The sequence below is a fragment of the Xenopus tropicalis genome, chromosome 5 (genome assembly GCF_000004195.4).
Source record: "Xenopus tropicalis strain Nigerian chromosome 5, UCB_Xtro_10.0, whole genome shotgun sequence".
NCBI classification, from domain to species: Eukaryota; Metazoa; Chordata; class Amphibia; order Anura; family Pipidae; genus Xenopus; species Xenopus tropicalis.
The window spans coordinates 90,033,471-90,177,649 of NC_030681.2; the positions used below are offsets into that span (position 1 = coordinate 90,033,471).

General features: G+C 36.9%; 1 protein-coding gene across 1 annotated transcript; it reads right to left on the reverse strand.

Moving 5' to 3' along the window:
* Nucleotides 1-45,408: 45,408 nt before the first annotated feature.
* Nucleotides 45,409-89,110, reverse strand: mei4 (meiosis-specific 4 homolog (S. cerevisiae)). The gene is made up of 5 exons (XM_031902942.1): nucleotides 88,949-89,110; nucleotides 80,938-81,201; nucleotides 77,397-77,923; nucleotides 64,346-64,477; nucleotides 45,409-46,224 (listed from the first exon to the last, which is right to left on the reverse strand). The coding sequence occupies exons 2-5, from the start codon at nucleotides 81,185-81,187 to the stop codon at nucleotides 45,970-45,972; spliced, it is 1,164 nt and encodes a 387-aa protein (XP_031758802.1). The 5' UTR covers nucleotides 81,188-81,201; nucleotides 88,949-89,110; the 3' UTR covers nucleotides 45,409-45,969.
* Nucleotides 89,111-144,179: the final 55,069 nt, after the last annotated feature.

Genomic DNA, 144,179 nt, shown 5'->3' on the forward strand with positions numbered 1-144,179 from the left:
TTGAGAAAACAGGTGTCTAGAAGATGCTTTAATAAGATAATACAAATACATCAAGGTCAATATAAAGCTGACTGGGAAACTATTTATACTTGCGAAAAGCGTAAATACTTATAACAGACCTATAAAATGTTGAACAAGCTAAACCAATATAACCTTTAAATGCAAATGCAATATTTTCCTATTTGTGGTGCTAAAGGCCCTACAGGCCTTGTGTTGTGCACAGTGGGAAAGAAATAAATTAAAAAAAATGTATTACTTCACCTATATTGATGCAGGCAGCGTTAGTAAGGCAGACTTATTAATTCATTATTATTATAAATTACCATTTATTATTATTATTATAAATTCCCAATTGACCCTCTCGGAAGTGAAAACAAACTTGGCCTCTGTGACACAAGGAGATACAGAATTCAGATTTTTGGATAAAAAAGACCATGTAATTAATAAACAGATACATATTGAGGCCTATTTATCAATATTCTTATATTCATGGTTTTAGTGTTTTTTAGTGTTTTTGTTAAACCACGACTAAACTCTACTTTCTCTACTCTAGAGAGAAACTCTCAACTCTATTCTACTTTCTCTACTACCAAGAATGCCAAGTGATTCATTAAAACAGCCTTTTAAAAAAAGAAAAAAAAAACACAGAAAAAACACCTGTTTCCTGTTTTTTTCAATTAATGGAGTGTCCAAAAAAATCAAAAACCTCTAATACGACATAGCAAAAGAAGATCTTTCAATTGGAAACAGGACAGCTGCCCATTGACTTCTACATGCCATTGACAGGTTTTAAATGGTGTGGTTTCACTTTTGGATATTTCAGTGTTTTGACGCATGATAGCGAAAAAAGTCTTTTTCCCAAGAAATATTCATACATATTCATATTCATACATTATGAATGTTAGTAAATGCCCCCCCCCAAACATACTTAATAACCACTTACAACAGGTGTAGGCTACTTTGTTGTAAATGACCTAAGCCCCAACGTCAAACATTCCCCACATCACCTCCAGCTGTGACAGTGTTATCAATACTCCGACACCCATAATACACAAATACCTGCCTTCTTTATACAAGCTCACTTTAATACATGTGATACAGACTATTATAACAGTATACATAAGCCCACAGCCAGGTGCCTTTTCTGGAAAACCTATAATCAATACCGCTGAACTGTTCATAATTTGCAACATGTTGAGTTACAAATATATATATTTTTATAGAAAGAAAGGGGGAGTATTTTTGTGGCATTTTTTAATGTACAGGAAAAGAGCATTTATATAAGCAAGCCTGTACATTGTCAATAAAGCTTGGTAATAAAGGGCTCTGCACTTATTACATTGTGGCATCATTTTAAGAAATATCATCACTTCCAAGAAAAACCTTTATCAGACAGATGACTCACAAAATGCTTCTGTTCATCTAGTTATATTGTGTCTCCTTTTAACACCCTAAACACATGATTTAAAGAATCTAATAATCCCTTTTCAGCGTTGTCTTATTACTTTCTGCCAATGACACACTAATACTCCTTTAATTTCCCCTTCACGCACATTTTATCTAGTATCAAATTTCCCGTTGCATCTCCTCTACTTTAAACCTGAATGTGCAGTTGCTATAGAAATTCCTCTCTCGCTTTCATTAAATACATGGATATAATGTTCAGTATTACAGGTACACGGCATAGCTTACATACTGACCAATACTTTTACTTTAAATAAACAGAAAGTGATGCAATATATAGTAAAGGAAACTTAGAATGATCCCTTTTCAAATAATAAAATACTGATGGGTGGGAGTGTAAAGAGAAATAAAATTTCATAAACTTTACTTTGTATAATACTTAATTGAATAACAGTACTTGGGATTTGTCCCAACAACTAGCAACTATTATATTGCTACAAAAATTGAATTTTGTTGGTATTGAATCAGATGCAATAACATGGTGTCTCACTCAAGCATGCTGTGTCCGGTGCAACCGTGTACAGTTTGTCAAAATGAATGCAAGTGTGCAGGGCCACCATCAGGGGGGCACAGGGGGGACAGTCGTCCCAGGCCTGGACATTTTTAACTTTAAAGGGGGCCCTGCCATGCTAGAGTTTTCCTAGCTCGGGCCCCCTTTAATCAATTCCGGGCCCTATCACTGTTGGCGTCCTCTGCTATGTCCTGGTACTCCCTGCTACATTAGCGCTTATATAAGGTTGCACCCCGTGCGTAGTGACGTCACACGAAACCTTATATAAGTGCAGATGGAGCGGGGAGCAGCAGGACATAGCGGAGGACGCCAGCGCAAGGGAGAGGAACTGGAGGATGCTTGGGGGGGCCCTGGGGGGGAGCTGAAGGATGCTTCAGGGGAGCTGAAGGATGCTTGGGGGCCCTGGAGGATGCTGGGGGGAGCTGAAGGATGCTTCGGGGGGGGCCTGGGGGAAGCAGGAGGATGCTGGGGGGGAAACTGGAGGATGCTTGGGTGGGAGCTGGAGGAAGCTGGAGGATGCTTGGGGGGAGGTGAAGGATGCATGGGGGATCTGGAGGATGCTTTGGGGGGGCCCTGGAGAAAGCAGCAGGATGCTGGGGGGGAACTGGAGGATATTGAGCGGGAGCTGGAGGAAGCTGGAGGATGCATGGGGGGGAGCTGAAGGATGCATGGGGGGGAGCTGGAGGATGCTGGGGGGGAACTGGAGGATACTTGGGCGGGAGCTGAAGGAAGCTGGAGGATGCTTGGGGGGGAGCTGAAGGATGCATGGGGGGGAGCTGGAGGATGCTTGGGGGGGAGCTGGAGGATGCTGGGGGGGGAACTGGATGATACTTGGGTGGGAGCTGGAGGAAGCTGGAGGATGCTTGAGGGGGAGCTGAAGGATGCATGGGGGGTGCTGGAGGATGCTTGGGGGGGAGCTGGAGGATGCTTTGAGGGGGCCCTGGAGAAAGCAGCAGGATGCTGGGGGGAGCTGGAGGATGCTTGGGGGGCCCTGGAGGAAGCAGGAACATACTGGCGGGGGAGCTGAAGGATGCAGGGGGGGCGGGAGGAAGCAGCGGGAGTGTGCCATAGTATTTGGGGGAGGACCACCAATGTTTTAGGGGGCCCTGGGCTGGCTAGCAATGTTTTAAGGGGCACCTTCTCTGGCACCAATGCTGTCCACAAATGTCCTGGCCACAAATGTTTTAGGGGGGCCCTGGCTACCAATGTCTGTGTGTCATTTGTATTGATGGGAGGGGTCACAGGAGGAAGGGCCATTGGGGGCGTGGGAGGAGGGGGGCCCACCAGAAAATTTTGTTGTGAGGGGCCCCGTGATTTCTGATGGTGGCCCTGCAAGTGTGTGTGCACTTTGCTGCATATTAGATGCAGGTTGGTGACCGAACACTGGTCAGAATGTGGTGGTAGCTCCAAGGTTTGCCAGTAGGCACAGCAGCATTCAGTTCGGAATGATTATTACAAATGCAAGGAGAGTGTTTGGATGCAAGTACCTTTAATAAAAAGTGGTTTTAGATGCAACTCACTGTGGGGAAAAGCACAAGTTACCCACTGCATCTGCAAATGTAAATGAGCCCTTCTGAGTGCACTGGCAGGGTGTACATACATTAGGCTGACCAGGTACCATAAAGATTCAGGGACATGTCTAGAAAATCCAGCCAGCAGGGCTGAACTTATTGCAGTTCGATTTAAATGTAATCAGTCCAGCCCTGCAACATGTATTTATTAAACGTGACCCTGAATTCTCAAGTGATCTTGTCACCCTACCCTACATGAATGAACTTGACCAACACCAATATCTTTCAGAACACTATGACTGAATCAAGTATGAAATGCTACTAATATTCAATGGAGCCCATGAGAATTCAGGAATCATTTAAAGACACACAACAAGGACAGAATTTGTGGAACCTCTGTTCAAAAAATCAGCAAATGTCATTGGTGTTGTGTCATGATTTTTACAGTTTCAGTTCATGAAACTAAGCTATTTTGGATGCTAATGATGTTTAATACTGTTCACCAGAAGTGATGCCATTCAAAAAACAGTGTGCCACAACTTCCATTTTGTGTGCAGAAGTTAGTGTGTACTGACACTGACACTGGAATTCTTTGAAAACGTGGGGCTCACAATGACCCATGTGAAAACATGGAGATTCTGAGTTTGTTGCATTTAAAATAAATGACAGCTTTAGGTTGCTATCGCCATAGTGTTATGAGGACTTTGGTATTTATAACATGTAATGTACACATCTAGTTTCCCTCATATACCAGCATTAATACCACGACAAGATGACTTACTTGTAACCCTCACTATACACATGTAAACCAAATGTGAATCCTACTGTATCATCCATATCATCCATACAAGCAGCTGTTTCCTTATCCTGTGCTGTAAGCATGCTGTCCTTCACACTCTGGGGAATTCTATAGATGCATCTTCATATGAACCACAGAAAAAGACTGGAATAAATCCCATGAGTGCACGGAAAGCACAATTTATGATTTGTCAAAGGAACTGGTTGGCTGCCCTTTATTAGATCTAAGGTTTTAGATAACCCAATTGGTTTCCTTAACAGTCTTCTGGGGGAAAACAACAGATCTGTATTTCAGCATATCCTTGCTCACTATTACTGCAGCAAGGGTTTTTCACATTTCTCTTTTTTCATTTTACTTTTTGAAAGCCTCTATAAAGGGAAAGCTAGTGGATGAATGGGAAACATTTAAGCAGTAAGCATCAGGCAGGGTAACACACCATTCCAGTTATTTATTTATCTCTTTTTCTTTATATATTCTATGAAACTTCTTAATGAAACTATCATCTGTGAACGATTTCCCATAGCCACACCGTAGACATGATTAAGAGAAAAAAATCCCAGTGCACACTGTGAATGAATGCATCATCCCAGGGTTTGTCAGCTTTTTTCTGATGTATAATATTTCTATCCATCATGCACTGAAAAGAACACTAGCTGGGGCTTTGAGCAAGCTACAGCTTAGTTATCTATATTGAAATAATGCCTTGTTTGAAGCCTAAAGGGATTTCTGCTTTGCAAAAAACGAACCGATATTATTTTATGAAATTGTATTGTTAGATCCTGTTTAGCCAATTATCTGGGAACACCTAACAAGCCCAGATTCCAGCATGTCCCTGCTTAATTATTCTACAGAAAGGGCATTCATACTTCACTGAATCGGGTACATCATCCATAAAGTGAGTTGTAGAGAAACCCACCACAGCCACCTTAAAGCTCTTAAAGCTTCTCCAACATTCTCCCTAGTGATTGATACTATATTTTTATGAACATAATGGTGTGGATAATAAATGTAATTATAGCTAGAACATTGCTATATTTTAGTGGCTGTGCTGGATTAAAAATTCTGAACAAAATGTAGAGTGCAGTTCTGTCGTGCACAAGTTGGCACTGTGTTTAACACATAACATTAGTACAAGGTAGGCAGCATTCTAATGGACACCAAGGTGCCCCCCTCCTCATCTGAATGGAGCTCTGTCAAGCACATTCAGCATAATATATATATATATATATATATATATATATATACACACTGGAACAAGGACAGCACTCCTAGGATTTAAAGGGTTGTGAGCAAAAATTGTGTTTATTACCTTTCTAATTTTGCAGTTACATTTTGATCACAATTCTTTAAATCCTAGGAGTGCTGTCTTTGTTCCAGTGCATTTTTTTTGTACTAGCACCCAGGTTTTGTTGCTGCAAATGGTGTGCACCCTATGGACTATATTATATTATATATATATATATATGTATTCAGATCAAGGTGTAGGTATATGTTCCCAATTCTAGGGGATTAAAAGGCAAAAGCAACTTTGCAATATACATAAATTAAAAAAATATACAGTCTTTTCATGACTTTTGAATGTAATAATATGGTTTGGAACAATTACCCAAGCCTGGGTGCCTTTTATTCTGCTGATCTGGATGACTACTTTGAGAGAGAGAGAGAGAAATAACAGTAGTTGACTGCTCTCAGCCTACCTTTAGCCTGCATCCACCAAATCCCACAATTCCCTGCACATGTGTAAAAAGAACATGTGGGTTATGTAGTTCCTGCATGGTGTCTGAAAGTTGTGGCAAGCTGATTTATGAATGTTTTAGTTCCTCCTCCCCTGCCAGAAGTACAGAAGAAATACTATAACTTGTTTTAATAAAGAAATAAGAACAATAATGGCATTATAATATATTACATCACTAAACTATGTTTTAAAATGAAACATATGATCACAATTAACAGAAATAAAACACATCAGGAAAGTGAACAGGAAAAGTCAATATCTGCTTAGTGAAGAAAGAAATGATAAGGAAAGGAAAAGGAACAAAATATTTCCAGAACCGTGAAAAGTATTGAGTTAGAAGAAGGCCTCATATATCAGTATTGTATTTGTGAGTTAATGTATAATGTTGAGAACATTCTAGCATTTTTTCTGTAATGTCCCTGTCTTGTAACTCAATCATATTTAAGAAAATCTCCCACCAATCCTTGTGAAGATTTTTTTCTTTTGAACAACATGCCTTGAAATATAAGGCTTCTTGCAGACAAAGGTGCTTAGTATAACGTAGTATCATTTGCAAATTTGGATATTTGAATAATTGGATAAACAATATAAAAAACACATTTTCTTCTGGAAGTCAGGAGTATTTGCAAAAAATTATTTGCAGAAAAAAACATTTTCCTCGTATTTGATGATTTAGTAAAACCTTGTCTTATATCTAATAATGCTAATTGAGGCAAAAGTATGCAGTTTAAGATTAAATTCTTTCCAAACCAGAGAAATCTTTAGACAAGACCACAGGGAATGAAATCAGCTTTTTAATGTGTTTACAGAAAAAGAAACACCTGGCATGGGTACTAATATGCTGTGTTGATACCAGGAATCTTGTTAGTTGCTAATCCCACCAGACAGTGGGGTATCTGCATGCTGAGTTTTATTTTTGGAGAAAAAACTACAGCACTTCTGTAGTGGTTCTGGACTAACAATGAATTGTGTTGCAACACCCTGGTGTTAACAATGTTGTACTACCTTCTGTTTTTTTTTACCATAGCCTGTGGCACTGATATATATTGTGCCTTGATTTGGTGATTCAGTGGACAATGAAACAGATTACTAAAGGAAACATTCTGAGGGTTTATTTTTCCTTTATTTTATAACTTTTCTTTTTGTTTTGCTATTTTAACTTTGTTGCCCATCAGGGGGCACAGGTCATATGGCAGGCAGTAAGGGCAGGGCACCAGAGCAGCCTGCATACTCTGATGCTCATTACCTTGCTTGTTTTAATGACCCCCCATCTTGAATAGAGCACTGCTGAACACACACAATGCCCTATTAAAGGGAATAGCTGAATGCCTCTGAGCTCTGAAATGGAAAATGAACTTTGCCCGGGAACTTGTAAATGACCCCTTGTGTATTTTATCTTTAATTGATCTTATAGCAACCCTATTATAGATAATCCATCATGTAAAGTAATTATATTCTGATTTTTCACCTAATGAGATGTGTAATCTTAATGGTAGCTAAGCTTGCCAAGAGATAACACTCGAGTCCCTTGTCTCTATGATGGATTGGTGGGCTGCCTTGAGGCAATTACAGTCTCCATGACCAAAGTAAATGAAGGAGTGTTCTATCTATAACTAAACACAAGACAACCACATCATTTTCACTTATTAAATGATTATTCTCCTTCTCAGTAGAATTTTGCCGCACAATAAAATCTAATTGCTGAGACAATTAAGGATATTGTTAGAAAAGCACAGACTTAGGGCATTATTTATCAAGCTGTGTAAAAAAGTGGAGTTAGACTATCCTGCACATCACCACTTTTAACTCCATGCAACATAACATTCGACTCTATCTGTGTAACATGATTAGACTTGTGTTTTACACCAAAATAGAGTTTACAGATTGTTGTAAAATATTAGTTTTATTATCAAGCTGTGTTATTTGTCTGATTCATGACATTAATTTAAAACCTTTCACCACTATTTCAAAAATCAGAAATCCATTACAAGGTAGAAATGGTGAAATGAATGAAGGTGTGTGGTTGATATATACATGGTATAGCACAGAGTTAAAAGTGGTGATGTGTGGTGTATTCTCATGGCCAAATTTAAGAGTGGTGCACCCCTAGGCTGCTCGTCCCCCACCTCCTGTGTACTCGTGCCCCCCCCCACTTGTACCTCCTGTGCACATCCCCCTGGAAGCTTGCACCACCTTCCTGATCGGCTGCACTGGGGAGCGAGAGAGTCAAACAGCTGCCAAAATCTTTCATCCAGTTCCTAGAGTAGATGCTGCTAGACCTTAGTGTTAGGGTAAGTAGGGTCAAAACAGGCTGAAGAGCCCTTCACTATGCATGACATGCAGTAAAATGTCTCATGCTACACACATAGCTCTACATTAAATTGAAAAAACATGAGGCTTTAATCAGGCTTTTCCCCCTCCAGTTAGCCCTTCTCTAACTAAACTTGATTTTCTCGTTGGAAACTCTCCAAGTCCTACTCCTTATAAGCCATGTTCCTATATTTTGCATTGATAAGATCTAAAAAGAATGAAACAGTCTGTCCATAAAGAGTAATTTGCCCTGCGACAACCTTGCTTTAGGAGTGTTAACCTTGTGGTGTACCAGTATGTATCTGTGGGAAGGCCCTGCAGTGGTCAAGAAGACTAGAATGTCACGTCAGAGATTTTACTCGCCCACCTACAAGAAATGTTTTTACAGCAGTATATTTTTCTAATCTGGTGGGTTTATGTGATTAATAGTTATTCCTGGCTGTTACTTTTTCCAGAAAAGCTGGCAACCCTACATGTAGGACATGTCTTTGGTGTTCTGTAAATTGTTCCCATCTTCATACAGTATAACCATAGGCTCTATATTATCCTAATGAATCGGTGTCGAGAGAAATAATTTTTTATTATTACATTAGAGTAGGGATCCTCAACCTTTTTTTTACCCATGAGCAACATTCATATGTAAAAAGACTTGGGGAGCAACACAAACATAAAACATGTTCCTGGGGGTACCAAATAATAACTGTTATTGGCTATTTGGCAGCCCCTATATGGACTGGCAGCCTACATGAGGCTCTGTTTGGCAGTACACTTGGTTTTTATGCAGTCAACACCAGGAATTAAAAAATAACTACCTGCTTTGAGGCCACTGGGAGCAACATCCAAGGGGTTGGAGAGCAACATGTTGCTCACGAGCTACTGGTTGGGGATCACTGCATTAGAGGCATGGGCTACATATAACATGCATTTTAATGACTTTATATGGAATCTAAATATTGACGAGATAAATTTAATCTAAAATAGTGTAGCACACACAAAGTAATACGCAATGTAATAAAACCAAGCACATCAGAAACATTCTTATATCCTTTTTTATAGCCCGGCATGACACAGCATTAATTTGCCATGGGCTGGGGGGAGGAAGATGGGTTATAATGTAAATCATATAACTTTTCAATACTCCACTAAGCCCATTTTGTTTTGAAAATTCAAATACCTAGTTAGCCGCTGGACAGATTTATATCATGCATTTTCTGTGTGAGGCTTGGAAGTTGAGAAGTCAGAAGCTGAATATATTCATGATCCATAAACCTTTATATATTTTGCATTTCCAACTGTTCAGTCACTTCTTTTTCCTAAGCATCCGCAGATGTTTCTAAAGCAATGTAATTTCGGTGCTGCTAGATTTACAAAAACAAACACAGCTGCTGTTTTTCTCAACGTAACTTGTTTGTACCCATGAACCGTTAATGACACATTAGAGTAATCAGCGTATGTCTTAAATGAACTTCGTTTGTTGAATGTTTGTGAGTTTACAAACAGGAAATAAGGTTAAAAAAATTCTAATGAAGACAGGCATCAGAGCAGGGAAAAAAATTCAGCCAGGAGAAAGGCAATTAAAATACAATTTCTTGCCCCTCTAGCTTGTACATTAAAACTGAATCTTAGACTTTATACTGCTTTTCTTCATGGCCAAAACTGAATGAGGTATAAGGAATTTTAATAGTCCTTTAAAAGATGTTTTGCAATTTTATTTTCTGAGAGTTGATGAGATATGTGGGATTACATCCTTATTTCTATTTATGAGAAGCTTTTTGTACACCTTGTTAGAATTTTATGCCCATGTGAAACTATAAAACAATGCAAGATGTGCACGAGATCATTTTCCAAGATGGAACATTACTAAAGAAAGTTAGAAAAGAAGCCTAAATGATTTTATTAGAAAGCCTTGCTCTATATTTAACTATGGAACAGAATTTTTTTTTTAGTTATTTATGTATTACTATTATTTTGTCTTTTGTTTTTCCCCTAAAAGCTATTGATTTCACAGCATGACTATTGGATCAAGTATTCTGACCACTAACCACGCTGTCATTGATTTGCCTAATTGTTTTTGACTTTTGTGATTTTATTGCAGTTTTATGCTTGCATTGTTGCTTGTTACGTAGCTTTGCTGTTTGGAGTAGAAAGACATCTTTACCTATTTGTCAGAATGTATATTTTCTAAAAATATATGTTTTGTACAGTTATGACACATAGGGGCTGATTTACTAACCCACGAATCCGACCCGAATTGGAAAAGTTCCGACTTGAAAACGAACATTTTGCGACTTTTTCGTATGTTTTGCGATTTTTTCGGATTCTTTACGAATTTTTCGTTACCAATACGATTTTTGCGTAAAAACGCGAGTTTTTCGTATCCATTACGAAAGTTGCGTAAAAAGTTGCGCTTTTTTCGTAGCGTTAAAACTTACGCGAAAAGTTGCGCATTTTTCGTAGCGTTAAAACTTAAAAGGTGCAAAGTTTCGCGTAAGTTTTAACGCTACGAAAAAAGCGCAACTTTTTGCGCAAGTTTTAACGCTACGAAAAATCGCCAGATTTTACGCAACTTTCGTAATGGCTACGAAAAACTCGCGTTTTTACGCAAAAAGCGTATTGGTAACGAAAAATTCGTAAAGAATCCGAAAAAATCGCAAAACATACGAAAAAATCACAAAATACCGATCATTACGAAAAAAACGCAATCGGACTCATTTCGACCCGTTCGTGGGTAAGTAAATCAGCCCCATAATATGCAGTCATGGGACTCTTTTTGCAGAAAATTTGCACTATATTCGTTTGGGATCTGTACATATCACATCTACTGTTTCTACTGTACAGCACTGCGTACATAAGTAGCGCTTTATAAATAAAGATATACATACATACATCACATACATACATCACATACTGTGGTATATCTATGCATATTGGGCATCAAACTGTTTAGTAGACCTCTGGTGTTCATGTGCCTTTGTATCTAAGAAATTGTGCAAGATAAATGAGGCAAATTGCCACATTTTTAGGTGATTTACAAAAATGCCATTAAAACTGCTAACTTTATGAAAACATTGCCATTTGTTAGTATGGGGTAGAAAAAAATATTTACCCATTTTGGATTTGTCTGCATGTATATGGTTTTCAGGGTCACCTTACTTTTTTGCAGCTTTTACCCCACATAAAACTGGCCATCTATGAACTAGGTAATTGTAAGACATGGAATGAGTATGCACAAGGTATATTTTGGGATCTTTTAGTGCCATGTACTTTGATAAACCTATGTACAGTGGGCATCAAACTGTACAGTGGACCCCTGGCATTCATATTTATGCTTTTTTATTTGGTTACTTTATGACCTGTAGGAGATATGACTGGAAGCTTTGAAGCTATTTTCAAAATTTCAATAATTTTTATGAAAACCAATAAATTTAGGAGAGCATTGCAATTTGGTAGTTTGGGGTAGACAGTTTTATCTATTCTTTATCTATTAAAAAAGGGATAGGTTGTTAGGGTACCCCTACTGTTAGTAGAATTTTTGGTCTTGAAATCTAAAATATGCTGTTTTCTGGAGCAGTGCATATTTTGAAAGATTAGGTTGTCCTGAAAAAACGATATATTGTGTTCCTGGCTAAAATAAGCCACCAAGGAAAGGACCCTAAATGAAAAAGTGCCAAATGTTCAAAACTGTTTGGCAATAAAAGTACCAGAAGTGCAAAATTGGCTGGCAGTAAAAGGGTTAATGGCAATGTATCACGCTCTTTAAAAAACTGTAAATTTGATAATTAATTAATCTGTCCCTCTGTCTATAGTGTCTTTTTAAGTATTTTTATTTAGTTTTTCTGTACTTTTGCAGTGGCTTTTTCTCTAGAGAATACAAATCCATTGTCTATCCTGATGGTTTAATCATTACAGTTTTCTTTACAACTCATTGAACTGAAAGTTCGCCTTTGAACTAACTAACTTTTAGTTTGTTAAAGAGACACCTATTCTAAGGAACATTTTAACTGGTCTTCATTATTTATTTTGCATTATATAAGCATTTCCATTCTACCTAATTCCAGTATACAGCTGAAGTTAGCATTGTCTATTGTTAACAGTCTGATATCAATATGTAGCAGTGTTACATCTTAGAACATTAAGGAGTATATTTCTTAACATTGGAGACAATTATCACTGGTGAGGTTGCCCATAACAACCAATCAGAAATTTGCTTCTATAATAACATCAACTCCTGGACCACTGTTTACTTTCACATATTCTATAAAAAATAGAAGACTTTAGAATTTTCACTGTTATTATCAACCAAGGTACCTCCCTTTCAAACCAGTGGTCTTACACCCTCCTTCTAATTATGGGCTAGTAATTATATACTTAAAAAAATAATGTACGATTTAACTAACTCTTCTGGACAATGTTTCATCTTATAGGAAATTAATAGATCAAATAATTTTCCTTTACCTTGCTAGTTTTTATGCTGGTATCCAAATATTATTAACAGCACTCTAGTACACAACTCATGGATCTTTCTTTTGGGTTGCTGCTGTATGTCCTGTGCATAAAGTATAACACATTGAGTGTAATTCAAGGCTTTAGTGTTAAAATTAAATAGTTTTGACCGGTCAGTGTGCCTATAGCTCCTTCAGTTTAAACGGGAAAGCCCCAAAATAAAACAGTTTTTTTGTGATTGAAGTATTATACAAAAATAACATAGACCTTGTAGCTGATAGTATTTAGATTGAACTAAATCTAAGCTGGCTGTTCTATAGTACTGTTCAGTGTGTCACAATAGGCCCCAAATGTTCCCCTTGAAAGTAGCACTAGAGAAAATTGTGTGAATGTGGCCTATTTTTAGGCTTAACTTAGTATAAAGGTACCAAGTCAATGTTTTTTCAAATATCATGATGGATATGGCAGTATGTTTTCTTGGGACAGACAAGTCCCATGTGGCAGACAAGACTGCACAGCTCTTCAATCTGTTTACAGATGCAGTGTAGTATAACAGTCCATAGGGTTTCCCTCAGACCTGGGGGCAGATGTTATCCAGGAGATGGAGTAGGGAATCCCAACTACTAGCCTACATCAGGAAGGAGGACCCTTTGAATGAGGTTAAGTCAGTGCCAATGCTAAGTTGCTAGTAGCAGACCATCAGTAAGTGAAAGGGGTTAAAGTTGTTCTGTTCTACCTGAGTTATAGCTGTGATTTAAGGCAGTGTGTTTACTGTATATTCACTGACATTATGGGCCAGATTCAGTTCAGTGAGAAAAAGTTATCTCATGGTTTATCACATGAAAACTCATGGACAAGATTCAATTCGAGGAGAAAAAACTTTCAACCTCCAAGTTCAGTTCCAGTTTTTTTTCTATACACTTTTCATGTAATAAACTTGTCCATGAAGCAATCAGCAAAATCTGTGTATTATTTTTTTGTTTTAATAAATTCATTGGTGCTGAGGTTAACAGCTAAGGTATTAGAAGGTTTATGATATTTATATTAATCATTTCATACTGCTGAGAGGTAACCTCTTGGATATAATTAAGATACACTTATTCACAGTAGCGCTACACAGTATCTTACAGGATGTACCAAGTTTGATGTCTTTTTAGAACAGTGAGACTCCCCAAATAGGATATAGTTCTGAATTGTTCAACTTTGCTACACGTGTGATTACCCACCAGGAACAAGTCAGGGTCCTGCATCTTCTATTATTTTTCTTTTTAGACTCACTACTTACATTTTTTACTTTATTATTAATATTAATTTATTCATTATACCAATTTACAGTTAATGCAGCTTATAAATGAATTCAGCAACAGTTCATTATTTTTTTCATTAAATTACTGTCTCATTTAAATTACATTGGCAGTAATATAAAACTGTCTAAATCTAATTAGAAATCTGTTAATTCATTTTGAATCAACACAGTTCTAAGCAATTTTACTATTTTTATTTGTCTATGCCCCACAGTTTGGATTGATTTCAAGTGATTATAAGAGTGCTGTTATAGAGTGTAGTAAATTGTACCTGTGATGCAGTGTACCTTGTAGCTTAATACACTGTCCTTTGCTTTACCTGTCAATTACCATTGACAGGAGTCTTATGGTCTTATGGTCTCAAAATCTGATATTTTTAATTTTTCTCACCTATCAGATATTACCAGTTCATACAATGCAGCTGAACTTACTACAGCTCTTACTCACATCTTCAATTCTTCTCTGGCTTCTAGAACTTTCCCCTACCTGTTCAAACAGGCCTGTCCTGTCTCTCTAATTACCGTCCTGTCTCGCTTTTACGGCTTGCCTATAAAATTTTATAATGTTTTGTGTTTTCCTGTATTACTAACTTTGTTAATGACCATGATATGTTGGACCCGCTGCAATATGGTTTTCGGCCTGCGCACTCTACTGAGGCTGCGTTGTGCAGAGTTACAAATGATCTTCAGGTTAACAAAGCCAAAGATCACTTTTCTATACTAATTCTCCTCAACTTATCAGCTGCATTTGATACGGTCAACCACTCCCTCCTGATGCAAATTCTGCATTCGCTTGGTATTAGTAATCAGGCTGCATCCTGGCTCTCTTATTACCTTTCTAACCAATCCTTCACTCTCTCTTATCCTAACAAAATCTCATCTCTAGTTCCACTTATTAGAGTGTACGGGTGGTGCAAGGCTCTGTAATTGGGTCGCTGTTGTTCTCCCTCTACACGCTGTCTTTGGGAGATCTCATCCTCTAATTTGTCTTTAACTATCATCTGTATGCTGATGATATACAAATTTACTTTTCAACCCTTTCATTATCAGATACAACTGAGACTAAAATCTTTAACTGACTCCCAGCAATATCTACTTAACTACTGCTGCCAGAATTCTCCTCCTTTCATCAAGGAGAGTTCAGGCCCTTCCACTACTTATCATGGCTTCCAATAAAAACAAGAATAACTTACCAGATCCTTCTCTTAGCCTTAAAAGCCCTTCATTGCTTTGCACCTCACTACATCTATTCTCTTGTTTCTCCATGTGTTAATGTCTGACTCCTCCGCCCCCCACTACTATTGCTGTTTCCCATCTTAAACCCTTCTACCTTGCTGCTCCTTATATCTGGAATGCCACCCCTGAATTCCTCCAGACAGAATCCTCCCTCAGTCTCTTCAGAACTAAACTTAAAGACTACCTATTGGAGCACTCGCACAGCACCTGAACTAGGAACTGGCACTTACAGTATATTGTTGTGTCACCCACTGTAACCTGCAGTGCTAATATTCCACCTATTTGTGTCTGTAAGTTACCCTCCCATTTAGATTGTAAGCTCTACAGTGCAGGGAACTCTCTCCTCTTGTCTCTTTGATTTGTAACTTATTGCAACCATACCTGTATTTGTATTTATTATCATACTTTGTATGTTTCTATTATTGTAATAACCCCCTGTTTGTTGTATTAATTTATCCTTCTACAGTACAGCACTGCATACATAAGTAGCGCTATATAAATACATACATACAATTCTCACATTTTTTATTTATTGAGAACTTCTTTGGTGTGCAGACACCATTAGAATATTCTTCTTGAGCAGTTAGAGGTTATATGGTAACAGATCTTGGGAAATATTATGGTGAGATATTACCAGCAAGAACACAAGAAAATCTGATACTTTTCTAAAAATCATAATCTCTATGGAAAACACTTTATTTTAGTAGAGAGTGAGCAAAGATGAAATCTTGACCACTGATAACTAACCTCAACTTTAATGTTACAAATACAGGCATGAGACCTGCTATCCAGAATGCTTGGGACCTGGGGGTTTCTATATAAGGGGGTCTGTTGATTTTTTTTTTTAAAAAAGCCTGATAGGATTGTTTTGCCTCCAAAAAGGATTAATTATATCTTAATTAGGATCAATTTCAAGGTACTTTTTATTATTACAGAGAAAAAGAAAATTGTATTAATTGCTTTTAATAGAATTTATGGGCAATGGCCTTCCTATAACTTGGACTTTCTGGATAATGGATTTCTGAAAAGTGAATCCCATATCTGTAGAAATATATATCACAGAACAACGCTGCATCATACCGTGACTGTAGACAGAAATATTTTTGGTTTTATTGTTACATAACTGAGAGCAAGGCTTTCGCAGGCTGAAGGTCACCTTTCACTAGAAGAAGAGTAAAATCAAATCAATAAACAAGCCTTAGATGCATATGCTAAAATATTTTACTTGATCAAGAAATTCAGAATCTGGTGTTGCTCTATTATGATTACTATTTTAATGACAATATCATCTATGGATCATATTCCGCTTTAAAGTCAGAGCTGCGAAATATGACAGTGCTTTATAAATGCATGTTAAAAAATAAAATAATTTTACAGTTAAACTGAATATTCAGTGCAGCTTTCATCCTTTACAAAAATTAAATAATAGTCATCTCATCACATTGTCTGATCATGCAGTTAAACTTCATTTATGAAAGCAGCAGTGAAAGGTTATGAAAAAATCCAAGAGTGTCACAGTTTTAGATCTTTAAATCAGTATTAAATGAAAAATAATCATCTGTATTTATAAGTTTTATGTTTAAGAGCATAGAAAGAGGCCAAAAGACAAATCTTCCAAAGTAATGCAATATAACTATTATTATTCTAGGGGCAGGAGGTTTATAATATGTCAGGATTACACACACAGACACCTTTAAAGAGAATAAATCACTTCCCACCACCCGATAATCAACACAACATAGTTAGTGATGAGCAAACATTTTTGTCAGGCATGGATTTGTGAAATGGGTTCAAAAATTTGCTGCAGAAAAACGTGCAAAAAAAATAACACGCGTAGCAAAAAATATTTGCACGTCAAAACAGCATTTTTTTTTACATGCATCATTTTTCATGTTTTGCAAATTTATCGGCAAAGCGTAACAGGACAGATTCGCTCATCACTAAACATAATCTCAGCATTCATAATCTCATCCAATATAGTAAGAGGGCATTGGAAGTATAAGGTGTTCGGGGGATTAGGGTGTATGCACAATGAAAGCCTGTGAGGAAGCCTTCAGGAAAATGTTATTGCTCTTACCAATGTTATTGCTCTTTCCGAATCAAGCTGTTGTTTTCCTCAGTGTACAATACAGGGGTGATTCACCTTAAGTTAACTTTCAATATGTTATAGAACTCCCTATTCCTAGCAACTTTTTGGTCATCAATATTTATTTTACTTTTAAATTACATTTATTAAAGATTTTGAATTATTTGCCTTCCTCTTCTGGCTCTTTCCAGCTTCCAAATGGGGGTCACTGACCCAGGCAGCCCAAAAGTTTTGCTCTGCAAGGCAACAATGTTACTGTTTACTGAAAAACTATACAAAATGAAAACAAATGACAGATTGTCTCAGAATATCAATGACTTCATCATATTAGAAGTTAATTTAAAGGTGAACTACCCATTGAAGTTATTTGTAGTACTCTTACAAGTACATTTACAGACTGTAATGGTATAGTATTTCACACAAATAACATAATACCTACACTAGAGGACTATATAGATTTATCATTTAGTAACAGTTTGTCAGAATTTTAAAAAGTGACCAACTGACAATGCCATGAAATGCACAAGACCATAACTTTATTTTTCAGCAGATATTGATATTTTACAGCATTTGCCATTTCATATCAGGAGAAAAGTAATACTCCCTGTTTGAGCAGTATAGCTATATGATCTAAAAGCTACTCAAACAATGTATTCAATTATACCACTGTTCAGTTCATCTAGCTGCTTGTCCGGCATACGTGCTGAATTTCTGTAGCATCCAAGAATATAATAATATAAATTAGATTAAATTATAAGAATATAATTTAAAGTCATGAAAAATGACAAGGGAAGTTCAGTTATATGAGGCATATTATCCAGCCATGCTACTTCATACTCCTTCCTTTCAGCCCATTAAAGAAGGTCACCTTGTCCTCGCTTTGAAGATTCTAGATCACATACAAGAAGCTATCAAGCATACAGTAACTGCACTTTGTCAGCAATCATTGTTAATGAAATTCATACACTATTCATAACACAAAATACTCTATATATAATCTTGATTCTGAAAGCATATTAAACACATTTTCTTTTACCAAATTAAATGCAACTGATTTTTTTTTATTTACTCTCTTACATGTGTATTGAAACCTATATCTGTGTCATAGCATTTATAATATAATATATTTATAATAAATTTCAATTAATTTATTAGTAAATGTACCCCTCATTTGAAACATGGACAGGACAAGACAAAATATATACAGAGCTCCAATAAAGTTATTTTTTAAAAAGATAATGAAACCAGCACCATATATTATTTATTATTGCCTACAAGACTAAAAGAGTTCAAAGTTACACTATGGGGTATATTTATCACGCTGTGTAAAAAGTGGAGTAAAACATTATTGGCGATGTTGCTCATAGCAGCCAATCAGATGCTTTGGTTTTCTAACTGTTGAAATGTAATTGCTGATTGGTTGCCCTGGGCAACATCACCGGTAATGCTTCACTCCACTTTTTACACAGCATGTTAAATATACTCCTATAAAAAGGCATATATGTTATAGTGTGTAAGCCAACTGATGATTGGCCGGTGATGGTGCCCATAGCAACCAATCAGATCTTTGCTTTTATTTTTCAACTTGTAGGTTACCATTTAAATCTAATTGCTGATTGGTTGCTATGGGCAACATCACTGGTAATGTTGGCTATAATAAATTTGTGCTATTTATGTCTCTTTTAACTGGCTCATTGACCTGCTTCTCATTTAATATAAGAAGAGGACAACTGCCTGTTCAACACCTACTATAAAGCTAGGAAGGAGATGTCTGTTTTATATCCCATAGAGCTCAAACTCTACTACCAACAAGGCCTTGCCATTCAAGAAAAAAATCAAGTTCCCCTTGTACCAAAATAGCATATATAAGCAGCAATGGAAATGTTTTCTGATAGAGATTAGCAATATGATTACAAGGGCAGGCACTTAAGAGACATTTCTGTTCCACATTTTAAATATTCTTGTCCCTGTGTGAAACAGGAATATAGCACAGTGCATAAGCCATTAATAACACACAATGCGCATAACCTATTTACCACCTGGACAGTCAATGTAAAAGTTTGCAATACACTCACATGTTTGATGGTGGTGGCCTTAGGCCGATGGGGGCCCGCAGTGTGGACAGAGTCGGGCTGACGTGCTCAATATAAACAAAAAAAAATATGGTACCTAATAGCACTTCTTTGCTCACATTGATTGTAAAACTACATTTCCCAACAGGAAGGAGGCTAATTTGCATCCAGCCTTATCTGTGGGACATTCCCGAACAGAGAACTGTCCTTTCATCTTCGAACCCGTGAGTGTCATTTACACAAACCCAGGAGAGGAGGTTAGGAGAAAAAAATTGAAGCAGACAGTTAAAGATGAGTTTCTGTGGGAACCAGCAATGCCATCTCTTCACTGGCTGCTAGACTGGGGGGCGTATTTGTAATCTGAGTTTAGAACAACTGAGCATGCCCACAAGCCAACAGCCAAAGCAAATTCCTGAGGAGGGGGCAGAGTAGGTTACAAGAGAAGGAAATCTAAGAGATAAAGGGGATGCTGCAGTCTTCCTAATAACCTCTGGACAACCAGTGTGGCAGGTATTGAAAGGTTTCAAAGAGGCTGTTCATTGATTAAATTTTTGTGTGTGGGGTTTACATGTCCTTTAAGGTGTGACCCCCTGGAAGTGAGCTTACCAGATCTTTCGGCGAGCAGGAGGCGCAGGAGCCAAACAGCATCCCTCCCTCCCTACCAGGTGGGTTTCGATAGTTGCAGTGTGGGGGGTGGGGTCGACTTTGAGCCCCAGAGGTAATTAAAAAAGGTGCAGTTGATAAGGTGAGTGGGTAACTGGGTAGGCCTGGGGTTCTCATGGAGATGGATAATCCTAGAATGGGACTTGCATAGGAGACAGGACACAGGCTTCGGTCCGGGCTCAGGGTCGGTCCTTTTTGGAGGATATAGGTAATTTTACTGCTGTTCAATGTTTGGAATCACAAATGGTTTAATATAACACGTTATGGTTGTTTATATATATTTAATGACTTATGTGAAACAATTTGTTAATAAAAACTGGCCTTCTCTCCCCAGTTAAGTTGTCCGTGTTTATTGCTGGATGAGGAGGAGGGTGAGGGGCACAACAGCCTTGATGCTGCATTAGTCATACAGAGGGATAATAACTGTGCTGGGCACAGCGGCTTCTTAGTCTGTAGCAGATCAGTCTCACAGGTAGCACTGCTGGCCCCTCTCCAGGGAATGTCATCAGTCAGGAGCAGGGGAGCAATAGGTGCTACAGCCGATCCTTCCTTAGTGCTGCTTGTGTCTTTCTGAACGGTCATCTCTCTCTCTCAAGAATGGGAGGGGAGATAAACTTGCAAAAAGGAGATTAGGAAATGCTAAAAGGTGGGACATGTGAGAGGCAAAAAGATAAAGGGTTAATTAAATAAGGTAAGTGGGGGGAGCAAGAACAGCAAAGAAAGTGCAGGGAGACCAGAATATTAAAGACTATTTTGTGTGGCGATATATCCCTTAATGTTTGGCCCTCCAGCTTATTCATCTCTGTGTAAGCATGTATATATTATACTGTACCAATGTCACATTTGTGACAGAAATTCATAATATCAGGCATTGCTGGAAAAAAGAGAGAAGGGTTCAGCAGAGGAAAGAAAGCATCATTTGAGTGAGACTTTGCAGAATGTGTGGTTCCCAAAAATCTTTGGGTCTTTGAACTGATAGTGAGTCTTACAACACACAAAATACTGTTAGTTATGTGTGTTGGTAGAAGCTGAATAGTCAGCCAAAAAAATGTATGCAATATTTTTATTTGATAGTCCCTACAGGCTACATACTTTGGGAAATAATGCATTTTAGCTTGTTGTTCAGCAGTTGTTCAGCAGATGTAAATAGCAAAATTAAGGGGCACATGTTCTAAGCTATTTTGAGAAAATTTTATTTCTTTTTTTTTTAAATTCATATTTTTCTAAATTAACTCCAATAGTTTGAGATTTATTAACATTTAGTTTTTTCTGGCAAAAAGAAATTCAGCAGGTTTGAGCTGTTGCATACCATTGAGTCCTGTGGAGGCTTAGAATGATAGAGGAAAAGAATAGACAGTGACAGGCTCATTCATTTTCGGGAGGGAAGTTACATAGTTAGTTACATAGTTACATAGGGTTGAAAAAAGACCTGTGTCCATCAAGTTCAACCCATCCAAGTAAACCCAGCACACCTAACCCACACCTACCAATCTATACTCACATACATAAACTATAAATACAACCACTAGTACTAACTGTAGATATTAGTATCACAATAGCCTTGGATATTCTGATTGATCAAGAACTCATCCAGGCCCCTCTTAAAGGCATTAACAGAATCTGCCATTACCACATCACTAGGAAGGGCATTCCATAACCTCACTGCCCTCACCGTGAAAAACCACCTACGCTGCTTCAAATGGAAGCTCCGTTCCTCTAATCTAAAGGGGTGACCTCTGGTGCGTTGATTGTTTTTATGGGAAAAAAGAACATCCCCCAACTGCCTATAATCCCCTCTAATGTACTTGTACAGAGTAATCATGTCCCCTCGCAAGCGCCTCTTTTCCAGAGAAAACAACCCCAACCTCGACAGTCTAACCTCATAGTTTAAATCTTCCATCCCCTTAACCAGTTTAGTTGCACGTCTCTGCACTCTCTCCAGCTCATTAATATCCTTCTTAAGGACTGGAGCCCAAAACTGCACTGCATACTCAAGGTGAGGCCTTACCAGGGACCTATAAAGGGGCAAAATTATGTTCTCATCCCTTGAGTCAATGCCCTTTTTTATACAAGACAGCACTTTATTTGCTTTAGTAGCCACAGAATGACACTGCCTGGAATTAGACAACTTGTTATCAACAAAAACCCCTAGATCCTTCTCCATTAAGGAAACCCCCAACACACTACCATTCAGTAGATAGTTTGCGTTTATATTATTTCTACCAAAGTGCATAACTTTGCACTTATCAACATTGAACCTCATTTTCCAGTTTGCTGCCCAGTTATCTAATTTTGTCAAATCGCTCTGCAAAGCGGCAGCATCCTGCATGGAACTTATAGTTTTGCACAATTTAGTGTCATCAGCAAAAATAGAAACAATACTGTCTATGCCCACCTCCAGGTCATTAATAAACAAGTTAAACAGCAAAGGCCCAAGGACTGACCCCTGCGGTACTCCACTAACCACACTGGTCCAATTAGAAAATGTTCCATTTACAACCACTCTTTGTACTCTATCCTTCAGCCAGTTCTCTATCCAATTACAAATATTATGTTCTAGGCCAATATTCCTTAATTTGATCATTAACCTTCTGTGAGGTACTGTATCAAACGCTTTAGCAAAGTCCAAGTAGATGACATCAACTGCCATTCCAGCATCAAGGTTCCTACTCACCTCCTCATAAAAGGCAACTAAATTAGTCTGGCAAGATCTGTTACGCATAAAACCATGCTGGCACAAACTAATAGTATTGTGAACTGCAATGTATTCAAGTACCCTATCCCTTATTACCCCTTCCAAAAGTTTTCCTACTACTGATGTCAGACTAACAGGCCTATAGTTTTCAGGCTGAGAACGGGATCCCTTTTTAAATAACGGCACCACATTAGCAATCCGCCAGTCTCTTGGCACCATGCCAGACCTCAATGAATCCTGAAAAATTAAGTGAAGAGGTTTGGCAATCACAGCGCTCAGCTCATTTAATACCCTGGGATGAATCCCATCCGGCCCTGGACCTTTGTTTACCTTTACATGTTCAAGTCTCTTTTGAATTTCCTCCCGAGTGACCCATGCGTCAGTAGCTAAATTACTAGAACTGGGCATATTACAAGGGAAGCCTTCATTATCTGGCTCCTCAGATGTATAGACAGATGAAAAATAAGAGTTCAAAATTTCAGCTTTTTCCCCGTTTTCATCAACCAACGTACCCCCCCGTGATAATAAAGTTCCCACCCCTTCTTGCTTCATTTTTTTACTATTCACATAATTAAAAAATAATTTTGGATTCTTTTTACTCCTAGCAGCAATATCCCTTTCCATCTCTATTTTAGCTTGCCTGATAGCTTTTTTGCATGCTTTATTTGCTTCCTTGTACCTGATGAAAGTTTCTGCTGTCCCAGCTAACTTGAATGCCCTAAAAGCACGTTTTTTCTTACCAACCTCGACAATAACACTTTTATTCAGCCATAAAGGTTTTGCTTTGCGATGCCTCTCCTTGCTTACTAGGGGGATATACTGTTGCGTATACCTACAAAGCAATGTTTTAAAGATGTTCCATTTTCCTTCTGTGTCTAACCCCATGAAAAGCCTTTCCCAGTTGACACATTGCAGAGATGCCCTTATACTGGCAAAGTCTGCACGTCTAAAATTGAGTGTTTTAGTTACTCCCTTATAGCGCTAGTTACTCCCTTATAGCGCTTTAAACACATTATTGTTTTCTATTTCACACATTTCAAGGGGAAGTTAATCCTATCATTGTTTTCTATTTTACACAGTTTCAAGAAGAAGTTAATCGCATCATTCTTTTCTATTTTACACAATTTTAAGTGAAATTTGTTGTTTTCCAAGAATGAGCTCCAGTGCTCCTAAAATGGCTGCAGGAGCACTTTCTGTTTTGAAAAATAAAGAGGATTCATAGAAATGAACAGGCATTTAAATTTCACAAATTTCTTACATTGTTGGCTGTAAAAAAGAGCAGGGTAGGACAGGCAGAGTATGGCCACACAGGCAGCATAGGCTAGGCAGTACATATAGTGACACAATGCTGCCACTACTTCTACAGTCTGTCTGAGGTGTGGACAGGTGAACAATGTTGGCCTTTACGGTCTGAGCCTGAGTTGTAAATAATGCAAGGTCTAAAAGTTATAAAGTATGGCACACACAGGCAGCTTATGGCAGGCAGAACATGGCACACAGGCAGCATAGGGCAGACAGAGTATGGTACACACGGGCGGCATAGGTTTAGGCAGAGCATGGCACACAAAGGAAGGGTAGGGCAGGCAGAATATGGCACACACAGGCAGGGTAGGGCAGACAAAGTATGGCACACACAGGCAGCATAGGGCAGGCAGAGTATGGCACACACAGACAGCATAAGGTAGGCAGTACATACAATGACACAATGCTGGACTGCTCCTACAGTCTGTCTGAGGTGTGAACAGTCTGAGCCGGAGTTGTAAACAATGCAGGGTCTAAAAGGTGTGAACTTTACAGGATCTTAAAGGTGTAAATAATACAGGTGATTACAGGTGTAAACAATACAGGGGTTTACAGCTTGAATCTGAGATGGGAATTCAGGGACCAGTTAATTTCATTACAGATACAGTACCTTTTAAAGCTTGAACAAAGGTAAGCAGTCACAGCAGACAGATGCGGAGGGGAAGGGGGCACACAGGAGGGCCGTGGGCTGGATGAGGGCTGCCAATTGTACAGCACCGCTCTACAGTATTCCTGGTAATATACAAACAGTGGTTCTCATGAGAAACGTCCAATAGCTGCCAAACCTGACTTTTACCAAACTGAACATCTTATAAAGGTAAGAGCTAAGGTCTGTGCAAAATCATGGTAAAATTAGTAAGAGCCAAACATGTGGAAAATAAATGTAAAGATCAGGAAATTAATGTTAAGGAAAATATTCAGTGTTTCCACTAAACACAGTCTATGACAGTGACGTAACTATAGAGGAAGCAGACCCCATGTTTCGGGGTGGCGATAGAGGGCCCAGACCACAGGGTCTACTTTCTCTATAGTTTTTAGAAATCCCCACCGCCCTACTCACTTTCTTACCTACCCCAATGTGAGTGGCCGGGGGACATAAGCAGGCGAGTGAAGGGAGAGTCAGGGAGGCGCTGCTGTGTGCAGTACATTTTGTGGGGGCCTAGCGCACTATTGTTGTGCCTTTGGTTTATTATATTATATAAAACAAGGCCTGATTGATTATGGGTTTTGCTTTGTAGATTAATAATTGTATCCTTGTAATGCTTCTGCTGAATCTGCTCATAAATGCTCCACATTTGCCCCCAAAAGCAAGGTCACACTAAAATGAGAAGAAAAAAACAGATAAATGATTTTAGGTTTTTAGACCCAATTTCCCTTCCCGTCATTATGCAGACAAATTCAGGACACAAATGTCACACATATGCAGTCCCTCCCTTCAACAAAAAAAATGCTCAGAAAGACTTGAGTATCTTGACCTGCTGAAAACATGCATGCAGTTTTGTTATATCAGTGCTAATTGTGAAATTGCTTTTTTTAAATGTTTCCTGAAGAAAGGAAAATTAGCAAACTATTTATTTTTCTACCTGCTGTCTAAGAAGCTATAAATGTTGCCTCTCAGTCCCAAGAAAGCAAGTGAATCAGGCTGTGGAGTTTATTGGGACAATATTTTCACCATGGAGTCCATCAAAAATGGGAACAAAGGGCTGAGAAAGAAATGAAGACATTTTCAGCCATATATAAAGCTTAAATAAAATGTATGTACTGTATGTATGTATGTTATGTATAACTTTATTTATAAAGCGCCACAAGGGTACGCAGCGCTGTACAGTCTTACAGAATACAAAATTATACACAGGGAGGACAAGTGATATAATAAATAAATACAATATATACATATATGTATACATATATATATATAAGTGCCATGTGGTATGAGACACAGTAGGAAGGAGGTCCCTGCCCCGTAGAGCTTACAATCTGAGTGGTTGGGTAACATACAGGCACAAACTGGAAGGTAAGAGTGCATCAGGTATGGGCATTTGCCCTTAAGCGCAGGACTGGGCAAAATAATGTCTTAGTGCTCCAGAAGGTAACAGCTGAGTTTTTTCTTAAAGAGAGTGGGTGAGTTTTCCCTACGGAGGGATTCAGGGATAGAGTTCCAGAGGTAAGGAGCAGCGAGATAGAAAGGTTTAAGACGAGAGAGCGCAGTGGGTGTGGATGGTGTAAAGAGACGGAGGCTCTGAGAGGAGCAGAGGAGACGACCAGGAACATGTAGGGAGACCAGTGAAGAAATGTAGTGAGGAGCAGAGGAGTGAAGGGCTTTGAATGTCAGCAGAAGGATTTTGTAAGCTATCCTTTGCTTGACAGGCAGCCATGCTAGTGAGCTTAATTGAGGCTGAGCAGGATCCCTCTTAGGAGAGAGCAGGAGGATCTTGGCAGCAGAGTTTAAGATTGATTGCAGGGGAGAGAGGTGGGAGTCTGGGAGGCCGGTTAGTAGGAGATTGCAGTAATCTAAGCGGGAAAGGATAAGGGCATAGATTAGTGTTTTAGCTGTTGCTTGCGAAAGAATATATAGAGAATGCATAATTACTGACATTATTGCAAAAGCCTAGAAGTTGTGTTCATGGGTTTATAGGTAATCTTTATAACACACACATAATTCCTATTATATGCATAGTTTAACTTCTATCAATGTGACATGGTATATTTTTGTAAATCCTTGTTTAAATACAGTTAAATTAATTCAATTGCAATATACAAAAGCAACATTCTCAGGACTTAATGCAGGACTTATTATTAGAAACCCTTCCATTTCCTAATAGATTTATTATCAACGGTGGGATATCTAATAATATGTCCTGTGTAAGATTTTATATAATATTAATAATATATACAGTAATATATATAATATTAATAATAATATTATATACACTGTTCTTTGTAGAAGCAGACAAATAAGTCACACCAATTAGTGTATATCAGTAATATATTGAATAAGAAATCAAGCGAGTGTTACACATAAATAATTATTTAAACTAAAACAATATTTACACTATATACAGTTATAAATTATTTATAGTTTACATTATAGCTACCAATAAACACAAGACATGGTGGTTCCTTTTCTCCAGCAGGCAGGCCCATCATGGCTTCCCTCTGCAGGCTCCAGCACCTGTGATCTGCACTCCTTACATGCTGTCTTGTCACAGGCTCCTCTGCCTTCTTACAGGCTGTTTCTGTCTACTCACAGGCTGCTCCCCACTGTCTACATTTATACAAGTTTTCAGCCACTGCCCTCACAGCTACGATCCCAACTGATCAGATGGGGGATGGTACAAAAAACACACCTTGCTTATTGTTGAAAGACTGTTGTGTGAGTTTCTCTCATTCAAAAATGAGTTTAATGGCTCCTGTAGCAAACATACTGCCCAACTTCCATTCACCTGGAAACCCTTTGATATTGAGATTTGGCTTTGGGTGTGACTTGGACAGCTGGTTTTCTAGTAAGCCTGCATTACACATAAGACATGGTGGATATTAACCCATACATGTATTTAAAAATAATAACAAAACCAAGATGTTAGTTTCTTACACCTGCAATCATTTGGACAAATCAATAAATAATCAATAAATCAATAGGACATACAATTGTACCAGTTACTCCAGTTACATGTTAGAATACCACTTTCACTGTGACACTCGTAAAAACTAAAGTGATATTTCAAAACGATTTCTGTCCTACATGATGTCTTTCCGATAAGTGTTAAAAGGATCATCTGGAAAGAAAAATCTACAGTTTCAATACACTGCCAGTGTTAACATCTGCCCTGGGCTATAATCACAGCTTTTTCTGCACTCCAGACATGTAAAAACAAATAGAGGTGAGCAAGGTTGCAACAACAAAGTGATCTCTGTATCACTTTAATAGAACTTCAGTACATACAACACCATTTATACCTTTGGAGAGGAAGAACTTACCCAGCTCTTACTGCTCATAGAAAATGTTGTCCAGCTTTATCTGTCAATTTCTTCATCAACTTGTTGTGGTCAGCTTCAGCAACTTCATTAGAACAGTTAACCCTAATCTAATATAAGACATTGATGCGTATACATTTTGCTGGGATATATAGAGGAGAAATGTTCTGTAAGATGCAATACTATATAACTATGGGGCCATAACTTGCTTTTTAGGGCTAGAATTTCCTTGAGATATATTTATGATACAATTATAATTTATAATTTTTAATTACACATTATATTTTATGGTACTACTAACCACATTCAGTAAAGTATCAGCAAAATGTGGTCTGGATGACCATGCCAACATACCTTCTATTCACCCTCCCTACAAATAGTTGTAAGCTATGGTTTGAATATCCCTAAGGCATTGCTAATTGCATTATTTTTGCAAATGTGTAAATCCCTGGTTAGGCTGAAGGTTTGCTTTGTTTAGTAATTTAACATTGAAATGACATCTAAAGCATAAAAGCATAAAATAGCACACTGTTTTGTACATAATGCAAAAGGAAAAAGTGTTGAAGAGTTGCAATAAAACAAATGAAATGTACCGACTGAAGCAACACCACACTGAATTCTAGAAGCAGCTGCTTGGCTGGCTTGCAAATAAATGTTGCTTAGACAGCATGAAAATGTGCCGCTGTAGCTAGCGAGCAATTTACTGAATTACAGCAATTGGCCCAAAAAGGTATGTTTGTTTTATATGTGTATTAAAGGAAAAAAATATCATACAGTCATTTCCAACAACAGTAATAATGTAACATTACCGGACATACCACTATTGAAGCAGCTTAAGCTTTACTTAAAATATAACTGGGAGCTGCCATATTGTGTGTAATGCCAACCTGCACACCACATATTTTTTAAAAATAAATAGTTTGTCAGATGAATACACTAGTATTCCACGCTAGCTGAATTCAGTTTAAACCAAAGCCATTTTTGATAATGGGAAAGATTTGTTGGAGATAATAGATATGGGGCTGTAGAGGAAAGTTACACAGTAAGCAGGTAGGAATGTACTGAAACACAATACAAAAAAAAGCATGGGCATTTACATGAAAGACTTACCAGAACATTTCATAGGGCAATAATTATACCGGAAATCAAAAAGGGGACTGATCAATGAAAATACCCCGCTCCTGTTTCCTGCCAGGATTTCATTATTTGCAGGTTCATTCATTTTTAAAAACAGGGGTTTTAGTTGCACATGCTAAGCCATGATATCGTATAAGGGTAAATCTAAATATTTACCTCTGATCATATATTTCAATTGATCTATATTTTGTGTGGCGTTGTGGAATACTTTCTCTACTGTGGCTGCTAGTCTCTCCTATGCTGTCTTCAAGGATCATTGTGGGTGCCTGCTAAGTAGCATTGTACAACCTGCACCCTAGGAGGAAGTCAAGGTGAATTAGTGCCTGAATCTCACACAAATTGCAGTGCCCAGTTTCAGAGTTGGGATGGCATCACTTCTGGGGTACCAATACTGTGCAAATAAAATGTTAGTGTCTTAACTGCTTGGTGAAAATCACTTCCATGGACAGAAGCCCCTAGGTCAGGGATCTCCAACCTTTTATAAGTGTCAGCCACATTGAAATGGAAAAAGTATTGGGGAGAAAAACAAGCGTAAAAAGCATATAAAAGGTTGGAGACCCCTGAAATCCTGGCAGGAGACAGGAGTCCATACATTTTCATTGATCAGTCCCCTTTTTGATTGTCCGGTATAATTATTGCCCTATGAAATGTTCAGCCACATTGAAATGAAAAAAGTGTTAGGGAGAAAAACAAGCATAAAAAAATTTCTGGGGGTGCCAAATAAGAACTATCTGAAAGCCCCTGTGTGTACTGGCAGCCTACAGGAGGCTCTGTTTGGCAGCTCTTTTTAAACCACTGAGAGCAAATAATTTAAAAAATATACTCAATCTCATTATATATTCAATATATAAATTTACTCAATCTCATTATGAAACTGAAATTATAATTATAATATACTTCTCTAGTATACCAATGTTATTGGCCAAATAAACCAGGGAGCCACATGTCATCAGCACAAAGAAAACAGAAACCAACAGCTTATATATTACAGTATTGTTTGCCATTATTTAGCCTTAAATAAATGTGCCTTTAGAAGATAATAAAAATAAATTCAACTTATCCTAAATCATGTGTTTAACAACCCAGTGACACCAGTGATTGGGAGTGTTTATACTGACAAGACGTGGGGGCTTATCCTATCAGGAACTGGCAGTGTGGAACAGTTGTTCTCACATGCAGCACAGTAAAGCAGCTTTACCTGGTGGGCTTAGCAGAGCAAAGAATTACCAAATGCATCTGTGAATATAGTAGCTTGAAATAAACCAAATCCCCACTTTTGTATACAACAAATCTTTTAGAAAACCCACTGTAGGAAAAAGATTGATAAAACTGAATTTTGTACAGACAGCATGAATAATAATTTGCACTTCATATTTTCTTTCTCCCTTAGTTGTGTACAAGGTGGACAAAGTAAAAGTTTTCCTTTATATAAATTCTTAGTGTTTTGTTGACATGCAAACACTGTTTGTGCTTAATACATATGGCCCGCTTGTTGGATTTTTTGGAGGGCCAGTCCAGATTTGTATATTAAAGGTTTTCTGCTCCCCTTGGCTGTATGTTTGGGGCTTGGTGTTCTACTGCTTACCTTACCTGGGGTTACCCATTTAGAATAGCCAGTTATGCTTATCAGAGCTGTATGTTTGTTATGGAAAGGAGGTTAAGGTATTATTTGTATTGTAACTATAGTTGCCTAACTAGTTTAGTAGGCAACAAGGAGACAAACATGATGTGATTGCCCCTCTGAGACTGCATCTGTGCTCTGTGCTGGACTGAAAGACTGTGCCCAGGGAATGAAGGATTTTTCTGAGAGAGGAAGTCAGACACCCGAACATCATGTTTACAAAAAAGGAGACAAGAAATCCTGTGTTTCTTTTGATAGAGGACTCAGTGCAGCGTTTCTGTGAGTGCTTATGGTTGTATTTACATAGACCTTTCTGGTAAAGCTTATTTAGTTTTTACATTTCCTTCTCCTTTAAGGGCATACCATGGAGCATTTAAAGAATGGGGCTGTTTTTAGAAATTGGAAGTTTGACCTCCACAGTTAATCTTGAAAGGGCAGGGTGATTGAAACCCCTTTAGCCATTGTCCTTCCACCATAATTGTGGTTTACAGATGATTTACTAATTTTATTGAGTGTGACAGTTAAAAACTTTTAGAAATTCATGTTTTTTTACATATTCAACATGTAAGAAAGAAGGCTAGGCTCGATCAATCGATCGTCACATAGTGGATGCAGCTCCTTCCTTCCCTGTATCGCCGTAGTTCAATTGACAGGAATCCAAGTTTTAGCAGGTATTTTCTATTAAAACATTTAAAATACTAAGTGGTTTGCAGGATAGGGCAGTTATTGGTGCAGGGTAGCTTTTTTACTTAAAAATTTTTAGTGTTACTTTTCCTTTAAGGTGTAACCTACGCTATTTATAATAGAATCAAATATATAAGAAGAATTTGTTAAACTTTACGTAAACTTTTTGGAAGTTTACTGTAAGTACTGTATAAATTAAGCTTTTTCTGCGGAATCATTAACACAAACAAACTTTGCAGCAGTTATACATGTGGTATTATACTAAATGTGAATATAAAATACCAAAAAAGTCAACCTTCTTAAAATTCAGCTTTATTTTTGGAGAGAAAATTGATGTCAGTCATATTTCACATGTAAGTGCTTTTGACATTTTATATTTGGTTGCATATCAGATTGGAGAGAGCTTTAAAGGTTAAGATATATTAACAATTAGTCAATTAAGTAATGTTCTAATTATTCCCGCTAATATTTTTTATCCCTAATGAATAGTTATATATTTTCTTATAAATTCTGTCATACCATCTAATTAAATTTCCTGTGAGTGGTCTTGAAACAGTTTCTTATTTAGCCTGTCAAATTACCGAAGTCATGGTTCCTAGGAGATATGTTTGCGTGTCAGATGTAGAAGCATCCAAACCTTAATTATTATTTTTTAATCATGAATAATAACACCATAAACTATATATAGTACATTTCCAATAGTCAAATTCATAATAAAATAAACACGTAACATAGCTCTGGCTATGGTCCCTCCGGATACATTCAAAATAATTTCCCTTGTTATAGAGCCTTGTTGGGTTTTGTGTTAATTAGTATGCTAGTGAGACATAAAAGGAGATGGAAAGGTATAATTAAATAACACCTCAACAAGGTCCCATTAAACAGTTTCTTAAAGCTCACAGTGCAGCTTTTTTCTGTCCACAAACTCTCCATTCAAATAAGATTTCCTCTGTAACATTTAGGGGCTGATTTACTAAGACACGACTTCGAATCCGAATTGGAAAAATTCCGATTGGAAAACGAACATTTTGCGGCTTTTTAGTTTTTTTTGCGATTTTTTCGGCGCCTTTACGACTTTTCGGAAATTATCGCGACTTTTTAGTTACCAATACGATTTGCGCGAAAAAACGCGAGTTTTTCGTAGCCATTACGACTTGCACGAAAAAACGCGAGTTTTTCGTAGCCATTCTGAAAGTTGCGCAGAATCTGGTGATTTTTTTGTAGCGTTAAAACTTGTGCGAAAAGTCGCGCCTTTTTCGTAGTGTTAAAACTTAAAAGGCGCGAGGTTTCGTGCAAGTTTTAACTCTACGAAAAAATCGTGACTTTTCGCACAAGTTTTAACGCTACGAAAAAAATCGCCAGATTTTGCGCAACTTTCGGAATGGCTACGAAAAACTCGCGTTTTTTCGCACAAATCATATTGGTAACGAAAAAGTCGCGATAATTTCCAAAAAAATCGCAAAATACGATCATTACGAAAAAAACACAATCGGACACATTCGGCCTGTTCGTGGGTTAGTAAATGTGCCCCTAAGTGTAAGGTGATATAAGCACAATTCCTCTCTTCTGTAGAAACCCCTAAACCTTAGCTTAGAAAGCAGTTGTTTGTCGGGAACAGTATCAAATGCTTTGGCAAAATTTAAATAGATCACATCTACTGCAACACCTTTGTCCAGATTCTTAACGTCATCATAAAAAGCAATCAAATTTGACTGCCAAGACCTTCCCTTTATAAATCCATGCTCATTACTCCTCATAATGCCATTCTCCAGAACATACTTTTGAATGTGTTCCCTTAATAAACCTTCAAATAACTTGACCACCACTGATGTCAAACTTACTGGCCTATAATTGCCAGGCTGAAATTTTATAATATTGGAATTATTTCAGCTTTCCTACAATACATAGGTACCATACCAGATAAAAGCAAGTCTGGGAATATCTGAAATAGAGGCCTGGAACTAAGCTCCCTCAGTACCGAAGGGTGTATTTCATCTGGCCCTGGTGCCTTGTTAACATTAATTTTGAGTAACCCTTCATGTACCACATCCTGCGTCAACCACTGACTACATAGAACTGAGCTAACAGTGCAGCTATCGGGTGGGTGTTGGAACTCTTGCTTCTCTATTGTATACACTACAGAAAAGAGCTGATTTAGAACATTTGTCAATGGAGTCACAAACTACATCTTTTTTACTATCAATATACTTTAAAAACTTTTGAGATTAGTCTTAGCCTCTGCCACAGTGCGCTCCTCATTTTATATCTTTGCCTTCCAGATTGCAGTTTTACAGCACTTGTTATAATGTTTATATTTCTTAAATCCAGCTTATGTCCCCTCTGACTTATATTGCTTTAATGCTTTCTTTTTTGCCTATTAACCTCTTTACTTCTGAATTAAGCCACACAGGGTGATTCATAATGCTTCTACATTTACTTCTTAAGGGAATAAATTAAGAACAGTCATGATTAAATATCATTTTAAAGGACAACCACTTGCACATTTGCTATACATTCTCAGTCATTAGAGATCATTATATCTAGTACAGCATGGTTTCTGGTTGGCTCTTCAACAACCTGTGACATAAAGTTGTCATGCAACAAGTGAATGAACTTGTTCCCATTTACTGTCCTGGCAGTACTGTTGCTCCAGTCAATATCTGGGTAATTCAAATCCCAGCTATTATCACTTGCCCAAACTAGCAGCCTTTTCTATAACAGGAGCTTAGCCTCTTCCTTTTTACTTACATTAGGGGGTCTATAGCATACCCCTACAAATAATTTGTTGTATTCTTTACTATCTGTGAAAAGCTCAACCCCTAAGAATTCAGCCTTATGTCTAAAGTTATCTTCAAGCTAAAAGTAGTAAATGGTTGCAAACAGTGAATTATCAACCCTTGTTTTTCTCACCTACTTTAAATTGGTAATAAACTACTTTTTAGGAATAAAAACACATGCTTTGTGTAACAGCCAATTACAATTTGTTTCATTGTTCAGATGTAGATTTTACCAATATATTAGGATCAGATAAAAAACTGACAGTTGTACAACAGTTTGCCAGCTCCCATTAAAATTCTAATGAAACAGCTATTGTATAATGGAACTCAAAGAGGTGTGGAATAAATATTTGTAAAAAGAATGCAAGGAAGAGATTCCTAATTATGTTGCCTGGCGATAAAAACTCACACTTTATTATTTATTGGTTATAATAATGCACATTCTAACTAAAATAAACAATATTAAGCCATTTTTGACAATAGAAAATGAAAGGCTCCAGCTAATGAATTACCTAAACTTAATTACCTAAACACATATAATTGCCAAAGCATACTCATGTACTTAATTCAACTTTGCCTCTATGTTTTATATTGTAGTTTATATATCCTGTCCTACAGCTCTGAGGACAGTGGTAAGAACCATTATTATAACATCCAAAATATTAAGCTTCATTATGGCAAGAGAGTACTGTAAGCATTTCTTCACCAAAATCAATTAGATCAGTCAGTTTGTTGCTGACAATTTGCAACTTCAAAGGCTTAGCAATAAAGCAAGGCAATGTTTTTGATATACAATCCTAAAAAAAAATGAAAAACCAATGCATATAAATTGAAAATTCAGCTGAGATGACATAGAGGAAGATATTTATTACATTTAGTATGCAAGGTTTACTAATGCTTTAAGATGAAAGGAGAAACCATCACACATTAAAAATATACATTTACTCACTGTCTACAAATGCTGTTTCAAAATATTTGCCTAGAGGTACATATTTACACACTGATTAATTATACATTGATTTCTGAGTATACTTCTTTTTCAATTGCCTTTTCAAAGTTCTTATTATTGATTTGTTAGAGAGATACCAAGCAGCTACATGAATCCAGTGCTGCCAAACATAGGCAGTGACATATTCCAGGGGGTAGACTTCCACAGCCAAACTGGGTCCACAGACCCTGTTCTTACCACCTGCCCTATTGCCTCTATAATGAACTAAGACTTGAAAATGACTTAATACTGCAGTAACCCTGGTTTTCTAGGGCCAAATCGCAACATTTGTTGCACTACTGTTCAGGGGCAGGGCAAGCTAGCTGGGCATCCTAGGTGTGTGCCTAGTGCCCCCTCCCACCATTGTGCCCTAGACAGGCACATCATTTGCCTACTCCTAGTTCTGGTACCAATCCACTAAGCAGCTGTAATAAGCCCTGTGACACATAGGCCTCAAAATATTATTCTCCTGTTGCCTTGCATACCACTGCACCCACAGTGTGTGACCTTTCTCCATGGCGTGCATAGTCATACAGGCAGCCTCTTTTGTGGGAGTGGGTATAGATTCATTTTGTCTTTTTTCTCCAGAACAGTGTTGTATTCTTTTAAGTATATTTTTATGATGTGACCAACTTTCCTATGAAGATATTTAGGATGCCCTTATAATTAGCAGTATAGGTAACCTATACATGTTTGTGTATATAAACATACACATGCAGATAGTGGTTCAATTTTTGTAGTTAAAAATACTTAATTTAGAAAAGTTATTATGTTATTTTGTAGGCATCAAAATAAAAAATAAACTAGCAGTAGTTATAAATCCCACACCCCCTAGGGCTTCACTGAATACTTTTCTGACCTTTATGAATGATAATGTATAGCTTCAATTTAGAAAATCTTTTAGTAGTCGCTCGTTTAAAGTAACTTTAGCACTTATTGATTAGTGAGTAATGTGGAGTCAATAGCTTAATTAAAGTAACCCATTTCTAAGAGTTAATTACTGGGCCCAAGGATCACTAAAATGAGCTTTAAATTTCATTTAAAGAAATCTTCATTAAGTAGTTGCAGTTATTCGCTGTTCTGATTGTAGTTAAACCTTAATGTTTAGCCCTTACCTTAAAAAGCCTAGGAAGAGATTAAAGCACATGACAAATCTGCACCAAAAGGTAGTGTCCTAACAGCAATATTGATAACAAATGTAAAGATGTTGGGAGTTAAATTTCCTGTTCCTTACAGAGCAGTGACCTGTGCTGTGGGAGGAAGCTATTCCCATTGGCCCATTGGTCCTATTGTTCCTCTGTTTCCCAGTGCAGCAACTGTGGCAGGAAGGGATTTGACTTGACGCCCTCCCATAGGGTGACACAGATACTACATGAAAACAACATTATAATATGTAAAGCCACTGTATTCTGGTAGCTCTTGTTATCACATCCAATAATATCAAATTGTATAGTAATGTTTGCAGACTCTAGTAACCCTAAATTAAATGTTTGCACTTTAATAAATACTAAATGGATATTGTACATTTGTTGATTGGATAACAATCTGAGCATTATAAATAAGTGTTCCAAACTGGTCTAGAGATTCATTTTAACTGCTCCCTTAATACTACAATAGCTGTCTAATTTTAGTGTAGACAAGCCATGAATCATGATGCCATTGCTGCTGATTGAGCAACTTATTTGGAGAATATAGTAACATAGGTAGGTGTACCATATTAGTAAGGCAGCCCCATCCACTTATATGCGTTACTTTTTTTTTTTTCTTTGGCCCAAAGAGTTGTTGATGCAGAAGACAGCTTGGTAGTCAGTCTGAGACTGAGAATTTGTGTTCATTGTCAACTGTCACAATGAAAGAGGGCGATTTAGCAAAAGCAAAATGTAGTATTTGCTCACTAGAGTTATCTTAAAGGTGGCAAGGAGGCAAAACTGTATACCACTGTTAAATCATCTGTGAGGCATTCTGAAGAATATAAAGCAATGCCATGTTTCTCTGCAGGTACTATCAATATCACCTTGCCGATAACAACACATTTGAGGCATTCAGCAGAATATAGACAAAAGGATTTCTGGGAGTGAATTCCAAACAAACTCCTTAAAAATTCCATTTACATGGGTTTATCCTATAGGCTAAAGCTCACCCACTGGAGAGCTGAAGCCAGGATAATAGCTGATCAGATTCCCAACTACAGACCGGTTTCGACTTTCTTGAGGCTCACCTGTGTAGTGCAGGGTTTTCTGATCAGCTTAGGTAGAGTCACTGTGTGGTTTCACAAACAAATCAAAATCTATGTTTTGCTGCACGTACTACAATTATCACACCTACAATGTCTTGCAGCACATCTGCAGAGGTTTTTTAGTACTGTAAATGCAAGTCCAGCCTAAAGCAAGCAACAATTAATGAGTTAACAAAACCAATACATCAGTGGGCCTCTAATAACTGTCATGCAGTTAAAATTCATGCTGCTATTGGTAAGATAATGGCAGTAGATTTGCACCTTCCTTGATTGTTGGGGATGCTGGATTTACTGAACTGGGTATCTTCTACAACCAAAGTACAAAATTCCAATCTCGTCATTTTTTTCTGGGACAGAGTAAAACCTGACATGTACGATAAGGTGTTAAAGCAAGATAGGTATGCAGTTGTCAGAGCAAATTGCCTAGCTTTTATGTATAACACATTGACATCAGAGTACACTTTCCAATTATATATAAGCTTGACGGCACATTGGATTGATGCTAAATTCAGTCGCAGTGTAAAGCTTTTAATATCAAGCACACTTACAAGCAAATTGCAGATTCTGCACCAGAAACAATGACAACATTGGACATTCCTGCAAGAAAATGCCATATTATTGTTCGTGACAATTCAGCTAACATGGTTAAAGCCATGTCTGAAGCTCAGCTTCCTAGTATTGGGATTTTGCTCACATACTGCAGCTGTGTATCTATGACAGTCTATTATCACAACATGTTGTAAATGATTTGATAACAGTGTGCAGAAAAACAGTTGGTCATTTTAAACACTCATTGAGTGAACAAGCAAGATTTAACCTTATTTAAAATGTTGCTAGAAGATGGAATTCTACTTGACAAGGGGACTCCTCAATTGACCCTTCGCCTTGAGGCACCCCACTGAACCCCCTTGTTACATACCTTAATGAAACACCAGGAGACAGAGGTGGAGAAAATGGCCACAGCATTTATTCACATTTTATCAATTAAATAGGACCTTGCCAGCCTAACCCTAGGAAATATTCTAAAGCCATAATTCCATAAGAGGTCGCTACTATGCTCTGCTGTTCCTCGCTGAAGACTTGAATGAGTATTAGACTGCCTCTACCTACAGAGAGGATGGCCCCAAACTCTGCTACCAGAAGCTGCATTACCAACCATGAGAGAAGTTCAGCAGCCCTGCTGCCGGTCCTGGATCTGCAGTGTCTCGATGATAGGAAATCCAAGCAGGCTGTCACCTAGCACAAGCAGTAGTAGCGTCTGTATCTATAAATCCACCGTGCAGTCACAGGAGAGAACCTCCTTTCTCCCTCTGCCAAAATTACCTGTGCAGTACTCTGGCAAGGTCCTACCGCTGCTGTGACAAATAAAACTTAAAATATATTTTCATATATCCACTATTTTGATCCAGAGGAAGGCAAAAAACCCAACCTGAAGCTAGTGCCAATTAGCTTCAAGAGGGAAAAAATTCCTTCCTGACCCCCTTGGCGATCGGAAACATTCCCTGGATCAAGAAATCGTTGTTAACATGAATTAAACACAAAGCTGACTCTCAAGTTTATACCATATAAAGATACAGAAAGCACAATATAACAATGCATTCAGGAAAAATTCCACATTCAGTTATTAATAGATAATATGAAAACCAAAAGAAGAGAAACTCCTGACATTTTGCAAAATATGCAAAAAGAGGGAGGGTGGGTGGGATGTTTCTACCTGCTCAGAAGGAAGTGAGTGCTTTTCTGACATCACATCCCTCTCTTTTTCCGCCCCTCCCCAGGCCAGCCTTCTTCTGCCTTAACTTTTTCCTTCTCACTTAATCACAGTTGCACCTGGTTCTGCCAATCTCTAAACATAAACCAGTGTAATCTGGCTGCTGGTTATTCGGATCCCTTGTCATGCAGCCCCTGCGCTTATATCTCCAGGGCTTTCCTTACCTGATGCTAGTGAGAATGATGGAACGTACAGAGACAGACAACAAGCCGTATATTTATTCACAGCAATGGGTGCTCATGGAAACACTTATAGGAATACTACAGCCATTTTAGGAATTGATAAGTGCTGCAAATGCTTGTATATAAATTGCCATTAGCAGTGGCAATGCTAAGGTGTCATATAAGCACTAATGTAGCAGATGATGGTATCAAGCATATAAAAAATCTTATGCTATCATTCATTCAGTCAAGGTGTCTAGAAAAGAATAGTCTCTTAGTTGTTGCTACAGCATTAGACCCCAGATAAAAAGTAAAACTTTGGACAGTCGAAACAAAAAGGTGTAGAGCTTAATTATTAGTTCAAGAGGCTGTTGTAACTGTACTTAATGCTGACCCAGCCTTAATAATTGAAGATAACAGTAATCTTAATAATAGTGATGATAGTGGCAGTGGTGGTAGTACTCCTCCTAAAAGCCATAATAATAAAAACTCTAAGCAGGGTAAATGACTAGGTAGAAAAACGGGTCCATCACCTTAAAAAAAGTACAAAAGCATTTGGAATAATTTGGATGAATTGTTTGGAAACAAAAATAATCAACCTATGCTCACTAATACTGTTGAAATGCAAACAAATGTGTTATATTTAGATCTAAATATTAATCTAAATATTAATCTCTTAGAAGATCCTGTTTAATAGTGGAAAAGAAACAGAATTATCTCCCCAAACACTGTCAAGATATATTCTTGCAAAAGTGGCAGCTAAGTTAGCAGTTACAATTAGTAAGTTTAAACAAAGAATATGGATAATGCTTCACTATTTTTATTAACATTTATTTATAAAGCGCCAACATATTCCGCAGCGCTGTACAATAAGTGGGTATCATACATTGGACATACAGAGTAACATATAAAACAATCAATAACCGATACAAGAGGTGAAGAGAGCCCTGCCCAAAAGAGCTTACAATCTTCACTATACCAACCTATAGCATTGGGTGCAAACTGCTGATCCTACTGCCAAGGCCATAGTGGACGTCAGATTCCCATTAAGAAGTACTACACTTGTGACTTATCTTATGTAGTTTATTTAATTAAATGCCCTTGTGGTTTAGCATATGTTGGGGAAACCACACAGAAAATAGAAGATAGAACTAGAAAGGGAAGATAGAGAACAAACTTCATGTTGGGTTGAAAAACGTGAACCCAACTTTTTCTAACCTTGTACCACAGTTATATAGTAAAAACCACTGTGCAAAGTTTGGGGATCCTAGTTTTAATACTGTCTGAATGACAGCAACTTAAATTTCCCCACTGAAAGTCAACAAGTGACATTTGATTGGCGGTGGGTGGCTCCGCCCCCTTTTCACAACCTGGAACTGCAGCTACCCAGTGACTCTGCAAAGATTAGGGACCCTAGGACAAATAGTTAAAGAACGGCAGCAGTTTGAATTTAAACCAATAAAAGTCAGTAGGTAAATTGTGATTGGTGGTTGGTGGGTGTGCCCACTTTTTCTAACCTTGATTTGAAGTCACCCAGTGACAAACAGTGGCCACCCTGGCATAAATAGTGTGAGAATGACAGCATTTTAAATTTAAACCAATAAAATTCAAAGGATGAAATGTGATTGGCTGTTAGTGGTGTAGTCTATTCTATTGTAAGCCTTTCTATTGAGGCAAACAAGCAACAATCAGTGAATCTACTCTCTCCATTTTATTTAATATGTATAAAATTACATTCCTTTTTATTGTGCTAAGTATATGATTGGTGTAGTATTGCCAGTATTCAGTTATGCTTTATGTCTTTACCAGAACTGTCTTCAACTCAGTATGGCATGCACAGTCTGTGTGTATTCAGGACTTTTTGGATGCTGTTGCCTAACATCAACATCTCTTTTTTAAAAAAATTTTTTTAAACGTATAGCACAAAAAATAAAAATGAATTCAATTTTAGTTGTTAGTCCATTACATTATTATTCTTTTGGCAACTAAAAAGTGTTACCATGTTTTACAATCATTAAACAAGCTGAGCCAAAGGTTTACTATCTGTTATACCATATCCCTACTTTACATATGTTTTCTGTAGCTTTGGTTAATGTTTTACTATCTATTTAACAGGACTGAATTTGAGGCAGTGATAAATGAATCTGTCTTGTTTTGCTTCACCGAAAAGTTTGTGGAACTGCTGAAAAATTTGCATAACAGCACAAAAATTCACAAAATGTGGCTACAGCACAGCTTTATTTACGCAGCCCTGACTTTTTCCTCACAGTAGTGGTTATTGTTGCATGAGAGAGCCACAGTTATGACACTGCTGATCTGCAAGTGCAGTTTTCAGACAGGATTGATTGCTTCATTTACGGCAGGCTTCACTGGCAATCGCTGTTAACTATTATTCATTCTAAGGAAATGCCATAGTTGTGTAGTCACAAAGTACAGAACAGTTCACTGAAAATTTGTATTCTAGAGGGAGAAAAACTTACCATGAAATGGAAGACACATCAGTATGGCTATTTGTCAAAAAGGAAAGAATACAAATTACCTGGCACAATGTTCTTTTCAAACAAAAAAGTACCTTCGCTTTATCAATAATTACAGGTACAATAAAAATAAGCACAAATGATTGAAATGATTTCAATCCCTTGAAATGACCACTTATGTGTACTGTACATACAAAAGCTAGCCATCTGGTGTATGTGTACCAAATAATACCTCAGGGTCTCAATAGACTCGTTACATAATAATAAGCTCCAAGGTTTCTCCTTTAGGGGCAGATTTACTAAAACTCCAACATTTTTTATTTGTTCCTTTTAAAAAATTTAAATTGTCTCACAAAAAACAGCATAAAAAATCAGAAAACCTCTAAAGTTTTGAAGCAAAGAAGGATCCTCCGGGGAAGGGAAGCGACATCTGTCATAGACTTCTACATGATCTCGGCAAGTTTTACCTGTTGAATTGTTGAATTTAGAATTTTAGCTGTATTGACTTGTAGTAAATTTGCAGCTTTTTTTTTGCTACTTTTAGCGCAATAAAAAAAGTATTAGTAAATGGCCCCCTTAGTATAGCAATAGTCAGCTTTGTAAAAGGATTTTTGGAATCATTCAGATATAACTGAAGATGTCGTATAGGAGTCTCTTAAATAATTAGGGGTTTATAACTACCCTGACCTAAATCAAGTGTACTACATTTTTGTACCATTGAAATCTTAAAACTGACATTGTCATGGTTACACTTTTTAGTAACCCACTAAAAAGTGAAATGGGAGACATTTCAGAAACTTGTGTAGTGGTGGTAGTGCTGGGGGTGCAATTGTAAATAAAAACTACTCACTACATGCAATGTGGGATGTGCTTGTCCGTCTCTATTCTGTGTGGCCCCCCAAGCTTGAAGTAATATTTAAAAGCACTCACATAATTAAATGAAATGCATATCATGAAACAATTATACAAAGATTCATAAGATCAATAGCTTAATACACCAAAATATTGCATCTAGGGTGTATACTTACCAAATTGAAAATACACTAAATATGCATGTGGTTCTCAACTACCTAGGGTCTCAGACATCTGTACCTCTTGCCTACACAACACATGTCCGTTCATTTTTGTCTCTTTTTTTAATGGAGCTTGAGAAAATACATATCTTGGGTTCAGGGGAAAGTAACATTGTGATGTACTGTGTAAAGGCAAATAGGGCATTTTTATTTATGTTACCATGTATTTAATGAGCCATCCTTTTCAAGAAAGAGATGTTATCATAAATGTCATCATAAATGCAACAGCCATAAAGTAAATGAATTAGTGAAGGTAACCGTGCTTTACAGGGTTTAACAGCTTCAGTTCTCAATCTCAGTGTACACCCCCACCATAGGTGTTAAATACCAAACCATACAAAGCTACTAAGAGAGCACCAGAATGCAGTGCTTGCTGCTGAAAAGTGCTTTATTGTCACAACACGTTTAGAGCACTGAGGCTCTTTATCAAGTGTTATCCCCCAACAGTGTGCACAACCATTTATACATTCACAGAGAGTGATGCAATCAGTGACCTCACTTTGGAGGTATAACCAAAAACCCCAAATCTTGTTTAGTGATACATAGTATGTTGCAAGTGTCCAATAAGTGTCCTTAAAAGAGTCCTTTACACAGTCTTTACATAAAGTCCATTTGTAAACCTAGGTACTGCCAATTGCTGGCCTACCACAGATATCACCTGAAAAATAAGTCTCATTCTACCACAGAAACACTTGCAAGGTAAGTGGAAAGCATATCAAAAACATAGAAAAATATAGGAAAATGCTCTTACCATTAGCTGTACTTCTAGGGGCACATTCATCAATATACGATTGAGTCAGAATACTAAAAATTTGTATTTTTTAAGTTTTTGAACTGTGCGTATTTTCTGCAATTTTTTCGTTAATGTTCGAAATTTGTACTTTGATAAATGCGCCCCTTAGTGTACATATTCAGGTAAATGCTATTCTCATTTCATAACGGGACTCTCTCTCAGTAGCTTTGTATGGTTTAGTCATAAATTAACTATGAATGCCTCTCAAAATGTTTCCAAATCATGTGCTAAATATTTTATTTAAAAAAAAAAAAAAAAAAAAAAGAACTCACTGGCTGTTATTTCATTCTAGTCACATTTTTAAAAAACAAAATCATACAGAATCGTACTATTAACACCCAAGGGACAAATAAAATGAATCAGGCTAAATGGTCTGTCATGTCAGATTAGCAAACCTTTTTAAGGAAGAAAGTGACCTATATAACTGAACTATGGTATTGCAATTATACTTAGTAGAAATGCTGATTAGAGCATATACGCATCTAGATTTGGTGAGATTTTGTAATTCAAAACTCATGTTACACATAAAAATCAAAGGAATTATAACTGAATGCAGTAGAGTCTAATTTTAAACTACTTTGATAAAAAAAAATAAAAAGCAAAGCAACAATTACTTTAACTGTTTATCTTTCATATAAGCTCTTCTTTTTAAAATGGTGGCCACAAACTATAGGGGTGGTGCCCAAGAGCAGCCCTCTTAAAGCATTAATATGCAAAATATGGGTGTGGAGCTACAGGGGGGGGGGGTGCTACTGTGGCAGGGTAGTCCAGCCAGAAGGCCAGATAGGGTTCACTTAGAAAGAATGTCTCTTTATTCTTTTCTCTGGCACCTCTGCTGAAGGATTCAACTGCCTTCATGGGCTTATAACAGTGCTGGTACTGTCCTGAATTTTAGTGAGTGGGTAAACAGCCAAAACTGCTTATACTGCCTTCCAATAATTTTGGGTGGCTTTAGGTATTTCTATGCCAGCTAAAATACATGTGCCATTAGCTTTAATTTGCTTGTAAAATAAAAGAGATAAAAGAGATATAGATATATACACACGCAGTATGCACTTGCAAATAATGGTGGATTGACTATGAACAATACATAATAAAGGCAGGTGCAGAAGTAGTAGCACCCATTAAATATGGTGTGAGACTGAGGGTAGTGGCACCAAAAAATACATTATATACAGTGAGAAGCAGTGAGATGTTTAGCCCCAAATACATTAACATTAATTACAATAAGAGACAATCTTTTCTGATAGCCAGACCTTACCCTTCCTAACCCTTACCCTTCCAAAACCCCTTTCCTGAAGACTGGAGAAGATTTCAGCATTGTAGACATCAAAAGGACTTCAGAAATCATTTGCATTGCTAAATGTCCCACTGAGTGGTAGACATGAGAATAGCACCCAAGCAGGAGAAACCTTGTTTCTCCCTCTGTTGCTCAGAATCAGGCACAATGCACTGAGATGGCTACACACCAATATTACAGCTAAACAAATACATTTGTTGGTTCAAGAATAAAATGTTAAATACTAGATTGAATTTTTGTAATTTAGAAATAAAAACTACACTCAAAATCAAAATCATAACGGAATCCCTTTAACAATCACACATTTATTTACACAATTATATTTTTAAACAGATATCACTATTACTACAGATAGACAAAAAACATTTTTCAAAATACACTTAATTGTGTCCTCAGTGGGAAATTATCTATGTGTGTTAAAATCCACCAATACCTTAAAACTACCTATTTGGAATTTCTGCTACAAGTTACTTTTTAAATTATTTGTCCACAGTAGAACCTAGTAAAACTTAGTGCATATTGAAACTAGTGAAACTATGTCGATAGTACTCTCAGTTGTTGGCAGGGAAGGCGTTAAAGGCACATATCAATACTGTTATTTACTTTCGGAGCAACAAGAAAATACTGATAGTTACATTTTAAAAATAAATGTAAAAACTTTTTATGTGCATATAAAACATTGCTCCCTATACTCCTATTTTTCTTACTGATTTTCATTTCTGTTTGCTACACATAAATTATTTCTATTACTAATATCTAAAAATAAAAGCTGAAATTGGAAAACATAAGAGATAAATATTAAAAGGGACAAATATATACATTCCTAATCTCTTTCAGTTCAGCAATTTAAAGAGATTTAATATTTTCCAAGTATGAACACAATGTTCCCAGTCTCCACAGATACAAGGAAAATAAAGGAAAGTCATCAGAAATACTGAGAATAGTTTGGTCAAGATTGTACAGAAACTGCTTTGTCTCATTGTTATAGAGCTCACACTCTGATGTGCCTGGGTTCTCCTTTTCATACTGTAGAAGTGCTTCCACTGCTGAGAGTATTGAAAACATGTTCTCGTACTCTGAAATGTCATATTTGCTCTGGTTCTACAGGAACAGAGATAATACAAATAAAGAAAACGTTATCAATATTTGTTGCAAACAAATACTATGCAACTACTATGCTTAAGAACGTTCTGTGCACACATTAAACTTCAAATATATTATTTATGCTTTATTTATAATTATGCTTACTTATAGCAGGACAAAGATTTTAGCTTTGAAACTTACAGCTATATATAAAAAAAACAAAAGAAAAAGTTTCCTCTCAGACTTACAGCTATATATAAAAAACAAAACAAAAACTTTTTTAAAAATGTTCATGTAAAATAAAACCAAACTTATCACATTTTGACATTATAATACATGTATGGGATGCATTATACGGAAACCTGTTATCTAGAAAGCTCCGAATTATGGGAAAGCCATCTCCCATAGATAAAATTTTAATCAAATAATTCAAATTTTAAAAGATTAACTAATTTTCTTTGTACAGGTATGGGATCTGTTATCAGGAAACCTGTTATCCAGAAATTTACGAATTATTCCGAAGGCCATCTCCCATTGACTGCATTATGAGCAAATAATTCTAATTTTTTTAAAATGATTTCCTTTTTCTCTGTAATAATAAAACAGTTACTTGTACTTAATTCCAACTAAGATAAAATGAATCCTTATTGGGAGCAAAACAAGCCTATTGGGTTTATTTCATGTTTAAATAATCTTTTAGTAGACTTAAGGTATGGAGATCCAAATTACAAAAAGGCTTTGAATCCAGAAAACCCTATGTCCTAAGCATTCTGGATCAAAGGTGATCCCATACCTGCACTAACAAAATTGAATAATTAGTTTACTATATTATCTAACTAATTTCATAAGATGTTTCACTATATTAAAAATTGGAAGTCACCAGAAAAATTAGAGTGAGCAATAGTATCCTCCTGGTAAATCCCCTCACTCATTTACATCTTTTGCTTTATGTGACACTCCCTAGGTTCTACTTTTCCAGGCTTGATGGATGTCACTGATTTCCAACACATTTTTGTCTCAGATTGTCAGCCAGAGAAGAAATGTAATGCTTGTGGTATTTGCTGAGTGAGGAGGGTACATGACGCACCTCTTTATACGGTTTATATAATTAACTTGCTTTTATAGTATTAAATAAGAAAATAAGAATTTGAATAGAATAGAATTATTATGGCCAAACGGGTGATAGAACTCATATGAAAGGAATGCGACTAAGCCATGATAATATGGAAGCCTGATAACATTTGCCTCATAAATTAACAAATATTTAAAACAACAATTATTAACATTCATTTTTAAAGCGCCAACATATTCTGCATCGCTGTACAATAAGTGGGTTTCATACATTGGACATACAGAGTAACATATAAAGCAATCAATAACCGATACAAGAGGTGAAGAGGGCCCTGCCCAAAAGAGCTTACAATCTGCAATGCAACAAGAAAACACTAGAAGCCATATTTGTAAAGGTAAAGTGTAAAATATTTGACACCTAAAAAGCTGTTAAAACGTAACATAACATAGTTTAATCTAGTTCATTTTACGCCAGATGAACACAAATATATTACCCTATTGTTTAACACTTCCTCATACCTGGTATAATCCATTGAACACAACATTAGAAATATGCCACTAGGTCATTTAGCATGCTATTGCACAAAAACACTATTTTTGTCAAACCATATGCAGACCTTTCTAAATATGAAGTTATACATAATAAAATATAGATTTTAAATATAAGAACTTAAAATCTGTTTGATAATGAGAAATTACAAATGTAAGAATTGTGCAAATAAATATCACAGGTTTTAGGTAAACTTTCCCCTGCACTCAAAGCAAAGAATAACAATGCAATATTCTGTATTTTATACACTATATACAGTAGGTAACATGTATTATTTCAATAGCAGCATTGGCTACACTTTACACAGGTTTACTATGGTAAAGGTCCAATGAAGTGCCAACCACAAATGCAGCATGAAGCTGGAAGTAGGTCTTAATTTTATATGCAGACAAAAAACAGATCATTATTAAAAGTGCATTATTAAGCACCATGTTCTACCTTAAACTAGAGAAGTTTTTTTCATAACAGCATTTATAAAATATTCAAAGGTCATAGGAATATTAAGCATTATTTTGAAAAGATTTCCAGAAGCCGCTTGGGTAATATCTCAATGCAGAAAGAAAAACTGAAAATATCATAAAATTACATAGATTGCTCAAATTGTCAGCAGTTTTATTCACTAACCAAATGCTATGTAGAGCAATTTCCAATATACTATCGTTAGCATAGAATTTCAAGTACAGTTCGTTATACAGATATTAACAACACAAAGCTAAAGGCCAGTTTACTGAACTCCAAGGTCTGTTTTGGCCCAATCCAATGAATTCATAATTCTATGATAAAATTCTAGCACTCAGAAAAGAGCTGTCAAAATAGTTTCACCTCGTAGATGACATTTGTCAGCCAGTATCTCCAAGTTGTCCAACGTTGAGTTTCAAAAACTCTCATGCTCAGATCCAACAGAGAGTTTTAACAAAGCTCGCATTAGTTTACAAAATATACCAGGCAATGTTCCCCTGACCAGTTCAATGACAAGTACAGGATTAGCAGTAAAAGAACTCTGTTACTTTGACATACATTTTGACATACATTTAACTTTAGGGCAAGCCACATTTTCTCAAAATTTGTTTGTACATTGTAGTCTAATGAAGGGGAATCTTTCATGTACATAATGTGTATGGCTATTAATGCTAGTATATGGCATCAAGGATCTAGGAGATGCATCATAGAATATAATCAATTATTTACTTCTGTGCCTAATCATTCCATATTATCAGCATATACGATAATAGTATATAGAATGAAATATACACTGCAGTGAACTCTAGAACTCATGGAACAACCAGCAGGAGTCATAAGTGAAACTTGATATTAGCACATTATTTGTACTGCATATATCCTCTCTGTTTGCTAGCACCATCACATATTCCGAAAACAAATTGCAGCCTTTACCTGGCGGCCATTTTCCCTTTGACACATCATCAGTTACATTTAAATCTGCAAATAGCACATATGCACAAAGACCCTTATTTAGATTTAATCAAGAATGCGTTCACACAGGCAGAAGTTCTGCTTTGATTGAGCACTGTAATGGTTAAGCTGAGCTCAGGAGAGGAGGTTAGGAGAAAAAAATAAAGACTGCTAGAGCAGAGTTTTTATGGGAACCAGCAAAACCACGTCTTCATTGGCTGCTAGACTAGAGGGCATGTTTAGTTATCTGAGCTGAGAAGAACTGAGTATGCCCAGTAGCAAACAGCCAGAGTAAATTCCTGAGGAAGGGGGCCGATTGGGTTGGAGGAGGAGAAGGAAATCTAAGTGATTAATGGGGGTGCTGCAGCAATACTATTAACCTTTGAACAACCAGAGTGGCAGGTATTAAAAGATTTCAAAGAGGCTGTTCACTGATTTTATACAACCTTACACATTGCATGTATTTATATAGTTTAATAAAAACAATTAATCAGTCTACTTTGCCTTATCTAAACATTTGTATCTCTTTTACTCTCAAGGTAAGCTAGTCCCATTCACCAACATTTTACTAAATGTTTATGAGTTTGAGTTTTACTGTAAGTAAATACTTTTGATGACTAACTTTTGGTGACTGCAAAAATGGTGTTCTACTTTCTTATGAAGAAGAGTCGGTGATCTGCATGAGGGTACAGTATGCTCAGCAGCTGTTTGTACAGCAGAATTATTAAAAGGAGTTGCGGTCATTCACATTTATTTTATTTGACAAACTTAATGCTTATAGCTATGACAATGCAAATGTGTATAACGCATACTGTTTTTGGGGTGTTTTAAGGTCTGTTACCTATTGAGGCTACAGGTTCTTTACCTGGGGGTGGGGTGCATTACTATTAACACGATAGATAGATTCTTGTGTTAAAGAATTTCCATGATCATATTTATTTGTTTTTTGTTTTCAATTTCCTGCTCCTGTGCATTATTGTAAATATAATTTGTTCTATTCTGAATATCTGAACTATATCTGACACAGGGCTGTATTTTCTATATAGGCACCCAAGGGCCCAGGCTTACATATAAATTTACATATAAAAAAAGGCATAAAAATGAAAAAATTCCTCCAGCCCACCATTAGACACTTATGACTAGACACTGCAGTGGTGCAAAACAATCATACTAAGGAAAATTCAAAATTGTACAAGTTGTTTTCCACTCTGAGAAGAGTGAAGAACAAAAAAGTGGAGAAATCATTTTTATGGGTTTCCCTGAATGTGGCATTTGAGTTTGGCATTGCTACTATAGAAGATCAGTGTGCAAATGTGCAAAAATATCAATACAAAAAGGGGTAAAATGAATCAATCAATGCTGACAAAAACAAACACAAGAACATCATGCATAGGTCACTATCATGTGAATTCTCCTGCTTTTTCTAAGTAAATGTTAGTGTGCGAGGACTCATGGCTATGAGCTAATTTTATCATAAGCGAGTTATCACATGTTTTAGCAGTGGGTGTTGGATTTATTTACCAGTACTGATTTCTGATTCAGCTCTGCAGGTATTTTGAAGGTATAGAATAGACTAGAATAGAATAGCAGAAAATTATAGAGTAATATAGAATATAATTCTAGCTTTCATGATCAATAAAGGGTATTCTAAGGTAGGGAATGTTATAATTATTATCAGTTATCCACAGAGTGTTGATATTTCACACATAAATTTACAGAAGGGATGTTAAATCAATCTGTAAGCTGTTAGCAGCAAGCCACTTCAACCTTATGTCTTGATTTGGATATTTTTGTTCTACTGGTTGTTGCAATTTTTTTTTTTTTGTATGGTTTGTATTCACACCCAATCCCCTGTACAGCATAGTGGAATATGTTGGTGCTTAAATGAATAATATTACAAATAATAATAGATGATCAATCACTGTCCCTGTTGCTTCAGAAACACTACTATCATTTATATAAATGAGTTCCATTGTAGCCATGGGGGCAGCCATGTAAGGTGTGAAAAAAGGAGAAAAGGCACAGGTTACATAGCAGATAACAGATAAAACACTATTGTATTCTACAGAGCTTATCTGCTGTGTAACTTGTGCCTTTTCTCCATTTTTCCAGCTTGAATGCTTCCCCCATGGCTAAAATGGAACTCATTTATATAAACTATAGTAGACTTTCTAAAGCAAACACACCAGTTTTACCAGTGCAGGGCAACAGTACATTATATTTTAATTACTTTGATACACTTTTGTTTTTTTTTGTTTGTTACTGTCCCTTTAAGGGAGGGCATTGGCAAATGAAACATTAAAAAGGCAGTTAGTTAGAGTTAGAATTTAAGAAGATATAAAAGTTCTTTAGAATGGTGACAGTGATTCATTAAAAAAACAATAATAAAGGAATACATAGTAGAGGCTAATAGAGAAAGTGCTGGAAAGTACATATAAGTTTTACACTGGTAATCTTGCTCACTTCTCACCCACTGTAAAATCACACATGCCCTGCTTGCTTCTGCCTCTGCATACTCCGGGATGTTTTAGCTTATGTTTAAGTAGCTAAGTAGCGCAATCTCTTCCCTTACATGTTGCACCCATAAGTAAATAGCAGGGTAAAGATTCACTTGAGAGCACAGGGAAGGAGCCAGGGAGGGGGCATAGCAGTTTAAAATGAACTGTGCCTCTTCTAATAATATCTTTGTGGATCATTCCTCTTCTGCCAACCTGTAGTTGCCACCATGATTGTGAGCAAGATACATAGACAATACTGACATAGAAACACACGCATAGAAAACCAAATAAAAAAATAGGTACAAAAGGGGGGTAATGAAGATAAGACAAAGAGCCAACAGAAGTCACAAGTAAGTTTTCTTCTGTAATGTTAAACAGGCTGTGATATTTGCTAAATGTCACCTCAGGTTCACAAGTCTACCTTTATAACTATAAAAAAAGCAAAGTCAGAATCCTGAAATACCTAGCTACACAATATTCAATATGTAGTAATATCTTTGTCTTTATTCTCAGAGTTAGCTGTTTATAATAAATATTGTTTTAATACAGTGATGGTTGTGTGTTCATGTTCCCTATATTCCATTTCTTTGGAATATAGGGAGAACATATCAGCACTTACAGTTTTCATTTGATTTCTTTAACTGCATCTTTGGCTTTATAGCATAAAACAATTGTGCATCCTCTTCAACACACTAAACTAAAACTAGCAGCCACATCAGTCCACTGAGAGGAAACAGATACATTTCATTTCAGTGACAGAATAATCCATTATTCATTGTGCACCCCAGTAGAATTCTAGATTTAACCCAAAGGAACTGAGTAAAACCTAAAAATGAAATGGTCAAAATACAGTATATTCTTGCTAAGACATATTTGCTTATGTTATATATTAGCAGCAGTTTTATGGAGTAGTTATATTGGATACATTTACATAAAGCTGCCAAAGGCACTACACTACAGCGGATAGTGTAAAGATGGAATAAAACATTTTTAAACTATTTTAGATTATGATTGCAAACACACAAACTGTAGTTTTTAGGTTTTTATTGACAGCTACAGATGTAGTTTTTATAATTTTTTGAATATTCATAAATAAATGATCCATTTTAAGTAGGTAATTGCTACGATGAGCTTGTTTCCTTCTGTAACACAAAGGGGAATGCTTATCTTTGGGAATTCCTTTCTGCTTGCCATTGGGACACAAGGAACCTTTACCAACACTATTATTGCATCCTACTCCTTAGCTTAACTGGAATGCAACTTGTATGCTCAAATAGTTTACTAATTACAAGTTAACACTTAGGGGCTGATTTACTAATCCACAAATCCGAATCCGAATGGGAAAAATTTGCATTGGAAAACTTTTGCGACTTTTTCGTATTTTTTGCGACTTTTTCGTAGCTGTTACGACTTTCGTGAATTGTCGCGACTATTTCATAGCCATTACGACTTTCGCGAATTGTCGCGACTTTTTCGGATTGAGCGCTCGAAAAAGCCGCAAAATACCAATCATTATGAAAAAAACGCATTCGGACCCTTTTCGGACGTTCGTGGATTAGTAAATGTGCCCCTAAGAATAAATGCAATCAGTTTAAAAAAAACAACCCATCTGCTATTTCACTGTTGGAGGTCACTAGTGATGAACAAAACTGGGCCGCTGAAAATATCTTAAAAATGTGCAAATCACCAACATTTTAAGAAAGTTTGCAACATGCATTGGAGTGAATGTGTAGGCAAATAGCCTAAGCAATAGCAAACATAGAGCCCAGACAGCTCGTTAGACAGACAAGAGAAGACATGGGAGGCTCAGAAGGCAAGGGGCACATAATGATGGGGGTTTTTCTGCATATTTTTCTAGTGCAAAAACCCACATTTTCCCCAAAACACAGAGCTATATACTAAATTCTGCACTTCTTCTGTGAATTTTTCCCACCTGAATTTTCTCTCCAGCGAAAAATTTTGAAATTCAATGTGGTGCCTAGTATTACTGCTTTTTATTGATTTTTTTTTTTCCTTTACCATTTTAATAAGAGGATGTTTCAACCTTGGCATTGCCGAGGCTTACCAATAGAGCATCTGCACTGCATTTTATAAAATAAATAAATAAATAGCATATGTATCTATTGCATAAAAGGAAAACCATGCTGTTGGTGTCATTGAAACTTAATGAATCTTTATCCTACAAACTTATAGAACAGAAGAAAAACACATATTTTCAGATAAACAGACAATCTAGCTAAATTTAAATTTGCTTACAGTAACAGGTGGCTAATGCTAAATGCAAATTCATTTTATTTTTAACATAGCATTTGTCACTGGCTGATTGAATTAAAGTAATGTTCACATCCACCAAAGTGTCACAGCAGAATTTGTATATTTCTAAAATGAATTCTCAAAAAAAGTTTTGTTTTCATTATATTTACAGTACCAGCAAACCAGTCATTTAGGCGCTTACTCATGATTCATCTTAATAAACTGCTTGGACGCTTTGGTACTATGAGTCAAAACTTGTGCAGGGAGAAGCTTTTGACAAAAGCATGAATGCAGCCATTATTGTGCAACTGCAACTTCATAAATAAGCACTTTTATGTGAGGGGAGGTAAGGAAGCATTGGTTATAGGCTCTAAGTATTTATTCTCTATGTCTTCCTGGCTTATCTGTGATCTGTTACATAACCACTGTATAAGGTTATTTACTAATATATACAATATATAAAGCACAAGTTTTAAGAGGTCATGTATCACAAATGATTTCACTAAGCACCAATAACTCACTCTAGGAGTGAGAGGGTTAATTAGTAAAGCAGCCATAAACTCCAATGAAGAGACTAGAAGGATTAGTACCCCCTGGTGTCACCTGCCACCATAGGGACTCAATTGGTTATGTTTAGGAATAGGAGATTACTGGAGTAATGCACCACTTTGAGCATTTGCTAGGATCCGGAGACTAATTAACATATAAATGAGTACTAGAATAGACCATCTGCAAAATAGTGTTGCAGAAGAAAATAAGAATGGACTAAAATGAGAAGGTGAACAAACACCAGGTTGCTAAATATTATTATTGATAAACAGGCAATCATAAAGAATGGGAGATTACTACAGTGATTTAAAAGCAACTATTAATACTTTCAATAGATTGAGTACATTTGCAATGTACAAAAATAGCTAATAATTAATAACAATTTCACTACAGATCATGACTTTAGGCTAAATGTTATTTGTAACTAGACACAAACAACTGTATTGTAAAGCAAAGTAAAGTAGCTATATTTTACCAAAATCATGCCTCTGCCTCAATGGTAAGAGCTGTCATTTTGTAAACAAACATTAACCAAGACATATACTTGTCTTTTCACTGAATTATAAGTGCCAATGGGCAGACAATGGAAATGCAGTGATGACACATGGGCTTCTCCTATGACCTATATATCATCACAGAACGTAAGGAAGTCCAGTTGTACACTCTGTGCAACTATGCATGCTCCAAGCCAAAGGCATTAGATGAGGGGAAAAAAAATCAAAGAGGAGTCTGACTCAGTCTAGTGGAAACAAATGTATAGATTTTATTTCATTTTTATTCTTTTGTGGATTGTTAAAAACAAATAAAGTAAACAACTCATTTTAATTGACCTTTGTATTGGGCATCATTTTAAGCATTTAACTTATTTAGGTTAGTATAAAAATAAGAAAAACAACCAGACAAACACAAAAACAATCCACACAAACAATCCAAACATTTCTTTATAATGACTCTGTAAAACCATGCAACAGCACACAGGCTGAACAAATCAAAAGGACAGATGGAATAGTGATCCTCTACTGCCTGGTTTATTATGCAGAAACTACTTCTACAGAATTTTCATAAATTAATGTGAAATACTATTCATGAACATATTAATAAGGCACCCACTGTGGGAGTATAAAATCAGCAGCACTATTAAACCATTCTGATGGCAAATTCTCAATAACTTCCTATTATCTCATTAAAAATTGTTTGTTACATAAAATCAATTTCCTTCAGGGGTATACCACAGCAAAACCACAGAAAACAATGCTTGGAAACAACCAGGTTCACATTATAATTTGCAACGTTGTTCTATTAAATGATCATGGAACATTTGACTTTCAATGTCATGTAAAAGTCATATTATTAATTATAAATGTTGTTGCACATGTACACTTTTGCAAACATATACAATAGCCTGAGTGCCTGGGCATAAGTAAATAGACAAGTAAAAGCTGTGGCCCTCAGGATTTGTTTAACATGCAAAAATAGGAGATTTTATTCAATCAGTCAGAAACTATAGGAATATGTTAAAAATATTCTACGTATATCTAAAATCTATCAGAAACAAGATGCTCAATTATTTACAACAATGTTGTTTTTTTTGAGTTTTAACTTTTTTATTGATCATGACATGTTACATGACATTGTAATCAATGATTCGCAGAGTTGTTTATAGTTAAAGTATGCAATCGTCAACCAAATATAATTCATTGTGTGTGGGAGGTTGTGCAAGTCAGGGTCTTGCTTTCTCAGAGTCCCGACCTGCTGGGAGGTGAAAAGTAAAAGTCAAAAGATGTATACATGGGGGGGAAAAAGGATGGTATTATAACTACTCAAACTAAATCCAAACAAAACTGGGTGGGGTGCCTCTGTTAAGTTCTCTCCGGGATCCGGGTTTTACTTGTGAGTTTGCATGGAGTCCTTCCCTCCATTTCCCTTTTTTTCCCTCTCCCCCCCCCCTGCTCCTTGTCCAGGTGTCCTTTTATATTATGTCTTATATGACTTATATGAGGGGAATGCATGGTTTAAATAGGGGGGGGGTACCGATATTGGCAGCTACAATCGGCCCATGTATGGCCACCTTTAGACATTACATAAGTATATATCTGAAAAGGAAGCTTATCTGTAGCACCTCCTGAGGCACAAAGCATGATGAGGGACTTACATATTCACGGCTTTGAATCTACACTTAGGGGCACATTTACTAAAACTCTAACATGTCTTATTTTTGAATTTTTAATAAATTCGAATAAACACATTTCCACTAATATCTGACACTTACTTAAGTCTGAATGGAAAAAGTCAGTGTGGGAAAAAGTTGCAGAAAAGTCGTAAAACTCGCACAAAAACCAGTGTCAAAAATCTGAAAGCTCTAAAGTTTCCTAAAAAATAAACTAAAAGAATGCAAGGGAATGAAAGAATAGCAGCAGATAGAATGTTATTGTTGCTGAAACTTTGTAAAAAATGTATGAAAGTCTGTCTGAAAACAAAAAAAATAGTTTTAGTCCACTGAGGTACATGCTACTTTCCATAAATAGTTTATTTGTACTATGAATCTCTGTCTCACAAATTATGCTATGCATATCACATTCTCAATGTTTGGGGGGGTACTAGCATTTTGGGATTTGTATAACTTAATGCAAGCAGGGCTGGGCTCGGGAATGCACGGCCTGTGTGACTTTACAGGTGGCCATATGGAAGAGGGCTCCAAGCTGTGTAATAAGATACTTTGGCTTGTGTTTAAAGTTTGCAAAAGATACTGCAAAAGGTGCTTTTTACTTTAGACTTTTTTCTTGTAAAATTGTAGAAGTGTGTTCAGTGCACTATTGTGGACAACGTGCTATTTAGCATTTATGCAAGGATTATTGCAGACTCCCTTCTAATATCCAGGACATAATGCAAAAAGTCTGTAAACTGAATTAATTATGACTTATAAAGTACATGCATTTGTTGCCAGATGGAAAGTACAGGACCTTCTGGTATCAGACTGTAAGGTGGAGTAGAAGCTTTGTCTCTTAATGGAAAGAGTTCAATAGGTGTTTTTCATTAGTAATATGATATTTACTTTTAAGACTCTGGTATGCTTCAAGAAGCTTCAAGAGACTTAGGTGGAAAACAAACAAACAAAATAAAAGAAAAAAGCCAAAGACCTAGAAATAGACAAGCATTCAGACCTATCATTTGGGCTTTATTGCATATGGTACATAATCACTGGCATATACAATATATCCTCCCAGCCAATAAGTGCTAACAATAACATAGATTTAGAGGAAAAAACCCATGGCAGGTTGAACCATAAATCAGTAAGTTGTCAAATCAGTAAGTTGACAATGCAGGACATTGATTACATTATAGCTCAAAATGGCCCTCGGGGGTTCTGTTCCAAATATGGCAGTTCACATATTCATAATGTAATAAACCAACATAGTCTGTGAAGGATCCAAAAAGTCATAAATCAAAATATTTTTACCTTTTACACTGGATGTAAATCTGAAAAGATTACTAACCTGGCAACCAGGGAGCGTTTTAAAGAATAACGAAAGCCAACTCTTAACCAATTTTTCTCTTGAATAGTGCACATATAGTAGTGTTCAATCACTCATTCAGCTCACCTACTAGTTTTGCCAGGTAGCTATCTATGTCCCAAACGCCACCGCCATCTTGCTAAACTCAGTGTTGCTTCCGTCTACTCATTAATCACTAATGTGCAACTCCCTTCCCCTGATTCCAGGTGTGCATCATTTTAAAGAACGGCGCTTCAGATTTCAAGCATCCACAGAGCAAGCACAGAGATATGAAAAAGCACCCAGCACGACTCTAGTCTGCCAGCAGCAGTGGACCAGAAGCATCAGAAATTTTAGTGACATCACTAGAATTCTTAACTTGGTTTCTGATGAGGGCGTGTTTTCTACTATAGGATACCAGGGACACTGGACTAACTCTGCCCGTAAGTGCTAACATAAGACACCTTTAGAATAGGAAGGATTCATTATTAACATTTCATTGTCCTTTAAACCTAAGCACAGAGGAAGACAATGCAAAGCCAAATAATAAAAAGACTTAAAAAAACAGTTCTGAATTGTCTAAGAACATAACTATTTAATACTAAAAGTTCATTTTTATGACCTTCAAAGGGACTGTAAATGCAAAAAATTATATTGCATATATTGATTGTAAACCTAAAAAGAAGCATATTTGCAACGTACTTCAATTTGAAATGTTGCACCATTTTCTTAAAATAACCAATTGCCAGCTGCTAACAGGGCTGATCTGCATTCCGAAGGGCAGGGAAGTAGAGCAGGGTTTTTTTTCAACAATAAATAAACAAATGAAACAACCCACTCTGCTTCCCTGTGCTTCGGAATGCAGAGCAGCGCTGATAGTTTTCTTTCTAGTCAGGCCCGGATTTGTGGAGAGGCCACAAAGGCCCGGGCCTAGGGCGGCAGAAATCTGGGGGCGGCATGCCGCCCTACCGCACAATAATCTTGAAATGTGTGCTCCCATACGGAGCAATGGGGACTTCTCCCCATTGCTCCGTACGCAAGTTGGCCCACAGCACATGCCCGCTTGCACCCCCCCCATTCGCGCATGCGCAGCACCGCTGGTCACGCATGCATGCCTTGGGGCGGGCGGTTTTGAAATCCGGCCCTGTTTCTAGTCTTGCCGGCCGGCCGGGAATGGTTTACTGTATGCAGCTTCAGGAAGAAGAAGAGGCAGACAGTGAATTCAGCTGCACTGAATAGGCTATTTTACAGAAACTGTACAAAATTTCTAATTAAAGTACATGAAGCGCTTCTTTTTAGGTATACAATCAGTACATGCAATATTGTTTTACATCCTTTACATCCCCTTTAAAAAAGTAGGATTTAGTAGGGTTAGAAGGATCATGTTCATGCTTTGATTCTTTTCCTTTTAAAAATTAAAGAAACACTGGGATTTCTGGTTTCATGATGTATAGATTAAGTGGATATGCAAAATAATGCAAATGTCCTTAGGATCCCTTTTTATCTACTCTTAAAGTGTCCCTTTAGGGCCCTTCCCACTTTTTTTCCAAGCTTTGCAATGGTCTCTTGAGATGTAAAATGTAATACATCTCTCTTGAGATAAAAATTTAATTCAGCAAAGCACTTGAGTGAATAAGGAAGAGCATCATAACGTTTTATTTACTCTTCAGTCTATTGCGTTGTCATCTAATTACATTTTATTAAATGTCTATCTTAACATGAAGCCATGTGCATTAAGTAACCAATTCAGTGTTAGAATGGTTCTTTGAATCATTAGCACTGACTCTGACAAGAAGAATTCTGTTCTAGAAAACATTATTTGGAAAAAATACTAATATATTATTAGACACAAACAGCTATAAATATTTTCTTGATCGGTGTTTGTGTGCTGAAGTTGATTGCTTTGTGATTTATTATGATATAATTCTTACTTCTGCTAATGTATTTCTTCATGCTGAACATTGCTTCGATTAGCCTTCAGCAGTTTTTATTTTGGGATAGGTAATCCTTATATTTTATTTTACCCTCATGCATCCAGTGCCTTTTACATAAAAAATTTCAGTATTAAATGTGCTTTGTCCAACCTACAGTACTACTTTGTAATAAATTATTTTGTATAAATATAGAAAGGAAAAAGGTTTATTTATAACCCTGCATACCTTAATGCTTAGGTTAGGTAGCATTCCATGGGTAAAATACATCAAAATTCAAGTATACAATAGATAAAAATGAAAAAGATATGAACAGCACAATTCAGTAATCAAAGTACCTATTTATAGCATATTTAGGCTTTGTTAAGCATCAGGCTTTGTTTAGCATTCATGGCCTACAGCTTAGCTTCATTGCCTGGTCAGACTCGTGTCTGGCAAACAGAGCATATTCCATGGTAACAGAGAGATAAGTCTTCTTTTGGTCCTGTTAAATGGTCTGTTAAGGAAAACAATCACAAACACTGGACCATACTAAAACCATCTGTGGTATGTGGCTCAAACCCATCTTCTAGTAAACTATGGCTTCCAAATCTTAAAGGGGTACTTGCAGTCTCCTCTTAAGTCAATGCCATAAATAGGAACACAGTGATGTTCCTTTCAGGTGAATATATATATTTTTTTTTTCAACTATTCTACATTAGAGTCTGTAATTAGTGTTAGGGTTTTACCAATTATTAGGACCCTGGGCTCTCTTGTTGGTACACTGTCATGTGATACTGATCCGGGAACTTTCACAGAGAGACACAGACAAGTAGTGAATCTCCTAACAAATCCAGTTTATTGATGGTTTTGCCACAGATTATAGACATGTAGATAAAGATATTCCATTATGCTTACGTAACATAGGTGAGCACATATGCCTTGCAGTTATTAGCAGAAAACAGGAATTCATTTAGAGTAACTGCTGAAGCTTATTTTGGTTTGTTAGCCTTGAACATTTGCTGAGATCATCAAGGACAAACACAACTTGGACAGAGACAGGATGGTCAAGGTAATCATAACAACTGAAGTAGCACATACACAGACCTTCTTAGAATTGTGCATACATATGTTAACCCTTCAATTAGGGTTTCCACCTGTCTGGGCTTGAACCAGACAGCCAAGTCAAAATAGGGCCTGGCAGTTTAAGTTGTCAGAGGCTCAAACAACTCACAGCCAATGGAATCTTACAACCCCCTTAGCATGTGCCAGAATATAGAGATGGCCAATTTGGGCCTTCAGACAGCCTAGTTTTCACAAGTTGGAAAACTGGGCATTACTAAATGATATAGCAGTCAGCCAATCACCGTTGATGTCATCACCCACACCCTACATGCCATCAACCCACAGTCAAAACATCATCTCCCCACGCACTTGCATCAACCAACCTGCCCCTGATGTCAATTTCCATGGACCCTGCCTGGACTAAATAAGGCCTTGACTAAGATTCAAAATTGGCCCTAGCATTTCAAGTACAGAGAGACCCAAAAAACTCCCACCAACCTGAAAATTGTGACTGTATATGGTATCTTAGTGCAGCTCCTCCATAGATTACCAGTCTGGGCCTGGTCCAAATGGTGGCAAACCTAGTCTGTATGAATCAGTATCTGATACAGATTCATATGATTTTTTACTGCTTAAGTCACTGTTATACTAGAAATGTAGTTTTGCATTATAAAAGCAAATGTAAGATATTAATAGAAACTTTACAGTATGCATTAATAACAAAATCGACTGATTTTAAATTTACTTTGTCAACGTAATTGCTATTAACAATTATACAGTATCCTTTTGCTCTTCTGACATGTACCATTAAAACAATGTAGCATTAGCCAACACAGGAGTCTTTTCCATCTACCTCAGTGGGAGACATAGATAAAATAAACATATTTATCATAGAAAGATATAAAATTGGGATGAATTCTTAATTTTCTGTATGTATGATACTGAAAAATAATTTCAATAAAAACAACACAATAATGCTGTTTGTAAATATATACCTCAACATTTAAAAAATGTGTTTTCCTTTAGTTTTATTTTTTTCCCATTCTTCTGTTGTTGCTTGCATGACTGATATACCACAAGAATTATGATTAATGTATCAATTAATTTGATTTGTGATTGTACCAGCCAAACTAAAAAAATAGTACAGGTATCGGACCCCTTATCTGGAAACCCGTTATCCAGAAAGCTCCGAATTACGGAATGCCCGTCTCCCATAGACTCCATTTTAATCAAATAATTCAGAATTTTAAAACTGATTTCCTTTTTCTATGTAGAAAGAAAACAGAACCTTGTAATTGATTCCAACTAAGATATAATTAATCCTTATTGGATGCAAAACAATCCTATTGGGTTTAATTAATGTTTTATTGATTTTTTAGTAGACTTAAGGTATTGAGATCCAAATTACGGAAAGACCCCTTATCCGGAATACCCTTGGTCCCGAGCATTCTGGATAATGGGTCCTATACCTGTATAAACAACTAGTTTTATATAGACTGTAAATCAAAATGTTCTAAATATTTCACTGCCATTACTACATTTTGTTTATATAAATGTATAATTTGTCCAGCTATGCCAGGAAAGATCAGAGTTTATATATTCTATATCTGAAGCATCTTTTTTGAGACTTCTCAGTGGAGTTCTGGTTAGTCTGACTTAACTCTTTAGTATCAGGAAGTATAATATGGCTTTATTTTCATTTTTTAATGTTGCCATGTTAAGTGCAAGAAATAAGAAAAACCATTGATATTTCCTAATGAAAACAATATTATTATTATTATTATTATTAACATTTATTTACGAAGAGCCAACATATTCCGCAGCACTGTACAATAAGTGGCTTTCGTACATTGGACATACAGAGTAACATATAAAGCAACCAATAACCGATACAAGAGGTGAAGAGGGCCCTGCCCAAAAGAGCTTACAATCTACAAGGAGAAAGGGTTGAGACATAAAGTGTGGGAATGGGCAAGATCAGAGTTTAGCAATGTGAGAGGTGTGGCACAGGCTGTTGCTTTTAGCAGCACACTGAGGTTATGTTAAACTAAATTAGGGCAAGCTTCTCTAAATAAATGTATTTTTAGAGATTGAAGGCAGAGAGATTGGGAGAAAGTCTGATTGTGGGAGCGAATTCCAGAGAAGGGGGGCAACCCTTGCAAAGTCTTAAATGCAAGTGTGTGATGAGATAGGTAATGAGATAGGTAATGAGAGAGGAGTTCAGGAGCAGGTCAGTAGAGGAGCGTAACAAGCAGGTTGGTTGGTATCAAGAGATAAGTTCAGAGAGTCATTAGTTTGAATTTTATCCTGGATGGTAGGGGAAGCCAGCATAGGGATGTGCAGAGTAGCAAGGCAGAGGAGGAGCTGTTGGAGAGGTGTATGAGCTTGACAGCAGTATTCATATTGGACTGAAGAGTGGACAGTCTCTGAAGGGGAAGCCTAATTAGCAGAGAGTTACAGTAGTCCAGGCGAGGTATGATAAGAGAGTGAATAAGAATTTCGGCAGCATCTTGGGTGATAAATGATCGTATTTTGGAAATATTTCTTAGGTGAAATTGACATGATTTGATAAGTGACTGCATTTGTGGAGGGAAGGACAGGGCAGAATCAAGGATAACCCCAAGGCATCGGGCCTGGGAAGATGGGGTGATAGCAGAATTGTTAACTGTAATTGACACATTCGGAGCAATGTGGGTGATGGTTGTGGGAAAGAGAACCAATTCAGCCTTAAAGAGGTTTAATTTAAGGTAACATTGGGACATCCAAGTAGAGATAGCGGACAGGCAGGAAGAGACACGAGTTAGAAGCTCTGGGAGGAGAGGAAAGATAGACCTGAGTATCATCAGCATAGAGGTGGTACTGAAAGCCAAAAGAATTGATTAGTTTGCCAAGTTAGGAGGCATAGAGAGAAAATAGAAAGGGGCCCAGGACAGAGCCTTGAGGAACCCAGACAGAAAGAGACAGGGGAGAAGATGATGCTCCACTGTAAAAGACACTGAAAGATCGATCTGAGAGATAAGATGAAAACCAGCATAAGACAGTGTCAGGAAGGCCAAGAGAGTAAAAAGTATGCTTCCATTTCAATGTTAAAATGTATACTGCCCCATTACACCCACCAAAATTGGACCATTTTACCAGCATTAAAATTTTATACAATAAATAATATTTTCATACAAGTACACAGTGTGGTGAAGGGATTTGTGTAATTTAATAACTGCTTTAGACTGTTTTAACTGTTTTAGAGAGCTGCATCTCCAGTCTTGCAACAAAAGACACAAAATCGACTAAACTGAATTGCACTAAATCTAATATTTAAAAAAAATCTTATTTCATGTACTGCACCTGGCAATGGAGAAGAAGGCCATCAGCATAGTGTTTCAATGTGCAAAGGAGAATATTTATTAAAGGTCCTCTTAATAGTTGGCATTCCCCCAGCAAAATAATGCAGTTGGTCATTAATTGCTGCACCTGAAACTATAAATAAAGTTATTTAGACAGTCTTCTTTTATACTTTTACACCTGCAAAATTAAGATTATTTATAAACTGAAATGATGGTGTCATTATTTATAATTAAGATAATGTAGAAAAAATGCACAGTACTTTACACTTTTACATCTTTTTCATGTAGCATTATTAACGCAAAATGGGTTGCTTGCCTATTCAACAAGAAAATACAGGTAAGTAACATTATTTTGGCTAAGGAATGGTTAAACCCAGGCTAGTAGTGATATGAGAGCATGTGTTACATGCAACTCTATTTCTTACGATGGATCTTCGCTTAGATGGAAGAAACCTAGACAGGAGCTGAGGGTGTAGTTAAACTACAACTCACTGTAGTGCAGTGCAGTAAATATGGACACCAGAGAAGTTCTTGTGGTAAACTATGGTACAAGTTTATTGTTCAAGACAACAGTTCAAGCAGGGGTATCAATACTCACACACAAGCAGAAGTAGATGGAACATAAGAGTGCACTCTTATTAAAAACTCTCTTTTAAAAAATCCAAAACGGTTAAGCCAATGTAAGGACGAATGTATATATTCATACTTGTTCTTATTCATATATTATGTAACAAAACACTGAGAAACATTTTATGCAAGGACCTGGCAGGGCAGTGTCAGACTGGGGTAACTTGGGTCCACCAGAATGTGTGACATCAGGGGCCCACAAACCCAGTTGTCCACCGGGATTTCTCCAGGTATCCAGACAGTTTGGGAATTGGCTGTAATCAAAAAGATCCAAGTGGCAGCGGGCTGCACTCTAGCAATGAACTATGTGAAAAAAGGCAAAGATCAAATACTCAAGCTAGCATGTCCTATAATTGCCTCTAGGGCCTCACTCATAACTGCCATGCTGCCATGTGAATTTAGACACAGATATGTATCCTATGGCTAGATACACCAAGAATACCATGACAAGCTGCACCAGAAAGTAGAACGCTCACCTATCACTCTATTATGATATGACCACCCTATAGTTTATATATCATAGCAGCTAACATGCAATACAATACAAACAACATTACAGAAAATCTAAGTGTAAAAATAGGACTCTCCTTTGACATATAATCCCTGGCTACCTAAGAGCTAGCAGTAGCTGTCCCACTGTCCCATGACCCCCACCACGACTGCTTCCTCTATTGTTACTCCACTGTGTAAAAAATGGTGATTTGCAACCAAATTTGTACGTTATCCTGCATTCATTATTAAGCCTTTTTAACTTTTAACATTATACTTTATACAATATTACATATTGTTTTCACACATTTCATTTAATTTTTCTTTAATTAAAATCATTTAAAAAAATATCATCTCTTTAGCTGCATTGCGTCACTATTAACTAAGCTTTTTATATTAGCAGTCTTGTATTGATAGGAGATACATTTCCCCTCAAGCTACCATTATCTGAATTTAATTCATTTACCATATTACAATTCACTCTCTTGGTTTGATTTTTATTACTGCAAGCTCAATTAATATAAAACCAATTATATAGTAATTGTTCTACAAGCAGATGGTTCAGCTGTGCTGCACTGAAAAATGAGTGACTAATTCTGAAGGATGTTAGTGGTTCAAGGCATAAAGTAGATGAACTATGCGTAACTGCCCTTTAAATTGACAATATACAAATGTGAAAACAGTGATTTGGAGGTTGGGTGCTATGGTGGCTTTCCTCTAAGTTTTATACCCACAGTTCAAAATAATACTGGTAGGTTGGCACTTGTGAAATTGATGACAGAACTGGCTTGTGTATAGTACATATGTTTGTACACTACTGGGTTAAGGACTAATATGAATATCTGAACTCTTTTTGTAATGCGTTATGAAACATGTTTGTGCTATAGAAAGTGTAATAATAACAATACAATATATACTGTGCAAAATACATGGCCCTGGATGGTATATACTATAGTGTGCAGCATCATATATATTATATTGCAATTTTACTGTTGTAAATTCTTTAAAACTTTTAATGAGCAATAATAATAGCTGCACATGCTTTTAACAATGACGTGATTAACCCATGTATTAGCCATTAGCACCTCAACATTTCGAAGTGTCTCTACCTCCCTTCATCTGGATACTTTGTAAGTATGACATAAAATAAAAAGTAGAATCCCCAATTCCTGCTTCAATTAGTACAAAGGCTAAACCACAGTTTGGTGCATAGTTAGGCCATGATAGACAAACTCTTACTTATTTATCCAAGTCCATATTTAGTTTTAAAAAATGTAATTGTCTATCATCAGCATTAAGTTTATAGATATTAAGTCTATTCTTTACAATATGTTTTTAAAGATATTCACTTATATTTCACAATACTTCATAAAGTACACTTAGCAATTATTATAGTAGAAAAAGAGTGCATTACGGGAGGGAGGGGGGAGGAGAGGGGCTGCTATTAGTAATCTTACTTTTATTTTGTTATCCCCAACTGGTCAATAATATCTAAAATAAATAAAGGCAAGGTTAAAACATGATACCCATAACCAGAGAAAAATGCTTCAATTCTAGTTCTCATATAATGCTTTTGAAAAACCTGGCTCAAGCTTCCAAATCTAAAAGCCTTCCCTGAGTTTCTTAAAATTACCAATCTTTCATCTATTTACTGTTTCCAAAATCTGCCATTTGTCTGTATGGTGGTATTAAAGTGTCTCTCAAGTATACACTCCTTTTTTTAAAACCATTAGTAGTCTATGTTATTGTTCAGATGAGGCAAAAATGGTATGAAGGCCTTAAGGCTGGTAAAAACCTAACTAGGATAAAAGCCACAGCAAGAGAAGAACCCGGGCTCAGAATATAGGCTAAAAGCAACAATTACAATTGTAAAAATATAACACAGGAATTGTTGAAACTTGAAATGTATTCAACACGGGTGTTGCACAAGATTGGAATCAGTTAGATGATTTTATAGAATTATGTGCTATATATGTTGATACAAAAGATTTTTTGACTAACATAACTCAGTATATTCATTGTTTGATATATCATTCAGTAAGAGCACAGAAGACTATGGTCACTGACCTTTGGGCAATAACCTGAACACTTTGGGCTTTATTTGGATCAAGCATAATGGATTTCTGAATGAGAAAGAATTGATATTGGTGATTTTAGCTTAAAAATAGGCACTGGTAAGCCCAAAACATTGTGAGTTTGCTTTTGGCCAAAATAAATATTATCTGTTGCTCACAAAATAGTGTACCCCTGGAAGTTCTCATTATTTATTTGTTACAATGGGTGAGCATTTCATATGAGTTACAAGGGGATTAGAGTAATATTGGTCATTTTAAAAGAACTTTGCTTCCCAGGGAAGCCGTTTTAGATTTGGAAGCTTAAGTCAGTTTTTGTTTTTTTCTAAAAGAGCTGACTAAAATCTGCATTTGAACTGTTTTCTTTAATTATGTGTATCGTAGTTTCACCATACTTTTATTTTATACACATATTAGTGTCTGACAGTTGAGGACAGCAAAATAATAATTCAGCTACTGATAACAGCTTCACGATAATGTACCCTATTTCTACCATGATATTGGGAACTGTATATATTGTGTGGGTATATTTAGAGGAGTATTGAGAAATGTAACTAAATATACCAAAATGTTATGTGCATTCTATGCATTCTATGTATTGTGTAGTTATAGTGAAGAACGTCTTTCAGCTGTCATATACGTTATATCTATGGACTTAATGTAGACATTCTAAATTTCGTATAGGGTCTTGTCTATTAAGCTACCCCCTGGGGGTAACTGTGCACCAATCTTCACTATTAGCTTCTGTTATAAAAAGGGCAGGCATTGAGTATTATACCCTTTTATTCTGTGTCACACTCAAACTGTATCCAGAAGAAGGGAGAGACCCTTCAAAACATTCAGGTGCTAATGGCTGAATGAATGGTTTAAACACCTGCATTATAAGTGTGTTAAGCTCTTACTTTAGATTATTTTAATAGGTGTATTCCAAAATTGATGCATAATATGGCTTCTATAAACATGTTTCTAAAGTAAAATATTTACCTTGCCTTAGTGATATTTTTTCCACTTTTTTTTATAGTGTTTGGGTACTGGGGAGGTTTAACTACATAAGTTATATTATTGTTGATAAGACCATTTAACATTTTAAATCAGGAACAAGTAACTAATAATCCAAAGGTAAGGGATTTATTCACAAATCACAAACCCATATCCACAATGCTTTAAAAATGTCATTGTCATTTATCAATTCTTGTCTGCTTTTCCCTGTAATAATATGCTGTTCAACTGACCTTAGATGATACAGTATAAATCCATTTCAATGGCAAAACATAAGTATTGTTGCTTTTTTTATTTGTTTAATTTTGTTCTAGTAGACTTCGGCATGATACAATATAATCCACCTGCCAATGCAATGTTTCATTCATCAAACAAACAAACAAAAAAATGCTTAATGCATGCCCCCTTCTCTCTTCTTAGGTCAAGTGCACACTGCATTTTCTCTGCTGGTGTAAATAAAAAATTAGATCTACTGATCCGGGATGGAGTTTTGCTCAGAAACATATAGGTATGCATTTCTGTGCCAAAATCCACTCAGCGGCTGGGCTAACAATCCAATGGCATGAAAATGTGGCTCTGCTAGTGCAGAGAGCACAATAGAACTCTCTGCATTAGCGTTGCGGCCCCTTCTGGACCCACTCTGATGTAAAGTTATAAGCACAGAGCTGGAGAGAGTTGGTTCAGGCAGCAGCAGCCCCAGAATCGCCACTGGCCCAGGAGAATGGCTGTGCTGTGCACCTCACATCAGATAAAAAATTCTTGTGAGTGCTTAGGCCAGACCTATCCTAGTGGTTTGCCAGGCAGGCATGACAGGGCCCAGCTTCTGCCACTCCCTAACTCTTGGGTCTACATGACATGCAAGTTAGGGGGCAGATAGGGGGTGGGAGCTTCCCCATGCTTACCCCTCTTGTATAGAGCGCTGTTGAGTGCTTTGTGCAAGGGGGAAGTTGTAGGTCTCTGTACTCTGAAATGGAGTACTGAAACTTACGGCAACCCATTAAATTGGTGCATTGATCTTTATGGTGTTGGGTTGGGCAAGATAAGGAGTCAGCAAAGTGATAGACGCAGCATTAAGTCCTGCATCAGCAAGTGGATTATGCAGAAGTGCTAAGTAAAGGTGGGCATACATGGGCTGATAAAAGCTGCCCATTTAGCATGAGCTGATTTGGCCCTACTCATTTGATCACCAAACAAGTAGATCAAGAAATATATTGCACATGTAAAGTCTATTTCCAGTGAAATAGATTGCTACTTTATTTCTCCAGGATGGTTCCCCTAAAAATTGCATCGGCCTATAGAAAAAACTGATGATTTCATGTGCCTAATTTTAATTTACCTTCATAATGGCGTCCCACGCATCCTTTAAAAAAATCCTGTTTGCCAAAGGAATAAAGGTCAAGGTAAGGAGATTTTGGTACAGGGCTTGGGTACAGGCAATGTAATTTTGCCTTCCCATTTACTCCGTATTCACTTATTACTAGAATGCATCTATTTTAAAGGTAACTGTTAACATGTTAAAATGCTATTTGGATTCTGGCAATGTATGCCAAATTAGGGAAATCCCCTTAGCCACACAATCCCAGGCCCCACACATTCCAGTCAATGATGATGATTAGTGACCGGGACTTAATTCCACTGAAATTTAGAACCTCACAGTCAAGTGCTCATCTGAGGTCTCATGTTATTCTTTCTTTATAACTTTTGTTTGTGATTTTATATAAAGTCACAACTAAACCACCAGGCCGGCTGTACTGGATCTGTGCTGGATCTCTTCAGTTTTTGTGTGCAGCATGAAAACTTCATTTCAAGTTGCAAATAAAAGACTTATTTTCAAAATAATCCAGGCCTTTGTTAACAGGGTGAAAATACTGAGCATGAGCCACTGATGTGGTTTTGGCTTCTTGTCAGAAAGAGAATTGACCATACTCATAAAAGCACAAAAACTGTGTGTCATTTAAAACACTAGTCTTTAAAAAATGTAGCTCCTTGCTTTAAAGAGTGCTAGGTCTAAGGTGCAACAAGGAAATGCAATTTCTGTATTTATAGATAAGGATTTCTATTAAGAATGCTTGACAGCTGGTGTGCCCCCACAATCCAGTAATTGTGCAGTTTAAGATGCAGCTGCTGGAGTTGTTGCCTAATGAAAGAAATCATAAGAAGAGTGATGTTGATGACGAGCCTTTGACAAGGTTCTCTGATGTAAATAGTAAAGAGAAATACACATGAGCTCTGTGATTAAACAGTAATTATGAGGATATCACAATAAGCATAACAATATATGAAAAAGTTCAAGATGCTGATTCCATAAAGGGTGCAAAATCATATAAGGTTGGCCTACCTTATATGAAGTTCAATAATAATTTAATACCTATCTATGGGAACAGTAATATGGGAACAGTAATAAACCTTGTTTATCTGTTAAAAACGAGCAAATATCTATTTGTAAAAATCAAGACTGCGCAACCTCTCCATATGTTGTTGAACTACAACCTCCAGTCTTCCCACTGACAGTCTCCACAAAATAAAATATATTAACTTGAGAGGTAATACTGAAGCTGAAGTGAATACTGAAATAATATGTTCGAAAAACTGTGTTCAATAAAGTAAACACTAGACGCTAGGGATTAGCTATGTGGCCCTATCCATTGCAGTAAGCTGCTTGTAGATCTTTAATCTTGTTGACAAAAAGTAACTCTGCCAATGAGTATCGACCAGCAATTAGAACATAGAACACATACCTAACATGTTTGGTGCCTCTTTGACACATAATCCTAGACGTTAAATAGTCAAATGAGGAAGGAGTTTTTCCGGGAAATCCCAAAAAAGGGAATGAGTAGTTGGCCCAAGTCTCACTGGATGATGAAAGTGGAGAACTGGTGATCCAAAGAATGATGCCTGAGGACCAAGTTCTCAGATAATAGGCCAGGTTAGTCTTGCCATTCAACATTATTTAGATTAACTAGGCCAGTTTCTGGTGAGCTCACCTTAGTTTGTGATAGTTAGGAGCAAATAGAATTAATTACATAAGGGACTCCAGGAGTGGGAGATGATCAATAATTTTATGGGTTAGGTTTTTTTAATTGCGTTGGCAGAATTGGACAATAAAGAATTATGATTTTTATCTTATTTAATTTTTTAGGCTGTGTATCACTGCCTGTGAGGTTGTCTTATGTAATTAATTCTATTTATATGTTTATATCATTTATGGGATATAACACATGCTTGCTTATTTTTGAAGACACCTAATGTGTGAGACAATTTTTTTATTTTTGATAGCTAGGAGTAGACAGGTCAGCTGAAAACAAAGGAAGGGGTTAGTACCCTGGCAGTTCTTTGATGTGTGGTTTAACACTGATCAGACACCTATATAAATTAAAATGGAAAGGATAAGACTAAACCTGGCCATACATGCACCAATGATATTGTACAAAACCTTGTTTCATACGATATTCGATGCATGCATGGCGGATCGACGAGACGACGGATATCACAAAGGCTGCGGATATCAGTTGTCTCGTTGATGGACCGGGTTAAAAGATTTTGATTGGGCACCACTGAAGGCACCCAAACAAAATCTATGTTCAGGGATGAATCGGCAGGTGGAGGTGGAATTCCTATTGTAACTACCTCCACATCTGACAATTCAGCCCTGAACATCAGTGGGGGAAAAGATCAGAATTGCTACATGTTTGGCCACCTTTAGGAAGGTGGGCCAGTAAAGAAGTGAGAAATTCTGTGATTCTCTAGTGCTGTTTAAGTCAATTGCTGATATTGTAAGTAAAGGACTGGTAACTGCATTGGTAACTGTAAATAAAGTCTGAAGTCTGTTAATACTATGTGGTTCTCTACATACTTGTAGACAGTGACAGATTTATCAATATTTGAGATTTTTTCAAATAATTTTTGATGATTCGAGAAAAAAGTGATTCTCAAGAATAGTTTCCGAATGTTTGAATAGTTGCAATATATCAAAGAAAAAAAAAACATGACATTTTACATAGAAACAGCAAGTAAAGGATGCTGAGATTCTGTAGTTTATAGACAATGGCAATTATCTAAAGAGATTTCAAGCAGATTTTTCCCAGTATATTAAAACAGAGATTTTCAGCCTCATTTAAAATGAACAATTTGATTTTCATTTGTGCAAGACTTTTTCATCATAACTAAATGCCACACTGACTGTTCTGTCCCTTTCTTTTTTTAAATATGTTAGTGCTTGAGAATAAAAAGATGCTGTAAAAAAAGACTATTCAGAACTGCTTGAAAAGTGATTTTAGTCTTATTCTGTGCCTGCAGTTTTCCCTGAAAAGAATCCAAGAGAAGATCAATCATCTAGAGGTGCACTGCATGGCATTTTAAGAAGGTAGTTTCTTGTGCCACATGCAGTAGCATAACTAGATGTTAACTGGGCTTCTAAACTAATTGAATTTAGGGGCCCAAACACAAGGTCTTCTTCCTACACAGTTAGACCACTGGCTATATACATTTGGGATATTCCTACAGGCAGATCTATATGAAGAAAATTAACTTTGTGTTACAGATGCTTCTCCCAGTAGGCAAGGATCGCTTGAAAATGCTGATTTACACACTCTCCCATATGCCACTTTCAGGCAGCTAGGCTACAGTCTATGCAAGCCCATGACCCGTTAAGCAATAAAATACTGCTGTTAAATGAAAACAGAGTTTTTATTCTGAATATATGCCAATAACTATTGTGTGGGTATTTTAATTGAAGGATAAAGCTTATAGCACTTAAATATAACAACACATCTATTCACAAGTCTTTCTGTTTGCATTAGGAACCCACTTCATGCCTAGCGCCTCAAAAAAGAAGCTACATAATGACATAATAAAAGGACATAGGCACAATTTTATTACCCCCTTCTTTGTTTCTTTGCTACATAATATAAGAACATTTGTGCAAATATGGGTGGTGATTTGGCCAATACAATCCTAATTGCCAAAATGTTATGGCACCCACATCTGCTTCCCCCTTATATGCCTGAAAACTACATTAAGTGATTTTCTAGCAGCAAATGCTGTGTTTTATGTAAGGGGGGTTTTCATTCTAAGGTCTTGTGTGGAGCTATAAATAATATTTGACTTCTGATTTTGTTTCATGTGAAAGAACAAAAATCATATTCTACACAGCTAACATTTTGTCTGATGTGCAAACATTGTACATTTTACCCTATTCAACATATTTGCTGCCCCATGGCTACACAGCAGCCGCATTGTGGACAGCTGGTAAAACATTTACTTTATGTTCATTCTAATTACCCTAAACAAGGAAAACTATATACTATTTATTTATTATATTTGTTCGAAAACATCAAATGTATATGCATGGGATCCCTTATCCAGAAACACATTATCTACAAAGCTCCAAAGTATAGAAAAGACATCCAGACATAAAAGACATATGGCTTCCATAAAGCCTCTTTTAAGCAAATAATTCAAATGTTTAGAAATGATTTCCTTTTTCTCTGTAATCATAAAACAGTAGCTTTTACTTTATGGTAAGTTTGCTGCATAAATTCATTGTGGTAGCAAAACAATCCTTTCAAGGTTTGCAATGCAAAACAAGATCAATCAGATAAAGCATTATTTCTCAAGTAGCATTTATTATCATTTATGATCAGCCCTCAAACCTTGCAAATGTTCTAGTGGGCAACATTTTGTAATGTTCCATTTATTATATGTTCTGGTGATGTACAAAAAAAGTACAATTACAATGGCAAAGTTTTATCTGGTCCAGTAACCCTTAGCAACTCATTGGCATTTAGTTTGTTTTTGTCTAATCCTGTTCAAATACTGTGCAAATATCTGTATATGGCTGATAAAACCTGCCAGCATAGTGCCTCCAAACCAAGTCAACTAACTATACTGGACTATATATTGGGTCTGTCTCACTAATATCTGGCCAAGTTACTGCTAGGTAAGAGGTTGTATAGCTGGGGAAGAGCAAGGGGAGGAAAGAGGTATTAGGTTAGTTGATGCTAGAGCAATTAGTGAAATACTGTGAAAACAATAACATAGATGCACATATGACACAGATAAGTAAAAAAGTCTATTTTCTACTTACTGCGCAGTTAGTTTTCAGTGTCCTGAAAAGAGGTGCTATGTGTTAATATATAAAGTAAAAATAGTTATTATGAAAGGGAGTTAAAAAATAGCAGTATTCTGGGATCTCTAGTTTAGGGCCTTTGGTAATCCACAGCAATGCATACCCATAGTCTTGGATACCATATTACTTAAATTATTCATGCTATATAAATAAAGTATATTAACAGTGAGTAAAGAAAAATTTCTCCTAGATTTTTTGTAAAGTAGAATTTCTAACATCTTGATTAGTTGATATACAGTAAGTATGATAGTAGTTAAATCCTAATAAAGTCATTGTATATACTATGAAATTACAACATTTTTCATCCCTGAACCCCTCATTTACATAATAAAGGTCACTTTACAATTTAGAATCAGATTTATTGTGAATTTTATAATAGTTTCTCAGCTGTGAGTGAATAGCATTTTTCAATGGTTTAATGTATTATAAGAAAGAAGAAAATTAAAAAAGAAAAATACATGCATAAATATAAAGAAACAATACTGCATGTTCATGATATAAATGAGCTGCCATTCCTACTGTTATACTAAAAGACCACATAGTCATTGTTATGTTACATTAATTACAAACACAGTATTTGCAATGGTTGATTACACATAGTAGTGTAAAAATGATTTTTCTTTTCTTACAATGTACTGTCAGGCATTAAAGGACATGTAAAGTAGTAGTAAATGATTATTACTTCAATGTATTGGGCTTATTAAGAAGGCAACCTTACCTAAACCACCCAGGTTTGGGAAGGCAGCAGGCACAGCAATCCAGAAGTCCCTCTTCTGAGTAATGCAGACTTTTATGACATCTCCACATTTACATCAGTCCAAAAAACCCCAACAAAGCTAGTGCACATTCTATCAATAACATGCAGGTCACCAGGTCTGCTCATGCATCATCGATGATCAATGTTTCTATACTACCCTGCTTTATCACTCCTCATCTCCACTGAGATGCCATGTTCCTATTAACTCCCCAGTTCTGCCAAGTGAGTGTGTGAAAAGATTTATAAGTAAAATTTGGATTACTAGCCGGGGAGGAAATGATGTTGCAGGAAATCTACATCAAACTTACAATTGGGAAGCAGGTTTAACTTTTTTCTATAATATGCTAAGTTTTATACACTACAACTAGTAACTCATTTAATCCCACATTTGGTTCTGGATCCAGCCAACTCCAAGCCTTTATTTTTTTCAGATTTTGGTCTAATCCTTAGTCCTGGCCAAACTGAATCTGAACCCTAAGGGGGGAATTTAATAACGTTTGTATTTCTTTTATTTTCACAATTTGCGTTTTTTGCAGTAAAACACAGAATTTTTCATGGTAAAAACGTTAATTTTTTGTCATCATGTGTCAAAAAACAAATCTAAAAGTAAAAATACGCCATCTAAAAGCTTTAGAGGTCATGTAGTCAATGGCGGGTGTCATTTTTACAACTGGAAGATCTTTCTTTGCTTCAAGGTTTTAGAGGTTTTTGTGGGTTTTTTTTTTCATTTGTAATCACACAAAAATTCTTACAAACACAAAAAATGTGAGACTTCTTTTGCATTTTTTTTGTTGGTTGTTTTTAATAAACTAGCAGCCATTTGCGAGTTTAGTTTAGTCATGGTAGAAAAATACATGAAAATTGCATAGACACAAAGTTTAATAAACCTCTCTCTTAATATCATGTTATATTTAAATCATGTGACAACTCACGGTGATGATTATTTTCCACATAATAAAATTTTTTAGGGAGGCGACATTTTGTTTTTTTCTTATTTATGGTTTGGATAAGGTTTGGGATTCAGCTTAAAATTTTGTTGTTTGTTGTTTATATTTGGTATTCTTAAGATTCTGGATTTGGTGCATCCTTACAAGAAAAAAAAAAAACACTTTTTATACTTAATTTTTCTGTGTTTTTTACATCTGGCATAGTGCCAAAAGACTGACAAATTGCAAATAGTAGAAAATATTATGCTTAAATAGAAAACTGTAAGGAGAGATTACAAGAGAAAGTAGTGTTTCTTTTTTTGCTAATGATACTAAACTGTACGAAAGCAAAAGTTTAATGCATGACATTGTTGCTTTGCAGAAAAATTTGACTAGATTGGTGAATTGTGCAGCTAATTGACAGATAAGGTCCAGTGTTGATAAATGCCAGGTTATACACCTGTGTAAAAGAAACATAAATGCTAGTTATACACTAAAGGGCAGATTTATCAAAACGTAAGATTAGATCTTACAACAGAAGGATTCACTCACTTTCTATTCTTTCCTATGGGATTTTTAGAAGTGTATGTATGAATGGGTGAAAGTTAGAATTAATTCATTTGAGTCTTAATTAATAAGGATCTGGGGATATTTGGGGGTAACTCTAGTGCGTGTCAGTCAGGGAAAGATCTGCTTATAGGCTTCCCTAAGTGAAAAACATGTAGGGATCCCTCTTCCCACCCAGTACCTTGCATAATTTAGAGAAGTTACAGAGTGACAGAAAGAGCAGCCCACATTGGGGACCTTGTCCTTACCACCTGCCCTAAGGTGGAAGTGGCATCACATAAATCAGCAGAGGGTGTTTTCAGTATGATTATATTTACAGTGTCCCTTACCAGTGCACCAGTTTTTTGCACTTGGATCCCTGCACTGCATGTATTACATGACCCATTATAAATGAGGTTATAATCATACATCCCAACAAACAATGTACCATATATACAGTACCTACTTTATAAAGTTCATTTTTTTTACAATTTAATTTTTTTACTTACCCTATTTATTCCTTTGCTTGATAAAATGTCTTGAACCAAGCGGTTTTCAAAAGTTTCTATAATATTAACACAGTTTTTTAGCAAATTTTTAGACAAATGTGAATCTTTCAGTAGGGTTGTCATTATACCAATCGTTTTTGCCTGAAATGTTGAAACCGATGGTTTGGGATTTTTGTAGAGTCCAAGCAAACCATTCAGCAGACCAGACACTGACTCTTCTACCACATTGCACTCATTTTCTAGATTTGATAAACTTGGTGTAGCTGTGAGTTTTCCAAAACCAAGAAGATGATTTAGAAACTGAATTTGATGAGTCATGTGTTCTTCTTCAACAGGAGAATATCTTACTGTTGGTAGAATTATGGAAGATGATGGAAAGCATGACTGAATGCAGGCTTCAGAATTATGAGCTGCTTTAAGAATATCTTCTCTTACTTCATTAGAAAGTTCACAACCAGAATCATCCTCTGTTTGTCCTGAATTAGTGTTACATTGCAGTGGCTCCAAACCCACTGCTTTAAAAGATTCTAAAAGGCAATAATATAGGTATTATTGAACTTAGTGAAAGGCTTTGACAATGACCTCAATCTATGTTTTGCCAACTTATGTCATGCTTTTAACAGTTTATGTTGAAACATTTATAGTTATAGCTATATATATGTTATATATTTAAAAGTCACATGAATGCAGTTCTTTTGCAGTCATCTATATGGTTTGTTTACCAGCACCTGGGCAATTGTTGTTGAAGTAGGGCAGATACAGGTATTTGTATGTTTGTGATTCTCTGCAAGCACAAGGTGCGAACACCCTTTAACAGTTAAGATCTGTGCCTCAGAATATACCCCAGTAGCTCCCCATCTTTTCTTCTGCAGATTCTCTGCACATGTGCTGCATTGCTGTGAGTAACCTGAGCGTAGAGACCAACTCACAATATATTGTATTTATAGAATATAAATGTCATGATACAATGTTGATTAGTAATTAACTCAAATTCTCATCACATGGCAGATTAAAAACCACTTGATTTGCAAGGACCTCTAAGCTTAGCTTCTCAATAACTGTTAAGAGCACACTGAGCATTTATTACATTATTACATTAACATTTATTTATAAAGCGCCAACATATTCCGCAGTGCTGTACAATAAGTGGGTTACATACATGGACATACAGAGTAACATATAAAGCAATCAATAACCGATACAAGAGGTGAAGAGGGCCCTGCCCAAAAGAGCTTACAATCTGAGTGTCACTGACACTCCTAACAAACTCCAAAATGGTGACCCACAGGGCACAACTTTGAAGGCCTCAGTCATTACTGTTATATAGATTCTGCAATGTTGGGCTGGTTTAGTAAGTTCAATACAGAATTTTTAGCCATATTTGTTTTTATAGTTTTCTCCTTTAAGTAGGCAGGAAGCTATTAAAGTCAAAACCAGTGAAGCAAAATACAGGCTCTCATTTAAAGAGAATTGGAGAATTGATCTTTTTTAATGCTATTGATTAAAAAAAGAGACCAGATCCTCAAAGTGCTCCATATTAAAATTTAGCTTTGTGATTAAAGTATCTGTCTCAATTATATTAATATTACCAAGGTATTCTTTTGTATACAATAGTTTACTTTTCTTTTCTATTCATCCGCTGGATGTGGTTTGTTGGTTTATTTGTTCAATTTGTCTTGAAACCCAGTTGTTAGGTCCTACTCCAACCCCCTACCCTGAACACTTTGTACACACTTGCGGCTGTAATGAGGGGGAGGAGTTCTGGTGCCCACATTTGCCTGGGCCTGGGTCGGCAGGGGGCCATGGGACCCAAGAGGACAGGTTCTTCTCATCACCCCACCGGCCCAGTCTGACCCTGTAAAGAGTTGATGCTTTTGAGTCATGTTCTCAAGCATGCATTTGTATAAACTGTTATGGTTTAAGTAGTAACCCTTCCTCCATATCAAGTGAAGGCCCGCCCGAGGACCGGGAGTTGCGGGCAGTTAGGCCCCTTGCCCGGGTCTGGATTATAGTGTAATCATAGTAGCAGAGCATTTTGGTGTACCCCCATACACCTGTTACATTTAAAAAAAACCAAAAACATTTTGGTTTAGTTTTGTAACATGTAAACCCCCAACACAAAAATGTAAACAGTGAACAGACTCTTTGAAATGTTTAAATATATTTATACTCCAGTTGTTTAAAGGTTAAAATTAACTTTGGATTCCATCTCCTCCTTTAACCCACTTGGCCCCCTGACATAGGAATTGATTAACTGTTGGCTACTGAGCATGCTTAGTGCCTTTCAAGCTAGGTTACTAAACACACCCTCCAGCTTAGCAGCCAATAAAGAGAGGTTCCATAGAAACTGTCTGTCTGTTGTATTTTTTTCTCCTAACCTCCTGTCCTGAGCTTCGGCTTAGCCATTATAGTGCTCAATCCAAGCAGGATTTTTTTTTATCAAAGTAACTTCTGCCTGTGTAAAGCCATACATGCACCAATAATATAGTACGAAACCTAGTTTTGTACGATATACAGAGTGTGTATGGCGGGTCGACAAGGCAACCAATATCACAAAAGACTGCGGATATCAGTCGACTCGTCGATCAGCCAGGTTAAAAGATTTTGATTGGGCGCCATTGAAGACGCCCAAGCAAAATCTACATTCAGGGCTGAATCAGGTAGAGGTAGAATTTCTATTGTTTCTGATTCAGGTGGAGGTAGAATTTCTATTGTTTCTACCTCCATATCTGACGATTCAGCCCTGAACGTCAGTGGAGGGTGGGAATGATCTTTCAAAAGATCGGAATTACTACGTTTGTGGCCACCTTGAGCCTGTATTCTTGATCACATGAACTTTACAGTGCACATAAGCTGTTTGTAGATGTAAATGTCACTGATGACGTGTGAGAGGGAAAATGAAAGCTGCTATTATTTTTAGGAATTGTGATGGTGCTGGCGAATGGATGGGATATGTACAATACAAATGGCATGGTTTGGCTAGGATAGATGTTCCCAACTTATATACATTTTAGGAAAATGTACATATCCTTTAAGGATTGTGGAACCCTGTGGCCAAACATGTCCCTACAGAAACATGGAAATACGAAAACTGGGAGTTAATTATATATCTGTATAGACTTTTGATACAATAAAAAAGAAAAATATTCTGAGTGCTCTGGACTTTGCTGCATTGAGTTAATATTATATGTAGCCTGTCACACCAATAAGAATGCATTACCAGTAACATTCTTGTATGCACATTTATATTAATGCATTGCCTGCCCGAACCTTTGGTCTTGCTTTTGATTTCTTTGAAATTCAAGAAAGAGTAAATAATTGGACTGCACAGACCAATAGGATTCTGTGTTTAGATTTTCAAAATTGTATTCCTAAATTTCACAAAAAACTCATTAGCATACCAAGCAATTGGTGAGGACTTTTTGACCTTACTAAAAATATATCAAAGCACAGATACAGAAAGGCATTTGCACATACCAAGAAATATCAGAAATGAACAATAAGCCCCTTTTATCAATCTGAATAATATTGAAATTTTTACCATTTTCAAAATCTGAACTTGTTTGAATCTTCTGGAGAAGAAGTTGTTGACGCAATTGTAGAACTTCAGCTTCCAGAGTACACACTTTTGCTTTCCAGTCAACATTCTGAGTATTTTCATTAGTAATACTTGCTCTTAGTTCCTCTGTGTATTCTCTGCTAGTTTTGCCTTGAGGTTTAGACCTGATAATTGCTATTGCCAGAGCTACTTTTGCAGTCAACATATGCCATTTATGTGTTTCTGCTTCCATTCTTTACAGTATCCCTGAAATGTACAACAAAGGATTGTAATATTTATTGTACCGTGCAAAAATATTTACAAATAAAAGCTGAAAAGTCTTTTATGAATATTCACATAGATGCAACCATAAAGAATTAGGTGAAATGACTCAAAGAAGTTCACCTGGGAGTGTAGTAGTGTTTCTGGGAGGTACTAGAGTTTGTAAGAACATATCTGAACAAACAGGATCATGAAAGCCAATGATCCATCAAACCAAGTCAAGGATGAAGTCCTGTAGAAGAACTTGGGGTGGATTATAAATAAAAAATAACCAAAATGCAAAAATGCAAAGAATAGCTACAATTATGACACTGTCTAGCAAAGACTATTCAACAGAACTGTCACGGTCGGCACCCTAAACCAGAACAGATGCCAAGTTCCCTTGTCTCGGCTCGGCTTCACCAGTATTGTGACCGCCTTTGGCTTCGGGAGGAGCCCTCAGCTACTCAGATGCCACCTGGACTTAACGAGGGGAACAAGGCAGGAGTTCTGGCAAGCAAAGGGGCACGACTGTAGATAAAGTCAGTTAGGCCGAAGATCACGGTACAAATAGGGTTAAACAAGGTCGTCGTCAGGCAGGCTAGGTCAGGGCGTGCAGCAATCAAGGATAGTCAGACAGGCAAGGGTCAAAACCGGATAATCAATACAGCAGGATGAGACGAAATCGTAATCGAAGTACAAGCCGAGGTCAGATATGGATAATCAGAATAGTCAGGAGCAAGCCGGGTCAAAAACACAGGAAGGCAATAAGCAGGATACAGGAACGAAATACACAAGGTTCAGAAAGGCACCAGGAATCAAATCCTATCACGGGCAATGAGTAACAATAGAAAGGCCCTTTAAATATTTCAAATTTGGCGCCATTGCGCGCTGACGTCATGCGCCATGCGTCATGACATCATTCGTCAGCGCGCCTGCGCCTTTAAATATGCGGAAGTGCGCGCGCGCGCACACTATGAAGGAGCAGGCATAGGGAGCAGACGGCGCGGCGGGCGTCCCCGCCGATGGCAGCGCGGCGGGCGTCCCCGCCGTGCCGGTAAGGCACTTCTCCTTACATTACCCCCCTCTCTAGGGGGGGCCACTGGACCCCCAGGCTTCTCAGGAAACTTTAAATGGAATTGTTTCCTGAGACGATCAGCCTTGATGTCATCAACTGAGACCCAAGAGTTCTCCTCAGGACCGAAGCCTCTCCACCTAGTAAGATATTGAAGTTTACCTCTCACACGGCGGGAGTCGAGGAACTCTTGGATCTCATACTCAGGCTGACCTTCAATCAACACCGGGGGAGGAACAGACTGATGGCGAGTGTTAGCAGCAGGTTTAAGGAGAGAAACATGAAAAGTATTAGAAATTCTGAAATTAGGAGGTAACTGAAGACGGACAGAAGATGGGTTAATTATTGCAATGATGGGATATGGACCAATAAACCTGGGACCCAGTTTGGGAGAGGGAATCTTTAACTTAATATTCCTGGTTGATAACCACACTAAATCCCCCACCTTGTACTGGGGAGCCTCCCTACGGGATTTGTCAGCAGCTTTTTTCTGGGCTAGGGAAGCTGCAGATAGTGAATCATGAACTAGCGACCAGACTTCAGAAAATCTTAAGACAGAGGAATTGGCAGAGGGTACAGGGGAGTTAGAGCCAGAAAAAGAAAATGCTTTGGGGTGTAACCCATAAACGACAAAGAAAGGAGACCTCCCTGAGGAGGAATGGGTAGCATTATTGTATGCAAATTCTGCCCAGGGAAGCAGTTCAGACCATGTGGACTGGTTATCGGATACATAGCACCTGAGATACTGTTCAAGGGACTGGTTCACCCTTTCAGTTTGACCGTTAGTTTGGGGGTGATAGGCAGAGGAAAAAGATAATTCCGTCCCAATCAAAGTACAGAAAGCACGCCAAAATTTAGAAACAAACTGAACCCCCCTGTCGGAAACAATATTTTCAGGAAATCCATGAAACTTGAAAATATGCATAATAAATAAATCAGCCAGGGTCTTAGCAGAAGGGAGATGTGGAAGAGGAATAAAATGAGCCATTTTACTGAACCTATCAACCACCACCCAAATCACTGTTTTACCCTGAGAAGAGGGCAACTCTACAACAAAATCCATGGAAATGTGAGACCATGGTTTCTCTGGGATGGGTAAGGGATTTAACAGACCCTGGGACCGATGATGAGATGACTTAGACCTTTGGCAGACTGAACAGGAACTGACAAAAGTTTTAACATCCTGTTTGAAGGAGGGCCACCAAACATGTCGGGACAATAAACAAATGGTTTTTGCAATACCTGGATGACCCGCCACCCTAGAATCGTGAGCCTCTCTTAATACTTGCTCCCTAAGTACCTCAGGAACAAACCATTTACCAGATGGGGTTTCAGCAGGAGCAGAGGACTGTAAAGGGGACAATAAGGAAGAGAGGTCAGACCTCAAGGTTGCAACAATTATTTCCCTGGGAATGATAGGAGTGCACTCACTAGAGTCGGAGGAAACTGAGTCGAAACTCCTAGAGAGTGCATCCGCCTTGGTATTCTTTGAACCGGGCTTAAAAGTTAAAGAAAAATTGAACCTTGAAAAGAATAAAGCCCACCTGGCTTGCCTTGGATTCAGGCGCTTAGCGGATTCAATATAAAGTAAATTCTTATGGTCGGTATAGACCGTAACTAGATGTTTAGCCCCCTCTAAAAGATGGCGCCATTCCTCGAAAGCCAATTTCACGGCTAGCAATTCCCTGTTCCCTATGTCGTAATTGATCTCTGCAGGTGAAAACTTTCTAGAGAAAAAGACACAGGGATGCATCTTGTTGGTTATCGGGTGTCTTTGAGACAGGACTGCCCCAGCTCCTACCTCAGAGGCATCTACCTCTACAATGAAAGGGAGAGCGGAATCGGGAGGTCTAAGGATAGGGGCAGAACTAAACTCTTTTTTGAGGGTTTCAAACGCTTGTACAGCCTCAGGAGGCCATATACTGGGATCAGCGCCCTTTTTAGTTAGATTCGTGATGGGAGCTACAATTAGAGAAAAATTCTTAATAAATTGACGATAATAATTGGCAAAACCAAGAAACCTTTGTATTGCACGTAACGAAAAGGGTTGGGCCCAATCTAGGACAGCTCTCACTTTGCCTGGATCCATCTCTAGACCCTTGCCGGAAATAATAAAACCCAAAAACTGAACAGTAGAGACTTCAAAGGTACATTTCTCTAGTTTTGCATACAGGTTATTCTCCCTTAGCCTTTTTAAGACCTCACACACATGTTTTCGATGTTCATTTAGATTAGAAGAGAAAATAAGAATATCGTCAAGGTAGACCACTACGAATACCCCCAGTAGGTCACGAAAGATGTCGTTGACAAATTCTTGAAAAACTGCGGGGGCGTTACAGAGCCCAAAGGGCATTACTAAATACTCGTAGTGGCCGTCCCTGGTGTTAAAAGCAGTTTTCCACTCATCCCCCTCTCTAATACGGATGAGATTGTATGCACCTCTAAGATCAAGCTTGGTATAGATCTTGGCAGTTTTAACCTGGTCAAATAACTCAGAAATTAGAGGGAGAGGGTAGCGATTTTTAATAGTGACTTTGTTTAAGCCCCTGTAATCTATACAAGGACGGAGACCCCCATCCTTCTTACCCACAAAGAAAAACCCAGCTCCTGCAGGAGAATTAGAAGGCCGGATAAAACCTCTTTCGAGGTTTTCCTGGATATATTCCTTCATGCACTGGGACTCAAGTAGGGAAAGAGGGTATGTACGACCACGAGGGGGAGAGGAACCTGGAACCAGATCAATGGGACAGTCATACTGTCTGTGTGGGGGTAAGGTCTCGGCCGCCTTTTTGGAAAAGACATCGGCATAAGCTGAATAGGCTGCAGGTAACCCCTCAAGTGAGGTGGCTGCTATAGTTGAGGGAATACAGATACCCCTACAACAAGAACCCCATTGAGAAACCTCCCCAGTAACCCAATTAATCTGGGGGTTATGAACCTGGAGCCAGGGTAAACCCAAAATGAGTGGAGAAGAGGCACCTTCAATAAGAAAAAGGACTATCTCTTCAACATGGAAATCGTTCACACATAAGGATAAAGATACAGTTTTCTTATTTACTACACCAGACCCTAAAGGTCTTTTGTCCACCGTTAATAACCTCATGGGAACACTGAGAGGAACCACAGGAATGCCATGTTTAGCAGCAAACGTGGCCTCAATAAAGTTACCCTCTGCCCCAGAGTCCACGAAAGCGGACAAGTTAACGGAGCCCGTAGGCCAGGACAGTTTGACCGGTAGCTGAACCTTGGAGGCAAATTGGGGAGAGGAAACGCCTGCACCCAAATGAAGCTCCCCTTCTTCATTTAGGCTTGGGCGTTTCCCGGCCTCTTGGTGCATTGTTTGAGAAAATGACCCTTGTCCCCACAATATATACATAACCCAAGGGTCCGCCTGCGTGTCTTTTCCTCAGGAGAGAGATGGAATAGGCCTAGTTGCATAGGCTCCTCCTGAGGTGGAGACACCGGGGAAGTTGAAGACTTAACATTGGTCACTAAGTCAGGTCTCCCATAAGTAACCCCAGAGAAAGCAGTATGACCCCTTTCACTCCTTCTCTCCCTTTGTCTCCTATCGATCTGGATGGCTAGGGACATGAGATCATCCAGACTGGACGACAAGGGGTAATTAACCAGGCTATCTTTAATAGAGTCGGATAGCCCGATACGGAACTGACTGCGCAGGGCCGCATCGTTCCACTCGGTCTCTCCTGCCCACCGGCGGAACTCTGTGCAATACACCTCTGCATCCCGTCTCCCTTGGCGCAGTTTACGAATCGCCGAATCGGCTGATGATGCACGATCCGGGTCATCGTAAAGAAGTGCCATAGTATCAAAGAATACCTCAAGGGAAGAACGAGCAGGATCGGAAGGAGGCAGTCTAAGGGCCCAAACTTGGGGATCCCCCACTAGAAGGGTCATAACAAATTTTACTTTTTCCACCCCAGAAGGGAAAGAATGAGGGAAAAAGCTAAGATATAGTTTACACGCCTCTTTGAAGACGAAAAACTTGGACCTGTCCCCAGAGAATTTCTCAGGAAATGCAATTTTGGGCTCCTGGGGTCTATAGGTGTTACCTCCCATAGCAGATGCCCCCACAGAAGGGGAAAAACTAGGAACAGGCTGCTGCTGCGGAGATTGCGTAGTCTCCAGCCGGCGGGTTAGGTTGTGAAAACCCTGCAGGAGATAATTCTGCTTTTGCTCCTGATCCTCCAAGCGTTGTAGCAGGGCAGTAAGAAGCGCTTCAGTAGTAGCAGATGGAGTGGGAGGAGCAGCAGCGGACTCAACGTGATCTTGGTCCTCCATTTGCCCGTGATAATGTCACGGTCGGCACCCTAAACCAGAACAGATGCCAAGTTCCCTTGTCTCGGCTCGGCTTCACCAGTATTGTGACCGTCTTTGGCTTCGGGAGGAGCCCTCAGCTGCTCAGATGCCACCTGGACTTAACGAGGGGAACAAGGCAGGAGTTCTGGCAAGCAAAGGGGCACGACTGTAGATAAAGTCAGTTAGGCCGAAGATCACGGTACAAATAGGGTTAAACAAGGTCGTCGTCAGGCAGGCTAGGTCAGGGCGGGCAGCAATCAAGGATAGTCAGACAGGCAAGGGTCAAAACCGGATAATCAATACAGCAGGATGAGACGAAATCGTAATCGAAGTACAAGCCGAGGTCAGATATGGATAATCAGAATAGTCAGGAGCAAGCCGGGTCAAAAACACAGGAAGGCAATAAGCAGGATACAGGAACGAAATACACAAGGTTCAGAAAGGCACCAGGAATCAAATCCTATCACGGGCAATGAGTAACAATAGAAAGGCCCTTTAAATATTTCAAATTTGGCGCCATTGCGCGCTGACGCCATGCGTCATGACGTCATTCATCAGCGCGCCTGCGCCTTTAAATATGCGGAAGTGCGCGCGCGCGCACACTATGAAGGAGCAGGCATAGGGAGCAGACGGCGCGGCGGGCGTCCCCGCCAATGGCAGCGCGGCGGGCGTCCCCGCCGTGCCGGTAAGGCACTTCTCCTTACAAGAACAAAAGAACATGACTCAAAGATTCATCACCTGAGATATTACAAACCATCCATTAGCTTTATGGAAGAATGGCAAGAAGAAAGCTATTGTGGAAAAATTCATGTCAACATTTTTTTCAGATTTTGCCAAATGGCATGAGGGAAACAGAGCAAAACTGTGAAAAAGAGTTCTCTTGGTCTTATCGCAAAACTTTGATGGAAACCCAAAACTGTTTGTTACTCTGACTGCTTATCATCCCGAGAATCCCCACTGCAAAACTTGGTGGTGGTAGCATAATGTTGTTGGGGATTCTTTTTTATCGACAGGGACTAGAAAATTTACCAAAATTGATTGCAAAATAAATGGAGGCAAATACAGGGCAATTCTAGAAAAAAAAACTAATTTAAAATGTAAAGAGAATAAGCAGAATGTAAATTTTTAGTGATGAGCGAATTTTTTCACCAGGCATGGATTTGCAACGAATTTCCGCATTTCGCCATTGGTGAATTGTTTCGTGAAACGTCTGTGAAAATTTGCCACGAAAAATTAGCCGCCCGGCAGAATGGGTGCGGTTGCGGCAAAATCTGTGCGCCCGCGTCAAAGTGGGTGTGGTCACAAAAATGGGCGTGGTCGCGTAAAACCCCACAGGTGACAAAAAAATAGCTGCGGCGGCAAAAAGTAGATGCGGGTGACAAAAAAAATACACTCATGCGACAAAAAAGACAGGGGCGACAAAAAAAATTGCGCAACAAATGCGTTTCGTGAATTTTTCGCTGTTTCGCTAATTTTCTTGCCATTTCAGGAATTTTATGGTGAAGCGAAACGGGACAGATTTGCTCATTACTATTATTTTTACAATAAGAAACACACTACCATAGTTACCCTAGAAAACAAGGACTTGAAGTATTAGAATGACTTAGTTACAGAACAGACATCAATCCAACTGAAAATTTGTGAAGGCTTGAAAACTGCTGTACACCACCTGAAAGAGCTTGACTGAGAGCTTAACTGTACCAAAAAGAACTGAAAAAATTGCAGGGTCTAGACATGAATATAATATATACATATCCATATATATATAGAGAGAGAAAGAGTACCACACGCTCAGGGACTTGGTGCAAAAAAAAGAAAAATTAACTGAAAAAACTCAGTTTTGAGTACAAACAGTACTCTTCTTCAGGGCCAAACTGTCCCTGCAGAAGAATACTGTTTGTACGAAACGTTGGAGTTTTTTTAATAAACTTTTTTCTTTTTGCACCAAGTCCCTGAGGGTGCGGTACTCTTTCTCTATATGTCTATTTTTTGACCTGCACCCAGGGCTGTTATTTTGAAAACGGGTGTGCTCCACTCTGTTCTCTACATATCTATCTATCATCTATCAATCAATCTATCTATCTATCTATCTATCTATCTATCTATCTATCATCTATCTATATATAAAGCAGGTCACTTACAGGACTTAAAAGTATAATGAAAAAGAAATATGTTTATTTGTTATTCCAACATTTTGGTCTTGCTTGAGACCTCGACAAAGCAAGTTTTGAGAATGCAAATATGTGTGTACTGTGCAACCCCCTGATGCCCCAAAATGTATGTGTAAATGTGTAAGTGCAAAAGTATGCATGTGTTAGTGTAAAATGTGTGTGTGTTTCTGTATGTGTGTGTGACACTAACCTGAGCTAAGCAGGCTGCAGATCCATCAAGAGGAGACAGAAGCAAAGCAGGAACTGGAGGAGGCCACCATCAGTGCAGTATCTGGTGAGTGCTGGTGCTTGCTGCTGGGCCCCTGGGTGATCACACCTAAGTGCCTGTCCATTCCTTGCCTGTGCTCATTGCCTGAGTAGAAGTGAATAAATGTGCTGCAGAATGTAGAATCTACTGCCTGTGGCACTTCAGGACCATTACCCACAGAATGTACATTCTAAGATCTGTGGCACTTATAGGGTTAATGCCCATAAGAGTGGCTTGAATGACTTCTCGGATAAGCATAATATCCAATGCTATATATTTTTTCACTGTTTTGTGAATTCTTTTAACCTTTCTAGAGTTTTCCAGCGAAGCGAAACAGGACAGATTCACTCATCACTACTACTAACAAGATAACTAAAATAGTATAGTACATTATGCTTCATATGATTGAAACTGTGCCTTTGGTGAGTTTGTTATATAAATATTTAAATGTACTGCATTATATCATATCACTATGTATTACACTTTAAACTTTATATAAAGAAATTGGAACACACCAATCTGCCTAGGTTTGCATAGGTTCTCTTTTGTATGTCATGTCTACTCTGTTTTAGCCTGTTATATCTTTAAGAAAAAAATTAGTTTCCTGGCACACATGCTTACATTTTGTTTGTAGCTGTAGGAGCTTAGCATGCCCCACATTACTTATACTATTTGTTACAATATAGATATAAACTGTACTCGGTGTAAGCATGTGGTTGCTTAGTTACAAATTTCTGGCTTAGTTTCTTACTATTTCTTGGCAATGTGTAATATAATAGAAACATGTAGCCCAGTTGTAAATGTAAAGATTTTATGCTAACCTTGGTGTTCCATAGCCACACGAGGCAGGGACTTGTGGTAGGCAGAAGAGGCATGTGCATAGGGCACAACAAAGAAGGGGAGCGCTGAAAATATACCATGTTGCTTTCCCCCACATTGCACATCGCAGCCCCTTTACCCCAAGGGGGCAGGGGTAGTGGGATATGACACAGTAAGGCGTTATAGCTCATTTCCTTATTCAAATGAAATTTGCAAAGGGCAACTTTGGACAAAAACCACCAATTTTGTGTCCATTGTGTCAAAAGAAACGCAATTACATGTATGTGTGTGTGGCATGTATATATATAAGTCCAAAAATATTGGGTGCACACCAGGATCTTTTTAAAAATAAAACATTACTTTTATTAAATCATACTGATTAAACAGGCCAACCTTTCTGTCTCCACCTAAGACCTTTATCAAGGATATATATATTTAGTTTCAACTAATATTTATTAAGTAAGGATTGCTTCGCTTCAGGGGTTGTTGCTAAAGGGGTTGTAGACAATGATATTCTGAAACAGTTTGCAACTGGTCTTAATAATTTTTTATGTGTTTTAGCTCAGCAGTAGTGATGGGCGAAATATTTCGCCAGGCATGGATTCGCGGCAAATTTCCGTGTTTCGCCATTGGCGGATTGTTTCGCGAAACGGATGAAAAAATTTGCCGCGGAAAAATTTGTCGCACGTCCAAAAATTGTCACTGGCGTCAAAAAAGAATAGTCGCAGGCGTCAAAATAATAGCCGCGGGTGACGAAATAATAGGCGCGGGTGACGAAATAATAGCCGCGCGGCAAAATAATAGCCGCGGGCGACGAAACAATAGCTGCGGGCAGCAAAACAATAGCCGCGGGCGACGAAACAATAGCCGTGGGCGACGAAACAATAGCCACGCAACATAATAATAGCCGCGCGACAAAATAATAGCCGCGGGTGGCAAATTTATTTTGTCGCACAACATTTTCGGCGTTTCGCGAATTTTCCGCCGTTTCGCGGATCTTTTGAAAGATTTGCGAATTTTTTGGCGAAGCGAAACGGAACAGATTTGCTCATCACTACTCAGCAGCTCTCCAGTATGGTATTTCAGCTACTATCTGGTTGCTATAGTCTTATTTCCCTTAGCAACCAGGCAGTGGTTTGTTAATGAAGACCAATTGCAATATTGCTAGGAATAGGCCATTCTATAACATACTAAATATTAACTTAAAGGTAAACCACCTCTTTAAAATTAGCATTCTTTTAGAAGTCTTCTGTTATGTCTATTGATGTAATCTGGAGGGGAAATCCTGAAGTCACAACCACATTCAGGTTGGGAATAGATCAAGGCTTTCCTGTGTCAACACTTCCATATGATTCAGCAGATGAGGCAGGGTGGACGCAATGGCACTAGGGGCAACTGTATGAATGTGCAAGGAGCATATTTAGATGCAAGTACCATAAATAAATAAGGTCCATAAAAGCAGCATGTGTCCATTTAAGCACAACTCCACTTGTGGATGTATTTATAAATGCACCATATTATGTCACAGACCTAATGCTTATATACAGGTCATTGATCTATGGGTCAAATCACATTAATCACATATTTTGAATAGAGGGGACACATGTTATGATAAAGAAAAATAAATACTGCCAGAATAATCATCAATAACAAAGGTGGCAACTCGTGTTAAAGGAGAAGGAAAGGGTTCTCCCCCCCCCCCATAAATAGATAGGCCTCATGTTCCTGTAGCTGATTGCTGTTTTTTAACCTTTTTTGCAGGTACTTTCAGAGCACTCGCAATTCTGAGTGCTCTTTATCATTTTTTACGGCTGCCATGTTGGATATTTAAATTTGTGCAACATGGCGCTGCTTAACTAAATGCACATGCGCAAATCTTCTCCCTCTCCCTAGACGCAAGCGCTCCTGCTTGTGAGATTGCAAGTGCGCTCACAGTATATGTAAAATGCGCATATGCTTCCTGAGTAGCTGGTCTTGGTCTGGATGCAGGAGCGAGGCATTATGGGAACTTTCTTTAAACAGCTCAGTGTTTTTTCTTCCTGTTTGGCTTCTGATCATCTAAAGAGGTGAAATATGGGGAGACTTAAGGGCACTATTGAGAGAACTGAAGGTATGCCTGCAGCTTGAGATTAACTCTTTATTAGCCTTTCCTTCTCCTTTTACTGTGCACTGTTACCTGGGCTCTTACTTAGGTGCCTATTATATGATATGCTTAAAACTTGGTTTACATTGATTTTGACTTTTAAATTCTGCTTTTGCTTTCCAGTCTGTTGCCTGACTTTTGATTCATCTTGGATTCTCATTTTTAGGCATGTCATAGGCCACAACAAGTGAAAGCAAAAGTTGACAGAAATGTATGTGAGCCAATCCAAATCACTTAGTTATGTTAAATAGTGGGCAAAAGAAGAGGGGGAAGTACATCCCTGGATTCATTTTATTGACCTTACTGTATAGGGCTTCTGTGCCGTTTCCTAAGACCAACAGTCCCATGCCAGACAAGCCCTACAGTCTCCACACACTTGGAAAAAGGTCATGTGCTTTACAGGAAGATGTTCTGAGAGAAACTTTAATCAGCCTGTCAAGAATTCTGTCATATTGGCATACACATTTGCTCCTTTACATCTTTTACCTTTAGCCACTATTTTGTGATGTTCTGTGTTTTCTCTCACTGAACACCTGACAGGAATAATATGAAGGTTCTAACTGTGACAGGAAGCAGCTGTGACAGTAAAAGACAAATCTCTGTCTGTTCATTGGCTGGGGTAAACTAGCATGTATGTGTGCTCTCGGTTTGTGTGTGAGCACAGAGCCTTATATAACCCACAGGGATGGAACTGTACTTAAATTAACAGTATTTGATTATGGTATTATCCAATGTCACCTATTATTACAAAAATAGATTTTCCTTTAAAAAGGTTTAATAATAAGCTAACTATATATGATAAAATATATTAAGGCACACGTACACCCGCACATGCAGTGAGCAAAGTGCAGTTTTGAGTGCAAATGCCATGTTTTTTCCCCCCCAGAATGCAGTGTTTTTCCTAGAATTCACAAATCTTCTTTGCTGCGGGCGACTAATCTCCATGCAATGCCATCCCACCGGCAAGAATGTAAATTGCCGGTGGGATGGCATATGCGTCGCTACGATTTGCCGAAGTTGCCAAAGTTCCCTTGAGAGGAAACTTCGGGCGACTTTGGCAAATCATAGCAACGCGTTTGCCGTCCCACCAGCAATTTACATTTTTGCCGGTGGGATGGCATTGCAGGGAGATTAGTCGCCCGTGGCAAAGAAGGTTTGTTGTGGGGCGACTAAGCTCCCGTTTGCCACTGCCCTTAGACATCTCCCTGGAAGTATATATTACTTATTGAAAGAAACTAACTGTAGGGGATTTAATTTTTATTTTAAACCATAAAAAAAATTCTGTCCCTGACAACTTCTTTTATAAAGGTTTTCAAATCACTGTGTCTTCACATAGAACCAGGCTGTCCAAGTCTGTGGGATTGTTCAACATTTTTTTTCTGCAATGTGCAATTTAATGATTATTTAAAGATGGTAGCAATGTGACACTTAGGGGCCCATTTATTTCACTACGTAAAAAACAGCAACAAAATTCCCCACACTGCCTTTTTGCCGTTCTTTCCAAAATATATAGCTTTCTAGGGTAAACCTACTGTAAGTGAAATATTTGGCTTTGAAATCTGAAGTACAGTTTTCTGGAGCAGTGCTTTGGAAATTTGGTAGTGTACTGTTGGGAGTTTTTACCCATATAAATATGCATATTTGGTATTGGTACATTTAGGGGACATTGGACTGGATAATTTATGTTTCTGATATATGTGTTTATATTATGGAAAATATTTGTATTAATTTTTTAGACATTTATATATATTTATATATATTTTGTTACAGAAGTGGAATTACATAAAAACTCTAGCATATTTTTAAAACTTAGGTTGTCCTGAAAATACAATATGTTGTACCAAATGTACCCTCTAGGAAAGGTCCCTAAAGTGAAAGAGCAGTGTTTTAAAAAACGGTCTGGCAATAAAACTACAGCAAACGACCAAATTGGCTGGCAGTGAAAGGATTAAAACCAAATATTTCTATTCTATGCTGCCTCCCTATTACAAGACTTTCATATGTCTATCGATGATGGATTGGCAAGTAAGTATATCTGTTCCTAATAGTAAGCTGACATTTTGACAGATACAATGTGTAAATATAACTTTCAAATCCAACTACCAAACTGTTGAATATTTGCTAACATTGCAACATGCAGTTTTTTTTTTAAATCTTTGAAATAGAACCAAAATGTAAACTTTACGGCACCCTATCGCAGTACTCCATTTCCATAATCCATGTGGAAAAATTAATGGGGGTGGTACTGGTTCTGGTTTAAGCAAGGAACAGCTCTTGCTCGCTAGTCACTTTGTTGGCACGGGGCCCAATTGCAGTCCAAATGGCCTAAGGCTGGCACTGAAAACATCATACATATTAAGGCCAGAGATCTGAACAGTTTTATGTCCGACTAGCATGGAAATACTTAAGTATGGGATCATGTAGAGACCCCAAGATATATTTATATTCCGCATCCTGCTGAATCTAAAATGGGTAAAAATCTTTCTACTCCATAGTAGAAAATTGCAAAAGGGAACTAAATTTTGAATTTTTATGACATTTCACAAAATTGCCTTAAAGCTTACAATTTACAGCATCTTTTTTCTTCAACATGACTCTAAATACTAACATATAAACATCCTATATATGTATGGATCGTCTGAATAATAACAAAAGCTGCTACATTTTGCTTTATTAGCCTCTGCTGTTCTGTCAATACAGAACACAGAAAAAAAGTCAGACAGAGGTACTGCTTTATGCGGCACTAAAGGGGTTAACCATGTCTCGGTAAAACCCAAAATGTTGCAGCCTCTCACATCTCTTTGTATAAACACTTTAACTCTAAGATTCTCCATCTTATTTTCCTGCGACTGTACATTAGCGAGCAAGATAATTGGTAGTGGAGGGCAATAGGCTTGTTTCCTCAATCTGTTCCTGACTCCAGCATGGGTCCCTTTATGTTTCTTTACTTGACACTGCAAGTTTGCACAACCACCTCTTTTATCTTTATCCGCACCCCATAGTATCTTAGCCGCCCATGTTGGGTCAGTGTTAAAATGTTCCATAACTGCTTGAGGAACCTGATTTTATGAACTATCAGGCAAGACAACTTTTGGACAAGTCAAACTCTGAAAAGTAAGTATAAAACCAAAAACAAACACAGCCTGTATGAATTGATTTGGAAGGCATTCAGACATAGCTGTGCCAGAAGGCACTTGCTCTTTGAAACCTTTAGATCCTCTTTATTTGTTTATCCCTTTCTGTTCTTTAGTTATGATTCTTGAAACAGTGTAGCATAAATCAGTTCTTCAGGCCTGTTAATAAGCTTGTTTCTTTTACATTCTTCCTGGATTCAGAGCAGAAATGCAGAGAATAACAGCTAGAAATACTGCTTTTAATAGCAATTACATTTACAAACAACTGCAAAATCTATTACACCTATAACAATCCTCAGACAATAGAGCATCAGACATTTGGATATAAAGGCTTGCAGTTTTCTTAATCTGATCTTCCTTCTGTGACTTCCACTGTTACCAACAATTATATAGATGAATTAGACTTTCCTTAGTTCAGTACTAGGTAGTGTCTGACATACAGTATGCTCGTAGAATTGTACATTGAATGCAGGTGTAACAGGAGGAAAAATATTTTTTAAAAAGAAATACAAACCAATGAAACCAGAAGGAATAAATAAGGCCACTCAAGTGTAGCAAGCAAAAGCTGCTAAATATGTAGACAAAATTCATTAACACAAACCAAAATCTCCACTGCCAGCTGTAATAATTAAAGTTATAAATAAGTTCATTTGCTTTCATAATAAAAAAAAAATATTGCAGTACAGATTGTAAACTACAAAAGTGCTATTATTAAATAATCAAAATGTTTCTTATTCTGTGCATAAACAAAACATTTATTCACTATGTAACAATCAACAATTCATGCATTGCTGTTACCTTTTGACATTTTCCAGGGTTTTATATTAAATATATTTCTTAGCAAAAGTCAAGAGTCATGGTACAGACTATTGGAGCACATGTATCATATCAACAAGCAAAATAATCTAGTGGTTTGCTGCTTCTGTCCCTATGTTCTACAGCAAACTGCCGTAGAAAAAAAACTTTAAACAGTACAGTATTCTAAATTGCTTTTGTTTGTTGAATTGCAGATTAAACCACAACTGACACTGGCAGATGCGATTTAAAAAAAATAGATAAAAAAATAGTTTTAAATGGTACAGAATAGAATAAAAAATGCAATTAGTCACTGAGTTAGCAACGTTTCATATTTATAAGCTATTGTATGTCTGTTATAATTGTATCTTATAATACAAGTAGGAAGAAAATGTTGAAACATGTTACAATTACATTATGGTTTACGGTTTGAATTTACTGTATATATTCATGCAACATAGATATTGAGGTCAAACAAACTCTTATGTTAGATGAGTGCATGACTTTTCTTATGTAATCTTATGTAACTGCATCTAGAGAAATTGAAAAAAAAGCCTCAAAAAGTAGGTTGTTGTGGTTCCGCCTGACACAGTTGTGGCTGATGCAACAAAATTATCACAACTGAATCTTACGCAATTGCTCTGAGAGTTTTCCTAAGGTGCTAATGTTGGTGTCATATCCAGTGAGAGTGATGGGTGTGTCCAATTCTTTTGGCACATCTGCGTTACACCATTGGTGCAGAGGACTGTGGGAACCCTGGTTTTAAGGTGGCAGTAGCTCCAGGGCTTTCCTGTGTCAATAGATGCAGCAGTGCTTAATCCAGAACATAAGGCAAGAAGAAGGCATTGGCGCCAACCACATCTAAATGGAATAGCACAGAGTAATGTTGACACTAATTCCTATAATGAATGAGATTTTTATGTGCAACTAACATTGGGGAATTGCAGGCCGGCCACAGCCCTTAAGGCAAACAGGGTGCTAATAGCACAGGTTATTTTTTATAGCAATTTAGGCACTTTGAGGCTGAAGTGTGGTAGTTATTTGAAACTGTTACAAAGATACCATTAGACAATTTATAGTTCTGACTAGAAAACCTGGAATTACTGCTAGATTGAAGGTCTACCTGTCTCCCCCAGCCACAGTGGCAGTGCACCTGGTTTTTAATGCAAACAAAACTTGCCTCTAAGCCAGAATTTAAAAAATACCTTCTTTGAGACCACTGGGGGAACATCCAAGGAGTTGGTGAGCAACATATCGATCGAGAGCCACCGGTTGGGGGTCCCTGCTCTAGGTGTTGAGACACTTACATATGACGGGTAAGTTGTGCATAAAGGGACACATAAAATCCCCCAGTGTCCCCTATAAAGACAACCCAAGGCAGGTAAGGTAGGAGATAAAGGTATAAAAATACTATATATGCAAGGTATAAAAAAAGAATATAAAAGCCTAGTATACCATCTTATAAAATCACAAGGGCCTGACATGATAATGCTGACTACTTAAGACCCTACATGCACTTTGCTATTTGCACAGCTGGAACCACAGAGCACACAGAAAGTTGTAAAAGGGGTATCATATACTTTTTAGATAAGGTATGTCATCTTCTATAAAAGGCGAAGACTTTCAGTCTCACTTGAAGCTGTTAGTGACACATTTCAGTTGCTGTTCTGTATTGCTGAAAGCTTTTACAAGACTCTGTGTTTAATAAAGAAATAATTTCATAACTGAGAACCTTGTCTCAGGGTCTTGTTGTATAGTAAGGTTCTGGTCAGTTAAAATTACCAACATATGTCAAGACACAAAGTTCAAGCATAGCAGATTGTACGTGTTTTTTGCAGTGGGCACCCTTCCCTTTACATGGTAAATACCCCCACTGAGTTCCTGAGTCATGGTTACATAACTTAGGTTTCCATGAAACATTTGTATCATAAGAAATCATTTTCCCCATATAGTGAAGTATACGAATAGTAATCTTGAAATTGTGTGTATGAAAACATGTTTAACTTGCAACATGCAACTTTACACTTATTTATGATAATGAAGTATTCTAAAATAATACAATATGGGGTCTGATTTATGGTTGCTGGAGCCTTTTGGGCTCAAACAATCATAAGGGAAACCCCACAAAAATTGCTGAGCTTTTTTGGCAAGAACATTAGTTCAATAAATAGGGCTTGTGTTGAACATGCTTTTTTTCTTTTTTTTTCTGTTTTAATTAGGAAACATGTATGACTTTTGTAATTTCTTGCATTTAATCTTGAAATTAAAGTCATATGCTAGTTCTCTTATGACAGTTATCCATTTTGACTATACATAAATAAATTGCTATACAAAAAATAAATCAGCTGTTACTGAAAATGAATTGGTTTATTTTACTTACAGTACATATAAGATTTGTTTTTCATCAAGCAATTGCAAAATAAAGGTAAGACAAATGCTAAAGAAAATGCAGTGGCAAATTAAAATGATTCATATAAAACCTCCTGTAATTGGTAGGTCATGTACTGTATATTCATTAATTTACTCCTTTGCTGCTTAATTATGAGAGTGTCTTGTCATTTAATTTAACCACATTTAGCCTTGGCACTACGAAACAGTGGAGAATGATGAACATGGGGTTAAATGGCAGTTAAATTGCTTATAACAGGAGACTAATTTGCAACCCATTGATTTCATTATGTAATAGAAACGCATGTGTTATGAGCAAATGTAAAGCATTTATTAGTAAGGCACAGGGATGCAATGAACACAACAACTCAAAAAATATAAACTGTTTTGCTTAATTGTCACTAAACTATAGTATGATTACATTTGTTCTGTAGATTAGAATTCAGAAGAAAGAATGTTAATATTGAGTGGATCATTTTACAATATTATCATCTTTTACTTTATATAAAACGACTATATTAAAAGTGGAAATGCATATTGTATTTTTTGTTCCTCTTCCTAACCTATTAAAACCAATTTCCTATTAAAACCAATAGTAGGGAAGTGTTACTTACCCTTTCCCTCAATACATACAGTAACTTTGTGGCTTTAAATCTAGGACAAATGAAAACATGACTGCTGATGCACTGCACTGAGACAGCCTGGCCCAGTCGGCAGGATGGATTTGCTCCTGACCTTGTGCCCTTTCTGGAAGGAGGTTTTAGAGCCAAAAAAGATTTGTGAGAGTGAGGCAAAAGCATGGACTCTGCACAGTAATACTGAGAGCCAACCTCAGACCCCTCCTTTTGTCTTCTGATTGTTACTGCTCATCTGTGAAAGCAGGGAGCTAGGTGTTCCACCTGTAGTACATTTACCCATATAGGGAACTCAGTAGTCAGAGAGCAGGGAATTAGTTAATCCTTTTCATTCAGCCACTGTAGTGGATGGGACTAGTGCAGCAGACCTGAGCTATTATTAGTGTAGTTATCCTTGTTGGATAGTTGGGACTTTATACCTGTAGTGGGTTGCCAGCATGTACACTGGATCTGGATTTAAGATTACCCATCAGCCTGTGTGACACCTGCAGTGGATCTCCACAGGATTTCAGAAAGCCTTTCTCTACTCAGCATTCACACACTCAATATGGATTAAAGCTGCCAGACTGCATCCTTGCATCTGCTGCCTCACAGGTTTAATTCTGTTTTCAACTGGGAGTTAGTGAGACCTTTGCTTTACTTACCCTGTGGTGCTTTAAACTGCTATTGTAACACATAATTCTGCTTACACACTATCCTGGTACTGGAATAAATCCTCGAGAATCATAATGTGCATGGGGTGCATTGTTATATTCCTTATTATTCTTTGTATTATGTTGACATTGTCATTTCACTATTCTCATTACGTTGCTTATATATTTTCTTGCTAATGTATTACAGTTTACTACCTATACATATTTTGTATATTTTTTGCATATTTTGTGTCTATTATATGGGGTATAGTAATCACTGCTGCTACAGTCCCCAGGTAGTTGTATGTCAACTTATACCTGTTTTAGCCCTGAGTGGAGGCACTTAACTTACCCAAAAACTGCAAATCTCCCACTTAGCAGAGGCTTTGGATCTATTCTGTTAGTGTCCCAGTGTGGCCCTTGATATAAGTACCAAGAAAGGGTTAAAGAGTGTTATAAGAATTATCCAAAGAGTAACACTATAATATGTTTTCCCCAGTGTGGAAAACGTTTTACAACTTTCCACCTAAGTTGAAGCAGACTTGAAATTGTTTGGCTTATTCAATAGTATGGTTTCACCTACTCAGTCTGCAAGTCTAAATAGAGCTTTAAAGGGTTTATAATGAAAATAAAAATGTAATATTAACTTAATTTCATGGAAATAAAAAAACCTAATAAATATAATCTAAAAATTGTACACTTCTCAATGTTTCTCTCAGCAGCCTGTCTCTCGACATAGCTTTTTGGCACAGTCAGTTATTTTAAGTTAGCTCTAATTCATTGTCTAGGCAAAGGGAGCACATACCAATTAAATATTTTACCAAAATGTCAATTAAAATCTGACTCTGATTCCTTCAGAAAGAGAGAATGATTGCTGTGAGGGGGATACTAAGGAATAACTTGAGTAACTTGATTATCTCTGAAATGCTACACAATTTTAAATCAAGTACATATAGAAAGATTCCTATTTCCATGAGATGAAGCTTATATTACATTTTCTTTTTGACAGTTTCCCTTTAACAAATCTGCTCCAATTGTTAATATAAAAATTAAATGCATGCTCTCAAAGGGGCATAATATTATAATACTACAATATATTATAATTTTACTGTATGTATTTGAAGTGTTCTGGAAAATAAAAATGACTTCATTAACTTTCTTATGGTTTCTGGCAAACGTCTTATTCTTAAAAACAAAAAAGATTTTGTGAGTTAAAAAACATTTTTTTTTTGCCATATAGATTATACTAAAGTCAAAATTCAGTAATAAACATGCTCCTTACTATTAATGCACATCAGCACAAGTTTGTTTTCCAGGACAAACAGAAATAGCCCACTGTACAGAATGCTGTGCTGTAATGAAGAGCAACGTATAATGTACCATGCAGTAAATTGTTTGTGTGAACGTGGCAGCCTTGAACTTTATTCATGGGTCAGGCTTTATCTAAAACTATATCTATTTGTTTGAAATTATTTACTGGAAGACATTTTAAACTACATAGATTCAGTTTCATATATACCACATAAACAGAAAAATTCAGGAAAAGTTAGAAAACTCAGTAGTTATGCTTGAAAGATGGATCAAAATAAAATATTAGGTTTGTTTGATGTATTTATCTACAAAGTTTAATTTCCTCTGTTTTTAATTACTTGCAGTTTTTATTTTTCTGCCAGTAAAACAGAAAGAGAGAGAAACATACTGAATTCTGAATCAAACTGCATTTTTGTCATGGAAAAATCAGTTGTATAAAAATGACCACACTAGCTTTTAATAATAATGATTAATATAATTATAATTATGTCCCGGTTGTATTTCATAGCATTATAATTTAAGGAAATTATTATCTTTGCTCATAAGAAGACAAAACCTAGAGCTGTGGAAACAAAGAAACAGTAGGCAAAAATGAGTATGGTGTAGTTGTTTTTCTTACCACGCTGAAATGCTTGGAAGTTCACTGGTTGGATGCAGTTCCTGACAGAGTATCGTATGCATTGCATGCCCTTTACTTGTCTGTCATTCTTTTGGATACATATCATTACCATAGATTTATAAGGCTTTTGCTACAGATTTATCCTTACTTCCAAGGCATGCTTCTAATCAGCTCCCCCTCCTCCCCCTCCCTCAGGGTGTAACTAAGGAGGAGGCAGACCCTGTGGTTGCAGGGGGGGCTGGATTGTAGGGAACCCATTAAGGCCCTAAATAATAAGCAGTTCCAATATATCTTGGTAGAATAGGTCAACTTCAAATGTTTTGGGGCCCTAAATTGAATTTGCTGTGAGGCCCAGTAACATCTAGTTAGGCAACTGCTCTACTTGTTCAAATTCAGCCAGCACTCTCTGTTTACACAAACATTTAGATACAGAAGAAGAATAAAGAAGCTCTCCATCACCCATTCCTCTCCTGGAACCTCCTTCTCCCGAAACCGGCACTAAAAGACTCACAATCCACCTCTGACAAACTTCTGGTTTAAATCAGTAGTCAAGTAATCTTTTCAATTTTTTCCTTCACCCTGTACATGAATGGAAATGTTATTATATTACAATTTAATATTGCACAACCGGTAATCTTGACAATTTAAGATTTTAATGTATCAGCACAGCTTGCCAGTCAACAATGGTCAATAAGGCCGATTCCACAAGGGGATGATGGAAAAATTTGGAAAAATTCAGGCCGAGAATCAGCCCCTCAGCTGGCATCAGCTTCCTACCTTGTCTGCACCCAGAACCATTGTGTCAGGCCAAGTGCAGGCATATGCGCCAGATACCTGCAAAAAAACTTTCACATTTCAGAAATAATATCCACGTGTGTCTCTGCTCCTGATCTGACACAATGGTTCCAGGTGCAGGCAAGATAAGAGGCTGATGCCACTACGACACTACAAATAAGGTTGTGGATTTTCTTAGTGTTTTGTGCTGGAAAGATCCCACCAGAGTAAGAGCAGAAGCAACAAACATGACAAAGGTTTCGTAAAAATGTAATTATTATTTACAGAAGGGGAACTTTGTCACCCACAGAAAATCTCCTCTTCTGCAGATCACAAAGTATTTAAAAATTCCTGCCCCCCATGACCCAGTTAGAAAAACTAAATATAAAACATTTTACAAATTAATTATTATGCACCTGTAACTGTGTTTAATTGTACAAACAGACTTACAAAAAACACTTACAAAAGACATAATTTAATATTTTCCCCATTAAGCAACAAATTCCTGATACTCAGCAAAGCCTTTATTGATTTATAAAAGTACCCTGCTGAAATGACCAAATGACGTATCTAGTTTTTATATACATTTAAAAATAATGTACTGTTACCCTGCACTGTTAAAAAAAAAATGTGTGTTTGTGTCAAAACATTTGTATAGTTTATATAAATTAGATGTTGTCTAGAGATAGGGCGGCCATTCAAGATCAGTGGAGCAAAAAAGGCACTTGGCTATATAGCTAGTAGCAGATAAGCTCTGTAGAATACAACTGTTTCAACTCCTACACAGGAGGTCAAATGCTATTGATTGTTATATAAATTAGGACATTTGTTGCAAAGAAATAGCTTATTAGTAGGTGCAGGACTGACAGATACAAACTTTAAATTTAAAAAATATATTCAGTTTAAGAAACCACTCATACAGATTGCTTGTGGGATTAGACAACTCTTTTCTGTGCTGGAACAACATAAGAAAAATTATTTTATCTATCCTTATCATATATTGTATAGAGGCCTATTAATCTAAACTCATTTCCATGAATGTCAGTCAATCATTAAAAGATCTGAATTGAAAAAGCAAAAAAGAAAAAGGACGTGGAAAAAATGTGAAAACTTTTTTTTTGTTTTGTTGCACAAGTGACAGCATTAAAAAAAAACCCAAAGACCTTTAAAACCACAAAGCAAAGGAAGATTTTCCAGTTGTAAGATGCCATTGACTACATGATCTCGACAGGTTTTAGATGGCCTATTTTTTGCTTTTAGATTTGTTGCAGTTTTGTCACATAATAAATGGTGAAAAAATTGTGTTTCTTTTTCACAATAATATTGTATTTTGGTGCAAAAAATACAAATATTATAATTTTCAGGTTAAGTAATAAATCAACCCCATATATTTTGGTAGCAGAACTGCTTGTATTTGTGAAGAACTTTAAAATAAAAACACATATTTAGAATCTAAAAAAAAAATTAAATTTGAGCAATACCTGTATGAAACAAATTAGGATGATTCCTACTGTATCTTTCTTAATTATTTAATATTTAGCCTTTCTTCCAGTGATAGTGACACTTACCAGCAAATTCACATAGTCATGGGCTTGTATTGTACATTAAATGCACTTATCTGTCTCTGCCAGAGAGTACATTTCTCATGGACCATTTTCCACTTTCTTGAAGCAAGTTTACACATAAATCAGAGTACACTACTGTTTGCTGTCAGAGATACCGCAATGCAGCAGAGAGGGAAATGCATTATACTTAGCACAATATTCTGTATGTACCATATTTCAGTATGAAGTGTATCTTTTTGCTTCTGAATAAATGCATTTATAATCTATTGTTTATGCATTTAAAAAAAAAAAATAAATTAGGGCCACTTCATCATAACTATTTTGGTTACACTTCTTGGAAACTAAATGCAAAGTCTGCCTTTCCTACCATGTATAAAATACTTCTTTTTTCAAAACACTCCCTTTTAGTAGGTATAGATTATAAAGTAAGTGCAAGCACTGTGATTTCTAGACATACCATCTTTGAAGTACATAATTTAAAACTATGAGAATTTCTAGGGACAGGGGTGTGTTTATCAATGGTTAAATTTAGGATGTATCCTTTAATAAAGTGCCTGTACAAGTGAATTAAGCTGTGAAATTTAAATTTCCCTCTTGTGAACTCTAATTAGCTTTTTTCACCCTTTGAAGAAAATCAGTCAATTTTGCAAGATCAGTTCACTCTATGAGGCAACTACTGTTAACTTATGATGTTGCCATATTTCAAGATGCAAATGTCCCCTGAAATATGTAGTTTTGTTCTGTTTTTTATAAACACAAAGTCCTATTCAGTCCTCAAATCTAAGCATCACTAAACCTTTGTTGATTGTTGAAAAAAAAATTGACTAATACCCAACTAAACACATTTAGAATTTGAATGGCTGCATACCGAGAAAGAATGTAGCTGTTCTGAATGCTTATCTGCAAGCAGTGGCCTAATTGTAGAGGAAGCAGACCCCAGGGTGACTGGGGACCTTTATTGCCTCAGAGAACCCCCCTTCCAACCACTGTCCTACCTTTAAAACGAGGGGGGAGGAGAGTTGGGTTGTAAGGGATGGGCTGGGAGGGGGGATGTGAAGGTAGGTGGGTGCGGAACAGGAGGGGTAGATAGTGCTTGTGTTGCATATTGGACTCCTCCAAAGATTTTTTTTCACTTGTATCATAATTAGTATGATTTTTACTTTTTTAAAAATAAAATGTTTATTTAATTAGCAGTATTTTCAGTACTGAAGACATATGACACACCTTGGTCTCTGGTATTTAGACCTACAGGAATGGTATATAATTGAACTGACTGTTAATAGCAGTTACATTTTACACCTTCCCATGGGTGTTACAAGTCAGCAGCAGTGCTAATATAGAAAATATTCCAAAAAGAACAATCATTGCATTAAACTGAATACAGCACATTTCACATTTCTATTGGCAAATTTTCAAATCAGTAAAAACAATATATATATATATATATATACAGGATATATATATATATATATATATATATATATACATCATTATGGTATAGAGAATCAGTTTTTTTGTCTTTATTCATGCTAAACATGGTGCTACACAGAATAAAAACTGTAATTACTTTGTGTTAGGGCGCGATTAGCTAGAAAATGCTTCATAAATTCTGTGAAATTGTAATAGAATACAGACAGAGGATGATCCAGGGATTGATATAGTTCTTTGTGAGTAGCTGGTGTAAAATGAACTTGACATTTTACCTAACAGTTGCATAATACATTTCTTTCACACTGAAAGTGCTGCTTTTGCAAATAATGGCACATGTACTCAATTGCTAACATAACATGATGTGCTAAAAGTCCAGTGTAATACCCAGAGAAGAAATTCAATGAAATCAAAAAGTGTGAATACATTTCAGTACATCTTTTATTTCTGACTTTGACAAACAAGCCTTTAAGCTAATAGCTTACTGTCAATGTATTACAAAGTACATTTACCTTCCTGTACAGGTTTCTTCATGCATGGTTAAATTCTAATGGCATTTGTATTCTGATGCGTGTATATAGTACCTGTGTACTCTGGATAGTGGTAAATACCTTACAACAGAGCAATTCTGCCCCCAGAAATGAATAAGGAGGTTGTATTTATCTTTGGACAATATCTTTATAAAACTTACCCAAATCCACATGTATCCAAAAATATTAGATTTGGAAAATGACTACTAATTGGAGGATGTTACAGGAAATGATGATGCTTTTGGAGGGGTTTGTTGACTAAAATATAAAATCTTCAAATTTGCTTTTAGTCACCAAAAAGCAAAAAAAAAAAAAGTGCACATTTTTCGAAGATGAAAAACTTGCTTTTTCCAAGTCATTTTACTAACCTGGAAATTCTCCTAGCATACAACCTGAATTCCATGCCCAACCAATTCATGTTTGAATATTGAGTTCAGATCCTTCTGGTGGACTTTTTAAAATAATGATACACATCTTGTAACTGTCTCATAGTTAAATCAAAAGGAAGGGCACGGGCCCAACTTTCTAAATATGTCTCAATATATCAGATCCTTCAGTTTATACTAGCAAACCTCAAAATATTGCTTCATTTTTTGACTATAGTAGTAGCTTTAACAAACTGTAATTTTAATTTTCCAGCAAAACTCCAAATCCAGCAGATTTTGATGTTTTGTGCCTTGTGCAAGCTCAGACCCTATGGTAGCAACACTGGTAAGCAAATGGACTTAAATCTGAACTAAGCCACTACTACAGCTGCCAGCTGCTTAGAGACATTGCTTCATGCATATTTTGTGCCAGCATACTATGTTTTTTATATTGAATTCATATACCTATATGTGTTTATTTGACACTGTTTATTGTAATTCTTTGCATTCATTACTTTCATTTCACTTATATTAGAGTTTCACCTGTTATCTAATATTCCAGTAATATTCTACAGACTTCTACTCATGGACCCAATGTACTGTTCTTCAACTTCAGCTTTTTCTTCCTCTTTTTCTTCTTCTTCTTAGTGCCCCCCAATTTCGCTACTCCTATAGTTTTAGGGGTACAACACCCAAACTCTCCACACCTCTTCTCCCCATAGCAGAGCAGGTTGCTTGTGCTTTGCCAAGAGATCCCGCCCCCTATCTTTTTGTGGCGCCGCTCCGAACACCCCAGTTTTCCCATTGACTTTGACATGGAAGATTTTCAAACTGCTGCCACTCTTACAGCTTTGAAACTACACCCCCAAGCTTGAATAACATAATAATGAGGTCCCCCTGAATTAAATTTAAAATACTGCCATTCAGACACTATTAAAATCAGGGTCCCCAAACTTTGCACAGTGGTCAAGAAAAAGGTTAGAAAAAGTGGGCGAAACCAACAACCAATTTCATTCAGATTTCATTCAGTGACTTCATGTTTTTCAAACCAACATGCAGTTTGTTCACAAATTCCCCTTTTTAGTTGAAGTGGGGGGTGTTTGCATGTCAAACTACTCTCTACCCCTGGGTAATATCTAGTGGGGACAGAACACCACATGTAGCTGTATAGGTCTTACATAGTTTTGGAGTTTGAGACCCTTCCCTCTCTCTGTCTTTCCCTCTCCAACATACTTACTGTATTAATTAACTCTAATGGATTTTAACATACACCAACTGTCCCTGTTAAGATGACTTAACCCCCTGCACTTATATTCATGAATGTCAACAACTCAAGTCCTTCCAAAAGGTGTAACCTTATGTCATTAACCACTGTTCTTTTAGACCTAATCTACTAACTTTTCTAAATAGCTTTTTGCATCTTTTATAATTTAGACATGTGTCTCTGGATTGCATTCCTAATACCAGCAGGGTATTTTCCAAACATATGATTAGATTAAACAATGACTTATGCTCCCTCCTTTTAGCCTACTACCTTTTATTCCTGCTTATTGTCCATGCAGCAACTCTATGTAGTTTTGCTGATTTGTTGTTTTCGCCTCTCCTGGCATTCATCCTTAATAATTGCAGGGTGCAAGCAAAAAATAGGGTGGTAAATGGTGTTAGGGATTATTCATTTAAAACAGCTTAAACTTGAAGTTCATAGCCAATAGATAAAGTGCATAAGCATAACAGGAATGAAAGAGGCAAAAGATCAAGTTGGCATTTGCAAGAAGCATTGAATTATTAAACAATAAATACCTGCCAAACATATAGTACTGTATATATATATAAGATAGTGAACACCCTTCTGTGATTTATAAGGCTATTAAAGCTGCCAAGGAAACCTTTTATTAAAGGTCAGAGAACTCCAATGTAACTTCTATTAGCCTTTTTTTCATTTAAGGGGGTATGTTTTCCTTTGGAACACACAAGGGTAAATATTATTTATGAAATTAAAAAGTCATCTTGTGATTGCTTTGCACTTCTCCTGGATCCAGATTCAAACAAATTTAATTTCCCACTTTGCCACATCTCCAGACAAGCAGCCTGTTTTCCTTGACTCTTCTCCAGGCCCCTTTACTTGCATTTCAAGCCCAGCACATCCCCCTATGCTGCTTCCTCACAAGATTAATTGCCCATGCAGTTACCTCTCAATCCCCCACCCTGGACAAGCAATCAGCTTCCATACCAGCACCTTCACTGTTTTGCACAAATACTAGCATTAACACTCATGCTTCCCTACAAGTTTGACTTGCTCTCATTGTTCATCCCAATTCAGTCTCTAATGTAATGCATTCCTTATGCTTCTCTAAACCAGTTTCCTCCTTTTTCTCATTTACAGTGCTGTGAAAACAAAGCCCATTGTAGAGAGTCATTGCTATGGGCTTGGCATGCAAACAACATCCATATGAGCAGTGACATATAGGTGTGCTGTGAAAGCAACATCAATAGCAATGGTAAGGGTCATTGCTATGGTCACACAATTCAAGCAGCCTCCATAACAGCTTTGAGAGATGCAATTATGGTCAAACAATTTCAGAAGCAGCGCTGACAATGCCTGTCAGTGTGGTTATTATTAAGGCTCTATGAACATTTGTCATCTCTGCTATGATCCTGCTCACACAGCCAACTTAGCAGTGCCACTATCTCTTACAAAAGGGTGTGTTGTAAAATTTTCATGTTGTAGATAATACACAGATAAAGCATGCTTAATTTAAATTTTGAAGGTATAGGCTGTGATCCACACTGAACTGGTGTGTTACACTAAGGGGCTGATTTACTTACCCACGAACGGGTCGAATGGAGTCCGATTGCGTTTTTTTCGTAATGATCGGTACTTTGCGATTTTTTCGTATGTTTTGCGATTTTTTCGGATTCTTTACGAATTTTTCGGATCCAATACGATTTTTGCGTAAAAACGCGAGTTTTCCTATCCATTACGAAAGTTGCGTAAAAAGTTGCGCATTTTGCGTAGCGTTAAAACTTACGCGAAAAATGCGCAACTTTTCGCGTAAGTTTTAACGCTACGCAAAATGCGCAACTTTTTACGCAACTTTCGTAATGGATACGAAAAACTCGCGTTTTTACGCAAAAATCGTATTGGATCCGAAAAATTCGTACAGAATCCGAAAAAATCGCAAAACATACGAAAAAGTCGCAAAATGTTCGTTTTCAAGTCGGAACTTTTCCAATTCGGGTCGGATTCGTGGGTTAGTAAATCAGCCCCTAGGTGCAGCAAACACACCATTAAAGTGTTTTCCATATGCAGAATTACAGTATTTAATTCTTATTTTATTTATTTCTCCTTCGATTTCATACATGAATCTATCGTGACTTAAAGGCTTTATGACCAATTTATAATACACAAATAGTCAGAGGTATCATGGTGTATATATGGTGCACGAAGACAGAAATTACATTTCCCAACATACCATGAAGTTGAGCAGTGCCTGAAAACACTTTGAGACCTCTTTTTTGAAGTTTACCATTTCCCCCCATATTCAGTGTTAATTCTGCTGCATGCCTTAACTATAAAGTAAAACTGACGTGAATTAGTGACAGTAATCTAAATGTATTCAAGCAGATCTTTACTGAATCTTAACAACAATCAAATTATATCTTAAATATTGCATAATGATCAGTGTGGTATCCTGCTGTCTTTAATTGGTTTTGAAATATTAGAACACTAGTTTTGCTGAAACTTCATCAAACATGCATGTCAACAAAAAGATGTCATATCTCCAGCAACAAGTTAATATTGTATTTGTTTATCTTGGAAATTTGCTTTTTCCAATGGTCTCAGCTTCTATTAGGCAACGCCAATTAAAATATTTCTGTTTCACTCATATTCTTTAGGTGTTTTTCTCCACTTTCCCAAACTGCACGAGTTCTCACTTCCTACTTCCTGAATGGAAGGCCACACTGTATTCCCCACCGTCTTTTCATAGGTAGTGATTAATAAGACCCAAACACCTGTACTAGCGTTTAAATGAACAAAACCCTCCCCCCCCAACTATGTTTAACCTCATAGAAAATCCTGGGAGTGACTGTGGCATAGTAATTTGGGAGTAATGTAATAATTGGTCTTAGTTTGGCTGCTTGCCTAGTAACATGTACCAACCAAAATTTGCTTGTTTGCTTTTGAAACCAAACACCTGTTTGGATCCTGTGGGTTACTAGATGTGGGCAAACAAAACTTTTTTACATTACCTCTATAGTATTTATCTGTGAATCATCATTGCTTCTCTTTCCCACAGTTAATGGTTCCAGATATTCCCCCATATGTGATAAAAGGCACTAAGTTTCAGGGCCGGATTTGTAATCCCGCCGCCCCAAGGCCGCCCCTGTCCATCTTGCTCCACGCATGCGCAAACGCACGATCGGCACCCCCGCGCATGCGCAAATGCACGATCGGCACACCCGCGCATGCGCGGACGTACACCCGCGCGCATGCGCGATCGACACTGCATGTAAACATTCGCATACGGAGCAGTGGGGGAGAGGTCCCCACTGCTCCGTATGGGTGAAAAACCTTTAGATTGCGGTGCGGCGGGGCGGCATGCCGCCCCCAAATTTGTGCCGCCCTAGGCCCGGGCCTTTGCGGCCTCTCCGCAAATCCGGGCCTGCTAATTTTGCTCAGTAACAGAAAACCATAATATGTTTGTTTTCAAACATCTACCTGCTGATTGGTTGCTATGGGTTACTGTTCCTGGGCAAACTTAGTGCCTTTAATTACATAATCACCTTAAAGTTTTGCTCATCAGTGAAACTGCGAAAATGTTGCGTGGCAAAGAATATTGTTGCACTTGCCTTTTTGTTTATGCAAGCGACAATTATTTGTTGATCTGCGTTTTTTACGGGGCAAATATTGTCGCCCATTTTGCGAAATAATCCGCCAATGGCGAAACGCAGAAATTTGACACAAAGCCTGCCGAATTATTTTGTCCACCACTAGTGCAGAGTTGTAAAGATTGGTGTGAATTGAATCTCATATCTGTAATAGTCTGTTATTGCCATTACAAAAAATTGAATAGCTTGCATTTCAAAATATTACATTACAATATAAAGGTGGGCATTTCATTACACCAGAATAAAGCCTAAAATTACACCATTATTTTACCATCTAGATCTATAGTAATGCAGTAAAGTTAATGGAAAAAATTCAAGTAGTTGGCATCTGTTTTTACTTGGCTTTTACAAGGCTAACACTTCTTTTAAACCACAGAATGTTCCATTTGAATTAAACATTAATTATTACACAGCTTTATAAATGTGTGATTTTATGTGGAAAACTGTGCTGTTATGTTGACAAAGTTTGTTTTTTTTTAAACACCTTTTTTCAAACACTTTTATAAATATGCCTTGTAGTTTCACATATTCTGTAGTTTTAACATGTCTGCAAAATTTCTAGAAAGCATAACATTTTTATATGAAAATAATTGTAGTTTTGTTCAGTAGGTCATGAATATGCATTATTCAAAGCTCCACTCAACATAATAGACCAGGTGTGGCTTTTTCAGGCAACACATAAAAGATAACTGACCAGAGCAGAGCTTATAGCAAACATACTGCAATAAAGACTCTAGGGGCTTATTTACCAACATTGGGCAAATTTGCCCATGGCTGGTAACTAATAGCAACACCAGGGGGCCCATTCATTAAACAATGATTTTTTTTTCAGAAAAATTTGTATTTTTTCTAATTTTCAGAACTTTTTGTAATGTCAATGATAATATCATTAAAATAGTACAACTTTTTTGTGGTTTTCGTTAACTTCCACAAAATAGTCGTTTTTTTCACAAAGACTACGACCATTTCAGAATTAATTCAAGATTTGGTATTGTGACTATTTTTTGGCCAGGTTGGAGCAGTGGAGTCCTACAGAAGGCTTTCGCGCCATTTATGATTGTTCCAATACACACATTTCTTGACTATTGGATTGCAAACACAATATTTTCGCACGACCAAGAAAATAATTTTTGCACAATTTTCACACATCAGAAATTATTGCGGTAACAATTTTTTTTCCAATAATGCTTTTAATTAGTGAAAATTTGTGGATAAATGAATGGGCCCCCAGATGTAGTTAGGACAATGGATGCCATGGTTACTGCCCATGTGTAAATTTGCCCAGTGTTGATAAATGACCCCCCTGAAACTTAAATAAGTAAATATTTTATATATACAAAATATAAATATATAATAAGACAGTACAAATGAATAATTTAAATTTCTGGTGTTAGAGTTCCCGAAAGGGCAGTTAGATAGATAGTTTTATTTAGGCAAGACTTGACTGAGTACAGTTCAAACATAGAATTGCAAATGCAATTTAAACTTTAAACAACTATAGTTTTTAGTAATGAGAGATTTTTTTTTGTCAGGCATAGATACATGGTGAAATTATGAATTTCCCAATGGAAAAAAAAATTCTCTGAATTTTTCAGCAGTTTCACAATTTTTTTGCAAAATGAAATGGGACAGATTTGCTTATGACTAATAGTTTGGTTTAGCAGGATAATTCTATGGCAGCCCATAAATACATATTATCTAAAGCTCAAATAATTGCCTCTGGTCAGCGACGGGTTCAATCTGACAGCAGAAAGATTGCTGAGCTCAGAAGAGCTACAATAAAATCCAGGAACTCCATATAAAAGAAAATATTGTTGACGTGCACTGTATGGGATGGAAATATGGGGTGATATATGTACTGATATATATGGTACATAAATTCAAATGGATCATGTCAATGGTCATTTAAGTACAAACTTTTCACCTCGTTTAAGAGGAATTCTCAAGCTGTAAAAAAGTATTAATGAGTATCTTATTTTTGGTGTTAAAGCACACAGGTCTCCTGCATCACAGATATTTACGTCAAAACAAATAAACCAGAGTGGTGTGATACCCAACAGACAACAGTTCTTCCCTGTAAGAATACTTTTTTCAGATCTTTCTTAAAAGTGCAAAAATATAATTCTGCTTTATGCCGACCTTTCTATTATTTTCTAACGAAAGGCCTCAGAGTTTTTATTAAAAGTTTGTAATTTAAAAATGTGGACATCTACTTGTTTATTGCAATAAATATATTTCAATTGAAAGTAATTATAGGCTAGTTTGGAATTTTATATTTTTTTATTTAAAAATTTCTATGTTAAATTAATTCTGTCAAATTTTTTACTATAATTATAGAAACAGAAAAAATCCACTTCAATGCCATGTCTCAACGTTCAGCAGATAACCATTCCTTTCAATTAACTAAGATAATCATAGCAAGCTTTCAGAACATTTTAGTTCCTTTTTCAAGCTGATGAAAAAGGAACTAAAATGTTCTGAAAGCTTGCTATGATTATCTTAGTTAGCAAATAAAGGTATCACCTTTATACCACTTTTGTAATTTTTTATTTCAAAAGGGTTACCCTGTAAACATATACAGCTTTTAGAAATATCACCACTAAACATAATAAACATCAACAAAAAATGAAAACCAATAGCCAGTTGCCTTAACTCTTTGGGGCACATTCATGAAAACGAATGGGATAAATTCAGATTGGATACAAAAATTTCTGAAGATCGCAAATATCACGAATATGTTTACGAAAAAATCATATTAGTCACGAAAATATCCTATTGGTGATCTGAAAATCGCTAAATTTTCGTATTGAACGATCGTAAATTGCAGCAAAACCTTTCCAACTTTGATCCTTCTGTGCATGATTTTGGAAGCCTCCCATATGACTCAATGGCACTGCGCAGCTCCAACCTGGCCCAAGGAAAGTCACGATAAGGAAACTTGAATGAATCTGAAACTTTCGTACTCGGCAATACAATTTTGTCGTGAAAAATACAAAAAAATTGTGCAAGGTACGAAATTGTCGCAAAAAATACGCTCTAAAAAACGTGTTTGGATGCATTTGGAGCGTTCGTGGATTAGTAAATGTGCCCCTTTATGTCACACTAAGGGGCTGATTTACTAAGACACGAATTCAAATCCGAATTGGAAAAATTCCGATTGGAAAACGAACATTTTTCGACTTTTTCGTATTTTTCGCGTTTTTTTCTTCGCTGTTACGAGTTTTCGTAAATTGTCGCAACTTTTTCGTAACCGTTACGACTTGCGCGAAAAGTCGCGACTTTTTCGTAGCCGTTACGATATGCTCGCGACTTTTTCGTATTGAACGCTTGGAAACTGCGGGCAAAACTTTCAGACTTAGCATGATTTTGGAAGCCTCCCATAGGACTCAATGGCACTCTGCAGCTCCAACCTGGCCCAAGAAAAGTCACCATACTGAAGCTTGAATGAATCCGAATCTTTCGTACTCGGCGCGAAAGCTGCGAAAAGTATTCGTAACGCTACGAAAAAGTCGCAACATTTTGCGAAACAGTCGTAACGGCTATGAAAAAGTCGCGTAAATTTTCCGAAAAATCGCAAAATACCGATCATTACGAAAAAAACGCATTCGGCCAGTTCGTGCATTAGTAAATGTACCCCTAAAAGTTCATTTTAAGGTGAAATATATCTTTATCCAAGGTAGCCACAAATATTTAACAGTACCTGCATCCATTAAAAGAAATACTATTTTAATAAATGCTGCAGCCTTATTAACCAATTCCCTCCACAGGTTCGGGATCTATGCAATTTAATGCAATGACCATTCTGCACAAAATAAACTAAATGCATCTGGTAATACTGCAGAATACACAACTAAAACTAAATAAACTAAAACTATACTTTATACTGAGAAACCTGACTTTTCTTTAGCTCGGTGTTCCATAATGGATTCCTTTAAAATGAAAATCAGTAAAAGATGCTGAATTTATCATTCCTTTGAATGAGTTCATTCAATAAAAAAAAATAAAAGTGTTTACAGATAAAGGCACGGTTGAACCTATTTTGTTTCTAGGTCATTTGCTTTGAGATGGAACCATAAGGGCCAGACAGATTAAGCATTTTGAAACAACCAAGATTAGCCAGACCATCCCCTTTAACATCAACAAAAAATATGTGCTGTAGAAAAAAAACGCAAATCAGCATTGACCTGCTAGTTCTATTTTTCATAGGTCAACACTTTAAGCCTATGTAACCTCTGCTATCTATAAAAAGATAATATACAGTAGTCACATTCAAGATAAACATGAAAAAATATCTACCCTACAGTTGTAAGCAGACTATAGGAAGCACTGAGATTATTTCTTGTACTTGTTCATTTATCATTTTATGATTTCTCTCTACAATTTATTGCTTCACAATTTGTCTTATATTGAAAAATATCATTTTTTACTGTCTCCTGAGAATTCATGATGGTTTAGAGCAACATAAAACCTAAATGGGCTGGATAAAATGATGCTGACATATAAAGTGTATTTCTAAGTTTGCACATAATAAAAATGTTATTTAAAATAATTTATTTGATTACATAGTCACAGTAATCCTTATTGCTGCAAATGCCAGATAATCTACCATGCATTTGTATACCCCAACATTTTCATGATATATTTTTCCTCTATCTTGCACATGGTTTCATTTTATTTGCAGTATTTAAAGGTATTTTTTTCATACTCCTTTGTGTTTCTACAGTCCTATATGTTAATGTGCACAATTTTACATTAAATCTTAACATTTAAAAGCGAACAATAATTTTGCAGAGGGTGTGTACATTGTACTATGGGATCTATTATCCGGAAAGCTTGGGACCTGGGGTTTTCCAGGAAAGGATTCTTCCAGTAATTTGCGTTACAATATGTAATTAAGTCTCCTAAAAATCATTTAAACATTAAATGAACCCAAATAAGATTGTTCTGCCAACCATATGAATTCATGCCACTTAGTTACCATCAATTATAATTACTATTTTGTTTTACTGAGAAAAAGGAAATCATTTTAAAACTTAGAATTATTTGCTTAAAATAGGATCTGTGGGAACTTTCTGAATAACAGTGTTCCAGACAAGGGATCCCATATTTGTAGTGGTATTTATCCCTTAGTGTATAAACACTATCAAAGGTGAAATGTACAGTGTAGTTAACCAAACATTGTGACTGAGTACTCATACAGCAAAGATGTCAACCTATTAGGGCCTGATTTATGATTGCCCAAGCCTATCGTCCCAAGAAATAATAAAGGAAACCCTGCGTGGGTTAAGGAACTCATGCAGGATTTTGGGCAAAAATACCTTGTTGGTTGAGGTTTTTTTCCCCGAATAGGCTTTCTTAAAAAAGAAGGAAAGGCATTTTGGCATATTGCTGCAAATAGTCATAGTCATAATAGTGCAAGCTAGAATGCTATATTTATTCTGCAGAAAGCTTTACCATACCTTAGTAAACAGGCCTAGACGCTCCCTCTGTTTGTTAAAGATAGTAGCTGCCATTTTAGCTTGGTCTCCATAGCTTCCCTGCTGCTTCTAGCCGCTGGTAGCTCAGATCACACATTGTGTTGGGAGGGGGAGTGAATTCTTATGGGAGGGGGGAGCAGGAGAAGTGTGAGAGGAAAGAACAGGTCGGGCAATGAAGGAATTTTCTGAGAGAGGAAATCTGATACTGAAGAACATGTTTACATAAAAGAAGACAAGATATCCTGTCTTTCTTTTGATAGATGACTCAGTGAAGCTTTTCTGTGAGTGTTTATGGCTGTATTTACATATACAGTACCTTTCTGATAAAAATTACTTAGATTTTACCTTTCCTTCTCCTTTAAATTTGGCAGCTAAAAGCTGCGGAACTCTTTGTTATTTAAGAAAGTCCGCTCGAGGAATAAACATCAACTAGGCTTGGGCAATCATCACTTGAGTTCTTGGAACCTCTCAACAAAAAAAAAATGTACTTTTATGTTAAAAGTCAAGCCAATATTTTTTGTGTTTCATAGGAACTATTTGCTACATCAAACTCTATTGGGCAGATTTATCAAAGTGTGAATTTTAAGATCATCACAAAAAAAACGACTTTCTATTCATTCCAATGGGATTTTTGTAAGCATGTTTATCAAATGGTGAACTGCATTTCACCCACTGATAAACACGCTTCTAAAAATCCCAAAGGAACGATAGAATCATAGATAGAAAGCAGATAAGTTTTTCTGTAAATAGCTCTAATTTAACACAATTTTTACAGTATGATAAATCTTCCCCTATACCAACAGGATCTTCCAATTAAGTTTTATTTATTTGCTGGTATTTATTAGTGATGCAGTCACATAAAAATAAGTTGTGAATTTTTTGCCATTTTGCGAATTTTTCTGAAGTTTCGCACGAAGCAAACTGAGATTAGCTTATAGCTAGCATTTATATAGCACTGACACATTTCTACAGCACTTTACAGAGATTATATCATTCACAGTCCATGCCCTAGTGGTGCTTCTAATGTAAGGTCCCTGTCACATTTGAACACACTAGGATAAGTTTTATCAGGAACCATTTAACCTCTCTGTATGTTTTTTTGAGCCAGTAAAAGCATAGTGACACAGGGAAAACATACAAACTTTTTACTGATAGTGTCCTGGCTTTTCAATTTAGGGGTATACTCACTTCTGTTCCACAATTTTCCACAAATTATCATTGTTTGTCACACAACACAGCAGTATCCTTAAGGTGGTTAGGGATCATTATTTAAAGACCTATATAATTTTGGCATAATGAGTAGCATGGCTGCTTTACAGCACTCCATTTCCATACATAGCTGCATCGGAGTTTGGTTTCTTATCATGCTTATCTGGGGTTCAGTACAGGTATCGGACCCCTTATCCGGAAACCCATTATCCAGAAATTTCTGAATTACGTAAAGACCGTCTCCCAAAGACTCCATTTTAATCAAATAATTCACATTTTTAAAAATGGTTTCCTTTTTCTCTTTAATAATAAGTGACGTTTTTTGATGTGACCATGCCCAATTTGCTGCAACCGCACCCAATTTTGCTGAGACCGTTCCCAATTTGACACATTTTGAATTTTCGCAGAAGTTTTGCGAAACAATTCATCAATGATGAAATGCGGAAATTCGCTCTGAAACGATGTTTGGCGAAAAAAAATTGCTCAGCACTAATTGGAGCCAAAACAATCTTATTGGGTTTAATTAGTGTTTAAATAATTTTATTAGCAGACTTAAGGTACAGAGATCCAAATTACGGAAAGACCCCTTATCTGGAAAACCCCAGGTCCGAGCATTCTGGATAACGGGTCCCATACCTGTACAAAAGCATTCAAGCAGTTGATAACTTCTTAGACCCCAGGTGAATTTTAGCACACAGTGGAATTTGAGGGAGGTTATTCTCATTTTTCTAAGGTTCTTTATTATGGTTACATGCTGCAAAATCTTTATTTGCAGGAATGTCAGGATATAGAATGTCTGGTGAGAGTGCCAAACAGTGTTATAGTATACTTGTTTTCCTTAACAACAGTTGCTACTCACTTTTACCATTAGGCCTGCAGAAACTTAAAAGAAAATATAAAAAGCCATCACAAGGAAAACCATCCAGTCAAATCAATTTCCAAACAGATGTAATGTATCATAGCAAATCAATTCAGCTTTATTTAATCCTCAAAGTGTCAAAGCAAGCACAGTAGGTAACCATTCAATAAAGTAAGTTGGCTGAAGAAGGAAATAGCATCAATAGCAGTTGTTTGGATTCCCTTGTGACTTGTTAAAGAAACCAAAATGCATTTTTGCTCTTATTTTGTTGCATTTACAACTTTAATGTACTGCTGCTCAAAAATTTGGCTGCTTGTAAAAAATATTGCAATATTGCAGATAAGAATGAGGAAAGAGTTTGAGGTCTATACTGTAAATAATTATAAGTAGTAACAAAAGTACATTGAGGGGGAATAAATAACTGAATATTGCATTAAAAGAAGGAAACCCCCTGACAAAAAAAAATTCCCCAAAAAGAAATTTGACAATGTTCTATCTACTTATATTAATAACTGGTAATGTGTACAATTCAAGAACAATCAAACATTGGGAATTAATATTTATAGTATCTGGTACTGCAAGGCCAATATTATAGTGCAGCATGGATCAATAAAAAGCACCAGAACTGTTATACTTGAAAAAATTGGCTTTAGACATGCCAGATGCATTTGTATCTCCCTGACTGGTATTGAATTACTTGTTGTTGGAGAATGATACATGAATTGAGTTTGTTTCTATGTATATATAAGCCTTTACAGTCCTGCATGGTGGCCTGTTTTTGGGCACATTTGAGCCCAATTTTTAATATACAGGTATAGGATTCATTATCTGGAAACCCTTTATCTAGAGTAAAGGGTATAGTACCCTTGCAGTACAGTGTACTAATGATATCTCATTTAAAAAAAAAAAATCTTATTTTTAGACATTATTTCCTTTTTTCTCTAATAATAAAACAGTACCTTGTACTTGATTCTGACTAAGCTATAATTAATCCTTATTGAATGCAAAACAATCCTATTGGGTGTATATAATGTTTCAATTATTTTTTAGCAGACTTAAAGCATAAAGATATAAATTGCGGAATGATCCCTTATCAGGAAGACCCCAGGTCCCGATCATACCATAGATACCATACCTGTACCTAACATTATGTGGGAGATAAGGTGCTTGAAAGTGGAAGGTTTGATGAGATTTTCAGGTAGTTCATCAAAACCACCAATTTTGGGAAAGCATTGCAATGCCATAGTTTGGAGTAGAAAGACATGGGTGCCCATTTTGAATCCACCAGAATGCATACTTTCCAAAGATATATGGTTTTGTGGGGGTCAAAGGGTTTTTTTTGTGTTTTTACTCCACAAAAATTAATTAAATTAAGTAAATGTGTTGAATTTTCAGTAGCTAAGTCGTCAAGTAGGTTTTTATTGTCATTCCAACCATATACAGTACAGTAACATAGTAACATAGTAACATAGTAAGTTGGGTTGAAAAAAGACATACGTCCATCAAGTTCAACCATAATGCCTATACCTAACCTGCCTAACTACAAGTTGATCCAGAGGAAGGCAAAAAACCCCATCTGAAGCCTCTCTAATTTGCCTCAGAGGGGAAAAAATTCCTTCCTGACTCCAAGATGGCAATCGGACCAGTCCCTGTATCAACTTGTACTAAGAGCTATCTCCCATAACCGTGTATTCCCTCACTTGCTAAGAATCCATCCAGCCCCTTCTTAAAGCTATATAATGTATCAGCCAGTACGACTGATTCGGGGAGGGAATTCCACAACTTCACAGCTCTCACTGTAAAAAATCCTTTCCGAATATTTAAATGGAACCTCCCTTCTTCTAAACGGAGTGGGTGCCCTCGTGTCCGTTGGAAGGACCTACTGGTAAATAAAACATTAGAGAGGTTATTATATGATCCCCTTATATATTTATACATAGTTATCATGTCACCTCTTAAGCGCCTCTTCTCCAGTGTAAACAGACCCAACTTGGCCAGTCTTTCTTCATAACCGAGACTTTCCATACCCTTTACCAGCTTAGTTGCCCTTCTCTGGACCCTCTCTAGCTCAATAATGTCCCGTTTGAGCACTGGAGACCAAAACTGAACAGCATATTCTAGATGGGGCCTTACCAGTGCTCTGTAAAGGGGAAGAATAACCCCCTCCTCCCGTGAATCTATACCCCTTTTAATACAGCTCAGAACCTTGTTTGCCCTTGCAGCTGCTGCCTGGCATTGCTTGCTACAGCCAAGTTTATTATCTACAAGGACTCCAAGATCCTTCTCCATTATGGATTTGCCTAGTGCAGTCCCATTAAGGTTATACGGGGCTTGCATATTTTTACATCCCAGGTGCATGACCTTACATTTATCCACATTAAATCTCATCTGCCACTTAGCTGCAAAGTGAACACAGTGAAACAAACAGTGTTCCTCCAAGACCAAGATGCTACATACATGCAACACATGAATTAACAACACAACATAAATTTAACAACATAAATGTAAAATATTGTGAAAATAGTTGCAGTTCGGGTAGGTATGAACAATTGTGAGATAGTTTTAGAGCAGGTGATTTTCATGTGTGTATTTGTCAGTTCAGACCTGATGTTATTTAGTTCATCTGAATGATTTGTGTGTGTGTCCAGTCCCTTTGTGTTGAGAAGACGGATGGCTTGTGGATAAAAACTGTTAGATAGTCTGGATGTGAGTGCCCGAATGCTTCGGTATCTTTTTCCAGATGGAAGAAGGGTGAAGAGTGAGTGTGAGAGGTGTGTCCGATCAGCCACAATGCTGGTGGCTTTGCGGATACAGCGTGTGGTGTAGATGTCTTTGATAGAGGGGAGATCTTCTCAGCTGTCCCCACTATCCACTGTAGAGTCTTTCGGTCTGATATGGCCCAATTCCCAAACCAGACAGTGATGCAGCTGCATAGGATGCTCTCAATAGTTCCTCTATAGAAGGTGGTGAGGATTTTTGGTGGGAGCTGGGCCTTCCTCAACCTTCTCAGGAAGAAAAGACGTTGTTGGGCTTTCTTGTGCAGAGAGTTGGAGTTAAGGGACCAGATAAGGTTCTCCTCCAGGTGTACACCCAGGAATTTTGTGCTCTTGACAATCTCCACAGAAGATCCGTCAATGCTGAGCGGAGAGTGAATGCTCCGTGTCCTCCTGAAGTCAACAACCATCTCTTTTGTCTTATCGACATTCAGTGACAGGTTGTTGTCTTTACACCAGATCGTTAGCCTCTTCACTTCCTCTCTGTTCGCTGACTTGGACCCATGGCTTTCATATTTAGGATGTTTTTTCTTGGTATCTAATGTCATGTGGGAAACATGATGCTTGAAATTGGAAGCTCTGAGGTGATTTTTTAGAATTTTCATAATTTTTTATAGAAACTGCTAAATTCAGAAAAGCATTGCTGTTTGGTACTTCGGCATTAAAAGACATATCTACAGTTTGGATTCTACAGAATGTGTACTTTTCAAAAATATATGGTTTCCTGGGGTAAACCTAATGATGCAGGATTTTTGGCATTGGAATCTTAAGTATGTATGTATGTATGTGTAACTTTATTTATAAAGCGCCACAAGGGTATGCAGCGCTGTACAATCTTACAAAATGCAAAATTACACAAAGGGAGGACAAGTGTTATAATAAATAAATACAATAAATATATATAAATGCACAGGGAATAAGTGCCATGTGGTATGGGACACAGTAGGAAGGAGGTCCCTGCCCCATAGAGCTTACAATCTAAGTGGTTGGGTAACATACAGGCACAAATTGGAAGGTAAGAGTGCACCAGGCATTTGCCCTTAAGCACAGGACTAGGCAAAATAATGTTTTAGTGCTCCCGAAGGTAAGAGCTGAGCTTTTTCTTAAAGAGAATTAGTGAGTGTTCCCTATGGAGGGTGTTACGGACTGTAGGGTAGAGGAGCCTGTAAACTGCCAGGAATAACTTTTAGGTGTAGTAGGAGAGCCCTGCCAACTCCAGTGTTCACAGACGCCATTTTGGGGCCCTGGGCTTTCTGCGGCGGAGTGGACAGGGATCCTGCACACTGCCAAAGTATTCCGGTGAACGCGGTACAAGATGTTATCAGGCAGAGGTGTAGTCAAGTCAGGCAAAAGTCGGTAGCAGGCAGCAGAGAATCGAGAATTTGCATAAGGACAGCAGAGGAAAGGTCTAGGAGAATGAGGACTGAGTAGCGTCCTTTGGCCTTGGCAGTCTGGAGATCATGCCGTATTCTGCAGTTGAAAAAAGTCAGAAATCTCCATAAAACTATACATATAAGGTATTGGCACATTCAGTAGGCATGAGAATTTCCGAATCAGTTGAGTTTGTGTCCATACAATTAAATATGTTTCTGGCATAAATCACTATATCATGGTAAAAAAAAAAATTTTCTTTTCTTTTTTTTTTTTGTATTTAGGGCTCTAAATATTGTTCCAGAAGTGGAAATACACAAAACAAAAACTCAGTCAGATTTAGAAAGCTCAGGTTCTAATGATAAAAACAATATTTAGTTTTCCTACCAACACTCGCATCATAAAAGTTCATGGAGGCACCAAATAAGGGCTATGATTGGCTATTAGGAAGCCTCTATGCACACTATCAGCTTACAGGAGGCTTTATTTGGTAGTAAATCTTGATTTTATTCAACCAGAATTTGCCACCAAGTCAGGAATTCAAAAATATCTACCTGGTTTGGAGGCAGTGAGAGCAACATCCAAGGGGTTGACGAGCAACATGCTGCTCATTAGCCACTGGTTGGGGATGACTAAGGCATTTCCCACCTGAGATTTTCCACACTATAGTGGATTAAATACTACTACTAACTATACAGTTTACTGGTTGAGCTTTGTTTGAAATAAAATGTAAAAAACTAGAAGTTAATAAGATTATTATTATTGCCTATTATTAGGCAATGAGTGCCCATATATTCATTCTGTCGGACTACTGAATAATACAAAATCCTTGAGAATTAAATGAACATAAAACATAATTAAAACAGACAGGGCGAAGCATGTGGGAAACCAAGTAAATGAAAAATTTACTGGCAAGGTCTGTTAATTAAAACAGTGCTAACTCTGCATATGTAGACTAATAAATGTTTTGTATTTTCAAATAGTCGTGGTTATGTTCTTTAAATACCGAACTATCATATGTACAGTGATACTTTTCTTTTTAAAACTGTGCTCACAAGAAAACCTAGGGGCAGAGTCCAGGGGTAGTTATATAATTATGAAATGTATCTGAATGACACAATAAATAACGTTTAGTTAATTGTATTTCACTTGTTGAATTAGTGTCTAAAATGTAATCTGTTATAAAAATAGAGGCTCTTAGACCTTGCTAAGATTTATGATTCAGTTGTTAGTCAGAAAACATCACTGGACCATTTCCAGACATTGTTCTTAAGTGATTCCAGCAAATGTTGTTTACTACATCTGTAAGCAAAATGAAAAAGAGGAACGGCAATGGAATGTGGCAAATTGTTGATTTTAGTATAAATCATCTACCTTTTGCAGAAGTAAATGGGATGTCCATCTTTTGCAAAGTCCTTCAAAAGTGGCAGTTATTTGTTCTAATATTCTGATAAAACACTTTGACAACAAATCTTCCTTTATATGAGATACCCAATCCTGGCTAAAAAGCCCTTGTCTGGCTACATAAGAACACGGGTCACATTGGACTCCCTCACACAGGAAGGGCCTCGCTTAGTGGAGGCCTTTGCAAAAGATGGCCATCTTATTTAAAACCTTCACATACTTCTACCCCATTTTGTCATTCTGTCCACAGAGCATTGATGTACATCCTTTCGAATTTCCAGGGCCCCAAATGTGACCCTGACAACTCAGAAATGATGCTAGTTATATATTATGTTGGAAGCATTTCCAGATTTCTTTATTTTCAAGTAGCACTGAGGACATAAGTGAGCATGGAAATATTGCATATGTTCCCCAGGTCACCTGTTGGAAATCACTGATATGAAGCCAGATTATGCTTTTTCAAAAATGCCATGCATTTATATAAATATCATTATTATTAACGTAATAAGTAAAATGATAGTAACTTGCAAAAGGCCATCAGTCCTAGAATGCACAAGTATATTTTCTCCACTTTGAATAAAACTTCTGTGCAGATTCAGATAGTGTGCTGACTTTAGCTCCAGATAGCAGGTAATGAATGGAAATATGCTGTGTCCTCTAAGAAGCATGCCTCCCTGCAAAGTACAGGTTTATTGAACAGAATGTCAATCAAAATGTTTTTTTAGTCCTCATCACATGCAACTGCTTACTGATGAAAACATCCATAAAAATAAAGGACCTATAAATAGAGCAATTTAATTCATTTTTATTTCTTAATACAAACTAGAATTGCAACCATAATAGAGGTCAAATAGCAAAGCCCCCCCACTGCAGAGGTTGAAAGGGAATCTGAGCGATGCTACTTTTCTTCTGAAATGTCATGTACTGACTAGTCTTTCAAAATTGATAGTGTCAAATCGGCACTGAAAGTCCATCTGCTGAAAAATGGCTTGACCTGATGAACAGTGACCTTCTACATATTAAGTCTGTATTCATTCACAAAGCTGACCTGACAGGTTTCAATGTCATATGGGACTGCTGGGTACAACAAGGATCAAATCTGCAACTAAAAGGAAATATACTGTACAACTACAGACATGAATATAATCTTTGTCCACATGCATCAGGCATTATTCCTTGCAACATACACACATATATACTTACTTTCTTTGCCTCCTGACAGACAACATAGATTTCCCTAAGAACAAAGGTATGGTTTCACAGGCTAGAAATAATGTAATAGCTAGTACAACTGATTCAGAGAGAGAATTCCACAACTTCACTGCTCTCACTATAAAAAAAACCCTTTCCCAATGTTAAAATGGAGCCTCTGTTCTAATCAGAATGAATGCCCTTATGTCTGCTGCAAGAACCTACTGGGAAATAAAGGATAAGAGAGATGATTATATAATTCCCTTATATGTAAATACACATAGTTATCATATCTCCTCTTAAAGGAGAAGGAAAGTCAAAATCTATTAACCCCACTATTAAATAGTGCTACTATTGCTGTGTAAAAACGCTATATTTCTGGCTTGCCTAATGAAAGATTTACAGAGATACACCTGCTACATTCTACATACTTGTTTCAGTGAACGGCGCCGCCATCTTTAACAAGGGATGCCCACTCCGCTTTCCTCACTATCTCCACTGCGCATGCGTCCCCACCATACTCCATACGCCCCCCCCCCCGCTCCCCCCTGCGTCCTGTAGCCGGTATTGTCAGACACTAATAAAACAGTACCCTTACTGCTGAACGTTGTAGTTCCCAACGCATATACAAAGGCTATTCCGACATCCCTAGCTTAGTAAATGCTCCCAACCAAAGTGCTGATGTAACGAAGTAATTAAAATATGTGAGGTATCGTGACATAACTTTTACACTCAAGCGCCTGTAAAATACCCTAGCAACACCCCCCCGCCACCGCTGCTCGCATCCTCTTGCCGCTTGTGTGTTGTGTCCAGCAGCACACCCCCCCTGCCAGCTTCTACGTTCACTGTGCCTCTCTTTCCTCATCAACTGTCTGGAGCTGCATCCCCCTTGCCTCTCCCCCCTACCAGCACCTCCGCTCGCGTCCCCCTTGCCTCTCTCCCCTACCAGCACCTCCGCTCGCATCCCCCTTGCCTCTCCCCCCTACCAGCACCTGTGTCTCATGCTGCTGCTGCAGACGCTAGGGGGAGCCTCCTGTTTCTGCGCATGCGCTGCCTACAGTTCTAAGTCGTCGAGTCTGGGGAGGAGCGATGCATTATGGGAATCTTCTCTACCCAGCTCAGCGTTTTTCCTTACTGTTTGGCTTCTGATCCTCTGAACGGGAGAAATATGGGGAGACTTAAGGGCACTATTGAGACAACTGAAGGTATGCCTGCATTTTGAGATTAATTCTTTACTAGCCTTTCCAAAGCGAACAACCTTAACTTGGCCAGTCTTTCTTCATAACTGAGATGTTATATACCCCTTAGCTGCTTAATTGCCCTTATTTGGACTCTCCCTAATACTGTAATATCCCATTCTAGATAGGGACTTACCAGAGCTCTGTAAAGTGGAATAATGACAGTGTTCAGTGTTGGGTTGATAAATGACTCATTGAATCATAAACATCTCACAAAAAAATCTCTTTTTAGCAAAACGATAAGAATGCACTTCTTTTTAAAAAGTTTTTATACCCCAAGGCTGTACATGGTACACTGAAGAACTGTAGGTAACATTTAACACACAATGTTTATCTATTACTTTGGGTATGTGCTAGAATCTATAAAAAGTGTTTTTTAGTAAAGGCTGCAAAGTTGAGCTGCCTTTATCAACACAGTAAAAATGTCAGAAGATTTTTATTGAGGGGGAAAAATAAAGTAGCACTCCTGTTTATAATTCCTCTTTAGTTATAGTTAGTAAACCAAGCCCAGCCATTTCCCCAAAAGTTAATGTCCACTCTGGTGAAGTTGGGGACAGGGACTCCGTGAATGAGGACTATCTAGAATAGCAGAATATTGTAATAGCATTCTCTATGAGAGCATGATAGATAGCTATAGATAGTAAGAGCAGTTCAGGCTCCAACCAGGATGTTAGCTGGAAGTACTCTTCCATACAGGCACTGTTGCCTTAGCCTAGGGCCATGGTTAAGACGCAGGATACAGGTCATTGTAAATACCTGATCCATAGTCGGCTGTAGGACCCATCCAAGCTAAAGGTATTCAACCTGAGGATTGGAGTAACTATCCAGACTACCCTCCATAGTGGTGCCGTGCTGACAGGTGCTTTAGCCTGCCCAGTCTACAAAAGAGGTGGGATAAACCGGTGTCATCCTTTCTTACTATCCTCAAAGGTGCCTGCTATTTCTGCATGTGTGAGTATCTTGATTTTCCCTTGCAGTATTACAACTTGTCTTGGACAATAAAGAGTTACAGTTTGACTGCAAGAGCTCCTGGCATCCATCTTATCAATTGATCTAAGCATTTACATTGCACAGTGGCAGGGGAGGTATAGTTCAACAGCATCCTCCAGTAGCTCCTTCCATATAGCGAAGGCCCATTCCAGAGAAAGAGAGTCGCAATGTGCCCAATGCTCCATCAATAGCCCGAATTTGACTGATTTACAACCAAATAGTGGTTTCACTAGTAATTATTATATACACTGGGCCCTGCTTCAAATGAAAAGGGAGTTATTTCTAAATGTTCATTTCCGTGATTCAAGTTTTTTTTTGCTTAAAAAATTAAATTAAATAATGATTTCAAAAGACTAGCATTTTCTATATTTATAAAATGACAAAAAACAAAAAAATGGTAAAATTTGGCTAATAGTTAACATTTCAACCATTCAGTCAATTCAAGATTTTCAAGTTTTTTTTAAAAAAAAAGTATACAAAAATTCCAAAATCAAGGAGTTTGCTTATTTTTATGCTTTTATTGAATCACATTTTTTAAAATCAGCTATTTGGGGTTTTTTTTTTTTTTTTTTTTAAAAATGTGAGTTTAGACAAAGTGAAATAAGCAATGAAAAATTACACAAATGTGAATTTTGATAAATCTGCCTCTTACACTCACAACTTTCTTCCACTGGTGGAAGATATCACTAAACAGTTTTTGGGTTTACAAAGACTATATTAAATTTGCACAAAGTGTTGCATTGCAAATATTTCTTCCATTAACTTTTTTTACATTCCATTGCCAGTTTACTTTAGTCACAAAGTAACTACTGTTCACTGCTCAAGGAATGCTATTATTCAAAGAGTATGCAGTACAGATTCAAATATTTGAAGATATATTCTTTGAAACTTTTCCTCTGTAGTTAATTATTCCACTCCAGAGAATCTTACACGGAGTACATGAAATAGCAGTGAATCCATCAACTCATACTGTATCATCAACTGTAAGACAAATTACCTAATTAGAACTCTATGGTCAAGTAGACTGGCAACCCAGAGATGTGGAATTCAGTTAAACTAATAGGAAGGGGAGATCTGAATTTCCCTTAAGTTAAATAATTAAGTTAATTATATTTAGTGATGCTGTTAATTTAATGTTAAACCTGTTTTACAGTTATGACATTTTTTATAATGATTATGGCCTGGTCATTAAAATGTCATCAGCTGAAGATAAGTCATTTTAAAAATTTAAGTGAATCTAATTTTGATACAGACAAAATGAAAAAATCGTTCATCATATACTGAGGTGTTTGAACTAAAATATGTGATGGAATTGGAAACATAGGACTTTAAAACTCAAATATCCCTATACATGGGTCATAGCTTTGACTGAATACAATTAGAAATATGGCAATCATTTAAAACTATCTAGATATACTGTCTATCTTTTAATAATATACTATTCTTCCCTATAGTAGAAAAATTTTTGGCCCTACTATACTTTTTCACAGTGCCTGTGAAAATCACATGGTCAAACCAAAATTACAATATAGGGTAAAAATTGGATGAAGTCTGGGTGCAGGTATCAATCTGATTTGAATGAAAATTATTGATGCAATAGTTATTTAAGTTAATTGTTGTAAAATAGCAAAAACAATTGTATAATTGTAAAGCTTAAACCAATGAATAATTGACATAAAAACATTGGAAGAGACAGCGGAATAGAAGAAAATGCAACAAAGTAGAGGGGTACACAGCAGAATGGGAAACAAGCAATGGTTTGAATTCAGGTTTTGTATTAATATTTTTTTTCTTTCTTTTTTTTCTATCAGTAAAATGCAAATTTATTATATTTAAACCCTACACAATTAAGTGCTGAAAAATTTGTAAAACAGTCAAAAATTTGCCAAATGTGGCTACCACGCACCTTTTTTGACATTTGCAACTTTTTTTGACGTGACCGTGACTTGACAAAACATGGAATTTCACAGTGAATTCATCCCTGGCGAAAAATTTGCTTGTGAGGGCAAGTTTATCTGTAGCTGTCTATATGTCAACATGATATTGAAAATGCCATTTAATATTATATTACAGAAAATATTGAGCTATATGGCAAGCACTGTATAACTGGATTCCATTGTTATGCCTGGCAGAGACATTTTGGCCATTTTAGCATTTATGTGTCAGACATTTCCAAGAAAACATTCAGGTTTCATCTGTAGCTCTTATTTGTCAAGAAGGTTAAGCATGCAATTGCTGATATTGTAAAATGTAAATGTTGTCGTTCCCATGCCAACTTCTCATTAGGCCACAGGTTAAAGTATTAACTTTGTGTGCTTTGTATCATCTTGCTCTTGTAAATAAAAAGGTTGTGATCTTGCATTATTGCCACAAACAGAACTCAGAGAAGAATGGCAAAGAGTAGGAATGTATTAAGAATAATAATAAAATGAACGAGAGGAAATTCAATAGTGAAATAGTTTTCCAATGTATTTTTTTCTAAAACTGATATATTTTTTTATGTATCTGCATTTGATTCAGCATACTTTATTGCAATTAGAAACATGGTAGTTCATAAAAGAGCCTTGAAATGCAAGACATATGCCACAGTCATAACAATGAACGAAATAAGCCTTGCACCCTGGAGTACTTTTGAAGTATTAGTATTATACTAGTGGTAAGACATCTATTGACTTGTGCCCAACCTACATTATGCCATGACATCTCTCACCTACAGTTCATAAACAACTACCAGTTTTCCTCTGCAGAAATGTATTTAATTAAATAATAAATGGAATATTCACTTGCCAATGTGGGGAACTATCCGCCCCCTATGTGTCTTGATTTGTTTGAAAATCAAAAATAAAAGCAATTAAAAAAAAAAATAAATAAATAAAGTGAAGGATGATTTGTCTATACAAAGTACTAATGGGCTTATTTATGAATTTTTAACTTTTAATAAATTAGCATTTTAAAGAAACTTGAATGTTTGCTTATTTATGAAAAAATCCAAATATGAAAAACTCATTTGAGAATTTCTGAATTTGCAAGCTCAAAAAATCTCCATTTTAAAATGGCTTGCTTTTGCCTAGGACAGCTCCCATTGACTCCTACATAAACTCTTAGAATTTAGCAAACTTTTAGATGCTTATGTTTTGCATTCAAGTTTTTTGCACTTCATAAATATTGAACATTCAAGTTTTTAAACCATATTTTGAATAATAGGAGTTTTATTGCAATCGAAGAAAAATTGTGAATTTGAACGTCGATAAATCTCCCCCTAATTGTGTGCATTGTTTCATATACAAACAAATTCTAGTAACTTATTCAGAAATTATAAAGGGAATTATTCTCTGCATTTTTTCAATTGCTCTTGAATCTACTTAAATGAATACACAAATTCTTAATTATAAGGTGGGGGTTTGAATTTAGGTAATATGCATGTTAAATTGCATGTTAATGTAAACGTGATTAATTCCTCCATACCAAAATTGTGTTATATTTAGCATATGTTTATTGGTTTATTTGCATAGGCCAATTAAACTGATTTACATTGATCAGAACTGTGAGCAATGTTACAAAAGAGTTGCAATGGGAATGCTGTTAACACTGTCATAGTGAAGCTCAATATTTATCTAATTTCCAGGTTAATCCTTCATCATTTACTGTCAGCTTCTCAGACCACTCTTTATAGTTTTATTTGTATTAAACTGTATTAATACAGTTTATAACTTGAATTTGAGTTTTAATAGCACCAAAAAAACTCGAATCAAGAAAAAAATCAAACTTGACCATTGATAAATCACCCCCTTAGGGTAGAGTGATCAGATCACTTAAAAATTCAAGGACATGTCTAGAAAATTCAACCAACAGGTCTGAACTGACTGCTGTTTAATTAAAATGTACTTATGAGACGTGTTCCTAAATTTTCAAGTGATTTGGTCTTCCTAATTTATGGTAACATTTGTACAATGTCAACTGATGTACTGAATTATAACTTACTCATACTCTAAGAAAATGTGTGACTAATTTTTGAATTATGAATTATGTAGCTTTTTGTTCAGCAGCCCTCTTTTGTTCAGCAGCTATCTAGCAGCTATCTAGTTGCTAGAGCTCAGTTTACAATAGAAACCAGGAAGTGGTTTCAATAACAGACTGAAAGATGAATAGAAAAGGATCAGAAATAGAAATTTATGCAATAAAAGGTAACACTAACATTGTAGCTTCGAGTGCCAAAGTTTTTTTGGAAGACCAACTGAAGAGCTGCTAAGAATAGAACCTTCAGAAATAAACTAAAGGTTAACTTAAAGTTGAACTGCCCCATTGACTATATTTGAAGTTATTTGGTAAATTAATATGTGCTAATTAAATTTACCACTTGCACAAATAAATAATTTTTTGGGGTACAATATAGATTGCTTTGAATGGGTACTTATTATTATCTAATAACTGATTAACAAATTAATTAGAAAGTCTGGTGGGCAACAGTAAATCAATGGTTAGCACTTGTTCCTTGCAGCCCTGACTTTGTTCTTCAAGCAGGGCAAAGAATTGCACCCCCTTGTGCCTGCATGGGTTTTTTTTGGTGCAAAGGTATGCCTGTAAACAGTCCCATTTGACATCTATTTGCATGGTGGCTGCTGCATTATACAATCAGCCTCATGCTACTGCAACCCCTGCACATGTGAGCAAATAGGCTGAATAAGGAATAACTGATATATTATTATATATATATTGATTATAGAAAGTAGCAACTGCTAGTGTATCTGTACATTTAGCTAAGTTACCATACTTAAATAAAGGAGCATACAGTGTCCTCTATAACCCCTCTCTATACCCTCGTTATCTCCCTCTGGGAGATATTTCTAAAGGTTTTGAGTGGATTTTAATTTAACTCAGTAGCAGTAATGGCCACACTGCTTGATAGTTCTGTAAAGCTGTCAGTGCTTCATTCATTTTTCTCTCTAAGGTACAGTATTTTAGGCGTTATGTAGAGCAGATACTTACACTAATAGACCTTGACAACTAACTTAAAGTTCTTGTGGATTTTTGAATATATTTACAAATAAGTCCCTTGAGGGCAAGCAGTAAATAGAATGTATCTCATAGCTTTGGTATGCAGCAAGAAACATGCACAGTGCTCAAAGCTGAGTCAGTAAATACAGCACTTTTCATTGCTGAAAAAAATAGTTAACCAAAGTTATGTACAGGAACTGCTGCAGGTACCCAGGAGATTGGTATTAAGTGAGTTAATCAATGTCAGTATGATGATAATTTTAAATGATTTATGTATATAATTTTTTTAACATATATATTTGATTTTACCATTTTTGGTGCTTCAATTGAGGTCACATTATGATTTATGAATTGCATTTCTTGTATTGGCTTAGCCACATTAACTGGATATTTGTCTAACTGAAATAATATCTTAAAGGCCTACTACATTTTGGAAGTCAGGAGTTATAACAGGCCAAGCAAAAGCCATTGATGATGAGCGAATTTTTTCGCCAGGCATTTTCGCCAGCGAATTTCCACATTTGGAATTGCTTTGTGAAACTTTTACGAAATTTCACTACAAAAATTCCAGGTTTGCGTAAAAAAGGTGCGGTTTCATCAAAAAGGGCATGGATGAGTTAAAAAAGGGCGCAGTCAAGTCAAAATAGGTGCAGCCATGTAAAAAAAGGCATGTGCCTTAAAAAAAAAGAAAAAGACGTGTGGCACCCACTTTTTGCTAATTTTTTGCCGTTGCTAGAGTTTGGCAAATTTTTCAGCTTAGCAAAACGGAACAGATTCGCTTATCACTAAAGGCCATCAAAGATGTGTGCTGCAATTTATTCTGCATTGTATGGCATGAAAAACTAGTAAGTGCAGGGATCATAATCAACTCAAAAGCAGTGAGGAGCGAATCTGTGAAAAATCTGCGAAACGTGTTTGTTTGCACGTTTTTTTTGTTTTGACATGACCGCTATTTTTTTTTATGTGACCACATAATTTTTCACGTGACAACGCCCTTTTTTGGCGCGACCATGTCCATTTTGACGTGACTTTTTCACACGCGGCGAATTTTCTCAGCAGTTTCTCGAAACAATTCGCCAATGGTGAAGTGTGGAAATTCACTGCGAATTTATGCCTGCCAAAAAAATTCACTCATCACCACTACTCAAAAGCAAAAAAAGAAAAAAAGGCAAAATTCTAATGATAATAATGGGAGTTAAAGTATCATGTACATGGGATATTCTTTCATTACGAAGCTAGTTGGCATAAACAAATGCATTCAGATCATGTTTTGAAAACTTTTACATCTTTTCATTTCTTTTCAAAGGCCAAATTACATATTTTAATTGCCATATTACGGAATTCAATTTGCCAAAATACAAGTAATGTAATTTTAACTTGAACTAATATGTGTATGGGTGCTCCATTCCTATTGAATAACCAGAGTATTACAGTGAATTAATTGAAAACATTAGATCTTATACTTCTCACAATAACTGCGCAGTAATGCAATTAGTTTTGTATAATTTTTCTTTGAAAACACACAGCCATATTTGCATTAAATACAAAGTATATTTTATCAAATTGAATTGCATTCCAGTCCTTCCACAAATAAACATAAAAAAAAGTCACCACATTTACTTTTTTTTACCCAAGAACAGGTGATCACTTAAGTTTAATGATTAAACAAAACCATTAGCAACAGAAAATTACAAAAATATTGGTAGTAGCATGGCACACCCTGCTAAAAATAATAGATATACATTTGATAACAGGGATGCCTATATTTGAAAGTATAAAAGCAAAATTCTTAATAATAGTGAAATATTCAAAAATGGAGAAAAAAATAAAGGGTGAAAAATTGCTTTAACTTCATTCTGAAGCTGAAATAAATCATTCTCAAAGTGTAGCCCTATGGTGTGCTCCAGTATTTACCATGTATTCATTCAAGTGTTTGCCCATCCTTATGTTCTTATTATAGACAGGCAAATATGTTTTGCGTTGGGGGACACAAAGGAGAAAAAAGACTTTTGTTAACCATGCCTTCCACTAACATGAGACAGCCCAACCAGAAGAAGATTGAACTTCCTGGTCCTTTGTTTTCAGATCCTCAAGAAACACATTCCTAACAGCCAGACATACATCTGTGTTCTTTAGTATCTCTACTGTGTTCTGTAGTATCTTTACTGTCCTTGCATTTCTTTCTTTCTTATTCTCACAGTCTCAAGCTAAATAGGCCACACATCAATGCCTACCATCTGTTATGGCCCTCTGTCTGTTTTTTCAGGTTTACCTTCTGCAGGCCTGTATAACACCATCAGATTTAACTAGAGAATTCTAAAAATGGGCGTCATTTGGGTGTGGCCATAAAAGTGGGTGTGGTCAAAATTGCTGCTCATAGGTATGATATGGTAGTGATTTATTTAAGAAGGGTGGGTGGGGGAGGCAAATGGACATCTCCTTCACCAACAGCATCATGGTCTGCCCCTCATGCTGGATTTTTTAAGTGCAGCTATTCTATAGACAAGTGGTTAAAGGACCACAAATGCTGGGTTTTTTTCAATTTTTCCAATTGGTCTTCATTTTTAATTTTTTTTTTAACAGTTTTTCAGTTATTAAGCTTTTTGTCCAGCAGCTCTCCATTTGGTATTTTAGCAGCTTTTATGGAAAAGTTTGCCCAGGACGCAACCCAAAATAGTGTTGGCCCGGAACAGGCTGCTACTGATCCTACCCAGCAATGAATTCCACCGACAAAGGCCCTAGACCTCATCAATACAAAAATGGGGAAATAAAGACTAACTTTTCTATTATAAAGCAGGAACAACAGCAGCAGAGTCCTGTGTCAGTATCCTTAAAGACTCCTGCAGAGATTAACTGGAACAATAAACTGGAACAATATCATGATGTCCAAAAACTGGTGGTTGAGCGCCAACGCATAATGGTGACCTGGAGAACCCATTGCAACACAGCAACCTGCAATTTGTCGGCTTCCCAGAACACGCAGAAGGGAATGCCCCTCATACCTTTATCGAAACGTGGCTGTAAGACACTTTTGGAGCTGTGCGCATCTCTAATACATTTGCCATTGAAAGGGCGCCAATACAGTAGTCCCCTCCCAGAGCACCACCCAGACCACTAATAGCCAAACAACTGAATGCACAAGATCGTGCTAAGAAAATCTGGCTGGCCAGAACATAGGGACCCCTCCATTTCCAATCAGCCAATCGGCCAAAGTCCAACGACAACAGGCAGGATTTCAAAGCTGCAAGAACGACTTTGCGAGGCTTGAGGGCAAGCCAATAGCTGGCTTGAGTTTATTTACTTCAGCATAAAAACTTAACTCTTGTTGAGTCCACTCCTGATGTTAGGGGATGGTCCCCTAAAATCCTCTGCCATATGTGAATAACCCCAAGTTACTATTAAGAAATAACTAGTATATATTATTTCCGGAAATCGCCAAAAAAGACTCGCAAGTCTTTTTCGGCGATTTGTGCGAAATCGCGCCGCCGCGTCTGCCATCCCGCCGGCGACTTACATGTTCGCCGGTGGGATGGCAGGGGTAGGCAACTCGGGGAGATTAGTCGCCCGCGAACAGGGAGTTAATCGCGGGCGACTAATCTCCCCCGTGTGCCAGAGCCCTAAAAGGCGAACCACCCCTTTAAAACTGGGTACATATCTTTTCTTACAATGTTACTTTTATTCCTATGAAGTACTGTAACTAAAGGTTTATATTCCCCCCCCCCCCCCAATTTTATGTGGAGGTGTTACACATTCTCTCAGAATTTTAACTCAATATCCACATGCCCTGATACTGCTAGCCTTTCATTTTAATGAGGGGTTTGGAACCAAATCTATACAGATGGTCCAACTGCTGTACAAATGCCCAAGAGGAACTCTTCTGTTAACTCCCTAAATACCCCAGCCTTCCAGCTGTCCTGGGGAACGAGGCAGGGATGTGCCCTTTCCCCTCTCCCCTTTGCTCTGGCAATCTAACCTTTTGCCCAGGCAGTCCAGCTCCATCCTCAGATCAGTAGTTTGAATATCTAGAATCTATTGAAAAAATACAGCTCTACGCAGATGACACCCTGGTCTACCTGGAAGACAGGGGTCCATCACTTAATGCACTGATTAAAAACTAAAAAACTGGCTTAAAAACTAGAACTATATTATATATATATATATATATACATATATATTATATGTATTATATATTAAATACATATATATACTTCTTAGCAGCCCAGCTAACTCACATATTCCCAATGATGATCAAGAAATCATACTGTACCACTGCTTCTTTTACAGATCAAAGTACTCCTAACTGGTTAATAGATTATGGTAGAAGTAAAAATATTAACTATTAGGAGTTCCTATTTTATCTATTATGCTTCCTGTTTTCATTTGCCTTTGCAGCACTTATCAGAAAAAATAGAATTGGTTTCTATGTATGAAGGATAGCAAAGAGATAATTATAACTCTTTAAAAAGTGATGCATTTATCTATTTATTAGCAACTTTTAATTAACATTTTTATTTACCTATTTTTTTCTTCAAATATAGCCAAAAAAAAACAGCTATACTGAAATGATATCTTAGAATATGTCAATTAGTTACCATTTCTGGTTAGCCTTTGTTAAGCTACCTTTTATTATTAAAGTGAGACAAATAACTTAATAGCCTGAATTGCTCTTGGCATAATGATGGTATTATCTGTATCAATACAATTATCATTTATCAGTTTCCTTTGGGGTGTGTTGTCTTCTTTCTTCTTCTTTATTTATGACTTGGCTTCGTAGCATTTTGAATATTTCTGTGTGTTATCAGTTGAAATGACATAGTACTGACATAGAAATCTGAAAGTTATATATTATATTTAAATATATTTCAATTAAAAATAATAAAAGACTCACATCACTCAAGCATAGTTAATAAAGTTCATTTTTCTTATTGTTAATGTGTAAATCATGTTTGGCAATGCACCAATCATATTAAGTTGAAAACAGCAATTTCATTAAAGCAGATTGAGTATAGGAGTACAGACTTGAGAAAAGCCCAAGCCACATACATACATCCTAATAATCTCTTTGTAGATATGAAAGATAATTATTAAATATTATTATTAACACTAAGGGCCACCCCATGGGATCATATAAGTCACAGTGCGCACAAACAAACCAAGGGCGCATATATGTCACATCTGCCAATAAATTGATAAATACGTTTTTTTTGTTTGTCATGTACTTCCAAATTCTTGCTGTAACAGTTAAAGCTGCAATCTCTTAGGGAGCACACAGACCATCATAAATGGTGGTTCAAGATAAAAGACATAAAATGGTAATATTTAATAAACATATATGCTAATTTTGTAAGATTCGTTAATAGGCCACTTATTATGATAAAATAACTTTTGGTTGAATATTCATTTTTATAGTTATAGTTTTCCTTTAATAGCTGTAATGTGAACAAGGCCTATATGCTGAGGAAGATAGGAGAAGAGAAATTGGCTTGGTAATTTTCAGGAGGATCCAGCAAGATTGTTGACACATTTACAGATGCAGCCAGCAAGTTATCATATTTTGTCTCGCCATGTCCAGACACCATTTTTTGAATATTAAATCCTGCCTCTAGAGGTTCCAGCAAAACACAATAGAAAATGCCATAGAGCATGTGCCACATGTTATGACAACATAATGCAACAACATGTTAAAGGAAATTAGCTTCATCTGTACTTCATTAGTTCTTTTTATTCTCTGCACATATATATCACAGTTTATATTAGGTTAACTTTCCATCCATTTTTTTTCTTTAAAATAGGCTTCATATATGAAATAATAATGCAATCAAACGAATAATTTCACCCCATCACTATCCATTACAGATCATTCCAGCATTACTTTAAAAAATGTGTATACTGTTACTCAAATAATACCTTGAGCCTTTAAATGTACCTGTGCTTATGACCTTTCATTTAAGCCCTGAGAGCACAAGTATATATATATTTGTCAATTTATTTGCAAAAACCCTATTAAAAATGTGTGAATTGTTAAAGTTACAATGGTTGCTACTGTATTGATCCACTAGAGGTGATTGAAGTACTTAGTGATAGGTTTTATTTGGACTAATAATTCATATTTAGTGCAGCACTAGCTTAACAGAAAATAATCTCTTCACCAAGTTTAAGCAGCACTATTAAGAGTACGTTTTTTTAAAACTGATTTTTCATTATTACTGCACAATTTCTGAACAATGGAAATTCAATGGAATCAAGATTTTGTTGGTTTGTTCTCACCAAAGCTTTACTATTTACAATGCAAGTCTGATTTATTTTTTTCAAAGCCGCCTGGGAAATTAAGCTGGGGTTCTATTACATTTTGTAGAATCTGGATAAAAAAATTAGGTGAGGATTATTTTGAAAATAGAACTATACCCTCATAATCCATCCACTTGAAAAGCTGAGTGATAACTTTCTATTTGTACCGTTTCATTTATTAAACAATTAAACCATTCACTTAGAGGTGTAATGACTTTGTACAGTGTGTTAATGGGAAAATAAATGCCTTTAACATTTCAGTAAGCACAAAAAAGCAGGGATGAAGAAACTGCTTCTAAGCTGCCGCCAGCTGTTTTGCTTGCAGACTACAGACCAGAATAATTGCTATACAAATGCAGTCATTTACAATACCTTTCCTAAGTTTGAATATATGACTAATTTTATTGAACAGCTGAACCCTTAAGGAAGTTTATTAACATATTTAGTTAAGAAACATATAGGCAATAATGAAACCACATTTTCTTATATATATTAAATAAAGAAAAAGACACACTGGAATTAACTTGAATAAAATATTTTACATAAAATGCTTGAGTTTTTAAGCACATAAATTATCATTTCAATGCTGCTTATGTAACCACCATCATTTCATCTAATACATGTTCACTATTAATAGTAATATGCACTTGCATTTAAATACTGTATATTATTTAGATGGCAATTCCCTTATCTACTTTTTAATCATCATTAAGTTAATAGTTAACAGTGTACAGTGTAATCCATAAACATAATTAGATATCTGTTATTTATGAATGTAGTACAATATATATGTGCAGTGCAGATTTTAAAACATGTCATGCAAGGTACATGGCCATTTTTAAGCTTCTGCATTAATATTTTTTTATGCTCCTATGTATTTGTCCACCTGAATTGTAAAGCGAAATGGGGAAATGTTTAAATACTATCTTTTGTAAATATATACAGTGAAACCTTAATTTTACATACCCTGATTTAAAGTTTTCCCACATTTTACATTGTGTTTTGTGATTCCGGTACTTAAAGAAAATTGTGGTTGGTGAGCTTTTGGCAACACAATATGGACTTTGCAGTGGGATTTTTTCAAGTATATGTTGGCTATGTGTGTTAAATCGTGCGCTAATATAGCAAGCGGCGAAATATAAGAAAAACGCTCATCGCTTAAATAACGCAAACAACATTGCATCTAAATTAACACAAGTATCCTTTTAGTGAATTGTGCGTTAAGTCGCAACAAATAAGAAGCAATCAAATTTTTAGCGCATGCTATAAATAGCGCTCGTTTTAACGCACTTTAGTGAAACAATCACTATATTTTTACCATACCTGAGTAAACATCTCTAGATGCTTTCTCCATTTGCTTAAGAGAGCAGCTGCCATTTTAAGTAACTTTCTGCTTGCAGCTAGCCGTTATAGCTCAGATCACACATTCCTAAGGGTGGGGGGAGCGAGTTCTTAGCATTCTTGTGGGAGGGGGGGAGAGCAGGAGAGGGGAGAGAGGAGAGTGCTGCACAGACTCTAAGAAAGGAAGTCAATCACCTGAATATCATGTTTACAAAAAAGACAAAAAAAGACAAAAAATCCTGTTTTGATCTTTTGATAGAGGACTTAGTGCATCTTTTCTGAGAGTGCTTATGGCTGTATTTGCAGTACATAGACCTTTCTGATAAAGCTTACTTAGTTTTTACCTTTCCTTCTCATTTAAGGTTCCCAATGTCAATTACAATGGAATGAAAATGACAAATACAGTAAGTCACTATACTGCTACCAGGATTTCCAACCTTAGCCTGCTAAACTCATCTTAACAATAGAATACCTTGGGGGTCTGGTGGGCTTAGTACTGCCAACTGTCAAGTATTGCTTAGGCATGGACGTAGGCCCTCCATTCACAGGAAAATATTTAATCTGCAGTCCACTTAAATAAATAATAAAAGAAACCTATTCACTTGCTTTTTTTTTCCGGGGAAGGCTGTTTTGTTGATGTTCTACTAATTGAGTAGCCTACATGTTTTAGCCCTCTATTTTCAAAACAATGTGTCATAAAATGAGGAGGATTCTGGGTATATTTCACTGTACAGGTATGGGATCTGTTATCCAGAATGCTCAGGACCTGGAGTTTTCTGGATAAGGGGTCTTTCCATAATTTGAATCATAATTACAAAGAATAGGAAATGTTTTTTTACATTTTTAATTATTTTATTAAAATGGAGTCATTGGGAGATGTCCTTCCCGTAATACTTGTATATATTTATTTGTAATAGTTTAGTATTCTGATGTAAGCAGGGAAATGGAAAATAATAGCTGGCAGGACACAGGCAGTGGCTCAAAACTTGTTCTAGCTGTTTTCTGTTTTCATTATTTATAAGTGCCATTTCTATCTTGGTGTTTCTTTGGGCACCTTTATTTTCATACTGATTACTAAGGGCTCTGGCACACGGGGGAGATTAGTCGCACACGGCGGCGCGATTTCGCGCAAATCGCCGAAAAAGCCTTGTGAGGCAACTTCGGCGATTTGAGCGAAATCGCGTCGCCGCGTGTGCCATCCCACCGGCGACTTACATTTTCGCCGGTGGGATGGCAGGTGAAGGCAACTCGGGGAGATTAGTCGCCCGCGAACAGGGAGTTTTGTCGCGGGCGACTAATCTCCCCGTGTGCCAGAGCCCTAATATGGATTGACAAGACAAGAGGAAGATTGGATTTTTTGGTATCCCATACACCTCACATCACTGTAGTATATTTATCTGTGTGTTTACCACTGGGAGTAATATAGAGGGTGCTGGGCTATGCCTGCAGTAGTTTTACTCTCTCTTGTACAACAGAGTTATACCCTGTGTTTAGGGATTAGATCTTCCATGTTAAATAAACTTACAGAAAATTGCTGATAATGTGCTGCCTGTTTCTGGAGCCTTAATGTTATCTGCATAAGTTGAAAGGCTGAACACAACAATCACCATGTAAATAAACACACAACATTCATCAAGCTGTGTATATTTGGATATCTTTGTAATGTATTTAGCCTTTCTACACTTCCATGCCCCCTATATTCTCTCAATATAATACTGCATAATTTTTGCTCTAAGTTCTGCTATTAATTATTCTTGGCCATCAGTAGGTCAGATCTGGTATATTCTAAACTCTTCTGACCTTCTCTAAAGTCCTCTGCAATTAAAACATCAATGTCTGGACTTTGTCACCTGCCTTCATAATGGCAAAAACCTATTATACCTAATTAATTGTACAAAGTCTGGCCTTTCATGTCACTTTTAATTCAGATATGAACAATGAAAGTGCCAAATTATAATTAGAGGCTTCAATGCTTACCTTTTTCATGTCTTGCAGGTAATTAAGTCAGCATTTTTAATATCAAATCTCTTTTAATTTATTAATAATCCTCACAAATTCAAAAGTAAAATAATTAAAAAAAAATTTTAAATGCAGCCCTTGTATTAAAAATATATATTTGTCACACTATAAAAAAAAAAACCAGTCCAAACACTATTTTCTCATTTTGTGATGTCTCCAAAATAAATCACAATCATAAATGAATAAGGGTTCTTTATTGGAAGAAATGTACAATAGTATGTTGCTGGACAATTTCATCCAGCCTCACAAGTCAAGACCTAGTGCCCTATGTATAAAGCTGTGTAAAATATTTTTCTCCTAAAAAAACTGTCAAAAGTGGTGTAACTAAATGGCAATTTTTTTTGAGCTAACAGCTTTTCCCAAGACAGAATGTACACCCCCTACACAATTGATAAAATGTATTGCTGTAAACATGAGTGATGTTACATGGTGTACCAGTAGCTATGTGTGATGTAGCTGTGTGTGAATATGTATTCTAACAAAAGCAGGTTCTTAAACATTTATAGGAACCGCTACATATTTATTAAGTGGATGTATCTAGATAAGAATCACTTATACACCTTTATACACTTTTGCTCAACATTTTCCTAGATTACTATTTTTTTCTTTACTAAACACTCTCTCTCTCCCTATAAACAGTATAATTTGTTTAAAGAAAGCTCAGTACTAACAAACCCCTCACATCCTTTGCTTCTGTAGTGTATGTGGGCACAGATTTGAGGTTTTTGAAATTCACCATTTGTTAGGCTTTGACATAAGGAGTAGCTCATTATATAGAAGCCTTATACTGTATGTGCACTGATAATGTGTTTTATTACCTACTACTCCTCGGTGACTGGCAAAATTAGGAAGTTTCAGTTCTATTCATTAAACTTATTTTGAAAAAGTGCATATGCTGCCTCTTAAACTGATAAAGAGTTTCCAGGTTTCCCATCAGAACACTAGCTGGATATATTCTGAACCATCAAAATATCTAACTTGAATTTTGCCGCACCAAGGCCAAGGTGATATTAAGTTTTTTTTTAAATAAATTGGGTAAAAATAAGCAAATCACCCCCCCCCCACGCAAATGCTTTTTAGGATATTTTATGGCTACTGCTTAATATGTAGCTGTTAGTTAAACAGTATACATTCATACATTGTCGTTATCGTAGAAGCATCATATTACCTAGGTGATAATTTAACAAGGTTAGTACAGAAACTAACTAACTAACCAAACAGATTTTAAAAAAAATACAGTGGTATAATAACATAGTATAATATGCTAGTATAATCTGAAAATTGTATTTATTTTCCCAGACTCTGTGTGAATTCTTTAACTATGCATTTCCATTCAATGTATTATTCTTATTCTGCCTTTTTGCTGTCTTTAAAACTGATAGACACTTTGTCACTTTGTTTTGGTAAATAGACATATTTGCATTTGTATAGTGTAAAATGAAAAACAGTTCTTACCAAGATGCAATGTTTCTATACTGTATGTATGCAACAGATGTGTAAGTACCATAACTAATGATAGAACAGGTTCTGAAAGAGAAATGAATATTCTTGTGTTCATCAAGAAACCTACAGTAGGTAGTACTTCTATGTTATTTTCATTATGGCACAGATTATGCCTTAAAGGAGAAGGAAATGAATACAGCCATAAGCACTCACAGAAATGCTGCACTGAGTCCTCTATCAAAAGAAACACAGGATTTATTTTCATCTTTTGTGTACACATGTTCTTCTGTGTCAGATTTCCTTCTCTCAGAAAAATCCTTAAGGGCACAGCACAAATCTGCTCAGTTTGCTCCTCTGTCCCTCTCCCCCTGGCTTCTCCTCCTCACCCTCCCATCAAAAATTGCTCCCCCTCTATGTCTATAATCTAAACTAGCTGTAGCAAGGAAGCTACTGAGACCAAGCTAAAATGGCGTGCACAATGGTAATCGTGGAAGCACATGTAAAATAAAAAAATAAATAAAATGCAATCTAGTGAAATACGTTAAGA

Coding starts and splice junctions, on each gene's coding strand:
- mei4 (XM_031902942.1), bottom strand. CDS start 81,187: ATGGAAGCAGAAACACATAAATGGCATATGTTGACTGCAAAAGTAGCT. Junction 64,478..77,396: donor CAAGCAAAGGAATAAATAGG/GTAAGTAAAAAA, acceptor CTTTATTTATAG/TTTCAGGTGCAGCAATTAAT. Junction 46,225..64,345: donor GCCTTCTTCTCCATTGCCAG/GTGCAGTACATG, acceptor CTGTTCCTGTAG/AACCAGAGCAAATATGACAT.